The sequence below is a fragment of the Stylophora pistillata genome, chromosome 5 (genome assembly GCF_964205215.1).
Source record: "Stylophora pistillata chromosome 5, jaStyPist1.2, whole genome shotgun sequence".
Classification (NCBI taxonomy): domain Eukaryota; kingdom Metazoa; phylum Cnidaria; class Anthozoa; order Scleractinia; family Pocilloporidae; genus Stylophora; species Stylophora pistillata.
The window spans coordinates 27,623,978-27,768,156 of record NC_142523.1 but is presented as its reverse complement, the minus strand read 5'-3'; the positions used below and the strand labels follow the sequence as shown (position 1 = coordinate 27,768,156).

The following is a 144,179-nucleotide window of genomic DNA, read 5'->3' as shown; positions in this document are numbered from 1 at the left end:
CAGTTCTAAATCTCTAAGACGAATTTTGAGAATGTTATCGTCAGTTGTGGGCTATTGGTTCCCTGTTATCAAACATCTTTATTGACGACTTTAGTGTCAGACAATCAAAGAAGTGCGTTCGAATCCTAAAAGGAAGTCACATTCTTATGAAATGCTCAGATAATAAAGTATATGACACGATTTGATATTTTCCCAGTAAGTCGGCTAGGTCCAGAGCTGACAAATGACTTACATTAGTGTTATGACATCATTATAACTTATCTCATTAACGGATCAATTAACTTAATGATCAATAATAGAAAATATTTCGACGAAACACTCCCCTCCACAGAAAGACATTTGTAAATGATTAAGTCCAGGTTATAAAATTAGTAACAGTACAGAGTCTATATCATTTCAGAAGTCCAAAATGTCATCCTTTGGTATAAGTAACACTAAACGGTGTACAGGGCGTTAGATCGTGAAGTATCCTCTTTCTTGATAATTGGTTACAGGTTCACCTTGCTTAGGATTTTTGTACTGCACTTCAACTTTGCGCGCTTTGCCGTCAGAACTTGGGAAGGTATTTGAAACTAGCCCAAGTCACCATTGACCTCTAATCAAGTTAGAATCTTGCATTGAAACAAGATCTCCAGTTTTAAGGTTGCGATGTGCTGTATGCCACTATTGACCCACGATCAGATCTGGGAAGTAGTTTGTGGTCCATCTTTTCCAGAAGCTATTAACTATGTTTTGAATGAATTCAAAACGGAGTTTTGGACTTGCTGACTCTTTAAAAGGCCCACTTGGTACTCGTGTTGCGCAACGGCCTAAAAGTAGGTCGTTTGGGAGCAAATAGGAACCATCTTTTGAGGACCTTGGATGATGACCTATAGGTCTTTCATTAATTAGATTAGCAACCTCAAAGAGTACCATTTGAAGTTCTGAAAACGTTAGGATGCTTTCTCCAATGCCAGCTTTGAGTGATCTTTTGACTGATCTGATGAGAGATTCTAATGTTCTATTTTGCCATGGTGCAACAGCTGGTGAGAAGTTCCATTCAAAACCTTCCATAACTCCAAAACTTTTAAGCTTCTCCGAATCTAAATATTTCGTAACATTCTCGAGTTCCTGACTTGCTGCGACAAGTTTCGCGTCATTGTCGGAATAAATTTTTGATTGATATCCTCTGTGTGAGACAAATCTGCGTAATACCATAAGAAAACTTTCTGTGCTGTAGTCAGGTGCAAGGTCCAAATATACAGCTCTGGTTCCAATGTAATTAAATGTCACCCCATACGCTTTTGACGTAGTACACTTCTTAACTGCGTCACGGATCGTAAAGGGTCCTAATAAGTCAATTGATGTAGAATACCATGGGGATGCCGGTTTGAGTCTTTCTTTAGGAAGGTTTCCCATTACTTGTCCTGATAGTTTCTTGTCAAGTTTCTTACACGTCACACAGTTGATCGTTACAGATTGGATCATTTTAAATCATTTGGTTATCCAGAACCCTGCGCGGATCTTGCTTGCAGTTGTAAGAGCTCCGTGATGCCCCTTAGCATGAATGTACTCCTAGTAAAGACGAGAAATCGATGCTGACATGGTAGGAGTATGATATCTTTCTTGTTGTAGCCTATTTCTAGCTATTTTTCAGCACGGCCACTTATCACATCTATGCCATCATCTCGTAGTCGAGGACACAAACGTCTGTACATACCATGTTTTATATCGTTCTCCATATTTCGCTGTGCCTCTTTGATCCAGAATACCTCCGCTGTCTCTACATCTGTACTTGTTATTTCCTGTGTTGCGTTCTCGGCGATAAAGCTTTAAAGTCATTGCTGTCACTCTCGATAGACGGTTATAATCTGAGAATCGTTCGATCTTGATTCTAGACGCCAAGTCGTCTTTAACAGTTACATTCCCTATTTGGACTACTCTCATAATTGTTGGAGGTATTCTACTTCAGAATAACTACGAGAAACAGGCTACTCGCTCTCAGGTTGTTTGAGAAAAAGAGGTCTTTCTTGCCAATCGCTGTGAAGACTAATTTCACTTGGCTTCTTTCCTCTAGTCAACCAATCTGCAATGTTAAATTTACTCTCGCACCAATACCAATCCTCGATGTTGGTTCCTTCCTGAATTTCACCGATTCGTGTAGCGGCGAAAGTAATGAAACCGTAGGAGCTTTTCTGTAGCATTGCGTGCACTATCTGAGAGTCAACTACGTAATAGTATTTCTGAAAAGTGTATCTGCATTCTTTATCGATGAAGGATAGAAGCCGCTCACTTGTCACCACTCCACATATCTCTCTATTTTGTCGATAGACATTTTTCCCTTGGGGCAAGACGATTTTTAGAAACAATCCAATTGCACGCAAACCCTCCGCCCTGTAATTGCCATCGTACATACGCACAGGAGCCGTAAACGTCTTCTGAAGTATCACAGAATATAATAAGAACAGGATTGCAAACTGCGTCCGAAGGCTTTAAACATCTCTCCGGAAAATTTGATTCGATTAATTTCAAGTTATTTATTAAAGAGTGCTGACCATTTTATTTTTATTATTTTCTGGTGTCGGATCGTCCCAGTCGAGCTTTTCACTATTTGCCCACAGATGTCGATCAAGATTTTGGCCCGTACTGTGAAGGGCCCTGCCAGTCCTAGAGGATCGTACATACTGTTGACTTGTGACAATATCATCAGTTTCGTAAGTGATGGTGTGAGTTTCGAATCGTTATTAGGATTGTCTTTCTGTACACCGCGTTTCCGATTCGAAAAGAAGTTAAGCTTTGCTGAAAAGCACAAATGGTCGGTGATGGGGTCTCAATTGACTCCTAGCACCTTTTCGGTCGCTACGTTTGACTCATTTGGTAGATACTTTTTACTATTACCTGAGTCACGGGAAAATATCCACTCCTTCAGTTCAAATCCGCCCTTAATGATTAAGGTCTCGATGTCCTGCATTAATTTTGGAGCAGTGGGAAGGTCTGTGGTACTTTATATCTATACTTTATATATATATATATATATATATATATATATATATAAAGGGTTTATATCTTTATATCTATATCTTTATATCTTTATATCTATACTTTTATCTTTATATCTATACTTTATATATATATATATATATATATATATATATAAGCGAAATAGGCAACGTAGGATCCATGACAGTGCTCGACAATGAAGGAGCGATTACAGAAGCAAATGGACTACTCAAGTTACGCACATATGGATTTTAACCGCCACGATGCCTCAGTGTGTATGGAGTTTAACTGATGAGTGGATCAACTTTTGTTGGTCTACGAAACAGGCTGTATCAAAATCCATATGTGCGTCACTTGAGTAGTCCATTTGCTACTATATATATATATATATACTTTATATATATACTTCATATATGTTTCACGATTTTTGCGGCATCCTGATATCGCTTACTTCCCATCTCTGCTGTCTTGCGTAAGGCCATCGTAGCGATGGTTGCAGAGGGTTTATCTCCGAATGAAACTCTTTGTATCACATAGGTGTCGGGTGCTCTGTCGGTGACCATGTTCCTCCATAAGAGTCGGTGCGTGTGTTGATCTAACACTGTTGTTTTAACGGTATGCTACATTTTCTTTATATCACCTATGAAAGCTACTTCATTCCCGCGAAATCGCACAAGTATTCCAAGCAGACTGTTGAGCAAGTCTGGCCCCCTTGCTCAGTACTCATTAAGTACGTCATCCATGTAGTTTGCGCTACTGTTAAACACGATTGTAACAGGAGGAGACTTAGAGTCTGGTTTGAGCACCTCGTGATGGGAAATGTAATGGATAGGATCTTTTTAAGTATTAAGTTCCTCTTTGCTGAGTTTACGGGCGACCCCCCATAGTACCATATCTCCAACTTGGCTATTGTATACAGTTCCATGTTGTGTATTCTTTTCCAGTCTATGCTCAGTAGAATACAGCATGGCTAGAGCTACTCACTCGTCTATTATCAGGAAGATCTTTAATCCATGGGTACTCCGCGATCCATCTATGGTTTTGCACGTAAAACTTCATGTTTCCTCAATCAGCTCGAACTCCTTTTCTTCTTTGATGCTGTAGTTTTTACTTCCGATAGCACAATGTTCCACATCTGCAGCTTCCACAACGCGAAACACTTTCAACGCCAAGATTCTCTATTTTGTACAAGTCTTCTACTTTTACTATATGATGCACTCGAGCGTAACTGAGGTCATGTGTTTTTATTTCGCCTTTTATCGACGGGTGTGTTCTTCCGATACAAAGGCCAAATCGATTCTGGAGTAACAGAAGGTGTCTAGCGTTCTGTTTTCTTTGAGGGTGATACGCAGTATATTTATACCGAATCAAAACGTCCACGGGTCCCGCTGGTCGAGCGATATCGTCCTTTGACACGCCTTTGAACAACTTTGCCAGATTCTCGGTGCTCATGCTTTCGATGTCTGAAGTAATCTGATCAATACCATAGGCTTCAATGTGTATTGTTTGACCTTGTGTATCAATTAAGGTTAGTATATATTTCATCGTATTCATCTTCTCATCCTGGGCTCCAGTCTCTATGTTCGATAAATCTCCTTTCTTTCCTTTACGATTTTTTTCTCTAGCGGATAAGCACAAGCATAAGCACAAGCAGTCGCATAAGCAAGTGAGAACACCCTCGACCTAAAGCATAAGCATAAGCACATGTTATGCTTATGTCGTGCTTATGTCGTAGTGCGAACGCGAGTGAAATAAGCATATATAAGCATAAGCATAAGGTGGTCAACGAATCATCGCTCTCTTTGACCCATACCTCCTCAAGAAACTATCCACAAACAAAATGGCGGACTCCAATCGATTTGACACTTCGGCAAATGTAGAGCTGTCAGTAGATGAACTTCTCTCCGAGGCGGTGAGACAATACCCGGTTTTGTATGATAAAGCAAGTAAAGATTTTAAACACCGCAACAAAAAGGAGCTTGCATGGCAAGACGTCGCACGGAAGACTGGTTTCCCTCAGGTAATTATTGCTTTCTCTCATCATTTCTAGGCTAAGTTTCAGATTAACAAGATTTACCTCATGAAGCTTTTCCCTGGTATTGATAGTACTCGCGTCCACTTTATTTTGATTTTAACGTAACACAAACCAGTTCGTACAATTGAAGAGTTCGCCCGAAATGGCAAGCTGTTTCTCTTGTGACTGGATATTATTTGATAAAATGAAGCACATGGTTGATCTCTATCAAGTATCGTTGTGTGCAAACTAGGTTTGAGGTTTTTCAAACTGAAACAGGCCAATATAGACTAAGAATCGATGCTTATAATTTTTAGGTAAAGATGCAGACTCTGCTTTCAAAAACCTGAGGAACAGATATTCAAAAAACAAGAAGAAAGTACAGAGTGTTAACGTCAGTGGAGCGGATACACAATCTGTCATAGATGCCAAAAGTGAAACAAGCGACATGTGCATGTTTTTGGCCTGGCTGGATCCATATGTTCAACCCCGTCGATCTTCCAGTAATCTTATAGTGATAGATGGAACCTCACAACTAGATGATGCTGATATTTAAGGTGAAGGTATATGCACTCCAGTAGACAGCAGCTCTGGTAGAAGCATCACCCCAGACCCTAGCTTTGAGCCAGAGTCATTAAAGTATAAGTCATTAAAGTCTAAAGTAACTGGTCGGCCAAAATACCTGCATGCCAAACGCCCTAGAGTAAATAATGAAGCTATTGAAGGAGCTGAAATGGATTTTCTCAAATCTATTGGAAATCACCTTGTAAGTAGAGACAGTCAGAGGGAACAAAAAGATGAAGAACGCCTTTTTGGAGAACTGGTTGCTGCCCAACTGAGAAAGATGCCAACACAAGAAAGACTGACGACCAAGATGGAAATAAACAATTTGATTTTTTCACGCTTATTAAAGATTAATTCTCAAGATGTTAATACTGTTAGCTACGTAGCTCCTAGGTACCCTGAATCTGCTAGCAGTAGTTTCATGTCTGAGCTGGGTAATGTAGAGGCTGTTTCAACATATTCCCCGGGTTACTTCCTCCAGCAACGTGGACACGAGGGGTTATAAATGCCAAGAGTATCCACCCTACTTAGTTATGTATTGGTATTTGAAACAAGGCATAATTGTCTGAGTCTGCTGTGATGTAATGTCAACATTATTTTGTTATTACAACCAGTTCGGTAAAAGTATTGAAATAATTATTGTTCAATTTCTAGTTATAGATTATAAAATAATTATAAATTGAGAGTTATGTTCTTTTCAAACAAACAGTTTTGAAACTATTTCCTTTTCACATGGGTGTTGTAATAAACAAAAGGGTTGTGTTGTTGAATGTTGAAAGCAATTAACCGGTTCCTGACCATGTCAATCAGCCAATCCCTCCTTTCTCAAACTCAAAACACATCATTGATCTCTTGTTTCCTTAGTGACAGCCTTGCTCATAATTTGTGTATTATGTACAAAAACATCAACAAGACAATTCGTATGTAAAGCATTGTGTTATCATATTTATGATAAGACAGCAATTTATACAAGTGTTATAAAGACAAATTGCATTCACCTCTCTCAGAGATATCACTCTAGAATCTAGAAGGGGTTGAAATTGCTGGTTATGGATATCCGATATTCAGTAAGAAAAGGACATGGTTTGTTGACTGTCACCAGAGGCCAAATAACGTATGGTGAGTGCAAGACGTTCTGATGGTGAGATGGGCTGTCTGAATTTTATAACTTGCTTCTTATAAGTGGGCCGACCTTCGAAAGGAGGCAATCAAAGCACTCGTGACATTCTCATGTAACTAAAATGAGACCAATAATTATTCAATGAACCAATGACTGAACTTTCTATCTGAACAATAATATTTCGAGCGTGCCCTTGTAACATCATGTTGAACTAAAGTTGGAATTAAAACTTTAGTGTAGCATATAAAAAGTAACACAGTACTGAGGCAAAAAATATATTTATCAAGTTTATATTTTCATGCTATTTTCAGGGCTTTTTTTTAAATAAAATAACATACAAAAACTTGCCTGAAAAATAACAAAACGTTAGCGGCAATAATGTTCGGATTGTAAGCCTTTTACACTAGTTTTTCAGCAGACTTTTAAAACTCGCTTACCGAATGTATAGCTCTCTGTCACTACCACGAAGTTCCAAAACAAGGTAATTGAACTCCCCTTGAGCTTTCTTGCGACGATACATCTCCCTTACCCAAAACCTTCCAGGTCTGATGGATCTTCTGGCATTACGTCGCCTTCGTAAGCGAAAAACGTAAATTACAAGCAACGCAAAGAGAAAGATTTCATCTTCATCCACCATCTTGATTGTAGTCGAGAAAGACTGGTATCGAAGAGTCTGTTGATACTGCGCCTGCGTATGCTCTTATGCTTATGTTCTGTGTTCTCACTTGCTTATGCTTGTGCTTATTCTTGGGCTTGTACTTATGCGCTAGTGAAAACCAGCCTTGAGCATGAACATAGTACATAGGACACATCGTCGCTTTAGAGATCAGGCATGATCGGTTTTTTAAAGTCTCGTTTGAATTGTGCATAAGCGCGAACTTCTCCTTCAAATTGCGGCAATTCTATTTTTTCTAACTGAAGGTTCGAGGACGGGCAAGTCTCTCTCTTTGCTATTTTATCATCGTTTGGACCGATTACCGACGTGAGCTTTTCAGTCATCATCGAGCCGGCATTGTATCTGTGATTCAAATTTTATAGCGTTTTCTGAAGTGTCATGGTCTGCTAAATCTAAAACGTCATCGTTTCCAGGTTTACGCTCGGCATACGCATCCTTTATCTGTCTTAAAGACCTTTCCAGAGTATGTGCGGCAATGTTATTATCAAGAAAATGCTTTGTATTATTACAGATAGTGCCAAAAACTGTTTGCGCTTTCGCGCGCATTGTAAGTGCCTTTTCTGCTTTCCTCTCTCTTTCCGCGCGCTCCATCATTTCTGTTTCATGACGTAATGTGTTCTCTCGCACGACAATTTCTGATCTAACTTATTTCTGTATATACTGGATTTTACGCGCTGTCGCTTCTACAAACAGGTCCTGCAACTCGGTAATCCACCTCTCCGCGACTTCCAGTTCTTCATCCGTTAAATACATCGTGTATAGATCGTGCTTACTTTCAACGATATCCCATGCTTCTGAAAGCTTCACGTAATTACCTTGGACCATTTTTCGTCCTTGGTCGGCATCCATAGGTTTCAGGAGTTCATTGCGCATCCTGGTAAACATTGCTTTGGCTGTTCGTGGAATGTTTTTGGCTTCTTCTGCCATCTCAGTATTATCCGTCACGGTCCTCGGAGTTACCGATTGGGATTCGAATGTTTCGTCAGTTGTGGGCTTTTGGTTTACTGTTATCAAACATATTTATTGACGACTATAGTGTCAGACAATCAAAGAAGTGCGTTCGAATCCTAAAAGGAAGTCACATTGTTATGAAATGCTCAGATAATGAAGTATACGAAACGATTTGATATTTACCAAGTGAGGCCCACAGCTGACAAATGACTTACATTAGTATTATGACATCACTATAACGTATCTTATTAGCGGATAAATTAACTTACTGATCAATTATAGAATTTCTCTACGAAACATACTTCAGGTTTCAAAATACATTCCCTTCTTTCGCATCGTGTTCAATGGACAAAGCTATTTGAAAAGCCCTTCGATCGTCTAACTCCGAACAAGCTAACTGTATGTAAAACTAAACAAGCAAAGGAAACACACCAATTATGTATTACAATCGCAAAATAATGATAATAATAAAATTAAAAAAACCGGTGTTAAGAACACTACTGACCATAAAAAAGAACCGTACATAATGTTCCTTGTCGTTTAAGATATTTACCCTCGACCTCCAACGATAGGATTTTTTCTCCCTTTATTTTTTCGCCACATTTCGTCGTTGTCTTCTTAGTTCAAATGTCGTCCAAAAATTGGATACTGGATGTAAAGATTCTCCCAGAGTCATTCGAGAGAGAAAGAAAACTCCTGATAGTAATTCAATAAGACGAGATTAAAAAGATCGCGGCTTTCCTGGCCTTTTCTAAGAGTAAAGGTTAATGATTGCTATTTTTGCTATGCATGTTTATCCATTCCTTGAACTTTTTGCTTATTAAAATTAAGCCTTTGGCTGTATTTGCATAAAATGCACTTACTTTAGAGCGGCTCGATAATATCGATCGAGATAGCTTGGCAGTTACGAGAACAATAACAAACAGGTAGCTGCATTTGACATAGGATTTGTTCCATTTTGTTATTGATAAAAGCAAAAAGGGCCCTGCAACCCAATTCCCTTTTTTTGGACGACTTTTCATATTTCTAAAGTATTAAAAGGTCTGATCGTAACGCCCTTCGCTATTCACTACTCGCAACATAACTTTCTACGTAGTCTCCGAATAGACGAGATTTCAACCAACACAGGTTTCCTGCCATTTTTTCTGGGAATAAAGGTTAATAATAGGTACGCTAAAATGATTAACAACAGTTGACTATTTGTTGTTTTCCTTTTTTCATTTCACCTCATGCTCAACAGACTGTAAGTACCTATTTATTGTGCTACGTATGTTTACCTACTCCTTAATTTAATTGTTTGAGATCAAAGTACTCGTATTTCAAATAAGCCTCTGGTTGTATTTGCATAGAATGCACCTACTTTCGAGCGGCTGAATAATATCGATCGAGATAGCTTGGAAGTTACGAGAACAATAACAAACAGGTAGCTGCATTTGACATAGGATTTGTTCTATTTTGTTATTGATAGAAGCAAAAGGGGCCCTGCAACCCGATTCCCTTTTTTTGGACGACTTTTCATATTTCTAAAGTATTAAAAGGTCTGATCGTAACGCCCTTCGCTATTCACTACTCGCAACATAACTTTCTACGTAGTCTCCGAATAGACGAGGTTTCAACCAACACAGGTTTCCTGCCATTTTTTCTGGGAATAAAGGTTAATGATAAGTATGCTAAAATGATTAACAACAGTTGACTATTTGTTGTTTTCTTTCTTTCATTTCACCTCATGCTCAACAGGGTGTAAGTACCTATTTATTGTGCTACGTATGTTTACCTATTCCTTAATTTAATTGTTTGAGATCAAAGTACTCGTATTTCAAATAAGCCTTTGGTTGTATTTGCATAGAATGCACTTACTTTCGAGCGGCTGAATAATATCGATCAAGATAGCTTGGAAGTTACGAGAACAATAACAAACAGGTAGCTGCATTTGACATAGGATTTGTTCCATTTTGTTATTGATAAAAGCAAAAAGGGCCCTGCAACCCGATTCCTTTTTTTTGGACGACTTTTCATATTTCTAAGGTATTAAAAAGTCTGATCGTAACGCCCTTCGCTATTCACTACTCGCAAAATAACTTTCTACGCAGTCTCCGAATAGACGAGATTTTAACCAACACAGGTTTCTTGTCCTTTTTTCTCTGGAACAAGGTTAATGATAAGTATGCTAAAATGATTAACAACAGTTGACTATTTGTTGTTTTCCTTCTTTCATTTCACCTCATGCTCAACAGACTGTAAGTACCTATTTATTGTGCTACGTATGTTTACCTATTCCTTAATTTAATTGTTTGAGATCAAAGTACTCGTATTTCAAATAAGCCTCTGGTTGTATTTGCATAGAATGCTCTTACTTTCGAGCGGCTGAATAATATCGATCGAGATAGCTTGGAAGTTACGAGAACAATAACAAACAGGTAGCTGCATTTGACATAGGATTTGTTCCATTTTGTTATTGATGAAAGCAAAAAGGGCCCTGCAACCCGATTCCCTTGTTTTGGACGACTTTTGACACTTTTAAGTTATTAAAAAAGTCTGATCATAACGCCCTTGGCTATTTACTATTCGCAATATAATGTTATCGTTGAATACAATCTCGCTTTCTGATTGGTTAAGTGAGCTTGAGGTTTTTCCTTGTTTTGAACTGAACAGTTAATTCTTGGAGAGGCATGTAAAACCTCTTTCGCTCGCGACAACGCGAAAGCGAGAAAATCCTGTGAACACGGCCCACAAAAAACAATCTCCGAGCTCAAAGGTCAGGTCAGTGCGGGTTCAATATCCACCTACAGCCATACTCTTTTAGAAAATCAACGAAGGATGTCAAGTAAGTTGGCTGGGTTTGCAGTCGTACGACTACTACTGTCACAGCTGCCAACGCCAGCGACGGTCCACGCACTGAGGCCGTTAGCGAGAAATTTAAGTCAACAGCCTTGTACTTCCATTAGTAGTTGGCAATAACACAACAGCAATGAATAACGGCAGTGATTATCTAACAGAAAGAGTTCTAGGTGCACTGGTCACCAATGCATCGTTCAACAACTCTCCAGTGAATATTTCCCTCAACTTTCAGTCGAATGCTCATCCTAACGACTTAATTAGGTAATGGCAGTTGCCTGTAATGAATTTCTACAAATAAAAAGATCAAAGTTTTTGGACTTTGTATGAAACCCTTCTAAGTTTTTAAAGGAATAAAATACCGATGAATACACGTATTTTCACTTCAAGGTACTTACCTTGTATTAATAGCGATGTTAAGCTTTCAGCGCTTTCGCTTGCACACTTCAACTCTTTCCGTTTTGCCACCTAAGAGACAAAAAGGTGTAAGTTATTTTCCCTCTCGAGCAAACTCAGTGGAAACTTGAAAAAAAGATGTTAATAATAAACGGCTTGTAAATTCTGTGAAATACCACCATTGTCTTTAAATAGTGTGAAGCTTGCTAAAAAAGTTTGAAAACCAATGTACAAACAAGGTTCAAATAAAAGGTGTCGACCTTGCTTCCTATTCGCTAACATAATAACTGTTCTGACAGTTGACCTGGAAATGGCTTTCTAGAGCGCGCGCTCAGGATGAAAACAAACAATATTATGTGCTACGTATGTTTACCTCTTCCTTGATCTAATTGTTTGAGATCAAAGTACTCGTACTTCAAATAAGCTTTTGGTTGTATTTGCATAGAATGCATTTACTTTCGAGCGGCTGAATAATATCGATAGAGACGGCGTAGAAGCTACGGGAACAATAAGAGATAGGTAGCTGCATTTTACATAAGGGTTGGTCCATTTTGTTTTAAATACCTGATTTCCCTTTTATAAACGAATTGTAACATTATTTTTTTAATTATTGAAAAGTCTGATCATAACGCCCCTCGCTATTCACTATTTGGGAAAAACTATGTGCGTAATATCTCGTAATTCTCTGATGAGTCAGGTTGTTTTTTTTTTAAATACACTCGCGCGTTATAACTAAAACTTATTAGAAGACGTCACAAAACCTCTTGGGATGTTGGGAGAACACTCACAAAGCTTTTTAATCACCCACCTTTAGCTTGTGTTCTCCCAACATTTTGTGTGGCTCTAAAGCCCGAAAAGTGTGTTTTAGTGCTTAATGAAAAGAAATGTCGAATCTTGTCGGGAAATCCGAATGCTAGGATTCGAGAAAGTGTTGAAATGTTACAAGACAAAGTGAAATTTCCAATTTTTTGGAATAATGAAAACCAACAAATAAGATACATATATACATACTTTATTTAACCACTCCCTCATAGGGCTTTTCGGGGCCATTCTTACAACACCACTCACCCATCCCACCCAGGGAAGGACTTCCACCACACAGTGATCTCGCACGTGTGAAACTAACGTCTCTTAGGCCCACCCCTAACCCTGCAGGAGACGGGGTCAACGCGTTATTTGTCCTTATCCGAGAAGACTAGAACATCTATCCATTTCTTAATATTATAGAAAGGTAGCAAATTCTCCTCAGTTATTTTAAGACCATGAGTATTGGACCGGACGGGACACGAACCCTCGACCTCCCGCACAATACAATCCGGCGCTCTAACCAATTGAGCTAACCGGGTGCCGGTCAGCAAAAATTTAATGAAAAGGTGAATGCCTTTCGTTGCATTCGAGAGCATTGAAAGTTAGAGATCAAACTTGGCGGAAAATATACTTTGAACGATCCCAGCAGTCTAGCGACAGAAATCGACTTCCTATAATATCTTTTCCGGGTCTTATGCAGGTGACAAAACTCGAACAGCTACATCATAAATAGAATAAAGAGCTCTGTTTTTACCCTATGGAACCCTATGATAATTCTGCATGTGGATTTTCCCTGTTAAGCTTTGACGTCGTTTCCTTTCAAATCGCACCTCACTTCAAGTGAACTTGTGAAACATGTACAAATGACGGCAGCTACGAAATATCGAAGAGTATTGTTCGCAATACTCGTAATTTTTTACGGAATTAGGGTTTGTGAAAGATATGTTCTACTTTATGATAACGTCATGTTACAAGAACAAATAGCTCTTTTTCCAGGTTATCAACAGGAAAAATTGAAGTGCCCTTTACACCATATTTAAACCTAAAAACCATTCCACAGCTTGATACACCTTCCTGGCTACCTTATTGAGAGAAAAGGTCCAATGATTTCCACGCTATTATTATAACGTTTGAGTGCACAGATGAAGTGTTACATTCTTTTTTTTTTGTCCCAAAGGAGGGTAGCAGAGTAACTTATCAGTGTTAAAGTACCTAAGTAATGTGTTACATCTAGTTCCATACTTGGTCTTGCTGAGATCTCAATTCACGAAAATTTATATGTAATACTTGCGTCGTATTTTCTGCATAGATTTCAATTTTATATATGGCATATTTGACTTCATCTACTCTCCGTTCGTTTCTTTGCTTGTGACATGTTTGGTCAAGCTAAAGAAAGTTGTAGGACGTACATAGCTTGGAATTCTTTGTAATTGGATCTTTAAAAACAAGTCTTATATCACAATTTAATGTTGCTGTATTAAATCATTCTAAATTGCATTTTGGAATGTTCTGCATATTTAATTAGCCAGCCAAGCCTTAATACACTTGAGTTCCGTAAATGGTTAACTCCTTGTTACGAAGACCTCTCTAAACATTAATTTTAATTTTTCTCAGTTATCTCGAAACACTCTTGACCTTCTAGTCGTCGAAAGAAAATACAATTCTCAATGCGGGCACTCTAGTTCTTTAGAAATTCGTAGGCAATATACAGACGCTAGGACTAGTTAGGTTACCCTTGAGTTCGATTTCATCAACACTATTTGCTTAGCGAAGGCCTACGTGTATCTGTACCCCCCTCCTCCTCCTCCCCGGAAGAGAGGGAACGTCTACGAAAACTTGACACGCATCGTGTTTATGACGTCGCTCTTTTGCTTAAAACAGTGCGATGATTTCCTATTGGCTAGCCGTTTTATCGATTCTTTCATAAACTCTGATTAGTTAGAATTGGTAGTTTTATTTTCTATTAATGAAATGGATGATCAACAGAATGTTTTGATGGTCACCTCGACGGACAACAATGATCTACGGCGACGTTTTAAGGCAAGTCTGCGTGACCCTCGGGAATAGAGAAACTTCTGGAAGAAACTCTTCACTATAATTACTGTGCCGCCGTTTCTGGAAGAAATTCTTCACTCTGATTATTATGCCGTCGTTAAAGCTCATACGGAAGACCAGGAGCTACTCCAATGGACTTGGGATAAAAGATTTGCCTGCTTTCAACTGTCGGTCTCGTTGGGAGCGGTGCTGCAAGGTTAATAGAGCGATCCAACTCTTTTTAGACGACGGTGTCCTCTTCTCTGTATCCCTATAGCATTGTATATACTGAAACACGGACACTGAATTGCGAATTTACCCAAAATAATGGAAAACGAACTCATTCGAATTCTGTTGTTTACTTAGATTATTTTCTGCGCAAGAACGTGCCACTACGCGGAAAATACCATCAGTCTATCAAGTTACAAAATCTTCCATAGATTAGAGTGACCTCATGCAACCACAGGCAGCCCAAGCTCACTACTAGAAAAGCGGACGTGACTCTTAACGTGTTGCGCAACGTTTTATATTTATAAAGGTTTGTATGGGATGTTATCGGTTTGCCTTAAAAGAGAGAAAAAATGTCTTGTTTTGAAATAAAATGGGCTTACCTTATTTCTTTGTTGTTTTCTTTGTTGATTCCGAGCGTCTCAGGCCATTTTGAAGCGTTTTCGGCGAGTTAGCGCTATGTTGGTGTTCAACTGCTAAAAGAAAGACAAGGCCGGAAACCTATTTTAGAAGTGTCCGTCGCCCGAAGCAAATAACTCCGCCAAAAAATTACTACCAGTCTCGATTCCTGCAGAAAATCAAAGCAGAGATGTTGCAGTTTCATTTTCATTCACTCGATTCCCAATTCCTCCCACAGTTCTTTCACTAGCGATGCTTTTATCTCCAGATCGATCGGCTTTCCAATTTCGAATTTGGCTGCTTGAAACATTTGCGGCCCGTTGGCCGATCGCACAGTATGTTGGATAACAAAAATAAGCCCGGCGAGGGTAGCCAGCGACCTGCAGTCGACAAACAAACCAGTTAGCTCCCCTGGTCCCCTCGAGAGGTTTTGTCAAGACCGCATTGTTTTGATCGACCAATCAATATCGAATGGAAATATGTGATCAAAACAATGCGGTCTTGACAAAACATCTCGAGAGGACCAGGGGAGTTAACTGGTTTGTTTGTCGACTGCAGGTCGCTGGCTACCCTCGCCGGGCTTACTTTTGTTGCCCAACATACTGTGCGATCGGCCAACGGGCCGCAAATGTTTCAAGCAGCCAAATTCGAAATTGGAAAGCCGATCGATCTGGAGATAAAACCATCGCTAGTGAAAGATCTGTGGAAGGAATTGGGAATCGAGTGAATGAAAATGAAACTGCAACATCTCTGCTTTGATTTTCTGCAGGAATCGAGACTGGTAGTAATTTTTTGGCGGAGTTATTTGCTTCGGGCGACGGACACTTCTAAAATAGGTTTCCGGCCTTGTCCTTCTTTTAGCAGTTGAACACCAACATAGCACTAACTCGCCGAAAACGCTTCAAAATGGCCTGAGACGCTCGGAATCAACAAAGAAAACAACAAAGCAATAAGGTAAGCCCATTTTATTTCAAAACAAGACATTTTTTTCTCTCTTTTAAGGCAAACCGATAACATCCCATACAAACCTTTATAAATATAAAACGTTGCGCAACATGTTAAGAGTCACGTCCGCTTTTCTAGTAGTGAGCTTGGGCTGCCTGTGATATAACACGATTCTTGTCAAACTTATCAGTGTTAATGACCAACCAGGCACTTTTAAATGCTCTCGTGTACGATGCAAAACGTGTCCTTTCGTTCACAACACTGATAAAATATCGGGACCTAAACGATCCATTAAGATCACCGATCACTTCACGTGCACCTCCGCCAATGTAGTCTATTGCATAACTTGCACTTATTGCAAAAAGATATACATCGGCGAAACAGGCAGAAGACTGGGTGACCGATTCCGGAAACACCTTCGAGACGTGGAAAAGAATGACAAGGACACTTCGAAACCAGTCGCTAGAAGTTTTAATTTACCTAATCATTCTAAGCAACATATTGCAATCTGCGGTCTTTCCTTACACTTAGGTAGCACGGAAAGCCGTAAAACTCTTGAACAAAAGCTCATCTTTCAAACCGGCAGTCTAAATCCCACAGGGATCAACGAACGCTTTTCATTCCACCCATTTATTCGTGTTTTTCTCGTTGCCATGCTCCCACCAATAACGTAGCTCCATTTTCTGCCTTTAAAAGCACACAAAACCCAGAATTCCTCTATTCGCTCCGACGAAGGGCCAACGCTCAAAACGTCAGCTTTTGTAATCGTTACGGTGGCCAATTTACCATTTCAACTTTGTTGATATATCCAAATTATCAGTGTCAAAGTACTTAGGTAATGTGTTACATTTACTTCCATACTTGGTCCTGCTGAAATCTTAATCCATGAAAGTTTATGTTTAATACTTGCATCGTATGTTCTGCATAAATTTCAGTTTTATATATAGCTTGTTTGACTTAACCGACTTTCCGTTCGTTTCTTTGCTAGTGACACGTTTGGTCTAGCTAAAGAATGTTGCAGGACCTACAATGCTTGGAATTCTTTGTTACTGTGTCTTTAAATATAAGTTTTATTTCACAATTTAATGTTGCTATATTAAATCGTTTTGCTATGTTATGATTAATAACAGAGTAATAATGATTAAGAAATAATTATCCAAACTTGTACTGAATTGTTACAAGTTTGAATTGTACAAAGTCCCAGTCAATTACACTATTGGCGGCTTTATTGAAACATTAGATCGAACTTCTAAGATGCGGGAATCCAAGTAACTCTGAGAATAGACTGTCTAGTTCTAAATTGAACACTAGAAAAAAAAAATACATAAAAATTCCCTACGTAAACATTTAGATAAAGCGGTAGTTAGAAAAATATATATTAGTTTTTTAGCTTTTGCATTTAAATACTAACAATATGTTCTTCTTTCATTTCTCTCAATTTTCCAAAATGAACTCAATCTCTAGGTTGTAAGTAGCCACCATTTTATCTTTTTTAAGCATTTCATAGACATTATAGTGTATGTACATGGCAAAATATATTGAAGTGCTTTGAAAGCTTGAAACACTAATTTTGCTTCTTCCACTTCTTTTATTCCCTTAATGTTACCGGATATGTCAGACGGTAAGTGGTTTTATGTTCACTATCAAAACGAGTCTTTATCGAGAACACTTTTCACTCAGGCGCTTCGTAATGGGGTCGATTAATTCACACATCTCATTGTCAAACATCTAAAGAAAAAGCAGGAGTTCAGTTTTTTCATATTTGGGGTGAAAAACTATTGGAAAAGGAAAACACATGAAAATATTGAACATTTGACCGCTAGTTTGCTAATTTGAGGTCACGTGACCTGATTTGACCTTAAAAACTAGGGAAAATACGTTACGCTAGTAGCACAGGTTTTTGAAGTATGTTTTTTTTTTTTGGATTAAACTGAACCATTCTAAACTACGTTTTGCAATATCATGCACATTTAATTAGCAGTTGAGTTCCGCAACTGAAAGGTTAGCTCGTTATTACTAAGACCTCTCTAAACATTAATTTTAATTTTTCCCAGTTATCCCGATACACCCTCGACCTTCTAGTCATCAAAGGAAAATACAATTGTCAATGCGAGCCCTCTAATTCCTTAGAAATTCGTGGGCACTATACAGACGCTAGGAATAGTTAGATTACCCTTGAAACATATTTCATCAACACTATTTTCTTAGCGAAGGCTTACGTGTATCTGTAGCCCCCTCCTTCTCCCCGGAAGAGAGGGAACGTCTACGAAAGCCTGACATGCATCGCGTTTATGACGTCACTCTTTTGCATGAAACAGTGCGATGATTTGCCATTGGCTAACTGTTTTGTCGATTCTTTCATAAATTCTGATTAGTTAGAGTTGATGGTTTTATTTTCAATTAACGAACAAGATGGTCAACAGAGTGTTTTAATGGTCACCTCTACGGACAACAATGTGACCCTCGGGAATAGAGAAGTTTCAAGAAGAACGGCAGAAAGCCATTGTTATGTTTTTTGTGAGGTAAAGATGTCACTGTTCCGTTGCCAACTGGCTATGGAAAATCTTTTATATATCAAGCCGCCCCAGAAGTCGCCACATCTTTTCCGGAAGAAATTCTTCACTATAATTATAGTGCCGTCGTTAAAGCTCAAATGGAAGACAAGGAGCACTACCTCAATGGACTTGGGGTAAAAGAATTGTCTGCCTTCAACACTTGGTCTCGTTGAGGACGGTGCTGCAGGGCTAATAGAGCTATCCAACTTTTTTCAGACGACCGTGTCACTGACTACTATTGTAAGCAGAGACGGTGTGAACGTTGAAATTGTTTCGAAAGTGCGATGCTAATTGAACATCGTCCTTTTCTTACTCTATACCAAACATCGCTCATAATCCTCTTCTCTGTATCCCTATAGCATTATACATACTGAAACACGGACACTGAATTGCGAATTTACCCAAAATAATGGAAAACGAATTCATTTGAATTCTGTTGTTTACTTCGATTATTTTTTGCGCAAGAACGTGCCACCACGCGGAAAATACCACCAGTCTATCAAGTTACAAGATTTTTCATAGATTAGAGTGACGTCATATAACACGATTCTTGTCAGGTTTTCAAAGACGTTTCCTCCCTTCCGTTTCTCTTTTTGGATGAGGGGGGGGGGGGTATGGCTACATTTATGCTATGCATCTAGTTTAAAAAGGAACTCTCTCTCCTTATATGAAAGCAATGATATGACCAATAATCTTAAGCAAAAGTTAGCGTCGCTAACATATTTGCTCTGATCTTTTTCTTTCCTTGAAATCTGCGTTGGACTACAGAAAGTAAGTAGATACAGTATCTCTCATTTTTACCTAATTTTGAGTTTGAGAAGCCCAGCCACACGCATTCTCCTATAAGCAGCACAGACTGTCTCCAGGCCTGTTGTGGGAGAAGGACAGGTTTGGGGTGTACAGATGTTTTGCTTGATCTTTACCTTAATTCCTTCTACGAACTGAAGTCAGTCATCAATATTTATTTGACTGAAATGCATTTCAGCCTTTCCCGTTCCTCTGTGATTACGAGAGGCTTGAGATATTTTAGTGATTTGTGTGAGGCAGTCTTGTGTTCTTCACAAAGATCATTTCGTTACCACCTGAGTCTTATTCATAATTGTTTCAATGAGTTGCAATAAATGCCATGCCTTTTTTGTTTTTTTGTTTTTTGTTTGGTTGCGTGGATGCAAAGTTAGCTAAACTCGACGGCTCGCCACCTTTTTTGTTTCTCTCGAAGTAGATTGTACAGTCTCAGCACCCAAGACGATTTTCTCTCTTTTCCTCGTATTTAGAATATATTAATCAGAGTGAATTCTGCTGTAGTATCTTTGTTTGTTTTTCATTCCTGTACAACTGTGTATTTGACATAGTGTCAGAATACATTTGAAGTCGAGTTGAGTTCCAGTCTTTGAATATCTGTTTATCTTACCGCTATTATTGATTTGAATATCTCAACGTACAGTCATTTTTCTCTTTTTATTTTTCGGATGGGTGGCATAGTCAAATTCATCTGAGAAGCTTTCACTCCCCCTTTTCCTCGTAATTAAAATACATTAGTAGGGATTCTGTCTTAGTTTGTTCTTTTAATCTGTTTATTCTTCCTTTTCTCATTCCCGTTCCACCATGTATTTGATGGACACATCAGGACGGCTAGGATGTAAGTGCAAACTTTCTTTACTTTGATTTTGGCATAGTGTTAGTAAAAATTCCAAGTCAAGTTCAGGTCAATTCTTTAGATGATTTGTACATGTTACTTTTATTATTGATTTTTTGTATCTCTCTTTCTCCTCTACTTCTTGGAGTGGGTGGCACAGTCATATTCATCCAAAGTGATTGTATCCGCCTGTCATTCATCTTTTGAATTACTTCGCAAAATGAACGGTAGAGGGGAAGCTCGTTATGATATGAAATTATTCTTCTGTTTAATCGTTTGATTGATTTATCGTTTTATCGTTTTATTCTTGTGAAACAATATATATGATGGAATGACTAAGAATTCAATGATTGGCAGAGTGTCAATTGAAATTCGATGTCAAAATGAGGTCCGTTATTTGGATAAAATACATCTTCAATTATATGGCTAGCGATTGATTAAGATCAAGGGCTTTAGGCCTGTGTTAAACTGGCTATCGAAGCGGACAAGATGGGTAAATATTTTGATCCCATTAAAACCATCCCATGAATGGTTTTAATTATCTGTGACTTTAAGGAGGCTCGAAAGGGTTTTTTTGACCGAACGGAGAATGGATTCCAAGATACACGCAAGCAAACTACTCGTGAGAGAATTAAGCGGTAGCGCGCGCGTTCGCATCCGCGGAAATGAAACCCTGTTTTCTGCTAAGTTTAAAGCTCGTGACGCTCTGAAAGACGACAGAGCCCTTCCAAAATTTACTTTCACTGGTCCTCTGCAAATCAATGAACAAGTGGTGACCCATGGTGAATGTGTATCGGCGGAGGAGGCCCTCGATGAGGCTATATTCCTAGAACGACGTATTAAGATACCATGCAGACGTTTGATGTAAAGCTTAATCTTTTCTCAAGCATTGTCGAGAAGCTGGCAGATGCTGGTCTTTCTTATCGTAACTACAATCTCTGTACGAGAAATTCAACACCAATGGCCTGTATGGTATACTTGAATTGGCGCTAACAGCAACATTCACTTGTCGCCATAAATCGAATCCGCAAGAGTGACCTCAAACAAGAGAATTCTCTCCGAAATACTTTCACATTTCCCACACTCGTAACGGGAAGCAGTCTGACACTCAATCGATCATTTTTTTCAAGAATGTGTAAAATCACAAAAGAGGTCAAGTCCATTTTCAGAACGAGCGCTTTTTTTACGGGCTGCCTTTCCCTTCCCTGAAGACATCGTTTGATCACGCGGACGCGGACTCGTCCTCTCGAACATGAGCCACTGAGTCAGCGGTATCATTTAAAATGCATGACCGACGGTAAAGTGTGACCTAAAATTGCGGAAACCGGAAATAAAGCCTGCTAAGTTGATGAGCTAGTATCTCCAAAATTAGCGCAGTGACCTATCTGGCCCTGATTTTCTGAATACAAATTGTTTTCACCATTACCCATTCCTGAAAAAAATAAAGATAAAAAGTTATCTAATGAATTTTTTTTACATTTTTAAAACAGCATTTTCCTAAATAACTCAAGTTCTACCTGATAGCTTTTTTTTTTATATCGCGTGTACAGATAGAGAATGTGATGATGTTTAAGAAATTTGAAAAAAAAAAAGTTAGCCGACTTGGTTTTTGAGATATCTTTAAAAAACTGAGTTTTAGAAGGTCTTTTAGTACTACTATGTTGCCATGGCAACAGATGATGTCTGACGAGCCCCCTTAAAAGATTGCCCTAAAATAGTGCTATGAATATGTCAAGTCATTATCCTGATGATAAGTTTGACAGTCCTGATATCTCTTACTGATTGGCACTTGCTGTTAATCGTGGAAAACCCTTTTGAGCTTCCTCAAAGTAACCTTTTTTTGTGGCAAGGTAATTCCAGCGCTTTTGGCGACAAACACACGAATACGTTCTTTGATAAAAGGTTGCGATATGCGTCTTTAAGTTAAGTCGACCTGATTTTGCTTGTTCGGTCAAGATTGCTCCATGTTAACTTTTTCCCTTTTGGTGTACACATGGGTTTTTTCATAGACTACTCTGTCCATGAAAAATAAAAATGATAAAAAAAAAAGGATAAATAGAAATAGGAGAACTGAAAACTACACATAAACCATTTTATAATACAGTTTAGACCTTAAATACCAATTATCGAAGGTTTCTTTTTGTTGTTTTTCGCAGTGTTCTGGTCCAGTTTCGTGGAAATAAATGGTTTTGCGCGTTATTTTGATCTAATAGCACCGCCTCTCAGAAAATCGATCTCAGCGATCATAGCTTACTAAACACACTTTCTTCAAAACCTGCGTGTAGTTATTGGTTTCTCGAACTTGTGCGGCTTATAATCGGAATTAAATTTAAAAATGAAGCGGTAAAACAAGAGGCTGGGTTGGGATGCGCTGCATAAATTGATCGGTGATCATCTCTGAGTTGTTTATTTAGTCGATCTCTGACTTAACTTGACACAAACGGTTACACGTGTTCGTCCGTGTTTTTTTCGTTTTCCAAAATTACCACGTTCTGGATACGCGGTTCAAAAAATGTAAAACTGGCAGGCTACTCGGTCGGCCCGGGTTGAGCTGCACCTTAACCTGGCTTGTCTGTCCTGGGGTTTTGTTCTAAGAACGCGGCTGTTATGAAGTAATGCGTAGTTGTCGATCTGTGCTGTCTGATAACGCATGCCTCGAGGTTTTTGTGTTCATGGATTGCAAAAATAGGTAAGAAAATCAAAATATAGGTGACCCTCGTAGGCTATATCACTTTTTAAGGAGCCATTTGACATCTTTCTATCCTATCAGAACATGGTGACTAAGAAAAAAAAATTGCGCCCTATCTCTTTATTTTTATTTTTCGCTGTTGGTCGAACGCGTCGAGGAAAATCCTAACATGTTTCATATTTATCAACCACGGCCTGTGCTAGCCCTGTTACTCCCTAAGAAAATACTGGAGATTATTCCCTCGCTTTCCGCTTTAGTGCCTCTTGTCAATCAGATCGTGCTTCCTTATTGCTACTTCACTCTTGAGATATTGTCACCCACTATCCCTGTGATGTCATTTTTAAGTGTGTCCTACATATTTTCGGAAGTAACGCGGAACTAGCACGTGATACACTAGTGATATATCTAGAAAGGTTTGATGTGCGCCTCCTGCTAACTTTGAAGAATAACGTTATTTATTCAAAAAGAGAGCATTTTACCATTTCAATCAGCGACAAACGCTCTATAGAGCCACTAAATCTGCGAGGCGAAATGCTCTGTTGTATGAAATAAAAGTCTCACAAAAATGGAATTGCAATGAAATAAGAATAAAATTTTTAATAAACGGAAAAATTGAAATTTAAAGAAACCTAGTTTAATCATTATTGGAGCCTGGAGGATAGACAGATAGAGGAACGGAGAGGTTCTCGAGCTGTTCCTTATAAGCTATTATCACAATCTTTTACTGTTATAATTTTTTACATATTTTTTTTATTGTTTGCACTATTGTTAATATGATTATTTGCAACAATTTGATTCTTTGTTGACTGACAATTAGTCTCTATATTCTGGAATCATCCTTCTCTTTCGTAACAGGGTATTTAAAGTATGAGGGATGCGGCAGCAGTAGCTATATGCAGCCTTAACTATTTTTATATCATGCTCAAATTTACTTACGTTACTTTTTTTTTTCTCTTTTATCTGATTCATTTGGGCCTTATAACAAATTAGCTTGTAAGTAACATTAATTATATCTCTATTGAATTTGCGTTTGTCTCTTCTTAGTGGCTATATTCCTTAACATTGGAAAACTGCTTTTGTCATCCTGTAATGAAAAAGTCACAACTTGATTTTGTTGATTAGGAGATCCTTCCTGTCCCTAATCCTGCGTTTATTTCTAAGGGAGTAGCATCTAAGACGAAAAGGAAAGGTTGCGGTTTCTCATCGGAGTGAATACTCCGTTTAGATGATCAATTATTGTTTTTCTCCCGATGTAGTCATTGTGTCTTCTATCTGTTCGTAAATTGATCCGTTATAGGGATGGTAATATTTAAATCTCTAGGCTCAAGATTTCTGTGATCTGACTTGGTGATAGTGCCATACCATGGGAAATGCTAGAATCGTTATCCAGTTTCTGTAAAGCTGCTTGTATAGCTGCCTCAATTAAAACGTTTGTTAACAGTGACTAGACGACACAAGGCGCTTTGATCTCGTTGTCTTGGATTGTTTCGCCGCTGAAGTTAAATACAAAGCGGGCTGAGTTGGTCATTGTAAATTCGAGCTATCCAAAAATATAACGGTAGGAGAAAAGTAAGACAGCGAACCACCGTTATCATTTATTTTCAAAATTTAACAACTGCGTCTGTAAGATTCCACCCAATCACAGCTTAAAAAAAAGAGCGGTTCATAAGATAACTCGAGTCTAGTCGACCTCGATCTCAAGATTGGATAAAATTAAAACTCGCACTATGCGGCCGAAACATGGCGATGAACATGCAAAGGGACTATATTGTGAGACGGTTATATTTGATATAGAAAGCTTAAAATTTTTCCTACTGAGATAGGTTTTGTCTTAAGAATATTAACATTTACCACTATCAAAATGATAATTTCTTTTGTCTTTTACCATATTTATCAAAGGATGATAAAAATAAAACAGTTGAGGAAATTTGAAACCGGCGGTCTCAGTAGTCTGAGGCTTCTGAGAAATGAAGTTGTTCCATCCATCGAATTTTTTTTTATGACAGCATCTTTTAACCACTTTTTTCGCTCTCTGCCTCAAATATGCACCATTTCATAGATCCCGAAAGACTCGTTGGGAATTGTACTCAACTCAGAGCCACTTGAAAATTGCAGTTATATTCTGAAAGAAGATTGGCTGAGTTCAGTGCGCCCTGAGCAATTAATAATCGAGTTAAATTCGTATGTATAATGCCCGAAATCCATTAAGAAGATCTTTATACCGCTTCAATTTCACTAGTTGGACTTTGCTTTTTCTTTCAATTTTTACTGGAATCATGTTCTAATTTACTTACTTTTTTGCTATTTCTTTTTCCTTTCTCTTTCATCTGATTCATTTGGGTCATACGACAAATTAGCTTGTAAGTAACATTAATTATGTTTCTGTTGCATTTGAAATCCTTTCTAAGAATAATTTGTCTCGATTTTGTAGATCTCAAAAGAAGAGTAATGACCAATGGAACTTTGCAATAAAATTGAAAAGTAGTGCTCTATGCTTTAACGGATCGAAACTCTTCTCTATTTTTTTTTTTTTTTACTGATATCTGTGCTATATTAGTTTATTTTCAATCGTTGTTCCAGTTCGTTATTTTCCACCTTTCGTTTTCTCTTTCCTTTTTATTTGATGGAGGGTACTTCTCAATTGCCGTCGTACACCTTGCGATACAAAACAAATAAACAATGAATAAAGGCTGATAGTTTCGACGGAAACTGTTTGGGGCTGCGTCGGTGGGACTAACGAAATAATTTCGATATATCAACAAAGCTGAAATGGTAAATTGGCCACCGTAACGATTAAAAAAGCTGACGTTGCGAGCGTTAGCCCTTCGTCGGAGCGAATGACGAAGGGCTAACTTAAAAGAAGTAGAAAATCATCCATGCAGAACAGTTTCCTTTTTTGTTATTATTTGCCTTTTTCACTTTAAGTTCTTGTCTGCACCTGATTACTCTGGTACATTTACTTTCTTCTTTTCTTGTTTTCCTCATTTTCCTTTTAACCTGGCACATTGGACCGCAAATTTGACAAATCAGCGTGTAAGTAACATTTACGTTCCTTAATAGTTATTAGTTACGATGATGGTATCTATTGGATTTGAATTATATGAAGCAAGTTGATTATCAACAAGTGAAATACGCGCAGAACCTGTCTTCCTTTTCGTACCTGATAATTGAGTTTTATTTATGAATTGTAGTTGGTGTGCTAATGTGTTTTCTCTCTCTCTAAAATTCCTAATCCTCGCGAAAAATAATTGTTGTGAAGGCGACGCTTTCTAACCAGTTCAGATCTATTGTTTAGCAAGCTGGCATTGCGATTGCTTATGTTTCATTAAACAAATTGACATTGATTTAGCGTAGCCTGGACTCTTATTGAAGACGATATTCATCCCCATAGTGGTTAAAATGTTGTGGAATCTCGAATCGCAGCTGAGTGAGTCCACAATAAATATCGACATCACTTAAAAGATTATTAGTGTGCGTGCCACGTTGACTTGAGTAGCGTTGTCTGTACTCATATCGACAATGGCGAATTGGCCGATCAGATTACGACATTATTGCCAACTGTGGTAAAAAGCTTCTTATCGTGGCCAGTAATAGAAAGCGCAATTCCAACCGTACAGGATTTTCCTTATTGAATTAATTAAGTTAAACTTTAAGCGCACAATTCTACTTGCGTAGAAAACTCTCCTATCTGGTGATCACCGAGTATGTGAAACTTGAGTTATCTAAAGTCGATGTTTTTTCTCAGCGTATCTATCAGAGCGCCTTAGGACAAGTGAAACAACCTACGCGGAGTATATTCAACCACTTAAAAGAAGTAGAAAATCATCCATGTAGAACAGTTTCCTTTTTTGTTATTATTTGCCTTTTTCACTTTTTAACAAATGGTAAACACCACAGCGTACACTATTGAGTTATGGATGCACGCGGGAGGTTGCTAAGCACGAAAGAAGCGTAAGAGTCGCTCGAGGCGATAGCCGAGAGCGACTCTAGCTTCTTGAGTGCTTAGCAAACCTCCCAAGTGCATCCATAACTCAATAGTGTACGCTGTGGTGTTAACCATTTGTTTTATAACATAACATTGATACATTGTAGCTAAAGAGTTCCCGTTTATTTAACAAATCTTACGTGACCAGAAAAAACAAGCGCGCGCGGAAAAAGAGTCTTTGCATTTGCTCACGTCAGCAGCGTACACCCTGGGCAAATGGGGGACGCTAAATTGACCAATCAGAGCGCGCGCTTTACTTTGGTTATGTTATAAAAGCTCTTGTCCGCACCTGATTACTCTGGTACATTTACTTTCTTCTTTTCTTGTTTTCCTCATTTTCCTTTTAACCTGGCACATTGGACCGCAAATTTGACAAATCAGCCCGTAAGTAACATTTACATTCCTTAATAGTTATTACGATGATGGTATCTATTGGATTTGAATTATTTCAAGCAAGTTGATTATCAACAAGTGAAATACGCGCAGAACCTGTCTTCCTTTCCGTACCTGATAATTGAGTTTTATTTATGAATTGTAGTTGGTGTGCTAATGTGCTTTCTATCTCTCTAAAAATCCTAATCCTCGCGAAAAATAATTGTTGTGAAGGCGACACTTTCTAACCAGTTCAGATCTTTTGTTTAGCAAGCTGGCATTGCGATTGCTTATGTTTCATTAAACAAATTGACATTGATTTAGCGTAGCCTGGACTCTTATTGAAGACGATATTCATCCCCATAGTGGTTAAAATGTTGTGGAATCCCGAAGCGCAGCTGAGTGAGTCCACAATAAATATCGACATCACTTAAAAGATTATTAGTGTGCGTGCCACGTTGACTTGAGTAGCGTTGTCTGTACTCATATCGACAATGGCAAATTGGCCGATCAGATTGCGACATTATTGCCAACTGTGGTAAAAAGCTCCTTATCGTGACCAGTAATAGAAAGCGCAATTCCAATCGTACAGGATTTTCCTTATTGAATTAATTAAATTAATTTTTAAGCGCACAATTCTACTTGCGTAGAAAACTCTCCTATCTGGTGATCACCGAGTATGTGAAACTTGAGTTATCTAAAGTCGATGTTTTTTCTCAGCGTATCTATCAGAGCGCCTTAGGACAAGTGAAACAACCTACGCAGAGTATATTCAACCACTTAAAAGAAGTAGAGAATCATCCATGTAGAACAGTTTCCTTTTTTGTTATTATTTGCCTTTTTCACTTTAAGTTCTTGTCTGCACCTGATTACTCTGGTACATTTACTTTCTTCTTTTCTTGTTTTCCTCATTTTCCTTTTAACCTGGCACATTGGACCGCAAATTTGACAAATCAGGGAGTAAGTAACATTTACGTTCCTTAATAGTTATTAGTTACGATGATGGTATCTATTGGATTTGAATTATATGAAGCAAGTTGATTATCAACAAGTGAAATACGCGCAGAACCTGTCATCCTTTCCATAACTGATAATTGAGTTTTATTTATGAATTGTAGTTGGTGTGTTAATGTGCCTTTTCTCTCTGTAAAATTCCTAATCGTAATAAAAATAATTGTTCTCAAGGCGACATTTGGAGCGATTGCAGAATACCCTTCCACTCACGCTTGTTATAAGTGGACTGCTCCCGCGGTCCGCAGTCCCGTTGTCGTTGAATGAAATTTGTTATAGGGCAAGGAGTAGGATGAACTGCCACCGCGGTCCGCAGTCCCGTAGTCGATGAATGAAATGTGTTCAGATGGGCAAGGAGTACTATAAACTGCCACCGCGGTACGCATTCTTGTTGTCTTTGAATGAAATTTGTTAAAGGGCAAGGAGTAGGATGAAATGCCACCGCGGTCCGCAGTCCCAGAGTCGATGAATAAAAATTTGCGCAGAAAAATATAAACAAAAGGATACTAAATTGATGCCACGAAATTAGCCCGAATTGTTAAAGCCTTTTTAAAAGGATAATAGCCTATCCGCCTAAAAGTCGCAAGTTATTCCATCAATAGCCTTTTTACTCTCATCGGACAAAGGCGGAACGAGTGCGAGCGGCTCTCGGAAATGCATTTTGTGAGCCCTCGTGGTAAAAATGCCAGCGACTACCCCCATTTAAGAAAGGCAAACTCTCTTCCGTTGTCATTGTGAAGTTTTAATGGCGTTCCGCAGTCCCGTAGTCTATGAAAGAAATTTGTCTAACTCTTCTAAGATGCTTAGATGTAATGATTATTTTTAGCTGGGGGAAAACCAAAACCCTAAAAAGAAGATAAAACCCTAACACTGGATGAAATAATGGATTTGAACAAATTTGGCTCTAGGTCAAATGTGAGACAAATCTGACTTTACATTTTTGTCCTGGTCGCAAAGACTTCAAATGGGTGACAAATATGTTATCGTATTTGTCCGTGATAAATGCAAGACAAATATTGTTTAAATATGAAGCCATATTTCATTCAAGGACAAATATTAGACAAAACAGACAAATGTGTTCAACATCATACGAACCCTATTTTACCCCACGGAGACGTTTTTTTTCACTCGCGTCCCCCGTTGGGTGATCTATTCAGTTCCCCTACTTTGTATCTCTAAGGAGATCACTAAGATTTGGGCATTTTTTGTCTGGATCAAAAGTGTGATTTTTATTAAAACAAACTAAATATTGGTAGAGGCTCGTACAAGGAATTGCGTGACTTGACCGGTGCAAGCCATACAGTTGCTTGAACTGACTGTTAACTTCTGCGGTACTGTTCGTATTTTATTAGTAAAAACCCAAGCCAATGTCCACCATTAGCCTGTCGAAAAGAAGAGAAATGTCATTGTGTTAAAAGTAAATAAAAAAGATAGAACAATGGATAGGGACAGGGCTAAATCTGCACTGAGGTATTCCTCATGATCCTCAAAACTATCGTAGGATTCCAAGCAGTGTACTTCAGAATCTCTCTTGACGTCGCTAGCGCTATTGTCACTTTCAGAGGCAATTTCGAGATGTCTGGATCGGGTACCTCGACTGAGAAAGTCATCACAGTGACTGCAGTAATAACTCTTTTTCCCTCCTTTTCGAATTGAGAAAAGATATTGAGCTAACAAATGACGAGAACTGACGAGCATTACACTAACATTTGCCGCTGCACTCCGGTCCGCAAAAAAAATATGCAAATTTTTGGAAGTGCATGCGCAGGTAATCCCTAAAGGCCCTCGCGCGACGCTTTGTGTAATTCGAATTCTTGGACATTAACATAATCGGCGGGATTTCAAACGTCACTTCAAATTTAAAGCGTCTTTCGTCCAAGTGTCACGTCTTCGTTGAAGCAAGCCTTTAACCAAAAGTTACTCCGCAGTTTTGTAATATGTCTCACAGAAACAGATCGAGCAATGCAGGGATTGATTTTGACGAGCTTTCCGAGCCACCGCTAACGTCTAGGCACTTTCACCGTCGAATTGACAACTTACAAGGCCAACAATCAGCACCCGCAGTGGCAGAAAAAAAGGAAAAGTGAAAACCTTCCACGAGATATGGTGGTGAGTACAGTATTTTGGTTATTTGAACTTTGAGACGTCACGGTGTTGATAACAGCTTGTTGATAACAGCTTGTTGATAACACTTTGTTGCTGATTTCATGCACATAGCCATCATAACAATAGACGGTCATTTTGTTTTTAAACGATGAAATTTACTGTTGAGTTATTGTAGTATGTAGTTTTAAAGGAGCTATGTCATGATATTTTAAGCCATTTTGCTGATGTACAAAAGTTACTTTCAAATTTAGTTTTCTAAGTTAAAAAACACCAAAGAGGTAACAATAAACCAAAAAGAAACAAGGATGGTCAAGATTGGGCAAGATTGAGAATGGCAGACTTGAAAAACTTGGCCAAATTTTTAAGATGCACTGTCTGTGATGTAAGCTGGGTTTTTGTACATGTATGTTGGGAAAGTTCCAGAGGCTCTGGGATTTCGCTGTTTCGTGATCGTCCCAGATTTTGCCAATTTATGTTTTCATATGTTGGGAATGATTGCAGAAATCTGGCCGCCATCAGGTAAATAGCGGCACTCCCGATTTATCCCCGACCATCTCAGATGATCAGGGATATGTATGATTTTGTGTTTTCATAAAGCCCTGGTGAAATGGTGCATGATAGTCGAACTGTCATAGGTAAGTTGGGAGAATGAGAAATGCTGTGGGAATATGAGCCATTGGCCAGTGTTTAGCAAGTTTTATGGTTCTTCCAAACTTCTACCGAACAATATATGTTTTGAGTGTTTCTATTAATTTGAGTTACAGAATACATCAACCCAAGTACTTAAAAGCTTAACATCATTTTGCTTTTCAGTTTTAATGATCACACCAACCTTGAGGTTACCCAAGCAATCGAAAGAGGTGTCAGAGCAACATCAGCTTTCAAAGAGGCTGATCCTGTTATATTAGAGTGTAAGTATAGATTAATTTTCTATAATTATGACTATAATATTTGGTGGCTTAATAGCTGGCACATTGGACTGTGGATCAGACATTTGGGTTTGAGCATTGGCCTGGACCAGTGTGTTGTATTGTGTGTTCTTGGGCAAGACACTTTACTTCCATAGTTCCTCTCTAGCCTTTAACTTAAACTAGCTGTGACCGAGGCAGGTTCTGATGTTGTTATTTGAACAAAGAGACAGACTTATAGCCACAATAAAATTTATTTATACAGGAAAGTACAAAAGAAATAATACTGATAAAAAGCAAGGGTGATTGCAAGCAAATCCTCAGTAAAATAGGTCACTAACTTGAGGTTACATGTACTGGAGTTACTTTTTTTGTGACCAAAGGTTCTGAGCTTGTAAGTGCTGGTCTTGACACTCTGAACTACTGAGTTAAACTAACTAACTGTACTTCTTTTATAAGGAATCGAACAATAGCAGGAAATCCTCTAAAATTTTGGAAGTAAGGTGTGATCATTCTAAAGGAAATTTAGCTGCAAATCCTGTGTTTAGGATGATTTGGTTATCATAGGAAATAGTTAGGTGTGATGGTGCGACTTAAAGGAAATTTATGATGCAAATCCTGTGTGTATGGTAATTTGATTATCATAGGAAATAGTTTTTGAAGATGTAATTCTAAAATTATAACAAAAATATTGCAATGTCATGCACAATTGTGAGCCTGGTCACACAGCTATTCTGCTAAGTTTATCCATTGATGATATGATTGACTAAGAACGTGAAAATTAAGGTGTTTGCATTAATTTGTATGTACTTTGGTCACTTTTGAAGATTCTTTTGTTGGGTCCATTTATCCAATATCAAACAAAGAAAATGAGTGCAACATTCAGACATTTTTAGTGATACTATTTTTCAGAGGTATTTTTATTTTATTCTGGACAATGATCAAGATTTGTGATATAATTTTTGAATTGCTTTTGTCACAGGTGCCTTAAAGATTTACTTTAAAACCCTCAAGGCCAAAATCAGTGGAGTTTTTAACCCACATGAGGAATGAGGGATTGCCCCAAGTGGCAAACAAGCAGGATGAAAGAGTAGTAAACTCTAGGAGGAATCAAAGGGGTCACAACGTGAGTGAATGATGGTGTACCTATCCTAAACAGAAATGACTAAAAATTTTTATCACGTGACCAATTATTTTTTTGTTTTGACCAGATGTGTTGTCACTTGCATCAGTTTCAAAACTTTAGTGTCAACAACAATATAAGGAAAGTAATTAGCTATTGTGGTGATTGTTGTAAAAAAAATTTGAATTTTATAGCTTGATAGTTAATTTTGTAGCCAAAAATAAAGCCTCAGATGCTTACAGTCAAACTGGGTATTCTTTTTATTGCAAACTTGCAAACTTTTGCCTCGTCATTGGTAATTGATTGACAGCTTGAGTCGAGCAAGTTTCAACCTGTACAAGTAAGTTGCAACTTTTGCTATCAAATTTGCTCAAGCAAGTTTCCAAGTTCCCGTTTTCATTTTGCGGTATAAAACAAGGTAATACCAGCTCTGTTTCAAAGAAACAGAGTAAATTCAGTTAGCCATCGCCTGCCTGTTTATCAAGAGACTGCGAGAAATAAGTGACGGACTTAGTTAAATTAGCAAAACCAGGAATCGTGCTTCAAAATTAAAAGTGTTACTGGTGCTGTGGTCGGATACGTGTCTGGTTTCGACTTCACAAAGACTTTGCTTGTAGCTCTAGCCCGTGGAACAAGGAATTGTACTATTCTTCCAAACCCATCCGCCTGCGAGGACTCTGTGGCGCGCTCGTACTCGGCCTCAGCGATTGTTGGAGATGATCTCTTACCATGCTTAAAGGCTTTGTACGTTACTGCCGGTCCAGGTGACAAAAGGATGCTCTCCTCGACTGAATCGTTCGTTGGTTGTTCGATCGTTTTATCTCAAAACGAATTAATGATTTCTTTGGGGAACTGGAGGAGAATAAAAGGGAGTTACACAAGAATGAAGGCATGCAAGAAAAGGATTGAATTGGGAAGAAAAACATAAACGAGTATTTTACAATGAGTGCTTTATTGGTAAAATTCAGTTACCGTAGCCAAAGACTTTCGACGGAGGGCATTCCTTTCTAATGAAGGCAAAATGCGACTTAATAGTAAAATATGTTGCTTTAAAATAAACTTCTGTTGCTTTACCTGACATAAGATTCCCTTCTGAGTCTCAAGATGGTTAACGAAGACTGAGGCATTCTCCAGTGTTGACTTGCTTATTTTGGTTGGAGGTTCCGTGGAAGGGACGCCAGCGAGCAGTTCGGCTATGACGTGATTGAAGACGTGTAGGGCTGTAGCTAGGCGGGGGATAAGTTCTGGTGTCTTGGTTTTTGGAGGCACTGTGCCGTCTTGAATTGCTTCATTTACCTCTGCGACAAACATGTCAAGGTTTTCTCGCACAATGGCGATTGCGTCGTCCTCAAAGGTGTAAACTGTATTGTTGGCAATATTATTAATAGTCAGAAAGATTTCCTCGAAATCGCTCATGACTTCGGTTGATAGGTAGTCTTTAGCAGCCTCCATTTCGGAAAGCGTAGGCCTTAAAGCTAGAGGAGTTGCAAATAAAACTCGGTCGATTAAACCGTGGCCATGGTCCATCTTTGCGATGAGCTTGGCGGCGTTTAACAATTGTGTTGAGCCAAGGATGGTGAAAGCAGTGTTAGGCGGTATTAGTCTCGTGTCTTCCGTTGAGTAGTGATAGGAACAGCGCTCACCAGAGAACAGTTTGCAGAGTAGCTGGACGTCTCCTGTGGTATTGTCCTCGTCTGACTTCATCAATTTGTTGATTCTGTCAAACACCTCCGGAAATAATAGAATGGCTTTCTTGTTCTTGGCCAGATGCTTCACCAGACCTGACGAAGTTGTTTTGCTGAGTACAGTTGAGGTTAGGTCTGAAGCTTCTAGGGAATCTTGGGCTGCGTGCTGTATCGCAGACGATTTTCCTGTTGTAGAAACAAAAAGTCTTGTTTATGAAAAGGGCCCTTAAAAAATAACGGTTAAGTTAGAGTTAGCAAGAGGTTTGCAAGACTAACCAGATACGATCTAACCCATGTAAACCGTTGGCGAACGGAGGAAAAAAATAGGAAACTTTTGGTTAAGGCATCGTAAAACCAAATATACATATTTTATACTCACCAGTCCCTGGAAATCCAACAAATATGGTGAACAGGTTAAGAGGCTGCCTGTGGGTGGAAATGACTTCAACGCGGGAGTCGTTGCATGCGAGGATAAAGGCTGTTGTAGTAAGCAAAGTAGGAATAAAATAGCTTTCTGAGCTTCCAACTGATACACCCTTATTTTTAACAAAACGGTGTATTTCGTTGTCAGTGAAGAGCTTGCTGTAAGGAAATCGTATAGAATTCAATCGTCGCTGTAAATTCACTCACGTCTGTTCGTTCTGCTTGTAAAGCTTGGAAACGGTATACACTCTTGAAGGGATTACCACGAGTATAACTAGAATATCATATCCTTAGCTTACTACAGTGAACTAAGAAAGAGGTTAACATGACTGGAATAACGCGAGCTGTTGTTTGGGACGCCGGCACTAAGATTTATGCTAGTGATATTGTTCTGGCGAGTAATTGAAAGCAATTTTCGTTTGTTCATTATTTAAGAGTTGTTAAATCTCTGAAATTAAAAGTTAAGGAATTAAAAGAATTTTGTTCTCACATTTAATAAGATATCATATCCTTAGGACAAACAAAGGGAGGAGGTTGTTTTGATTAAAAAAGGTAGTTTATTGAAACATGTTTACAAGTGTGTATAGGATCGAAAAAACCCGGCCATCCAGCAGTAGCACACAAACTCCACCTGAAGCCCAAAAACAAGAGAAGGAGACGCAATGTGGCATGCCAAAGGGAGGTTATGCGCGAGATGAGGGAAAGCAGAGAAAATGGCGTTACGATAACTTGATTATTTTACTGAACGATAAAGATAGACTTATTCAGTGGTTAATGGGGGAAGGTTTGCTTGACCAAGTCTCGATTATGTTCTATTTGTGGAGGCGACATGAACCTTGTTAATTGCGATGACTGCTTTTGTAAATATAGTAAAAAGTTTTCCACGATTAGCTTGCGCCTCTTCGGACTAAGTATGTAAGGTTTAATTTAAAATGTGTGTAATTATTATTAATAGTTCGCGTAAACGCGCGGCGATGACTGTATTTAATAGTTCGCTTCGCTGTTTGTTAATCGGTAGTTACTATTTATTAAAGTTCATAGAAACAGAATTTGAAAAAAAAAATTAATCAACATTTCTTTAGTTTGGTTGAGGGGATGATGCGGTCGATTCGCAACGCGCGGGGATGACTATTTAATGATGCGGTCGGTTTAGCAAAAGACTTGCCACTGCGGACTGCGGGGGCAGCATTATTAAACACCACTGCGGGACTGTGGTGGCAATTTCTTAAGTAAGACATTTTTGTGGCCGGGTATTCTGCAATCTAGCCCGACATTTTCTAACCGGATCAGATCTTTTGTCCAGCAAGTTGACATTGCGATTGCTTAAGGTACATTAAACAAACCGACAGTGGATTAGCGTGGTCTGTACTCTTATCGACAATGATATTCATCCTCACAGTGGTCAAAATGTTGTGGACTCTCCAAGCGCAGCCGATTAGTCGACAACAAATATCGACGTCAAATAAAGGCATTATTTGAGTGCGTGTCACGTTGACATGAGCAGCTTTCATGGAATTTTTTAATTAAAAACTTGAGCGTATAATTCTGCTTTCGTAGAATGCTCTTCAGTCTGATGATCGCGTAGTAGGTGGAACTTGAGTCATCTAAAATCGATATTTTTCTCAACGTATCCATCAGATCACTTTAGGACAAGTGAAAAAACCTATGCAGAGTATATTCAGCCACTTAAAAAAAAGTACAATAACATTCGCGCACAACAGTTTCTTTGTGTGTTGTCATTTTCCTTTTTCAGTGTGGGATCATTGGCCTTTGTGCACGTTATATCTCTTACTAACACAAAAATGAATTCGCAAAATGCGGTGAAAGAGAAAAAATCAGTACTATTATGTATCAGTGTGTTGTGTCAGTACATGTGTAATCATTTTGTATGGAACACTTAAATTCAACTAACAATTTATTTTGTCGTTCTTTCCTCTTTAAAATTATGGTTTATGGACATTTTAGCGGGTAAGAAAATATTTTAATTCAGAAATCATGTTTTAAGCAATACGTTAAAAAATTGAAAATTTAACAGCACTTCCCGAAGCATTTCTCTTTATTGTTACTCTTCAAAGTGGTTTGCGATTCATGTAAATTTTGGTGAAATAAAACAATTTAACCTTCTTAGCTTTGCAAAGTATATTAAGTTTTGTTTCTCTTGTAAGTCAGTCACTATTTCTCGCTATCATCATCATCTCTTTGCCTTTCTTTTTCTTCCTTTTTTGGCGGTGAAATGTCGCTTCATCTTTTGTTAAGGAACATTAATCGTTTTCGCATGCCTGTAAATGGTTCACTTATCCGAAAACAGGAGCCCATAACTTGGAGCGTTCAACTGCTCTTTGTTTCTGTTTGGTATCTCTTGTGTCCGCGAGAGATTATGATATAAGTATAAAAATATTTTCAAAGACAAAAGTTAATTTGCATTGTTAATTTCTATATTAAACCGGCTTTAAACTGACACAACATTTAAGTCTAATTATGTCCTTTTTCTATTTTATTTTGTCACCGACGTGTCATTGACAAAACAGGTCGTAAGTATCTTCTTTTTTTTTTTACTATTTCTCATTCATTTTCACATTTCTGACGCACCAGTCAGTCATTATGAGAGAGACATTGAGTTATTACGATTTTTCGTTATCTCCTTTTGCGAAAGGGTAGAGTTGTAAGCTTTCCTGACAATGAATCGGGCGGGCATAGTTTTCGCCTCAGTGGTCATTTATAATTGCAGCCAAGAGGAACATTTTTGCAAAGTGAACTTTTTACCAATGGTGGTTGACAATATGTCAAAGACTCTTTTTCGGTCAGACTTCCCCATTCAGTGCCGATATGATCACTATTTCAAGTACTCAACAGTTTTGGCAAGCTTTCCATTAACAAGACACTTTGTCTTAACCATACCAAGATCAAGAACTATGAAAGGAATAACAACTGTGCATCACTTACTAAAATTTTTCTCTTTTTCCATTACCTACCTTGACTGACAAACAGACGGTAAGTATGTGGTTTTTTTAATAGTAATTTTGGTGGGTTTAGCATGTCTTTTCACTGCTTTCACCACTGCAGTAACCATCATGTAACGTATATTTGTATTTCCCTGTAATGTACTCTTGGTAGTAATAGACATTAAAATTTTCGTTTCACAAATATTATTAGGAACAAATATATGGATGAAAAATAATGATCACTAATAAACACGATATTCTGAAATTCGCCTTACTACCTAAGTTGTATTTGCCTAAAACTGCTTTGAGCCGTTTTGAAGTGGCTTCTTTTAAAAATATTCATTCAGGGTGAACCATAAGTAGCTAAGGATCCGGTTTCGATCGAGAGGCTCAGTTTAAGTAAAGATTTCATGCCATCTACAGGAGACTGTGACATTCAACTGTCATTCATTTGATACTAAGGATTTAAGTCTTGATTTTATAAATAGTTATATATCAAAACTAGCTATTGTACAGAGGCTTTGGCCGACCGATTAATGAATATCTCTTGCTAGTTAGGTATTTGCTAGTTAGGTAATTCCATTTATTTTTCTGTTCTTGATTTCTTGTTTTTGTTTGTTTTTTTTTTTGTTTCTATTCCATGGCCTTGGTTCTGATAAAACCATTAGAACGTAAGTACATGCTTTATTTTTGAATAAAGCATTTGTATTTTTATGGCGCCTTTACAGCGCGTTTACGTTAACTTATTGAACTGGGGTACAGGTGTTATGTGAAGGAAAAATTTTGCAGCATTTCTTAAAAAACAACTGGATGTATTTGAGCTGAAGGTGCGTATTTTAATTTATTTCTATATGTTTTACTTTACATGCCAATTCTTCAATCACCTAGCTGGTAAGTCGAAGAAAACTTTTCCCGCGCAATTTTTATTCTTCATTTTCATGCTTAAAACGACAATTTTTTCTTTAGTACTTAAGATCCCATTTACAATAGGATCCCGTGTGAATTACTTATTCTTTTCGGAGGCCATGTCGATTAAGTTTTAAAAAATCCAAGTTGTTGTAACCTATTGTTCCCCCCTAAGGGAACTTAAATCTAAAGGAAGCATCTGGCATCCAGTGCTCGAAAATGCACTTGACAATGGATTGCTTATTCTTATTCTAAGTTAAGTTCTTGTAGCGGTGAATTAGGACAATGAAAAATCAGTTAAAGCTCTAGGAACTCATATTCAACGTAAGCAGTTGGCATCCAGCGCTGGAAAAAGCACGCCATTATGAGAAATAAGATTTTCCATCTGATTGGCTGAGAAGTTAAAATGAAGGATTTGACGAAGTAAAACTTCAATGTGACCCTGGATCAATACAGACACACCCATAAGAAGTTGCTTTTCCTTTTAATAGTACAGTTTTAATCAATGAAATCTACGCTGACATCCATCAGTGTGTGTAAGGCGTATTTCTGTGATTTGGTGAAGACTACCATAACTGACTTTTTATCCTCTGATCTACTTGTGACCGCTATCGAGGAACATTCTCTTAAGTAATGCTAACGTTTTCTGCTCTGTGATAACGCCTGAATCTCGTCAAGGACCGCAAACAAAAATGTTTACGGTTTCTGACTTACGACCACTATAAATTCTGCCATGCGCAGAGGAGAGTTAAAACCGCAAGTACTTCAAGGACTGGTCATACGACGCATAAAATCAGTCAAACTCATAACGCGAAATCGACATGAAACATGTACATTTAAACTGGACTCTGGAAAGGCAACCCATCTTCAGTAGTTTGAATGAAGTTTTTGGGGTCTTATTTTCCCGCATCGCATCCTGAGAAAATGTTTCAGAAATGTAAAGTTTGTTGCCATCACTCGCTTTTTATACGTTACTGAAACCCAATTCCTTTTTTTCTAAAATGTAAGTTAGAATTTACGATGGATTCCTATTCCCTAACTTATAACTGTATTTACATTAGATTCACATCATTAACTTCTCATCTTTTCTTATCTCATCTTTTCTTCCAAGCCGAAAGGGAAGGTAACTATCAAAATCATCCTTTCCCATTAATGAAGAACTCTCCTGTGAGTTAATATACATCATTGACTCTCTGAACCACCTGGCTACTGATCCGCAAACTGCAATCGTAAACAGAGCAAGGGGATCTGGGGGTGAATAGGTCTGACGATTACCGATCACTGTTTCTGTTAAGTGTTAAAGTCGAAAAGACTTTACTATCAGTTTTGGTCAGTTATAATGTGTTTCTGAAAACCTAGGTCCTGTAATAAACGATATTTGTACGTGTGATCATCATTAGATGTCAGTCATGTTAGGACTGATCGTTTGTTGTAACAAACCCTGTTATTTTATTTTACTTCAACGTAAAAGAAAAATAAGACAAACCAAACAAATTGGTTAGAATAGAAGTGAATTAACGATTTTTTTAAAATTATTTTTCTCTTTCATGGCATACTTTCATGATTTGTAAGCGGGTGAGTACAACATGTTCAGCTAGTTCATGAAGCTTATGATGTGGCTGCCAAGTAATTCAAAGTTATATTAAGCCACTCATTTACTTATCGTATGTGCAATCTTTCTTTTTATGTTCACCTAACGTCCTCATCCTAACCCGTTTAACAGATTGTAAGTAGTTATTCTTGAACTATCGTTTATTAGTAGGAATAATACAGTCCATTGAACAAACGAATGGTTCCCAATAAACAGATACAGGCAGGAAACAGTGTTCCTCTGTGGATCAGTGGATGATGCCAATACAAAGATTCATAATAGAAGCAAAACTTTTAAGTGTTACAGCGACTGAATATGAATGGTTTTGACCACCCTCTGGTAGGGCTTTAACAGCAACAGTGGCATTCAGAAGTGACAGCGTTATAATCCTAGTCTGTTTCTTTAATAATTTTTGTACAGGCATCTATTTGAGCAGTAGAAAAAAAAAAGAAAAGAAAAACCTCACTTTCCCGGGCTTGATAACATGATAAATCCCTGGAGGATGTTTGGAGTACATGGATGATGCTTATAAATAGGGACCTGTAAGGCGGCTGATTTATAAGCTTCAAGCCATCTATCTTTTTAACGCAGTGATTTTAGTTCAAGGTCTCCTTGTAAATTAGAAACTTAGGATATCGACAATGATAACTATTTACGTTGATATCCTTTACGGCAAGGAGCAGATTTAAGCAGCTGGTAAAAAATTTCCCCAAATGATTTCTTCGCACAACTTATTGTTTTTAAAGGTTGTATGGCGTGGTCATCATGGAGTGGCGACTGCAAAGAATGCAGACAGTACCGGGAAAGAGTTGGTAAGTGACAAGAGATTTTTATGCTGGTAATTGGAAAGTGCAATTGCTGGTTTTTGCCCGTGGATTTTTTTAAGACTGAAAATGCATTTTAAAGATTTTATTCAAATGAATTTATTCAACTTTTTATTGAAATTTCTTATATACTGAGATTGCAATATAGGCTGTTTTTAAATTTAAGGTGGCTGAACACAGTTTTTGATACCTTTGTTTCTTTCACCATTTTCTCTAAAACCCTTGCCAAAACTGGTGGCAAGCAAGTTAACAAAACAAACGTTGGTTTTTAGATAGTTGGACTGACGTATGTGCCGTTGCCATGGCGACATGGATAGATATGAACAGGCAATTAATTTCTTCGTAGAAAATCTAGTCATTAGATTTTCTTTATAATTTGCATGTAACAAGCTTGTAACGGTACTCACAAGTTAACACCATTTTGCTAACAATTTAACAGAGAGATCTTTTAATTATCCCTTGTTGGAGGTTCACTCAATATTCTACAATTTCCTTTGTTTAAAATGGTTTTTTGTTTTCAATACTCCAGTTACTTATTTCCTAAAGTATTTTCGTGCCACATTTCGTGAAATTCTGAGTGGTTCTTAAGAAATAGGCATATTTCCGAGAAAGCAATTTTCCGTTCAATCGCAACTTTTTGACTTACTACGCATGCGCTGCATTTGACTGGGTTCTTTCGATAACGACGAAAAAGCTGAGAAATGCTGGGTTCTTTGCACCGTTAACTTTTGTAACATATCTTTGTAAAAAAAGATAAAAGCCCTCGATACACTGCGCCAACTATAGAGAAAAATAGCACAGATAATGCGGGTACGTGTTGAGTAAATAAAATGACCGCTCTTTTGACGGCATGTTTGTTTTTTACAATCCCTGCGTTTTTTTTTCAAAAACTGTGTTCAGCCACCCTGCGTTACTCGATGCGCACCGCCTCCCGGTTAGCTCAATGGATAGAGGGCTGGACTGTTTGTTATGCGGGAGGTCGAGGGTTCGAAGCCCGGCCGGACCAACACTCAGGGTCTTAATATAATTTGAGAAGAATTTGCCACCTTTCTGTAACATCAAGAAATGGTTAGATATTCTAGTCTTCTCGGATAGGGACGAATAAATGGAGGTCCCTTCTCCTGCAGGGTTGGGGTAGGAGACGTTAATTTCCCACACACGAGATTACTGTGTGATGGATGTCCTCCCCTGGGGTGGGATGGGTGGGATACTGGGCGCACTTAATTTGGAGCCTCGCTCTGTTGTGCGACCCTCGCCACCTTCTGGTGAAAGTGATTAAGTAGATTAATAACCAAACATTAACTGTTACTGGGGTTAGAAAAGTACCAAATGCATGTTCAAATCATATTAACACGAGATTAAATTTATTCCTTGTCCGTTTCCTATTCTCTTATTTGGGAATTGTCCTGGAACCTTCACGTTTTATTATGACCATTTTTTTTTCGCCAACAGAATTAAGAGGACTTAAACTCTAATCGTTTTACTTTTAAAAGATTATCTGAATAACCTTGCTTCTAGAATTTAACTGCTCAAGAACTCGGGAATCACGGCCTTGTAAATGTAAGTGGTTTGATGTATGAAGAGAAACAAGAGGACTCCAGAAGTGCTGGTCGAGAATACTCCCCCTCAGTCCCCCTCCTGTTTATTTATTTGCAATAAGAAAAAGAGAAGAAGAAAGGGCAAACAAAAAAATGAACGCGTTGAATTAAAAAAAAAAAAAAATATATATATATATATATATTTAATTTTACAGGCCTTTTATGATTTCCGAATAGATGCTAGACTTATATTCTGTCAGGCGAAAGAAACACAATTTTTCCTTGAGAATAAGGAAAGATCATTACACTTTCCTATAGAACAGGCGAGACTTTGGCGAGCGAGTGCTTTCTATTCTCTTTATCAAAATGATTATGGCTGCCATCTTTAACTTTCACAGCAGGGGAGAGCTTGAGAGAGAAAGAAATTTGCGCCAAGATTGTGAGCGACGGTCGAAAGGGGGAAGAGGGGAGGGGATTGGGTTAACTTTTAAATTAATTATTAGTTTCCTTTTCAGAGATAAAAGGTCCTCCCCAATCAGTTATTGGCGAGAGAAGTCTGTCAAACTAGGTTCCACAATTGAAATAAATTTGTTTGTGAGGGGTTTCCCTAAGGCAGTGTTAAATTAGTTTTTGAGAGCAAGTACTTAGCATTTTATCAGTGAAAATTATATATAGATTTGAACAGCAGGGAAGAGCAAGGGAAAGACTGGAACTTACAACAAGGGGGTGAGCAACGGTTAAAAGGAAGGAAAAGGGGGAGGATGGGTGACAAAAAAATTCTTCTTGAAATTAATTATCGGCAGTAAAAGCTCGTCAAATTAGATTCAGCAACTCGAGCGAAATACTTTATGAGGGGTCTCTGTTGAAACAGAGTTGAATTGGACAAAGGATGGAAAGTTATTTGGTGACACAAACATACTCACCATTACTGATCGAGCCAATTATGGAGTCGCTGGTCACTAAGCATTCATTGTAATACGGCATTTGTTCAAATACTGAGAGGGTAAGGCAAGCAGCTTTTCGGATCAAATGTCACAGACTAATCTTAACTTATTTTTACTCTTTTAGTTATTCTCTTTGTTTTTCTGTTTTTCTTGTTTTATTATTTTTCACCTACTTTGAATTGTGTTTTTCAACTCTATGCCAAGTTCCTCCTGAAATCAATCCTGAGCTCAAGAATCAGTTGATTGGATATAATTCATCGCATCAGTTCAATTGCTTTCTAAGAGGTTGCCCTACGCCTGAGGTAAGCTGGACTAAGGATGGGGTGAGTCTCAGTAACAACAACACTCTCACGATTCATCAAGCGAGATCGGAGGACTCTGGCCAATACACATGCAGCGCCAAAAACAGCGAAGGGAGCACGAGCTCAACATTCTGGATTAAAGTGAGAGGTATGGTTCACATTTATAAATATAAAGAGCTGGAGTCCATAATCAATATAATTTCAGTTAGATATGGGGAAAAAGCCGATTCTTAGGTTCCAAATCAGATTTAAGGGCTTCAAACCACTTATAAATCGACTTCAAAATTGATGAATATGACAAAAAAACAAATTCATTGATAACGGCATTTAAAGAGCGAGTACATGTCAACTGATTTAAATGATGTGAGTTTATTTTGTATCTAGACGTATGCAAATAGTTGTTTGGCAGTTCCAACCGATTGTTCTTTGGAGTGTCGTTGAATATCTTTTGTACCGATCTCGACACCCCATCGTTTTTAACATGGCATTCAGTATAGAAATTCGTTTGAGATTTTAATTGACCTCCCATTTCACTCCTCATCAAAATGCTCGATGAATATCAGTGACTGACGAGTCATGACTTTATGTACATTATCAAAATTAGTAAAGGTGTACGCGTTATGATTTGTCAAAGCAACTATCGGCGCGCCTTTATCTAGTAAGTATTTATTATTGAAGTTGGAAAGCGATCTTTTTTTAAAACAAACTTCCCTGAAAACATTTCACCGAATTTAAATTTGCTAATTCAGCGACTAAAAATTAGGAAGAGATATATGAAAACAATCCAGACGTCATTATGAACTTATACCCGTGTTAGAATTTGGATATATAGAATGACAGATTTGAAAGGGACGTAGCAAGTTATTTTAAGCCTATTCCATACCTCGTAAGAATAGTGCAGGAATAATAAAAACAATAATAATAATCGAATTTTTTACCCAGGATAACCCTTCAGTACAAAGTACTGTTATCAGCAGGGTCCTGCTGGCTAAGAATTAAAGCTATAAATAAGAATTATTCAGATATGTAAAATAAAACTGACTAAAATACGTATGAAGGCAAAAATGCACTAAGTTAAAAATCGTTAAAAATATTAAACAATAAATTTTCAAGTAATAGACGTCTAAGGATTTCCTAAATAGAACTCTAGAATTAATGTTTCTTAAAACTAGAGGTAATGAATTAAAAATCGAGTCACATAAATAAAAGCTACGGTGCGCAAAATCCAGTTTGACCTTTGGTGGTGTTTATGATTTCCCATTGTTTCTAGTGTTCAAAGCGTTATGATGTAATCATTGAATTTAATCTTTCAATGGAAAGCATGCAGTGCCATTAAGGATGTCAAATAGGAAGTAGCGCGCTCTTTTTTGCAAAAAGTTATCAATTGTTAAAAATTGAAAATCACGGTTCTGCAGACTGCATTTCGGAGAAATGATGGCTTCGGGTCTCAATGGAGCGGATCATGCGTTTGCGGGACTCTGACCATCAAAGACTAGTATAGCAGCCATACGTAAATATTTGTATAATCATCGATTGATGAATTTGTTGGGCACTAACAGTATCAATGCTGGAACGGATGCGCCATAGGAGGTTTGCTCATCCAGCTGCCTTTTTGTAAATGTTTTGAAAATGCGTTTCAAAACTAAGCGTCGGATCCAGATGCACACCGAGGTACTTGTAACATGTAATAGTGTTCATGGGAGAACCATTCACTGAGAGCTTGACCTGACAGCCTTGAAACAGATTTAAGCATTTACCGGTACCAAACAGCATCATTTCAGATTTTCCTTTCTTCAGATTAAAAATAAGTTCATCATCACGAGACCTGTTAGAGAGAGTATCTAAGTCCTTTGAAAGGCTAGTTTGTATCGCATCGATGTCACTTGAGGATGTAAAAGTCCCCGTATCATCAGTATAAGTGATAATCCTACAATGACAAAAGGGACTATGCATATTATTAAAGAATATGAGAAATCAAGGGGTCTAAGGAACTCCAATGTTAATTGGATTTGGTTCAGAGGGCACACCATGAAACTGACCGATCTGCTTGCGATAAAATAAACAATCACTACATCATTGTAGTTCCATATCATATACACCATAACGGGAAAGTTTACTCAATAGAACGGAATGACTGATGGTATCGAATGCCTTTGATAAGTCAATAAAAACGGCTCCTGTTGCCTTTCCACTGTCGGCCTTCTTTCTGATGAAATCAGTGAAGTAAGTAACAGCTAGCTGAGCGGTTCGGATGGAAAGCAAACGGGTGCTCAAAAAATAGACCATGACGCTCCAGATGAGCCATCAGCTGCTTGTAGAATATTTGCAGACTATTACTAGTTGTTAATAAGCATGAAGATGAATATGGAGATGAAGATGGGGGAGATAAATGGACACGAAGATAAAGATGAAGGTGACGGTGATAGTGAGAAAGGGGAAAAATAGGAGCTCAAGGGTTGCACATATATACTGCTTACGGACTACACACACAAAAGATGGAATAGGTATAATTGTTATTGAAGTTTCATTATTATTGAGGTGAGAATTTTCTCAAGCCTGAGGAAGCTCAAGAGTCAATACGGGCGATATCAGTCCCGAGTAATAATATTATTGAGTGTATTACATTACAAAGGGATACGATTTGTTACAACTTATTGAGTTCCAGACCTTAAAAGAGCCCACAAAGAAAAACTACGGTATCGGCGCTGTCGTCTGTTGAATGGTACGAAATTCTTGATAATATGCTTGGGTCCTCTGTAATCGGCTACACTGTTGCAGTATCCCTGCCATTTTTGTTTCTCTTTGTCATTGATTGTCATTTTCAGCTGTGGGTACGCGAGGCGTAGAGACAGTTATTAGAATGGGGCAGAATATGCAAATGTATCAGTCACTTAGATGTAAACAAATCGATATGTCGACGGCAGACCAATTGATAGCGAACTTCCGAAATTATACTGTAACGTTTCTACCACGTTTCCAGAGTAATGCTGCGACATTATAATTTAACTCGACCTTTCTTCGAAGGAGTTTCGATTTGAGTTAAAATACTCGTCGCAGTTAGCATATGGGTAACCGAGTCAAAGCTCTTTGAAATACTAAAGGTGTAACTATGAGTGAAGACGCTTAAAGCAATTGCTTTTGGCGATCATCTTTCGCCATCATTTGCATTATTGTGGAATATTCCTCGCCGTTTCCGAGTATATTTTGTTTTTAACAAGGCGTCCCGGCCACCGTCGTTCTCAAATACAATTTCAAGCCTTCATTCTTCTCACTGCGAGCCGTCAGTATTTATATTGTTGTATAACGCTAAAATGAGTAACCGGCGAGTTTTTATAGCGGAAAGCGTAACGTTGTTTTAACGGCGGACAGGTCAATTGTTTGCTTTTCTAATGGTTTTACCTTTCATCTGTTTAGTGACTACACCAACATTAATTTGTGAAAATCGTTGTGTGTACACCCCTGAATGTTAAAAATATAGCAATTCGAAGGAACAGTTTTAGTCTAAGTCCACATTTTTGTCAACAAAATGAAAACAGTTAGAGGTGAAGAGTTCGTACCACGTACAAAGCTGTCTTTTTTTTTCAATGCTGACATCTCCGCGCGAAATGAGAAGACTATACGAAAGCTTGAAACTCTATTTGAGAACGATTGTGGCCGCTTTTTTAAAAACCCAATTCAGTGGCCGAATTATTGCCGAATTATCTAACGAACACTTTGTACACATCGCTGATAATGTACCTTTGAGAGAGGAAGAGGATTATGGCAATGATGTTGCTAATTATCTGAGTATCAAAGTAATCTTTGAAAACAGGGGCAAAGACGAACCTGCTTGCTTCAGTTCTCATCACACAGGCAAACCTCAGGTTGCAAGCTTATTGAAAGAGATCAATGTTCGTAAATCGCCTGGTCACGATATGATCCCACCACGGCTGGTCAAACACGCTGCATCTGTTATTGCTGAGCCTCTCACAAACATTTTTAACCATTCCATTGAAAACTGCTCTTATCCTGCAAATTGGAAGATGGGCACTGTGATTCCCTTGTTCAAAAAAAGACGACGAGTTTTGTAAGGTTAACTATAGGCCTGTAACAGTGCTCCCCGTTCTGAACAATATTTTTGAAAGGCTTCTAGAAGGGCAGATGCATGAGTTTTATCTCGAAATGCTTTCAGATTTCATTAGCGCGTACAGGAGGCTTCATAGTTGTGAGACCTCATTGTTAAGGCTGACGGAAGACTGGAGGATGATGCGCGGCAGAGGTGAGCTCGTTGCGGTGGTCTCTATGGACCTCTCCAAAGCGTTTGACGTTATTCAGTAACCACTCCTTCTTTCCAAGCTCATAGCCTACGGTATGGATGACAAGAGTGGCGCTCTACTCAGGAACTATCTCTCTGGTAGATCTCAGAGAGTCAAGATAGGCGGCACCTTCTCCACCTGGAAAAGCGTTGAACGTGGGGTCCCGCAGGGGAGTGTGTTAGGTCTAATGCTATTTAACTTCTTTATCAACGATCTCTTGTTTTACGTGAAGGGCGCCAGGCTGAACGCTTACGCCGATGATCATCAGATATACTATTCCCACATCGACCCAGCGACAGTAGACGCGTGCATATCTCACAATGTCAAGTTAGCCAATCACTGGTACCAGGAAAATGGGATGTTAGTCAACGAGGGCAAGCACCAGGGTCTCGTTCTTGGCGAAACGGACTATAGTTTTTCCTTCCCAGTAAAGGACACATTAGAGATATTCGGAATGGAAATAGATGATAAGCTCGATTTATCTAGTCACATATCCAATATATGCAAAGAGATCAATAATCAGTTTAATGTTATGTTACGATTTCGAAAACTGATTTCGAGGGACACCTTACTTACGCTTTACAAAGCTTACATTTTACCGCATTTTAATTATTGTTCCTCAGTTTGGCACTTTTGCGGGGCGCGGAATACGGATAAACTAGAGGCGTTGAATAAGAGAATACTTAGATTTATACTTAGGGATTACTTGTCGCCGTATGATAGCCTTCTGACTAAGGTCAACACTAGTTCCTTATATAATGGGTGTATCCAGAATTTCCTTATTTTGTTGTACAAGAGCCTGTTTTTCACTCATTTTCCAGCTTATATGAGAGGTATGTTTTCACATCGGTCCTCTTCTTATAATCTTCGCGGTAATTACATACTGTCACTTAGAAAAGCTAGAACAACTAGTTATGGCCTTAATTCATTTTTATACTTCTCAGCTAAGCTATGGAATACACTGCCTGACTATATCCGCATGAGTGCATTTAAAGACTTTACAAAGATAATCTAAGGCAACATTGTACTTTTTTTAAGTCGATGGTGGCTGGAGCGAATGGAACTCATGGAGTATCTGTACCAAGCCAGTTGGTGGTATACAAACAAGGGAAAGAGAATGTACTAATCCAGAACCAGAATATGGTGGGAAACACTGCAGTGGGGCCAGAGCTCTGCTGAGAGAATGTAGCAACACGTCCAGCTGTCATCAAGGTAACATACAAGAATCTAATTGTGTGATTTTAGTGAAAGGAATGTCTCTGACGAAAAAGAAAAATATAATGAATACACGAATAGATATTAAAATAACAATGAATTTAGGACAAATTCTGAGTTTGAACTTCAATCACACACTATCATGAAGGCACGCATGTAAAAACCGCAAATTACTTAAAGTAAGGATTTCATTAGAGGTCTCACATCCTTCATGAATGCATTATAACTGTACATGTACAAAATTCACCATGTACTTTTTGAAAGAAAGAGAAAAAAGCTCGTTCCATGTACATAAATTGTCGTTACCGTTTGCTGATAGCTACAGATTATGCTCGTTTTAAAATCTCCTCTCCTCTTCTATTCAGTATAGCAATTATTACAATGAACGATATGAGGGTCCTACTTTGATTACAAAACTTTTTCATACCCGTTTCACTGAACCTCGATGGCACCATTATTTCTGAGATTTTCCCTAGTCTGAAATATTTAGGTGTTTTCTATGGCATACAAGGGAAAAGTCTAAGGACATGGATTCATAATCAGCTAAATCATTTTAATCGGCAAACATCATTATGTCTGTAAATAGAATAAGAAAGAAGGTAAATTTTGAGCTCGGTAAAGAACGAAATAGAGAAAGTTGTTGTTCGTCTTGTCACAAGCGTGGGACACAGAATAAAATTCTAACTCTCCATGAGGAATGAAACCCGAGACCTTCAGATTCCGCACTCCTATGCCCTACCACTGAGCCACAGCGGTGACTCTGTGGTGACCAAGGCGCAATATGAAGTCCATGTATAACACGCGTCCTGCATACTGCTGGGATATTTGTTATTATTTTGATTATTATTGATGTTATTTTCATCATCAAAACTATTAAAAAACAAAAACAAACTAACTAGATTTTTTCCTTTTTTAAAATTTTTTGAAGCATTTCCGCTGCGTTTTAAAACAGAGAAGAACCCATCTGTCGGTAGAATGGAAATCTACACAAACAATAGCTGGGAAAAGCTTTGTACCAGTCAATGGGATGAAGGTGATCTCACATCAACCTGCATGGCCATGGGCTACTATAACAACGGTCTCTATGTTAATGACACATGGTATGCAAAAAGAGGCAACGCCTCCAAGACATCCATCTACCATAACTGCACCATTCCAACTACATGTGAAAAAAACCTGGCAAAGAAAAAGCAATTTTGCAAAGGTAAAAGTGAATTGTACTCATTTTCCGTATTTTGTACCACGATAACTTCAAGTACATTGACAGAGAGGTAAAATGGCCCGAGACAAATTATTTTTTGTCCTCCAAGTTTGCTCAGATACAAGAAAGGTATAAAAAATTAAAAATTCAGCGACAGCTGGAAGTAATGTCGCACTATGACTGGCCAATGTGTTGCGGACTCACTTGACTGCGCCTCGTGAGCCCTCAAACCATTGTCGATTAGTTGATTTTAGCTGATTTCTACAACTCTAGTTACATGCTTAAAAGATAACTATTTAATATAGCTGTCGAAATAAGAACCTGCGCTATCATGCATTTAGGGCTCATAAACGTTATAGTATCCAAAAGAATAGTCAAATTGATACTTTTGAATCCTTAATTTCAGCTCCCCTAAAACTTTTTTCTCCTTTTCCTTTACCATTTTTTCTCTTTTGCGTGCAATAAGAAAATGTCCAAATCTCCAACTGACACCTGACAGAACGTCTCTTCCCTCAGAGGTTATAGTCTATCATATGAATTTCCCGATTGCACTCTCAAAGTTTACCGTTTTAAAGTTACGAAAACATGCTTTCAACAGTTCTAAAATACTGCAAATATAAATTAGATCTTGTTTGCTTTCAAGTTAGTATAATGATGAAACTTGCGAGGTGAATCACACGAATGCTTTGATAACGGGATCGTCGACCACATCGCCTCAAGGAGACTAACAATATGCAATGTAAACGTCTTGATCCACACTGGAAAACAAATGACACCTGCAACATCGAAACTATTATTTTCCGAACCAATGAAACTTGTAGCCTGACGGACAAAAGAAAATAATATGCCGAGAATGTTGAAGAACACAATCACTAAGTTGGCACTAACTGAATAATTCACTTCGGGATTTATGGCCATTCGTAATGTTTCATAAATTTATCATTCCTATAATTAGCGAATTTTATTCCAGTGTATTTAACGTTTTATAATTTCCTAAGTTCCTGTTCGCTTGAATGGTGCAAATGTGGAGTATGGAGGAAGAGTGGAAGTATTTTACAAAGGTAAATGGGCAAAGATCTGCAGGAATGGATGGGATTTTGACGATGTCAAAGTCATTTGTCGTCAACTTGGCTTTGAGGAGGCTTTGGCGGAATTCACTGGTTCAGACGTAAAGGATGAGGGAATTCCTTTTGTAATGTCAGATGTCTCTTGCAAAGGAGATGAGCCAGAACTTGCATCTTGTGCTCGTATTGATGGAAAGGTTAATATCCCACCCCAATGTTTATCAGATGGCAAGGGTTCTCAGGCTTTGTGTCAACCAAGTAAGTCGTTCATTGTCAAGCCCGAAAGGTGATTCTGTTCTCTTGTGTTGTCTCTCTTCCACGGCTAGACATTTTAGGTTAAAAGAAAATCAGCTAAAAACTCGGAGCTATAGATCTAGTCGACCAGTAGCCCTTTTCAATTTTATGACTCCTACAATTTAAAAAATCTCTAATATTGTCTCTGATTTAGTTAGACTCTCTGTTTGTTGGAGTATGGCTTGCGAAAAAGAATATTTTTATTCCCATATTTTCCACTTAAGATAAAGATATGACTCGAACTGGGGATGAAATGACTTGGTTTGGGGTGACATGACTAAGCTTATTGGTGATTTTACTTAATTGGTCTGAGGTAATATGACTCAAGTGACTTAAGCTAGGGTTCAAATGACTTTTATGAAGGTTTCAATGGCTGTTTATCGGATTTCATGACTCGATGAAGGGTTACCTAGGTCTTTCAGGGTCTTCACGTATTTTAAAATTTGGATGTAACATAAATTAACAACGGTTGACATGACTTTTTGTGAAGTAATGGAACTTTACCCAATAGAAGGTAGGAATGATCTACAAATTAGTCATATTAAGGATTTGTGTAGCTAAATACATTCATCTTTCCTTTCTCTATCTGTGATGGTATTCAAAATGAACTAGTTTTTTTATAACATCCTCTAACTGAACCATTTCTTGCAGAGAACAAAAAAGTGTTGGAGAAAAATGAACTCTATTTTGATATTGGTAGCGATGAAGAGCTTCAATGCTCAATACGTAATGGAACCAGTTATGCAAGATGGACCATTAATGGTCAAAGAGCAAACTCTACCTCTCAAAGAATCAGGACTAAAGAAACTGGTGAACTGTTCATTGACAAGGTGCAGTTGTCTGATGCAGGATTATACGAGTGCTACAGAATGGAATATAGTCAATATTACATTGTCTACGTTAATGGTAAGAAAACACATCTTTTCAGCTTACAGAGATACAGGCACAGGCTAACAATACAGGATAATGACGGGTAAGATTAGCATACTACTGACTTTTTAATAGTACTGCTATGATATCGGGGGTTCTTTTCACTTCTTTCGACAGCAAAATTTACTGAGAACACGCTGGACAAACAAACCTTGATTGCGGACACATCTGGTTTATTAACCTGCGGTGCCGAGGGAGTACCAAGCCCACAGATGTCTTGGAGTAAAAAAGGAGGAAACTCTTTAGACCACATACGATTCAATCAAGTATCCGATGGCAGCCTACTTATTAACCCCGTAAATTCTGAAGACGATGGGACATTCATTTGTACAATGAAACAAACTAAAGGAGCAAAGAGGATCACAAGCCGTGATAAAACCATACGAGTGACAGTTATGAGTGAGTAACCAATGGGGGTAATGTAAAGCCATGTGAGGTGAAACCTTAACATTATTACATTTGTTGATTTAAGTTGTTTTAAAAAAGGTATCGTGTTAAATATTGATCGCTTTTTTTCAAAACTCTGTACGTAAAGGTTAGCAGTAACTGCAGAAACCGGACTTCTCATCACTGCGCCTTCTGTCTGCTTCTAAATTTGTCCGTTATAATGGAAGACTACTATCAATAGATCTTAATACGAAGTTCGAGAGGTCTGCAATATGAAAAAAACAAACAAAGAAAACAATGTCTATATGCACGATCCGTCGCAGTAAAGCACTATTTGAGCAATAGTGAAAATCAGACCTGAAAAAATTTCAGGCCTGTACGGGATTCGAACCACTGACCTCTGCGATACTAGTGCAGCGCTCTACCAATTGAGCTAACAAGCCAACTGGGAACAGGCCATCAAATTAATTCGACATAAACCCGTAGATGATAAATCAAACAAGGATCGTGCATATAGGATCGTGCATATAGGATCGTGCATATAGACGTTTCATAACCGCAGTTCATACATATGTTTCATATGTTTGTTGTTGTTTAAAGAAAACAATATTTCTAGTCAACTGCTAATATTCTCATTTCAAGTTGTAGTGCTTACGGCCAAGCTGTTGGTATCTCACCCAATTGATGTCTATTTTGCCCTTTAACTCCTGACTCGGTCCAATGCAATTTGTGGAAATGAAGATAAGAATTGCGCAAAATAGGCCTGAAACATTTGTATAAAATCTCTATGAGAAATGTTGATATTGGACAAGATTAGTTTTTTCCGTTTAGTGATGCCACCGTTTTCTGTTTTTATTTTTTATTTAATTTTTTTTTTACCTCTTAGTTCGACCAAAAGTAAACATTTCTGGAGCAAGGAATCTCATCATAGAGGGAAACAGTGTAAACTTGACATGTGCAATTGTAGCTGGTCGGCCTGAGCCTGAGATATCCTGGCTCAAGAATAAGATTGTTCAGAAAAAAGGCTGGTCTCTCCTTTTCCCTAAAATAACAAAGAACGACGAAGGGTGGTACACTTGTAAAGCAGAGAATGCCGCTGGTATATTTACAAAATACGTCGAAATTTCTGTTAAGGGTGAGTTTGTTAATCTCATAGTCATGCATTTTATTTGTCTATTGGGTGAAAATTTATGTTCAGTGGGCCGGACTCTAAATTAAGGCGTCTGGGTTTGAGCTTCTGGGTCATTGTGGAAGTAAATAACAACTTGGTTGGTAAAGTATGGTATATAAATAGTATAAACTGTTGAACTAGTGGCTCTACGCCCTTAACCTCTTCTAAAACAGTTAAGAATTGTTTAAAAACGGGAAGAACTAAAGGAAATAATAGAATCCTTCTTGCGTATTTCTAGAGGGATTCTATTCCAGAGCCCTACCCTACAAACTTGATAATTTTTACCTTTTTCTGTTTCTATGTTGTACTGGAGACATATCAAATTTTAGCTCCCATAACGACTGATCCTACTGTGCGAGTCAGAATTTCTGGGAATTATGTGCGTTATGTAACTTGCACAGTTGGTCTCTCTGATCCATGTTGTGTTGTTGGTTGAGATAAAAGTGCTAAGTAGAAATGAATCTGAGGAAAACCATCAGAAAATCTTAACATCCAAAGTTTCGCCTGTTAACTGCAATAGATTCATTTGTTAAGACCAGGTTCGTGATAAGTGTTTTTTCAGACCGTTTTATCTTACATCTATTCCTGCGTGATGGTTTCAAAGCTCAGTTAGCAATATAGCCTGGCCTACGTGGTTTTTCGAAACCTTTATATGATATAATCAAAACTTGTTTAATCTTCGTCTTTTTATTTATGTATTTGAGTGGCATTGGGGGGAAGGGAATTGAGGTGGGGACTTTGAATCCTTAATTACTATATTAGCAGTTCGCAATCTGTGTTTTTTCTACTCGCTTCGCAGTTCCACCCCGTGTAAAGTTTGAGTTCAAGAATGTTAACATCGAAGTTAACTCCACGTTTACTGAGCAGTGTTATCGGAGTGGTGATCCAGAAATATCTGTTAACTGGACCAAGGATGGAGTGCTTCTTAGTACCAAAAACATCTTAGTCATTAAACGCGCCACTTTTAAAGATAAGGGATATTATGAATGCACTGCTCAAAATGATTATGGTAAAGCTAACGGCTCTGTCCTTATCGATGTCACAGGTAAACTCCATACTGTAGTCGATGTCATATAGTAAACTTGTAACTCTAGAAAGTGTTAGTTTTTGTAGTTTAAGCCAGCACAAAAGGACATTTTTTTCTCTTTTTATTTATTTCTTTTAAGTGTACTAATGAGTAAGGAATAACGATCTCATGATACGTTTTCATTGCATAATAACTCATTACTTAAGTTGGAATAAGATTTGAGAAGAACTTCCATTTTTTCTAAGTTTCAATTTGCCAGCATTAGTTCGTTTCTCTGTTGAAGGGTTGAGCTATAGACACCCCGCTAGTACTCTCGGAAGCTAAATTACGACTAAAACTACAAATAAATTCATAAAAACAACTGCCAATATTACATTATGACTAACAGTTCATGTGGTTTCTTTTAGCATTTTCATGTTCGTACTCATGTTACGGGAAGTAAAACTTAGAAAAAATATAGGCTTACTTATTGCGTGGTTTGTTTGTTCGTTCGTTTGTCTGTTTGTTTGTTTTTGGAATTTTATTTAGAGTTGAGCGGAAAGGGTTAAAATGGTTAATGTGAACCTTTAAGGAATCTGTTGGTCTTTTTACTTCAAGTTTCTCCCCAGATCACTAAGCCTCCGATAAACCAGTCTGTTACCGAAGGGCATCCAGTTAACTTCAGTTGCCGAGCCTCAGGTGTGCCAACACCAACCCTAGACTGGGTTTTTAATAATGATAACCTCCCATTTGACATCAATCGAACCGATCACGATGGAGAATCGTTGCTAGAGTTGCAAAGTGTCACAAAAGAGATGAAAGGCACTTACAGGTGTGAAGCGAAAAACAAAGCAAACACTACTAGTTCCTCTGCAATACTGCGTGTTTATGGTAAGTTTAATAATGATATCGATGATAATGACTAGGATAGCTTTAACGATAACAAGGACGAAAAGAAAGACGACGACAATGGAGAGGGGAACTGATATGAAGATAAAGCTGTAGTGATTTGGGAGGCGAGAACAAACAAAGAAAAAAATAGAAGTGACGGCGCTATCATGGTTTATTGATACGAATTAGTGTAATAGCTCCGTTGATTAAATAGATGCACGCGTTTTTTGAGAAATCGAGCCGGTAAACTTTTTGGATAATCAGGTCCTTAGCTGAGTAACACCCCACTTCTAAATTTGTGATACGTTTGAAGTGACTTGACAGGATTGCCGATTTTACAATTTTCAACATGACTTTGGCATGCAATTGCCTCAGGCAGATATTCTGGCGCAAACTGCTTTCGCTAACCATAAGCATATTGAATAGCCAGCTTTTAAAACCAGCGGGTTGACGTGTGAACGTGCGTAGATGTTCATCCTGACAGGTGAATAAGCAAGTGCAATATTCCTTGTGAGGGATGGAGTACAAAATCACGACCAATGAAAACCAACTAGTGTACGCTTTACCGCTAATACGATACTTAGATTTCTAGCTTTTGCGGCTGCTGCATGTAAATGTTTCGAGAACAATAGGCCTTCCGCGCGTAATTTTAAAAACCCGATGATAGGTAGCTGAAAAAGCAAGTCGCAAAGTCATCAATTATTTATGCGACGCATAATTGATAATCTCGACTATGTACCTGGGGATGAATAGATTGGGCTACTTAACTAATTTGTGGAATCCTTTTGATACGCTTACCAAGAGGTTAGTTTAAAATTTTAAAGTATTGGAACCATAGGAGATTGTTTATGTTCCTAGATGTAATTTTGGGCACTTGCGACGGTTACCAGTCATTTGAAAACATGGGGCCTCAAATTCTCCACTGAAGCCTTTTCCAAACCTTTTCATCCCAAGCGACATGTTCCAAAGTTTCCTTTTATGAAGTTAAATTTAGTCTGTTTTCCTTCCCTTAATCCAATTTTGTTTTACTTTGGAGAGTTGTAAATGCGAGTTAGAATTTCTTTAAATAAATTACCTCTTACTCAACGTAGGAAAAGCCTCTGCTCAAATTGTTCCAGATCCATATCCAACACTCACAACAGGAGATGTCCTCACATTGACCTGCCAGGTCAACGAAGACACGATAAATGTAACTTGGAAAAAAGATGGAGTTTCGCCATCAGAAAGAGCAAAGATTTATACACAACGGGATAAGAAAGAGAGTGAACTTACCATTGCTAAGGTTTTGGAAGAAGACGGTGGAAAATACTCCTGTGAAGGACGCAACAAGCTTGGGCTTGTGGCCCGCTACGTTGTAATAATATCTGTCAAAGGTAAGCTGAGGCTACTGTTGTGTCTAAGAAAGCACAAAAAACTCCAATAATCAAGCAACGAGGTCATCCTTATAGAAGAAAACTTCTATTTCTTACGTTCTTCTTAAAGTTTACTATTAGTTTTTGTTTCCTGGGAAAATATTTATAGTTTATTCAATTGAAAAGAGATTAGAAACAGTAGCAGAACATTATACATGTAGATACCTACATAGTACTCTTTTTTCCCGTGTAAGCTCACAAGAAAATAACCTTAGATTTCTCTATAAATCTATATAATAAAAATCAGTTATTTTGCTTTTAAAAACAGGCGTGAATCAGGGGTTAAAATAACAGACAATTGGGATGCTCACAACCATTCCTGACGGTGACATGACTATCATTATTGTAACAGTTATTATCGCTGAGATTTATCCATGGCCACATATTTATCTGACACAATTAGCTAAGCAAGTGCCACGAGCCATGCAGGGTTCCAATTCTTTGTGGTATTACATTGGTGGATCAGTGGCAACAGTGATTGTCATTTCGCTGATTGCCTGCTTTTTCTGCAGGCGTCCAACGGCAGGTGAGGCCCAGTTGCCCTGTTTTATTTTAGCTATTTATTTTTTAAAGTAAGAGAATTTAAAATGGTCAAGTTTTTTTCTTTTTTTCTACCTCACCCCGCACTTTAACGCAGTGTTTCCTCTAGCTAACCCTTACCCGTAGAAAAAAACAATAGAACGAACAAACGGAAATTGTAATTTTCTAAATTACTGTTATGGCGAACATTATTGATGTTGGTATTTGGAGAACATTTGAAAATGTTTAGCTAATATTTTCAAATTCAAATCATGCTTCCATTGTAGAGCAATTTTATAAGAATACTTGATTGAATTAATTGATACAAAGTTTTTTCCTTTGTCTCCATTGAATTGTTCGACTGGAACTGCAGCTATGGCTCTGTAAGTCAAGTGTTTTATCTTTCGTTGATCACATTTCTACACGTGGAGTTCTCGCCCTATGCTTTAATCTTTTCCATGCTGTCTCTATAGTCAGCAACATAAACTAACTATTTTTTGGTTCTTCTTTTGTGAAGCATTGGTCTCGCTTTGCCCAAAAAATTTAAATTTACTTATTACCCCCTCATGACTCACGACCTTGAATGATGACTGTCACAGGGATAATATCACTTTACTTTTATCATGGTCAATATGCATATTTAGCATTCATCAATTGTTATTTAGAATCAGCTTCATTCGTTCGTTTGTTAATTCTTTTTTTTTCTTGTCTCACAAGTCTTTGAATTCCATTTGTTTTTATCATTCAATTCAATGTTTTTTCCTTTAATTGAGAATTCAAGCATAATAATCTGGTTTTGAGACCAACTGAAAAGGTTTCCAACAACGAGGCTATTTTTTAACTTCATCTGATTTGCAGAGTGTATTTTCATAATCATAGTTATGAACGTGTTTCATAATAATCTTGGTCTCTAGTTTGTCGAAAACTTTGTCTTCTCATTATCAGTAAGAGTGCTCATCTCGATATGAGTCAGGGCAATAAATCAGATTATATTAGCAAATTAATATTTATTTTTTCGCTTCTGATGTCTTTTTTCTTCATCACTTTTCTTTGTTTTAACCCTGAAAACTTGTAATGCTTCCAATTTTCAGTCCTGATCAGGAGCAGGCAATTCAGATGGAGCCATTGAATGCAGAGGTAGATGAATGGGAGATTGAGGTGAGCCGTGTCCTGCTTCAAGAAGTCATTGGGCGAGGGGCGTTCGGAGCCGTGTGGAGGGCTCTCCTGAGTTCGCCAAATGGGAGACCTGGAAACCGAACAGTCGCCGCTAAATGCTTCACGCGTAAGATTCCTTTGATTCGATATACTAATACATATATAGATTCTAGGGGTGGATTAAAAAAAGTTTATTCTCGAATCAATACACACATTTTCTCACTCTTCTTCACTCACAGATAAACACGGAACAAACGGGAGAAGAGGCAAACAAATTAATTGAAAAGAATCAGCCAGTTTGGCGATACTGTCCTTGCAAACATAATTGTGTCGGGTATTTTTGAAGGGGTGGAGAGGGGGGTGAGGGTGGTCTCCTTCGAGTTCTAAATCCTAAACTGGATCCACTGGAGCTTACTTTTCCCTCAAACTATGTTTTATCAAAGTGCAAGTACTTCCGATATAAAGTGACTCATTCCCATTTTTCCAGTGGTTGACTGTGTCGGGTTAACGGGGGCAATGTAATAGACTGAGTGGATGGTGGTTTTTGATAGTATTTGTGATGTTGCGGATGGTCGACCCACGGCCGTCGCCTGGGTTCTCATACGGGACATCCAAGTTTTCATTCATGCGCGGTGGTGGCATCTCCGAACGGTGCCACGAGGCCATCGATTTCAAACCTCTTTACATTGTTCACTTTTTCTCGATTTCCGTCATAATGTTGGGTTAATCACTGTAAATATTTAGTGTGAGTTTTCTCGAAGCCTTCGCAAAGAATTTTGGTTTAAAAGTTCCAATGTTTTCCTGGTTGCCAATGCAACAATTGTTCAAATTGATATTTATCATTTTCAACGATTATTCTCAGCATTTGTCACCACTATATAAATTGCATCAACTCATTACATTATATATTATATTTACTATCGAATAACTTTTATTTTTAATATTGTATATATATAATGTTTTTCACATTTTCTTTGTCAATCACATTTGTCATGAGACTCTGCTTCGGGAGATCTGGGCAACTAGTGCCTGTGCAATTGACTTTGAATAAATACTTACTTACTAAATAAATACGGAACAAAAGCCACAACAAAAATAATTTACCTAAGGATGCTAAACAAGGAAAACCAAGGGTCCATTGTTAAGATTTGAACCTAAGCTGGTTTCGACTCAGCAGTGTCTAGGGAGAACTCGTCGGTGAGTTGAGTAACGTACTGGTTTCAAATAAAATCATCTAAATGGTAAAAGGAAGATGTAAGGTTTGAAACCCAAATAGACTAGTTCTCAGTCTCAAGCTTGAAACAAATGCATTTGTCAATGTGATTATCTATCCATCAACATACCCTGTTGTTGTAGCCACTGCTGGAGAGGAAGGAAGGAAATGTTTGATGAGAGAAATTGAGCTGGGAAAACTTATAGGTGAAAACAATCAGCCAAACATTGTAAAGTTTATGGGCTGCGTTACAACTCAAAGTAAGTACTAAGAGTAAAGCATTTTTCTATGTATAAGTTATTAAAAATACTACAGTACTTCTTTATTTGAGCTCCATAACCAGAATGGCCTGTTGATCGGACGAAGTTTGTGGTTTCTTTTTTTATTGTTTTGTTTTTTATGTTTCTTTGTGTGTGTGTGGGTATGTGTGTGTGTGTGTGTGTGTGTGTGTGCGTGCGTGTGTGTGTGCGTGTGTGTGTGTGTGTGTGTGTGTGTACACGCGCGCGCTGTAGCGAGATTGTTCCTCTTTGAGAACATTTATCGATAGCCCGATCACGAAGATCTTGAACGCACGACCAGAGTATCTAATATCACTAATCTTTGTAACTGGGCTATCTTGCTTTCTCATTTAAAAATTTAGGCTTAAGTCTCATGAAGGAAAATCCTTAAAATGAGTCCTCTTCCGAAGTTTTTAATAGATATTGTGGTCATGAGCCTTCACCTTTTTTTCTTTAACGCCACTTCAAGTTCACCCAATTCTCATCATGGAATACATGCCATGCGGCGACCTACTTGGTTATCTGAGAAAATGCCGAGGAGTGAGGGATCGGTATTATCTTGGTGATGGTAGGGCTCAAGATTTGACCAACTATGATCTTGTGATGTTTGCCAAACAAATCGCTGCTGGTATGGTGTTCCTTGGATCGAGAGGGGTAAGTGAAGTCCTTCATTGTTATCATATATCAATTCTAACTCCAAAAAATCTCTCAGATCTTTAAACTGTTTTACATTAGCTCAGATGCTGACCAACATTTGTAGGTACGTTTCACTTATATAAAGTCTGAGACCTTCTTTGGGCCGTGGTACTTTTATTACAGTGAGCAGATCACTTCGGATGTCAAACTTATAGGACCGGTTATTTAAACAAAGTTCAGTAGTTGTTTACAAAACTGCCATCTAAACTATCTTCATGTTAGCTGAACTTTTTGTGTGAGCCTCTTATTTTTATGATCCAAGCCGAGAAAGCCGAAAACATGCAGTCGAGGGACATTTATTCAAATAATAGAGAAAACCCGACGCCCATTGCTCGGGTGAAACCGTGGTTGGGTTGGACCTCGTTTGAATAACTAAACGTTATTGATGAATGTGTTAACTTGTACAAAAGGTATATTTACTTCCATGAGGAAAAAGATATGAGTGTAATTTTCATAATAGTTTGGTAAGATGGTGGGATACGCGCCAACCATATTAGATATTGGTCTGTTGTGGGACACTCCGCTGCGTTAACAGGAACAGGAAAAAAAAGCAAGAACGAGCTTTTTTGCCAATTTTAAGAAAAAAAGCGAAAAAGGGGAACGCCCCTCGACATTTGTAACAAGAAACGAAGGTAATGAAAAGAGCAAATTGTTTTTCTGAGCGGTCTTCTTTTGGTTTACCATTTCTAAATTTTATTTTACAGTCATAATCATTATTACTGTGATTATCGTAATTATCATCATCATCATCACTTCTGTTTGCCATTTTTCCTGAGAAGGTAAACGACGTAGTCCTGACAGCCTTGAAGAACTATAATGGCCTGCCTAGTTGTCCTTTTCTCTTCGCACATACTCAGACGTTTAACTCGCCGTTTTGTCGTTAAATCAAATAATTTAGAAGCTTTCACGTCATGGATCTTTGTCTCCTGGTAGATCATCCATCGTGACCTTGCGGCCCGAAACATTCTCCTCGATAACAACTATGTTTGCAAAGTGACCGACTTTGGCATGGCATATCAAAGCTTTAAATATGGCCATGGAAATGCCAAAAAGGTAGGAAATGCTTTTTGTTGTTGTTGTTGTTGTTGCTTTAGTGTGGAGCTTTCCAGAAACAAGCTGTAAACGCCAGCATTTTCTCAGCATGAAATTAACTTAGCTCGACCACCAACATGGCTTTCATAGTTTACACTGACCTAAAAAAAAGGGAAAAAGACAAAGTAAAACGCTAAGCATCGGGGTACATAAATTTCACTGAAGTTGTTTGTAAAAAGTTCTGCGAAAGGAAGTATGTTTTCTGTTTTCTAATAGGGCTGCTTGAAAGCTATTTTTAAAGAATGGCAAATTTATTTTTGTTTTACATTTTTATACAATTATATTACGTAGCTTCATATTTTGTAAAATGACTTTGCCGAAGAAGGGAGATAATTTTTAAAGCAAAATGTAGATCTGGAAAAGCAGACATCTTTTCTCGCCAAATGCTACAAATAGCTTCTGTCGTTACTATCGCAACTACTCGGTGGCCCGCTTCAGTCCTCTCATGTTCTCTTGATTTGAGTTTCTTCTTTTCCTCCTTTGTCTCCAACTCATTCTGTTAGAGGCTGTGTGCACTTATCCGAAAGAAGTTTCCTTTGGATACTTTCTTTATTCTGCACTAATCCATAATTTTCATGTGAGCAAAACCTCCTGTATGTGCCTCTCCCATTGCCATCTTAATTGAGTCTTTCTCTTAATTGAATCATGCACTCATTTTTTCCAATATGTTCAGTTCTAATGCATCTCGCCGTTCAAGGACTCAAAATATTTACTTCCTTTGCTTTTCTCAGTTTCGTTAGCCATTCTTCTCGTACTTGTTTCATCTTCGCGTTAAAAAAATTGACAACTTTATTTTTTCAAACTGAATGAAGTGCATGAAGGACCAACTATTCTTTTGGTGTTCAACATTTCACAGTGTTTCTGTTTACACTACCACTAATTTTTCTTTGCAAAATAACAGATACCCAGAAATAATTAATATTGAAGAAAATAATAAAAATAAGATGTAAAGCAAAAATAACAAAAAACAAACAAAAAACAAAGCAAAACAAATAGAATTGTGATAATGATAGTTTAAACAGAAGTTTTAATGTTTGTTTCCGCAGGGATGTTTGCCAATCAAATGGACCGCACCAGAAATTCTGCTGGGAAATCTCGCTGGACTTTCCACTTTGAGTGATGTGTATGTATTGTGTATATTCTTCCCTCACCTCAACAGAATGATCACCCAATTTGATTTTTTTTTGTTATTACTTCACATCCAAAATTCGCTTGGCATTAACTGTGGAATATTTTTGATATATTCATCAGGTGGTCCTATGGAATCGTTCTGTATGAGATAGTTACCCTTGGTAAAGTTCAATAAGAATATTATTTTATAATAAAGATTTGTTTTTACTTTTTTTCCAGGCCTTTTATTCCTGAAATGGGCCTTAAACAAGATAATATAGATGGTTTACATCCTCTTGCCTTAAGTTAATTGAGTAATGTCCAAGTCTTGTAAGACTGATCAAGTAGTCTAACTTCTTTTGTAAAAATGAACCCTGATAATGAGTTCGGGTGGAATTGTACAACCTCCAGGCAAAACGTGAGACAATTTTCGTTTTTAGGACTATCCCGTGTTCAGTACAGATCATATGCTTTTTACACCTAAAAATGAAGTCTCAGTAACGCTGTTTTCATCTTAATATGTAGCAAACTGTTTATCGATAGTTAATCTCATGAAATGAAATGAAACAAGAAGTAGAAGGCTTCCATAATGTTCACTTGTTAGAGACTACCACAAAAACCGAACCAAAAGGAAGAAACTTTAAACTACACGGACTCAGAAAAATTTATTTTTGAGCATCATCAAGCTATGTAAATGTACATGCAGGATTAAGGAAAATCTAGATTTGGGCATCGTCAAACTATGTAAAGGCAGATTTCTTTCTTGTTTAAAATGATGTCAAAAAGGAACACGACGTCTAAGCCGCAGCAATTTCGTGGAACATGTTTATACGCACTCTTATCATTTCGCCTGATAGGTGTTTACAATTGTAACCAATTATTAAAATTGTAGCTCTCTGACTACAATTTCAACAACTTTATCAGTGATGTATTCAGTAATATCACATGAACACGTCCTTATGCCTTGACAGGAGGAATTCCATACGATCGATGGTCAGAAGGCAGGGTGGTTGCAGAGGTCACAAAAGGATATCAGATGCCAAAGCCTGATCATGTTGATAAAAAACTGTGAGTTGCACCTCTCTGGTGCGATATCGACGTGTTCCAATGTATAGCGTAAAATTCAACACATCACAATTAACAGTTCTACTTGTACAATTCTTTGCACTGTACAAATTATAAAAGCTGCCTTCTTTTAAAACTGTGAACTAAGAGCATAAGGTATTCAGCTGTGCTAATGCATGTCTACGTACTTCGACGAGGTCAGAGCGAGTGAAATAGTCCAGATATGTTTGATGACCCAAAACGAACCTAAACCATTAGTTTCGTTAAAAGGGTTCCTGTAGAAGAAACATCTTGCAATTCTTCGCATAGTCCAAAAAACGTAGTTGACAATTGAGTATCACTGTTTAATTTCAGGCATGATGTGATGAAACGGTGCTGGAATTTTAACCCTGACTTCCGTCCTCCATTTGAAAATCTGCGACAAAGAATGGACAAATACATTCGTGAAGAGGTTTGTTTTAAAAAATTTAAAACTTCCCAACATTTTATGAATTTTGAAACCTCTAAGATTTCTCAGTACTTTGACACCATTTAGTTTCGGGAGCAATGCTTGATGTGATTGGTTTTGTACCCCAAAGTGCTGTAAACGGCTCAACTAAAACCATTTAGATCCCTGGTCAGCGGTTTTTTCATGCTCGTCACGCCATCTACGCGCATTTCACCATTTTCAGTTTATAAATCTCTCTTAAAACAACAGAGATTCTCAGTCCACCTTTGAAGTAACTGCACTTTTCAGCTTAACATCATAGTACATAGTGCTGTGTTGCAAGTATACAACCCTTATTTCTTGCTTTCCACCCCAGACATATGAGGAACTACTTAATCTGGGAGCTTATGACAAGAAAAAATACTCCAGGGTTGAAGATCTTGGAGATGAAGATGCAGGACCAAGTGAGGAAGTTGTAAAGAAGGCCGCTGCAAAAAGATTGGGAAAATGGTCCAGTGCCCGTCGTTAGGGTACCCTTCTGTCACTTCACGGTGCTAAACTATGGGTGATAACAGCGATGATTTGAAGGTCTTTCCATATCAGAGAAACAAATGAGGTCTTTGTTTTAGATAATAATTCATCAAGTTAATTGTTTAAAGATACAAATAATTACTGAATCAACTCAGTTGAATTCAGAGTAGGAGAATTTGGGTAGATATTTCTTAAATTTTCTTAATTGATTAAAACAGGAGAGAAAGAGATAAAATAGTAACATCCAAACAATTAAAAAGCAAAACAAACTTGAGAAACGGCCCGTCCATACTACTTAAATTTGCGAACTGTTGTAGTGAAAACGTTCTGCCGTAAATTGTTTTGTAGCAAATCTACTAAAGAATCCTCCCAAGGATATTTGAAATTTGGTAATTTTTTTCTGTAGTTTGGTAATGTATTAGTTGTGTGGTATTAATCACCATTGAAGTAACCCGTATGCTGACATTATCGATTCCATAATATGTTCTTTACCTGAAATGCAGTTTGCTCTCATATTGCTTTGTTTAACTCTCGATCCATTGGCATTTGAAAACAATTGATTGCATTGTTATTGAAATGTATTGCTTTGCTTTAAGTGTTAAATGCTTTTGTCGTAAACGGAGAGAACCGTCTTAATAGAGTGAGTAAATTTAGGTTAATTTTCTTAAGTGGTTTCGGTTCGTATGAGAAAAAAAGGAACCCCTATTGAGGAGAATTCGTTTTTGGTAGACAGACACTACTTTTCCGTGCTAGAACGGAAGTCTTATTTGAAAACTGAATGGAGTTAGATCATGTAGATTTATGGGCGTTATTTCAGTACTAAACAAAAATCACACAAAAAATTGTATTTAGTGTTATTTCACACACTCTATTTAATATCTGCAATTAAAAGGTTAAAAGCATATGTTATGGCTTTTTATTGATCGCAAAATTCCTTTAAATTGATACATTGCCGTATCCTTGCTTAGCTTTCCTAGGGATGACGTTATCTAGAAAGAAGAATTGTCAAAACATCAATGGTGTTTTTCTCTTCAGCGGTAATTATATTCCATCCAAGGGGAATCAATCAATCAGACACCTATACCAACTCCTATTGTTGAGCTCGAAAAAGAAAGTTTTAAAGCGTGTCCACCTGACAACCATGCAGACGAGTCTGCACGAACCCGCACCGATTTCGCTCAAATTTTGCTCACTTGTTGCCCACAATGAACCTACAATCGAGACCAAACGGCTTATCCTGATACTAATTTTCAAAACAGCTGAACAAGTTTAAGTTTTTGGTAAAAAATGCACAAAAATCTGTGCAAAAATGCAGTGAATTCATGATGTGGGTATCAGTATCCAAAATCTCAAGCCAACAAAAATGTTTCGCTATAGTTAATATTAGAAACCTAAATCTTTATGTGTGAACATAAAAAAAATGTATGATTGTCCTGTTTTTATATTTGTGAGCTATCGATATCAAGCTTAGCAATTTTCACCATTTTGCGAAATAACAGAGAATACTCCAAAAATAGCGGGAATAAGCGACAAACGGCCATGTTTTGATTTATTTCAAAACTTTTTCCAACTCAAACAATTGATGATCTAAGCGATTACAGAAATAGAAGTGTGTGATGTTTCCCTTTTTTGATGAAGAGCTTTCCCTTGAAATACGTCAATCCGGCGTGCCTGGGAGGGTCACGTGACCGAAGTTAGACTAAGATTTGAAAAGAACTCCCATGTTTACTAAGTTTCATTTTGCCAGCATTAGTTCGTTTCTCTGTTGAAGGGTTCCTGATCATATACAGTTAATTCTGACCTACAGATACCCCGCTAGTACTCTCGGAAGCTAAACTACGACTAAAGCTACAAATAAATCTAAAAAATAAAAAACCCACTATTACATTAAGACAAATGCTTCATGAGGTCCCTTTCAGCATTTTGGTGCGTGTACTCATGTTACGGGAAGTAAAACTTGAAAAAAGATAGGCTTACTTATTGCGTGGTTTGTTTGTTTGTTTTTGCAATTTTATTTAGGGTTAAGCCGAAAGGGTTGAAATGGTCAATGTGAACCTTTCTTGAATCCGTTGGTCTGTTTACTTCAAGTTTCTCCCCAGATCACTAAGTCTCCGATAACCCAGTCTGTAACCAAAGGGTATCCAGTCAACCTCAGTTGCTGAGCCTCAGGTGTGCCAAAACCAAACATAGTCTGGGTTTTTAATAATAGTGACCTCCCATCTGACATCAATCGAACCGATCACTATGGAGAATCGTTGCTAGAGTTGCCAAGTGTCACAAAAAAGATGAAAGGCACCTACAGGTGCGAAGCGAAAAACAAAGCAAATACTACTAGTTCCTCTGCAACACTGCGTGTTTATGGTAAGTTTAATAATAATGATACTGATTACGATGGCTTTAACGGTAGCGATGACGAAAAGAAAGACGATGACAATGGAGAAGGGTACGGATGTGAAGATAAAGCTGTAGTCATTTGGGAGGCGAGAACAAACAAAGAAAAGAAATAAAAGTGATGGCGCTATCATGGTTAATTGATACGAATGACTGTATTTACTCCGTTGATTAAAGAGATGCGCGCGTTTTTTGAGAAATCGAGCGGGTAAACTTTTTGGCATCCTCATCTAACGCTTATTCGCGGTTTAATGACTGAGACATGCGCACTACAGGAATTAAAATTGCAACAAACATGCAAACACTCAAAGATAACGAATACTCAATATGAAATAACATCTAAAACAACTAAATCACAATCCTTTTTTTAATAGTAAAATAGGGCTAAACACGAGGCCGTTAGATAGGAAAACGTCAATCTTTGACAAGTCCTGCCTAGCCAGGTCCGAACATCATTATTATCTGCTGCCAATATGGGGAAATATTTTACCACGCTTAAAATTTGATATCAATGTACCCCGAAGACAGGGATTTACTGATTCAACAAGGAATAACAAGTCAAATAGTTGAATTCATTCCAACATCATCATATAGCAGGAAAAAATATGAAACCCCTTTTCAATAGTATCCAAAACGGCTTTTTCATAAAAATATCTTATGCTAAGGATTTAGTAACTGAAAAAAAGATTTGGTGATGAATGGAATTCATTCGAAGAACGAAAAAAAAGTAAAGCGGTGTTTTAAAACTACCCTTTGTATTGTCTACGTTTTCCCATTATCTTTAAACTTTCGCGTAGTTTGTCCAAAAGCCCTTACTACTCTTAAAATGCCGAGTCCTAAATCATTTCAAAAATAAACCTCAACAAGCGGTATTCCTTCCCAAAATTTTATCAGATGCTGTTTACTGGCATCGGTGATCTGACTTCCACTCAGATCAAGTGTTGGTGAGTTTACATGTTGGTGTCTGTAATACTTGACATAGACTGACAACACCGGCATCGGTGATCTGATTAGAACCCAGATCAAGTGTGGTGAGTTTACATGTTGGTATCTGTAATGCTTGGCATAGACTGACAACACCGGCATCGGTGATCTGATTGCCACCCAGTTCAACTGTGGTGAGTTTACATGTTGGTGTCTGTAATGCTTGACATAGACTGACAACACCGGCATCGGTGATCTGATTAGAACCCAGATCAAGTGTGGTGAGTTTACATGTTGGTGTCTGTAATGCTTGACCTAGACTGAAAACAACGGCATCGGTGATCTGATTTACAGTAAGATCAAGTGTGGTGAGTTTACATGTTGGTGTCTGTAATGCTTGACATAGACTGACAACACCGGCATCGGTGATATGATTCCCATTCAGATAAAGTCTGGTGAGTTTACATGTTGGTGCCTGTAATGCTTGGCCAAGACTGACAACACCGGCATCGGTGATTTGATTTCCTCTCAGATCAAGTTTGGTGAGCTTCCATTTTGCTCCCCTTTCAGAGGCTCCTTCATTCACTTCAGATTCTCCCTCTGCATCGATGTATATATTCGATACATATTCTCCATACAGTTTTCTATGTATTTCTTAAGGTGCTGACAAGGAGAATTTGTTTAACAATCAAGAGCTTGTTTAGTTGGTGATCATTTCCTTTATTCTCCTAACCTTAATGTTTGATTCAGGGGTGATATTGTAAGGAGAAATTAGATGCCGGTCACTCTTAGGGAGTCAAACAGTTCACCAGAGTCTTTGTTCTATTTTCCAGTTGCACCTTTACTTCATCGTGTCCATGCTTTTCTGTCATGTTATTCTCTTCACTCCCCTGTGTATTGTGGTGTTCTTTTCTCTTTGAATGCTTTAAGACCCTCTAGTCTGTCTTTGGTGGGTATAACCTGATGGAAGAAAATTCACAACTTTTGACTCATGTAAACATTGTTTTACATAATTTCAATTTAAATACCAAAACATTGTTTTGTTTGACAATAACAGTACAGACCACCCAAACCACTGTGTTTTTCACCACAATATCAATGTCAAATAAAACGAGTCTTTCAGTGCATGGCATGTTGGAATATGACACATTGACATGAGTAGCATTGTGTGTACTCTCTTATCAACAATGGAAAATTAGCCAATTAGATTGCAACATTACTGCAGTAAAATAATATTTGCACCCATACCTGAGCATAACAACCTTCTTCAAATGACATGGCTGACATGAGGTCAACCTGCAGAAAGAAAGAAGACACAAATCACATATTCTGGGAGTAAAACCATTTCATTATAACAAAACCTTGCTGTATTGAATGCATTCCATGGTTTAACATTAGCATGCATATTTTCCATACTGTTCCCTACACATTTCTTATACTACCATCAAGGAGGATTTGCTTAACAGTCAAGAGCTCCTCTAGTTTGTGATCAATTCTTTTATTCTCGTGACCTTGGTATTTGATTCAGCACTAATATTGTAATGAGAAAATAGCCTCTAGTCACTGTTAACTGAATGATTAAGGGGTTCAACTTAATTACCTTGCAAAGGGTGTCACGATGATACAAAAAATGCGGGTTACTTTGAAAAAATTTTATTTTTCCCTTTTTTTTTTTTTACTTGTCAGACTTGTCTAGTATTTATTTAGAAACCTCAGATGTGATCATGAGATTTGAGAATTAAAAAAAATGAAAAAAGAGAATCAAATAAGGGAAACCATACAACTACTCGTCAATCATCAGTTGACCCTTTTAACCCTAACATGATCAGTCCACATATTCTCCATACTGTCCGCTATATATTGCCTAAGGTGTTGACAAGGAAAATTTGGTAAACAATCAAGAACTTATTTTGTTCGTGATCATTTCCTTCATTCTCACGACCAGGACCTTAACCCGTCGTTAATGTTAACTACCACTCAATGAGAAATTCTGTGCCAACACAAACTGATATAACATTTTTCCAGAATTCTAGCTTGTTTCCAGTTTCAGAGGCCAGTTCAATCTACCTCTCCAGTGCCAAAGATTTGATGATTACTCTCTAACTTTTGACATGTTGAGAATGTCATTGAGTAGGTTCAGCAAGCAGTGAAGAGGTTAATGTGGGATTCAGTGGTGATATTTAAAGGAAAAATTAGTCACTAGTCACTCTTGCAGATCAAAAGGTTAAAAAAGAAAGGACTTACCTGGATTCCCTTGTTAATTGCTAGTTTGGCCATCCTCACAGCAACAGGTCCTCGGGGAAGAATTTCTTCAGCTAAAACAAGTGCTCTTTGATATGCTGCATCACCAGTTTCAGTTTGTTCAGCAACATAATCAGCCAAACCTATTTCTTCGGCTTCTGTACCATTGATCATTTTGCCTGTAAAAATCATTTCCTTGGCTTTTGAGATACCTACTAGCCTTGGTAGACATTGAGTACCTCCTAAAAAAAACAGAAACCGACAGGCTGTCAGACCATTTTGCACCAACTTTGTGAAGTGTGATCAAAGATGATAATAAGTGTTTTGGACTAATTCTAACATCAATTAATGTCTGACGTTAAAAACACAGTTACTCATTACGTTCCAGAATGCTGAAAATCTTGTCTTAGAGAGTTTCAAATTTCAAATTTTTCAGGGGAAGCACGCCCACAGAAACCCTCTCCTTGAGGGACCTGTTGCTTTGCAACCATCACACTTGCAACACAATCATACCGGCTGCCTACTCAGTTCATATCATACATTTATTACACCTTCTAATGACAACCCTGTAAAAGCTCTGTGATATCATTCATTTCAGATGTCAAGGCTGAAATACCATTAGCTGACTTGCACACAAGACTTAATGAATGATGCACTCTTTATGAATTGGAAAAAAGGGATTTAAACCCTCTAACTCCCAGATGTGATCATCATGTAACTTCTTCCCATGAGTTCAATATGCTATCATCTTGCACTGGGTTATGAGAAAAGATAGGCTTATCAGCCAGAGGGTGCGATCACGATCTAACATCAAACTCTCCCCTCTGATTTCCAAGGAAATGTAGAGTGATTAGAGGAGAGAATTGCTAATTCGATCTTGGGAGTCAAAGTGTCAACCTTTAACTCCCACGAGTGACCAAGAAAGAATTTCTCCTCATTTCTCCATCAATAAAAAATCAAACAGAAAAGTAATGAGAATAAATAAAATTATTCATTGGTGGATTAATTACCAGTAAGTTGATGCAACACCAAATTCTCAGAACTATAACATCGATTGAATTGTAGGACAGGACCTCTTCTGAATTGTCATTGCCTATTGTTGTGAAGAGTAGCCTACTAAATGCTAAGGAGGGGGGATGGGTGAGGCAGCTTGTGATAGCCTAAGGGAAGAGGAGTTAGGTCATTTGTGATGGCCTTCCATTCCATCCAGAGACAATGAAATTCCTAGCTGCCATGGATAAGTAGCAGAATCTTATGAAAACTCTACCTGCCCCAGGAATAATAGCCAAACGAGTTTCTGTCAGCCCTACTTTAGCATTACTTGCAGCAATCCTAAAGTCACATGACAGGGCCATTTCAAGGCCACCACCGAGGGCGTGGCCATCTAAAGCGGCAATTGTAGGCATTGGCAGGTTGTGTAGTTCCATTATTGCTGCCCGAGCCATGGATACAAAGGGTCCAACCTCATATGCTGCCATTTTGGCTCTCTCTTTGAGATCAGCTCCTGCACAAAAAATACCTGGGAGTGACAAAAGATAGAAAAACTTGAGTAATACCAACTGTAATAAGAGTTCTACTAGAAAACAAAAACAAGCATGAAATTATTTTAGTTCTAGAATTCTACTGGTTGACAAAGCAATAGTCTACCTGCGTTCTTATCCAACACTGTCTTTCTCCAATCACGGGGATGAACAGTGCTCACAAATTAATTGCAAGGAAAACTTGACAAACTGTTGGAGTTGCCAGGGATGACCTGGTATCTCTTTTGGAAGATACCATGATAGCCTACCTGCAGCTGCCTTCTATCTAAGTATGCAACAATCACCACGAACTCCTTTCCAATTTGTTTGGAGGGGAAGAGGCTACTGTTTACAGCTAAGCTACTTTTACTCAACTCAGAGAACCACCTGGGTTCCCAAGACTATTTTATTGATGTTCCACTTCTACTACTCATACTTGGCCTGAGGTATCACTTTTGAAATTTTTACCTTGTGCATCACTTTTGATGATAACAGTTCTTACATTCCTGTCAAACTTCACACAGGCAAGGGCATCTGTAAACTAAATAACAAGAAGCTAACTTCTTGAATGCTTCTCTGCAAGGATCTTATTGTCAAAATCAAGTTAACAGCTATAACTAAGGTACTTAGTGTACCCCTCTGGTGAAGAGCTAATCTTTGACAAAATTATTTTCACTCAATCATGTCTGACTCCACTCAGATTTGTGCATATTTTTGAGAAAGTTGTAACACATAAAAACATGATTAAAGCAATAAGGGATTTTCTTGTGTTTCATGGAGAATTTGCTAAAGTTGCATAAACCCAAGATTCTGTAAAGGGCTGGCATATAAATGTCTCCAATTCACCTGTACCCCCTTTGCTGCTGTTCAGATGAAGCTATCTTAAAGTAAGGGAAGGGTGTGTTATTGCCACTTTAAATTATTCTAAAAGAAAGAAATAGCTGGAGGTGATAAGTGTAACAGAGGGATTCACAAGGGGTGATCCTAGAGCACCCATTAGGACTGGGGCAGGCAAGAAGTATAAAGCTGCAAAAGTCGATGACCCCTGGAAATTGGCAAAAAGTAGGGTGGAAATTGACCCCCTTACTGATATGCACAACAAAATGAAAGGGGTCTCACCAGTCTTAAGAAATTCTTGCTCATGGCATTTTTTGCCTCTGGTCTGCTCATCACAAACAAGGCAATCCCTGTGAGGGAATACAATTTATCATCATTCTGGAAATATTTCAGTTCAACTGATCATAGAACCAGGCAAGATTTCTGCGCAAACCCATGCATACAGTTCTTAGATAAAAAAAATAATAGATTGCATTTAGGTGAATAATTTTTTTTTTTAGTATATCCCATTCAGAAACTAAATAAAATAGTTTGTTTCCGTTAATATATCAAAACATGGTGGGAAAGTAAACTATTGACATGCAATTTTGTCTCTTTGATTGCCAGAGGTGAATCGTGCTTATCGATTACTTATGGAACCAGCCAATTAGCACGCGTGAAAAACAATATTCACCTTGTGTGGTATTTATTAATATGGGGTTATTTAAGGCAAAGACTGCACTTCATGTTGGTTTACCGGCAAAATAATCCATGCAGGATGATGGGAAATTTGGAAAATCTCAACTTAGAGGGGAAGTTAAATTACGAGTGTGAGTTCTACACTCAATAAGATAGATCATCCCATACTTTGGAAAATCATGCCGGTGAACCGATACAAAAGTGCGATGAATGAATGAATAAATAACTTATTTAGACACGTGACATCGATAAGTCTAAGAAAAAGACTCGTTACAAAAATGTACGTGTATGCAAAAAATTATGTACGTGTATCTATTGCGATCTATTGCTTTTATAAATTAAACTTGAATTTTCCAAGGATTTTCCGGTGCAAAATAAAAAATAGGTTCTTGAACAATCGGGTCGCTCGTAATATCAGTTGCTTTACTAACGAAAAATCTTTCCACATCTAATTTACCTTCGTGTTTACCGTCCAAATACCGAAGACTGAATTCTTCTGCCGCTGATGTCGCGCTTTCTGTGCTGTAATTGGAATTGTTTGGAAAGCATAAACTTCTACAAGCAGAGATCTTTCTCCAATGATGGATTACAGAAAAAATGCCAGCATTGTTACTTCTTGGAAATCTTTTCAAGATCGCCGCCATTTTGGTCCTCTAGAGATACTCGTCATGTAATTGTCATCTGGTACCCGCCCCTGTCCCCGCCTCTTCCAGTCCCCAGGACTGAGCGCGGCCATCGATTGTTGTAACATGTTACCATAGTAATGGTAAATTTCACTGGGACACCCCTAAGGTTTGCTTCAGTGCGTTGTATGATTGCTCCATTTGATAATGAAAAGACATATATACAAGACGTACTGTGTTGAATAAAACTTGTCAAACTAGACTTCAGCCCGAATTTGATCAGTTTTTTAGGTGGCTCTGAATCTCATCTTTAAGTTCTGGGAATTTTGCAGCAAGCTAAACCTTTTTATCAGCATCCAATCAATTTCTTCTCTATTTTCAAATTTAGAGAGTAAAGTTACAAACGAAAAATTGGCGTGATCCATTTCCCCATCTCCAGACTCAACTCAGTACACGAAATGACTGCAGCTGTCAATTTTTTGGCAAGAAATCAGAAATGTCAACGGGTCAATCTCCCATCCATCTTTAATCATCACTGATGTCTTAGTCTTCATCTTTAAATGCAGCTATGGTTTCGATTATGACACAATCACAACATTGCGTGACTTATGAGCGTAGGTAATAATACATCTCAGTGAAGAATGGGTGTCATACTTCCGCCACGCCCTTGCGTGACAATCTCTGAAGAGAGTCATTCCATAGGATAATGGTCGCAGCCTTGTTTTTCAGTTCGAATATATTTTTATTTTAGCGTATCTGTTAGACAGCCGGTCATCGAAAGATGGATATCTGTTTTTACAGCGCTAGAAAATAAACAGCAATGTTTATTCAATGGCGATTTGGGAATTTGCTGTAAACACATGCAGACGTAAGTCGAAGCAGGCGGAAATTAGTACCACTTACCTTTTCCTGTGAAACATGCGAACGCGTTTTTTTTAAATGAAAGACAAAAAAACGTTTTTTACAATGTAATATGAATGAGGTTTCAAATAAACCTGTGGATTTTAATTTCTTTTTAAATGTTCCCTTTCTGAACAGCAATCCAAGCGGGGTTTTTAGAAACAATGACGTTCAAACAATAAAGCTTCTCAGTTTGATTGCTCGACAAGACGTATTAGCATAACACAGAGAGACTTAAAAAAAAATGGAGCTTAAAACGCGAGTTTATAGAAGTTGTTTGAAAGTAATATTTACGTGAAATCTTACGTGATTTCCGCACAGAGCACTTCAGACCATTTAAATGGCTTTTCTTTACAATGGGTTTGTGAATTTGTAAACAGACAATTGTTGCAAGTTTTATTTTGTTTACGTTGTTTGTGTGGAACAACTAATTACCTTTAAGTGATAAACAACCAATTGGAAGATCGGCTATTGTGCATAACAGTCAGCCATTATCTCGAATTTCTGACAAAATCATTGAGAGATCAAACTGTTAATAAACATTACGTGACATCGAAGTTTTTGCATTTGATCGACTTGTGTTTGTGCTGCAAGTGATTTTAAATCTAGTTTGCTATGGAGAACTTGGAAATCCGCCTTGCCTCTGTAGCTGACTACGATGCCGTAGTAGAACTCTCCCACGCAACTTACGAAGACAAAGCGGACGAAGATCACGACTATATCCCCAACAGATTTCAAGGTTGGCTTTCGGAACCCAAACGAGCTGTCTTCGTCGCAGAAATGGAAGAACAAATCGTTGGATTGCGGAGTTTTGTGGTTGTCAATGATGACCAAAGCTCTACCTGCGACGTGGAAAAAATCCATCCTAAATTCCGAAGTCGAGGGCTTCAAATCAAAATGATCGAGGCGAACCGAGAGTTTATCCGTAAAAAATACCCGAATGTGGCCAGAGAACTCTTCTACGCTCCGAAGAAGTTCTACACACAGCGACAAGAGCTGTTTGCTGATCAAGTTCTTTTCAAACAAGACATAATTGCCTATCATATCGATCTGGAAAATCTCGATGTAGAGAGACTCAACGAAGTCGCTACCCGTCTTGCACTAGAGGTTAGGCCTTGTACCAGGGAAGAATTTCTGGAAGAGATCTTATCGATTGCCTTTAAGCTCTTTCCGAGCGAGGTCTTCACTATCGATGGGTTGGCATTAGAAGCTACGCGAGCCAATACGAGCGCAATGGTCCGAGACGGAGATAGATTTTTAGTCGATTACAATGAAGATGATTCGGAGCCGTTTAAGTCGTACAGTCACGGGAGAATTTCACCAAGAAATAATTCGCTTCACTGGGAATGCTGTATCTATACCAAAAGTCACTTCCTGTTTCAAGTGCATCTATTGGGGCAGGTCAGATGCGCAAGCGAAGTTCTGGCCAACAACAAGAACACCGTGATTGTGATTCATTTCCTCTCCGATAGCCGACTGGTTTCTTACGGAAGGAAACTGTTAGAGGGTCTCTTGGGCTTCAAACCATGTGACCGACTCAACATGAAACAGGAGTACGTACACGAGGAATCGCTGGAGTAATCCGAGTGTCCAGCTTGTTAAAGTCCAGTCCACTTAAGAATTATGACATTGTTTAAAAAATTTTCTTTTTTTTTTTAGATAGAAATAAGACGTCGTTATCTAGGTTTACAATAATCACCTTTTGCTAATTAATCATTTTTAGTTTAATATTACTTCCACGAAGAATCGCTGGAGTAATCCGAAGGTCCAGCTTCTCAACGTCCAGTCCACATAAGAATTACAAAGCTCAGTTCTAAGAGATTTTTCTTTCAAATCGAAATGAGACATTGTTTTGTTTTTCTAGAGTGATGATTACTGCCTCTTTAGTTTACGTTTTGCCATAACGTTGATTAATCAGTTTTTAACTGAAATGTTATGATTTAGTGTCTCGCTTGAAGGCACTTAGAGTAACTGTCTGTCCCGTCTTCGCAACACGGTCGGGAGGCGGTTTTCATGCGACGGATGGAATACAAATTTAACAATTAATTGCAGTTTCAATTATCATACGGTTCTCTTCGGGGAACTGTATAAAATTATGTAAAGGCATTAAAAGAATCAAGAAAGCAATTAGACAGTCAATTTTTAAAAATATGTATTTTATTGTGCAACAAATAGCAATTAAAAATGATGAATTGAATAAAATTTCCATTTTTTTTTTGTTCCGACCCTTCAATTCCCATGAGTGACCAATACTGAATTTTCCGTTACATTATCGTTACAATATCAAGCAGACAAATGATGAGGATAAAGAATAATATCAATTAGCGGATTATTAGTTGATCCAATAATAAATTCTCCAAACTACAGAGGAACCTCGATTTAACGAAGTGCCAAGGGACTGGGGAAATTGGTTCGTTGTGGCATACATTTTATTGTAACTTTAGCCGGGCTGAAACTGAGAGGAACATAGAAGATGGTGAGGAACCAAAACTAATTATTTCCTTGATGACCACGCACTGAGTGTTCTGTTATACTCCCAATTCAAAAATAGTGCAGTGGAAAAAAATCCGTGGCTACAGACAAATTTTCCCCGGTTTTAGGTGCACGATCTGATCATGTGCGAGTCGAAAGTTCAAGTTGTTGTTTACTGCGGAGAGGGAGTTTTTGTGAGTTTAGAAGCATGACACGTGATTCACGCTCTATAATCGGAAATCGTATTTTAAAGTCCGGTGATGGCGTGGAGGAATCTTTTTTTTTTGGGTGGGGGTCACATGGATTTCATGGGGATCAGTCGTCGACTACAAAATTGACTACCAATGAGGGGGGGATCATAATGATTAAGTCCTTCTACCCTCCCTCCCTCCCACACACACACACACACACAGGCGATAAATAATGATCGATCAAACGCCTGCATGTGTAGCCACGCGCGCCAATCACGTGCGGAAACTAACTGAGGAAGACTAGGTTTGAATTTACTCTTTGTTGCCTGTCGCTTTGCGTGCTAAACACCACGTTTGACCAAGGGTGAAGTCATGGAGCCCTCCAAAGAAATGCTTGGCCATGATCCTTGCTCGTTTTCCAAACCAAACCAGTGTCTCTGCACATACATCAGCTGGTTCGTCGATGTCCTAATGGATAAAAAGATCCTCGATTGCCGCGTTCAGCTTGAGTTCGAAGTGAAAGAGGACGGAGTGAAAAAAATGGTAAGGTTCGATGTGAATTTCATTTGCATGAGCATTATGGAGTGAAGGTAAGAAGGCACGAGGTTAAGTTAAATACAGTTTAGCTCGAGAACCTTACAATATTCTTGGATAACTATAAACTCTTAGCTGATTAACTCCAGAGCTCAATAACTTGGCTACTAAATCATGCACCAGAAAAAGGTACAAATTTGAAACGTAAGTTTAGAAGGGCTGAACTAGTACGGTAAGCTCTTAGCGAAAATTGCGTGCTCGAGTCTGGGTTCTCCACCTTTACATTTGCACAGGAAACAGTTTGAATCGCACATCCTTTTTTACTCTCCTTGCATGATAATACATTTACACGTGCAATGCAAGAGTGTTGCCTCAAAGTGTAAAGCGTTTGCAGTTTCTTACCACTTGAATTCAGAATCACTCGGGAAATGTATTCATCATTGGTTTGTGATCAGAGGGGTGTTTCCCTAAAAGCCAGCTTCATGCAGTTTGCTTTGTTATCTTGTCGATACATTGTTAATAGTATTTCTTTTCCTGCGGATATTTAAGTCATTTCTTTGCATATCCAGCTGTACTGGTCTTTTTCATGGGGAAGCAGTCATATCGTCATAAACTGCGTGTTGGGTTCTAAAACTCAGCTCTTGAGTACCAAGCTAATCTGATTCAAATTTGATAGCTACAGGAGAAGTCAGCATACAAACTGAAAGTTTTCATAGTTTATAGTTTTGTGATGCATTAATTAATCTTAGCTTGGCAACTACTGGCACCTTCTAGATTTACCACTCTTACAGACAAGAGTTCGCAACTTTACGAGCATGCGAATAATTAAAGCAAAAATGTCACTGCCTGACTGAGATAAACTGATTAGGAGAAGCTGTGACTCAAAGATTGCCTGCGGTTAGTTATTAACGAAGACTTAAAAAAAATCAAAATCGCTTTTCCTTGCTCCTTTCAGTCTACTATACCCTTGTCAACTGTACACATGAATATCAAATTCCAATTTTAATCACACTACACTCTTTTGTCTTGGAAGAATGTCTAATTTTGGGGTTGAGGCTGAACATTCTTATTTTTTAGTGCCATTTGAGTCACAAATCCTTCTTAACTTGTCCTTAAAGTTGTGTGGTATAGCAATTCAAGAAATAACTTTATAAAAATGTCCCTCAATATTTTAGTTGATTGTCCAGTCAGATCACAATTTTACATTTCTTTTACCTTTATTTATACTTCTAACCAAAAAAAAAAAAAAATAGCAAAAAAAGACATTCTTAACTAACTCTCCGTCAGGGTATGATCTCCATATTTTCCTAAAATTGCGGTTAATGTCAGCACGAACATTCTTATAAAAAAGTGGCTTTCTTTCCCAGTTCTCAAAATAACCATGTCATTCTTGATTGAAAGGGCAATCTTTTGCAATGCTTTATTGACCAAGCTTGTTCAGTAGGGATGGATGGATATTAGCTTCATTCTTTTTTTGCCTTTTTATGGACCTAGACTTAACCACAAAAAAAAGCACTTAGCCAATATTTAGCCATCTTGAACTCTTGCTTGGTTGATAACGTAAAGATGATAAGATTCTTCTATTAAGGCCCTTGATACCAGAGACTTGACAGTTCACAGTGTCATGGATGGTAATGGAGAGAGTCTGAGTTTTAGCTATGGTGAGAAGCACAAAGCATTTGGAACACCCCTCAACATTGAACTTCCTGATGGTTTAAAAAGGTGATAATTTTATTTCTCAGACAATGAGTGTAACTATTTAGTTTGTACTCAAGCAAAGTGACCCACCCAGCTGGTCAGCTTATCCTGTTTTTTTTTTTTTTTTTTTTTTAGCATGTTCAAGGGTATTACTACTTCCTCCCCTCCCCTCCCCTGAATGGGATACCAGTCCATCAGAAGGTTACCTCCAGTATTTAATGAGCAGAGGTTTCGTCAAGGGCCAGGCACTCAGCAAATTGCTTGGGTGTGAGGACAGTTTTGCCCACCTGGTTTGATCATCTAGAGGAATTAGGTTACTGTCCCTTATAAAAGCCAGTTCAGTTAAAAAAAGTTTTGCCTGTCTGTGAAAACCAGTGGCCCTCCTGCTGAAAAAAATTAATGAAACCCCTGCATGAGGCTTCCCTGACAATTTTACTAGTACCCATTTAATCCTGGGTCCAGTTGTGTAAAGGCCGAGTAACACTATCCGTGTGATAAATTGGTATCTGGCTGATAAGCGTTAACAAAACGCACTGCACTATCCGCCATATAGTGATTTGTCCAGTGGACAGCGTTATCTATGCTTCAAACAACCAGGCCCTGGGTAGAGAGAGGCACTGTGATACAGCGACACTAGCTCATTAGCATAGTGACACTTTTCTCCCTTTTATTCAGCCCTCGCGGAATATTTTATCTTATCTGTCCCTGATGATGCCGTTGAGTGGCGAAAGCTCGGACTTCTACAATATTTTACAGTAATTCAAGGCCACATTAGTGTTTTTTATTGTAAAGCATTTTGTCCAAGAAATATATATGATAGCCCTGAGCCAGGTCTCGCACGCAGAGTCCAAAGCACATCTGACCATAACAGGCCACCATATATGTCTCCCATAACTGTTATTGACTTCATATTTATTTTTAAACCTTTGGTATAAATCATCAAAAATTTTCAAGTTTTTATTGATTTTTACTAGTGGTTCCAAGCTCTACCTCAAGATTAGTTACCAGACCTCTGAGACTGCCTCAGCTTCACAGTTCCTCACCCCTGAACAGACTGCTGGGAAAAAGTACCCTTATTTTTTCACCCAGTGTCAGGTAAGATGATAGGTTATTCCTCAGAAAAAAAAAACCAATCAATTTTATGGTATGTTCATGTAGATACATGAAGCTTGCTAGATTGGTAATCAGGCTTTGTATAGTGCTACTCAGAATCATTTTTTTATCTTGTTCTTGAGCAAAACATAATATGAGTGAGAGACACATTTTTCAATTTTTGAACTGAAAAAAGTTAAGTTTGCAGAGGCAGAAAAAGAGTTGTATGTGACATGTGATTATTAGCCCACAGTTACTATATGATGCATAAAGGCAAGAGGCTGAATGAGATTTTAAGTTTTCCTTTTTAAACTTGTGACACATGAAATACTGTCCACTTTGGAGCGCTGAACCACATTACATGCCTTAAGATTTAGACTGACAAATATTTATATTTCCTTTAGGCCATTCACGCTCGCAGTCTCATTCCCTGCCAAGACACACCTTGTGTAAAAACACCTTACCAAGCAGAGGTATGATTTAGATCACTCCTGAGATCTTATTGCTAATTCACCCCACTGTCTGCCATATAGTTCTTCTAAATTAGATGTAACTTTGGAGAATTTGGTATCTGATCAACTAATACTTCCCAAATTGATATTTTTCTTTATTCTCTTCACTTGTCTTCTTAGCAATACTATTAACAAAGATTTAGTAATACATAGACAGGTAAAAACGAACGATATAATATCCCGACGTTTCGGCTACTTCATGACGCCATTATCAAGGGTACGAATGAAAATAAAATTAACAAATGCGAGTTCAAGAGTTACAACTAATTTGCATAGGGGAGGTAGCTACACAAATACTTTAGCACGGATAGAATCCGTCTGCACGTTCAAACTTGGTGTTAATTGTTTTATGTAAAGCATCTCGTTGACAAGACAATCGAATTTGTTCATGAACAAGACAATCAAATTTGTTCATGAACAAATTCGATTGTCTTGTCAACGAGATGCTTTACATCAAACAATTAACACTGAGTTTGAACGTGCAAACGGATTCTATCCGTGCTAAAGTATTTGTGTAGTTACCTCCCCTATGCAAATTAGTTGTAACTCTTGAACTCGCATTTGTTAATTTTATTTTCATTCGTACCCTTGATAATGGCGTCATGAAGTCGCCGAAACGTCGGGATATTATATCGTTAGTAATACTATTGTTTTGATATTGTAACGAGAAATTCTGTCTTGGTCACCCATGGGAGTTAAGGGGATATTATTAATAATTAGTATAATTTCAGAGCTGAACAAAGAGTTTCCAGCAATCTGATTGGTCGAGCGGTTCCTTATATGATGCTATATAAACTGCTCCACGCGGTTTATATAGAAATGTTAAACTAAAATGTTATGATTTTAGAAATTTCTCTGTTGTTTAGCTCTGAAATTATACTATTAAAACTATTATTCGCGGAAGGCGAGGTGAATATTGTCAAATAATCCCCGTCTCGGGGATTATATGACGATATTCACCTCGCCTTCGGCGAATAATTGTTAATTCTATCTTGTCATCAGTCCACGTCACTACAAAGTCACATGAAATGCGCATGCGCATTGCCAGTCAGTGCTAAGCATTTCGCTAGTTAAATTTGTCGTTCATGAGTGGGTTCCTGCATTTTTATTTGCAAATCTTCAGCATCTTCCATTTTCCTTGCCTCTTGCCGGCATCCAAAAAGGTAGGAGTCGTCCCTTTTCTGTATTTATTCATTTCAGTCTATAGTTTTTAGTTTTCCCAGTGGAAAATGAGTGCTGAAGGTGAATCGTCACCAAACCATGCGATTATCCCCACCAATGCACTGGGAACGGCTATTGTGGTGGATATGAATACAAACCATCCCATTTTAAATTCTTTAAACAACATTGATTGAACAATGGGCCAGATGGCGGGCCTTATAGCCAAGTTTTGCGAAGATGACAGGTCAAGCGGCCGGAAAAGATCGGCCGATCCTTCATCAGACACTGACGAGTCCGAGTCACAACATAAACATTACCTTCGTCGCTCAAATTCTAAAAGAGCACGAGACAATACTCCATCGGACGACGATTTAAGCCTTCATGCACAGGATGACTTTGTTGATGAAGATCTAAAACTGCTCACCGAGCACTCATGGGCCACCGGCCAAGCGCGGGAAACTCCCGTTCTGGAGGCTAAGATCCTCCAAGACATTGCTAATGGTTTTGAGGATGATGACGCCACTGGCGACAAAATCATGCAACAATTGGCAGACTTAGCCACAAAGCGTTGGGGAAAGAAACTCTCTTCAGAAAAGTTGAAAAACCTGCTCGACAAATATAAGCGACCTGAAAATTGTGAAGACGTCAAAGCCGCAAAAGTCAACCGCGAAATATGGAACCAACTTAATCCTAATAAAAGGAAAGTTGATCTCCAGTTGTCCAATATGCAACAAGTAGTGCGTAAAGTTACTTTTGCGACCCTACAGACAACTAATGTTTTGTTGCAAAATGCCTCTATTTCATGGAGTTCCTATTTGATCATGCAGTCTGTTCATGTTGTTGCTTTGTTGGGCCATGTCAACACCCAGTTGGCTCACTTTCAAAGAGAACAGATCAAGCCTGCTTTGAAGCAGGAATACTCCACCATCTGCAGTGCTGAAGTACCCCTGATGAGCCAATATTTATTTGGGGATGAGCTCGCCAAGCAGCTGCAAAATGCTAGGGAATGTAGCAAAATTAGCCAATCTGTGGGTCACTCTTCACAGGGATGCCCTTACACAGGGCGCCATTGTTCTGGTACCAGGAGCGTTATAATAAAGGGCCTAAAAGAGATTTTTTATGGAAAGGTCAACAGAAAATTAATTCCACAAAAAGAAAAAGCCTCAGTTCAACGAAAAGAAATAGTTGACCAACTGTTAGCAATAGGAGATTCGGTAAGTGATTTTCCTACAATTCTGCCTTGCCTTTTAAGTTATTTACAGGCCTGTTGCCACAATTTTAAGGTAGGGCGAGTCGCTGGTCATTTTGCAGCATGGAAGGATCTTACTAATGCTCTTATAATTTTGTCTGATGTTTTGGGAACCCTAGTCAACACAGGCTTCCTGGCCATGCTTTTAATGAGCACGAATATTCTGTTATCAACCAGGAAATACAAAAATTGCTCCAAAAAGGGGTTATTATGAAAGTGAAATACTCTCTGGGTCAGATTGTATCAGGAATTTTCTTGCTTCCCAAGAAAGATGGAACTTTTAGACTCATACTTAACCTAAAAAATTTTAATGAGTTTGTGACACATCATCATTTCAAGATGGATTCTCTTCAGACCATAATTAAGCTGGTAACACCCAATTGTTTCATGGCATCTATAGATATGAAGGATGCATACTATTCCATCCCTATTAAGAGTGAGGATCGAGAGTATTTGCGATTTAAATGGGCATATCAATTATATGAATTCACTTGCCTTCCCAATGAGTTGTCGTGTGCCCCCCGCCAGTTCACAAAAATTCTGAAACCTCCTTTAGCCGCTTTACACAAACAAGGGCATATTATCTATTGCACACCTGGATGACCTTTACTTACAAGGTCGGACTTATGACGATTGTGTCAAAAATGTTATAGATACCACAGTCTTACTTGATCAGTTATGTCTGGTTGTCCACCCTGAGAAATCCAGTTTTATTCCCTCTCAGGAGCTGGTTATTCTGGGCTTTATCAGTAATTCATCAACCATGACAATTCAACTAACAACCGAGAAGGATTTGGGCCTCAAAACTGTTTGTCTTGAGTTTTTGCGAGCTACCACTTTATCTATAAGGGAAGTAGCAAGTGCAATTGGCAGAATAGTGGCTAGTTTTCCTGGGGTGAGGCACGGACCCCTGTTCTACAGGCACTTGGAAAAAGACAAATGTCTAGCCCTACAGCAGGCAAAAGGAAATTTTGATGCTCACATGTTCCTTTCACAACAAGCTAAGTGTGAATTGCAGTGGTGGTGTGATAATGCGATGACTGCCCACAATGTGATATCACAGGGGGAACCCCAACATCAAATTACTACAGAGGCCTCCCTCTTAGGGTGGAGAGCTGAACATGACAGAGTATCTACAAGGGGGAATTGGACCCATGTTGAAGCCCAGTACCACATAAACTACCTGGAAATGCAGCCTATCTACTTAGCCTTACAAACTTTTGTTAAAGGCTAGGTTAACACACACATTCGAGTAATGTGTGATAATACCACAGCTGTGAATGTGATTGATCATATGGGAATGAGTCATTTCGATTCGTGTAACTCATTAGCCAAAAGAATTTGGGAGTGGTGTATAGATAGGGAAGTTTGGTTGAGTGTTGCCCATATCCCTGGTAAACAAAATCTTGTTGCTGATTTTGAATCTCGAAGAAACCAAAGGGAAGCAGAATGGCAGCTTCATAAAGCCACACTCCAAAATGCTCTATCAAGGTTAAATTTTCAACCTGACGTTGACCTCTTTGCTTCCTGCATTAATCACCTTTTTCCGAAGTATGTTTCATACAGACCAGACCCTGAAGCTTTCGCCATAGATGCATTCTCATTACAATGGTCTAAACTGGAAATTTACGCCTTTCCACCTTTTAGTGTACTTCCCGCAGTTTTGAGCAAAATACAGAGAGAGGAAGCTCAAGGAGTTGTTGTGTTTCTGGATTGGCCAGCCCAAGGTTGGTATCTCAAAGCTCTGGGGATGCTGAAACAGGAACCACTTTACCTCAAAGCAAGAAGGGACCTACTCCGGTTACCAAGTCATCCAGAGGAAGTACACCCAATTTGGCACAACCTCAACCTCGTAGTCGGTCTCTTATCAGGGAAAGTCTTGCTAAATACTATTTATCATCAAGTGTGAAAGATGTCCTTATGGCCTCTTGGAGAGAGGGTACTTCTAAGCAGTACCGTACATACTTAAAGCGCTGGAGATAGTACTGTGATGACAAGGATATTGATTCATTTCAACCCGGAGTACACAATGGTGTCGAATTTCTTGTCTCTTTATACAAGGCTGGTCTTGGTTACAATGCTGTTAACACAGCCCGTTCTGCCCTGTCTTCCCTCCTTATTTTGGACAGCAATGAAAAGTTTGGAGATCATCCCTTGGTTGTTTGCTGCATGAAGGGCATTTTTGAATTGAAGCCATCCCTCCCAAAATACACTGAGATATGGGATGTTCATGTTATGTTGGATTATTTGAAGATCTTTGGTGCTTTATCCCTTAAAGAACTCACACTCAAGTTAACCATGTTGCTGTGTTTTACCACAGGCCAACGTGGACAAACATCCATAAGTTTGACATTAACTACATACAGGACTTAGGTGATCGGTACAGAATTTCTGTCCATGAGAAGCTAAAGCAGACTAAACCAGGAAGACATTTAGAGCCTATAGAACTCTTGGCCTTCTCCGGGGACAAGGAACTTTGTGTGGTGTAACATTTGAGGGAATATATCCATCGTACTGACCCTTTGCGTAGGGATCATTCTCAGTTATTGTTAAGCTATGTCAAACCCTTTAAGCCAGTAGCAAGGGACACTGTTTCCAGATGGGTTAAGCGACTTTTGCAATCTGCAGGGATTGACATACACTGTAACTAAGTACTCTGCTCATAACTACAGGGCTGCTTCTACTTCCAATGTTAAGGTTAAGGGTTTGAACATTGCTGAAATTATGAAGGTTTCCGGTTGGTCAACTGCGAGTACCTTTGCGAGGTTCTGCTAAGCCAGTGTACAATACTTCAGCTAACTTTGGCTCTGTACTGTTGAATCCAAGTGCCAAGTGATCTGCTAGTTGCATTTCGTATTTTTTGGTTTGTTCCGTTTGGGTTTTTATTACCCTTAATAAAATACCCTTTTACTTGTAGTACTGTTTCGTGTTACAGGACTTTGAAATCTCATGTGACTTCGTAGTGATGTAGACTGATGACAAGATAGAATTACATGATTAAACGAGACTTACCTGTAAGTTGAAGTTTGATCGAGATTCTGTCTTGTCATCAGTCCGTAACGAAGGAGTCACATGCCCTTATTCCCTCCCTCCCTTCCTCCTTCGTTCCTTTTTCCTGTACCACTCACTTTGAAGACTGACTGGCAATGCGCATGCGCATCTCATGTGACTCCTTCGTTCCGGACTGATGACAAGACAGAATATCGATCAAACTTTAACTTACAGGTAAGTCTTGTTTAATCATGTAATTATAAGCTTAATTACACATACATTTTGGTTGTTTCTTACTGATGAGCTGTTGGAGGACGGATGCAAAGGTGGCATCCCCTTTAACAACTTTTAGCTTCTTAACTAATATAACAAATAGATTTCATGTTACTGTGCATCTATTCAGTAGAATCACATCATTAAATAAAATCTTGCTTTCTGACTGGTTAACAAAGCAAGGTATTTAGTGTAGAACTGTGAGTTGAAAATGAGGCCAAGTATTTATATTGTTTCACATCTACTTATAGATAACAGCAATAAGTAATGCTGTTTTCTTTTTTTTTTTACTTCTATTCAGTTATGCCATTCAAGGAAAATTTATCACGTGACTCATTACTTATCGCTTCACAATTCATGTGATATTGGTTTTCACATGCAATTCAATGTGGAATTCCGTAAATGTCGAGTAGTGAATTTTCCCATAATAGATCATAGATGGCATCAAAATGTTGTACAAACATTATTGACCCACTCTGTGTTCTTACTCATGTTGACATCATCTCTGATCGATTACAGAACAGGTACAATGAAATGGAATCCATTTCTTAAATAGACGTTTAGTGATCTACACAGTACATAATTATTATTTAGATTTAGTCACAGTTGTAGTTTATTGAGGTCCTGGTAAAGAAGTATGTTCTTCAACCAGGTAACTGTACCTAAAGAGCTTGTTGCATTGATGAGTGCTGAGGGAACAGGAAGTTGCGATGATCCCCAAAATCCTGAAAAGAAAATTTACACTTTCACTCAAAAGGTAGAACATTTATTACTTTTGATAAATTAATAAAAAGAAAAAAAGGTATTGTTATTATTCACACCATTATGTTGATTATTCAGAGTTTATTAAATTGGTGATCATTTTCTTGATTCTCTCGACCCCTATATTTGCTTCAAGGGTGATATTCTATGGAGAAATTAGAAGCCAGTCACTCTTAAAGGGGGTTAATTGGGGTTAAAATGATATCTGAGAGAGATCCAAAAAAATTTATGCTCAAGAACATAAACTGTATTTACTATTTATTATCCTTTGGAAGCATTGAGGAAACAAGAACTGAAAAAAAATTACACAAAAAAAAGGCTGAACAATCACACAAGTGTACAAGCTAAAATACATTTAAGCCTGCTGAACTCAATTTTAGCTTGCAAAATGGGCCACAATGCAGAACAGAGTAATATTAATTAGGCTCATTTGCTTTCATCCCTAGGTGGTAATTCCCAGTTATCTGATTACTCTTGCAGTTGGAGCCTTGGTTAGCAAGTAAGTTACATAAAAACTTGCCAACTACAACGTGAACATAAACAACAACAATAATTGTGTTGTCATCAAGTCATAATTTTTAAATAATTATTTTTTAATTATTTTCAACTTTTTTCCTGGCCCATGGGTAGCCAATGTTAGTCTGGATGGGCCAGTTTTTAAAAGATATAATTACAAACAAAATGATAATACAAAAGCAAAAAGAAAAAAATAGCAAATTGTTTAACCCTTGAAAACACCCTACACATCATGTCAGTATCCACAATTATTCTCCAAACCCTCTCCTATTCTTGGTTTTCACAAAACATTATCAAAATTAAAAAAACAATAACGAATTTTCATATGAATCCTTTTGAGATTTTACTTTTGATTAGTTATTAGTGCAGCTGAAGACTTATCTTTTTATGAATTTTCAGTTTGAGAGGGTTTTTCATCTTGGGATTTTTAAAAGTGAGGTTGAATTTCTAAGCTTTTGCTTTTTCAGTAAGGTGGGACGTCGCTCTAAGGTATGGACTGAGCAAGAGATGTTGGAATTGAGTGCCTGGGAGTTTGCAGAGGTAAGATGTTAGTAAAGGAGTTGATTGTCAAATGTAAGTGTTGTTGTTAATTGGTTGAGTGGCTTTGTTTTTAGTGGTGAACACTGAAGACAATGTGCACCGCTTTAACAGGCAAGGGCCAATTCGAAGAAAACAACAACACGATGATGCCTCAGCAAATGTTTTACTGTAATGTCAGAAAAAAGTAAATTCCCACAAGAGCGAGAAAAGAATGTAATTACAACACGAACAAACCATCTAAAGGCCACTGCAAAACAAAATTTAAAAAAAGGATGAAAATGAAGCTGCTTACCAAATGCTGAGTATAACCAGGGTTTATGGTTGGGGAAACCAAGAAAAGGAAAAGTTTACTTCTACGAACACTGATTACAGATAGACACAAAAAAAACTCTGGTTGAAAGAAAGGGGTGAGACAACAAAACTATAATATATTAGCTAAACTTACATACAGCACGTAACAAAGGAGCGTAACCGGCAAAATACTGAAGAGCAAAAAAGTACACAATGACAAGTAAGGGAAGAAAACAGAAACAAAGGGAAAAATTTGCCCCAGCCAATTAAATGCAAAACTAATAAAAGTCAATTATGAATAAAAGGGATAAGTTTCTAAAGAAACTGTGGTCTTGCGTCGGTGCACATGGGGGTATTGAATTTATAACTAAAGACAATTTGGTTTTACCAACTGAGTTGATAAAGTATTAGTTGTCTACTATAAAGAGTCCTATAAAGTACCCTGTTGATCGACGACACAGCAAAGCTGAAATGATCGCAGAGAAGCTTGTTGCATACTGTCAGTACTGCAGCCGAATTGACTGTCAGGACCTGTCGTTTCCGTAGCTGAAGGCGGGTTGACTATCAGGACCGCCTTGCATGATGGCCGTTGGCTCGCAAGGAGCTCATCTGCCCTTTAGCAGGTGTTGTTTTTAGTTCTGCAAGGGTGACATGCCACACCCTCCCCAACAGAAAAAAAGCTGGTGAGGGGAGCCAGTTTAGACGCTGACCACCTGTCCATGTGACAGGTTGTACTGGGTTACGTAGTACCAGTAGCAGACTCCATGTCTGACCTGATCGAATAAAACCAAATTATGACGATTATATAATACCTCCCACCAAAGCAAAGCGGTCAGCAGTCAGGAGACAAGATGGATGTCTAATTTTGAGCTCCTGCTTCATACCTTAATCTTTTCGTTTTTCTACAGTCCTTTTGTTAATTATTTTCACTAAAATCATGCCAAAAGAGTCAGTTACCTCGCTAAAGTAACAAAATCAAGATTTGAAGGATAAGGTCAACGCCCTTTCGAAGGAAATAACGCAGCTGAAAGAGAAGGTTTGGATCGACTTGGCCATTACCTTTGGTGCTGAAGCAGCTGCAATGACTGGTAATAGTAATAACAATGCTTCGAATGATGAAACTGTGTCTCATAGTCTACAATATCTGAGTGACAAATACGATGACCTGTTAGCATCTAATTCTGGTGTCGTTGATCAACTCAAGGCATTAAGCTGTTGTCTTAATAAGCTTAGCGCTGACGTCACACATGTTGGCAATGCCATTGATGAGGTTGAGGAATATAGCTACCAATTTAATGTAAAAATAGTTGGCCTGCCCGAGAAAAGCAGCGAAACCACAGCTGAAACAAGCGCCCTGTGAGTAAAATTATTCCAGGAGATGGGGGCAGAAGTGCTTTTGTCAGACATTGACATATCTCACCACGTCCCCTCGAGGCAACAAAATGGCGCTCCAAAACCGGTCATCTGTAAATTTGTAAGACACCTTGCAAAAGCAAGTGTCATGGAAACTCGACAAAGTACCTCTCAAGTCAACCCATCAAATATCGGTCTGTCTGCTGATAGTGTTCTCGACAGAGTCAGAATCATCGATCACCTCACCCCCAAAAAAAAAACACCTGTTGTTTGAAGCGAAGAGATTTAAAGAACAGTATCGATACAGCTTCTGCTGGGCCAAGAATTCCACAATTTATTTACGCAAGAGTGAGGGTTCCCCATCAATAAAGATAACAGACATTGGTAGTCTACAGCGACTTGCCTTGGACACCTGACATTATCAGATCGATAAGTATTTATTATGATCTATTTTAGTTAGTTTTATTTGAGCGCTAATGATCTAAACTCTCGTGATACTCTATCTTTATTCCGTGAGCTCCCGTATTTTGGATTAAATGTAAACTTAGCTCATGGTCAATTTAATAATTGTTTACCTTCCCATTTGCTGGCCAAAAAATACCTAGATAAACTCTTTAGCATTTTTGACTTTAATCTCATCAAACTAAACGCACTTGAAGACACCAATCCAGGTCATGGTCTCTATAATCATCGTATTCATAGTCGATACTATTCCCCATATAGTCTCTACAAATTTAAAAGTGAACTTCCCAGTCTTGTCAGTGACTCGAGCTTCTGTCTTTTACATAATAATATCAGGAGTCTTAAGCGAAATCTTGAAAACTTTCAAGTTCATCTATTGGACGAGTTAAATTTTGAATTTAGCATTATAGGGGTCTCAGAAACTAAAATAATTAGTGGTAAAGAATTGGATTTTAATCCAAGCATACCTGGATATGTTTTCGAATATGTACCGACACCTCTAGCTTCTGGAGGTGTTGGCTTGTATTATTAATGATTCCTGAAGTATACTGTCATTGAAAAGGTATTTGACGAAGCCTTCCAGTCGCTATGGATCAAAATTCAATTTCCACTGAAAAGTAACATCATTTTGTGGTATCATATATAGGCAACATAACTCTACTAAGCGTTTCCAAGAATATCTAATTTTAATTTAGTTTAATTTAGTCCATTTTCACTGCATTAAGTTTTGCAGTGGGGAAGGACTAGAAAGGAACATAGGAACCATTCGTGCTAGTCCACCCTCCCACCCATCCCACCCCAGGGGAGGACATCCATCACACAGTAATCTCGTGTGTGGGAAATTAACGTCTCCTACCCCAACCCTGCAGGAGACGGGACCTCCATATCGTGATGATAAACTTGAAAGACTAATATCCTCAAACAAATCAATATATATTATGGGCGACTTCAACATAAACCTCCCTCATGCTGAAACTTGAATGTTATACTCAGGACTTCTTACTTTCTCTTCAAAGCTTTTCATTCATCCCAACTATTGACAAACCAACGCGTGTTTACAATAACTCAGCCACTCTTATTGATAATATTATAAAGAACAAAGTGCATGTTGAAATTACCAGTGGTGATATTATCTCTGACATAAGCGATCACTATTCACAATTCTGTATTTCTCACAATTTTATTCAGCGGCCAAAACGCGGAAAGCAAAAACGCAGAGACTTTTCTGGTTCTAGGAGCAAGTTTAACTCTGAATGCTCTAATGCTTTGGTAAGCCAAATTAACTTTAGCGATCAGTTGTTGATACAGCTTTTTCTTACTTTTGCAATACACGATTGGCACTCGTTGACAAACATGCTCCTTTAAAGACTGTTTCCAATCACAAAAGCTTAAGCAATTCTCTAAACCATGGATAACTAGCAGCCTTAGAAAATCCATCAAAATAAAACATTCTCTCCTCCAATTGGGTGATTTTGTAAATTATAACAATATACAGAGACAAAATTTCTAGTCTTACTCGGCTTAGTAAAAGGAATTATTATCATGCATTCTTTGCTGAGAATTTAAACAATAATTATGAAAAACACCTGGAATGGAATAAATAGGCTAATTAACGATAAAAGGAATAGAAAACAATTCCTTTCTTCTCTTAAAAATCCTGATGATAACACCTTAACTAACAATCCTCTTGAGATTTCTAACATCTTCAATAACTACTTTTCTTCTATCGGTAAAAATCTAGCTTCACGTGTACCTCGTTTATCTCGTTATTTTACGGAATACTTGTCTCCCAATTATAATCCAAGCTCTTTCTTTTTTGATCCAGTTATGCCACAGGAGATTGAGTGTGAGATACTTCTGATCCCTAAAAATAAAACTTACAGTCTCTACTCTTGTCCGATTCGAATTTTCAATGACGCAAGATGTGTTATCTCGGATCCTCTCTCCATCATCATAAACATATCTGTGCAAAAGGGCATCTTTTCATCCAAACTGAAAAAAGCGAAAGTTGTTCCTGTGTACAAAAATGATGAAGAGACTAACCCTGGTAATTATCGCCTGATATCATTACTGTCTATTTTGAATCGGATATTTGAAAAATTAATGTACCACTGCCTCAAATTCTACCTTGGTGAAAATGATATTCTATTTAAGTCACAGTATGGCTTCCGCGAAAACCATTCCACACAACTTGCCATTATTGATATTGTCAATGTCATACAAAACAATATGGACCAAAAACTTTTCACTTGTGGGGTCTTTTTAGACTTAAAAAAGGCCGTTGACACCGTCGACCATTTAATCTTAATTCTAAAACTTAATCATTATGGCATCAGAGGAATTATCAATGCTTGGTTTGCCTCGTACCTTCTCAGTTATTCACAAGTAACTGAATTGGGTTTTAACTTATCTACTCTATGTATGATCTCATGTAGTGTCCAACAGGGGTCTGTGCTTGGCCCTCTGTTATTCTTAATATATATTAACGATATTCATAACTCTTCAGCGAAATTGTCATTCTGTCTCTTTGCTGATGACACGAGCTTGTTGTATGCTGACTCTAATTTGAAATCTCTTGAAAAACCGTCAATAGCGAACTGCTCAAAGCCTCTGACTGGCTCAATGCAAATAAGTTAATGCTGAATGCTAAAAAGTCAAACTATGTTATCTTTCGTCCATATCAACATAAGTTGAACTACTTGGTTAACATTAAAATGATTGATAACTGTGCTCAAATTCCTACCACGGTTCAGTGCGAAGACCATGTTAAATATCTTGGCGTCGTATCGGACAGCAATTTAAGTTGGAAATCTCAAATTAATAATGTTGCATTAAAAATAAGCAGAACTGTTGTTGTTGTTGCCCGTCTTAGGCACTTCGTCCCACGTAAAACTCTTTTAAATATTTATCAATCATTGATCTTGCCTCATCTGACATATGGTTTGGCGGCTTGGGGTCAAGCTGCCAAAACCCATTTACAAAAAATTCTCATGCTTCAAAACGAGTTCTTCGTTTGATATACTTTTTTGAACCTAGAGCCCGTGCTGTGCCTTTATTTATTTCCTCAAAAATTCTACCTTTACAAAATTAATGTCATATGCTGAAAAAGTGTCTTCTATAATGTTTGATGTTTCCTGCATGAATGCTCCGTCTAACATATGTGACTTCTTTACTAAAGCTAATTCAAAGCACAAGCATGAGACCAGGTTTTCTTCATCTGGAAATTATTATGTTCAAACTTCAAGACTGAATCTAAATTAAGATTCTTTCTCCAGGTTTGGAGTTAAACTTTGGAATGCAATTCCTAACGAATTTCGTAAACTCTCCAAAGGAGCTTTTGAGAAAAATTTTCATGACTTTTTACTCTCGATAATGGAAGCAGAGGACGATTATGTTGAAGTGCCCATTCTTCTACAAAAAATGGCAAATTCTGCATCCTTGAATCAATGTACTAATAATGGATAGGTTCTGTTAGGAGTAAAATTGATTGTAATACTATTCTGTAAGACTGTATATTTTGTAACCCTAGCTTGTTTTTCAATAATTCTTATTTATCCAGATAGCTTACTTAGTTACTTTACAATTATTACTTAGTTAGTTAGTTAGTTACTTTACAATAATTATTATATTATCTGTTATGACTGCTGTAACCTTACCTCTCCGCCCACATCATCTAGCTTTTGCTATTTGTGGGTGGAGATTGCAAAATGATGTGTGGGAAATAAAGTTTGATGACTGACTGAAATCACAGTTTCTTTTGAAACTCGTACCTCCTAAAATCAATTACAATTATTTTGATCTTTGGCCTACAATATCTTTTTTCAATGAACCTCAATTTCTTTCACATGTTGTTTCAAGGGAGGAACATTAATTGTTGTAACCCTTTGCCTCATACATAATATCAGGATGCATATTCTCTGTGCTGTTCTCTGTACATTTCCTAGGGTGTTGAAAACGAGAATTTGTCAAAACAATCTAGAGTATCTTTTATTCTAATGACTTTAATGTGTGATTGACAGGGGTGATGTTGCAAGGAGAAATTAGATGTTACAAGTTACACTAAGTCTTAAAGGGTCAAAGGGTTTAAACTTTTTGCCTGCCACGTTTTCAGAGGTGAAGTAATATATTAACATTAAGTTATTTTTGGAAAACAATGATTTGTGTTATTTGAAATGAATTCCACATCATATAGCCACTATAAATAATTTCACAATTATATTTTATTTTTAGCTGTTTTATCTGATTCTTAGATTTTTTATATTCATTTGCATTGGCAGGTAGAGGAACAGCTGAAGACTGCTGAGAGCCTGACATTCAGCTATGTTTGGGGACATTATGACCTTTTAATTCTGCCTCCTTCCTTTCCATATGGTGGAATGGAAAATCCTTGTCTTACATTTGTAACACCAACACTGCTAGTTGGACCAGGGGTGAGTACTGACATCCAATCAACACAAATAATTATGAAAGCTTAATCATTTATATTACATAATAATTTGAATATATCAACAAAGTTGAAATGGTAAATTGGCCACCGTTACGATTATGAAAGCTGACGTTTCATTCGCTCCGACGAAGGGCTAATGCTCGAAACGTCAGCTTTTATAATCGTAACGGTGGCCAATTTACCATTTCAACTTTGTTGATATATTCAAATTATTTCATTACCCCCACCGATGCAGCCCCAAACAGTTTCTTTAGAAACTATCAGCCTTTATTCCTTTATATTACACCCTTACATCAGTATGCATATTCTCCATACTTTCCTCTACACATTTGCTTTAGAATGAAGGCTGATAGTTTCGAAAGAAACTCTTTGGGGCTGCGTCGGTGGGAGTAACGAAATAATTTGGATATATCAACAAAGTTGAAATGGTAAATTAGCCACCGTGATGATTACAAAAGCTGACGTTTCGAGCGTTAGCCCTTCGTCGGAGCGAATAGAGGAATTGTGGGTTGTGTGTGCTTTTAAAGGCAGAAAATGGAGCTACGTTATTGGTGGGAGCATGGCAACGAGAAAAACATGAATAAATTAGTGGAATGAAAAGCGTTCGTTGATCCCTGTGGGATTTAGACTACCGGGATCCCACAGGGATCAACGAACGCTTTTCATTCCACTAATTTATTCATGTTTTTGTCGTTGCCATGCTCCCACCAATAACGTAGCTCCATTTTCTGCCTTTAAAAGCACACACAACCCACAATTCCTCTATTCGCTCCGACAAAGGGCTAACGCTCGAAACGTCAGCTTTTGTAATCATCACGGTGGCTAATTTACCATTTCAACTTTGTTGATATATCCAAAACATTTGCTTTTGTACTGATAGGGAGAATTTATTCACCAATCAAGAGCTTCTTGTTTTGCTAACCATTTTCTTTATTCTCATGACCTAACTGTTTGACTCAGTAGTGATAGAGTAAGGAGGTTGAGGGGGGCTGTGGAAATCATGTGAAAATATGAAATCCTACTCCCTGGAGTGGAAGGGCAATTTATTTTTAAAAAAAATCTAAGTTTATTTGTCTCATATGGGTATTGTGGATCACAACACCTCTTTTTTATTACTTTTTAGGGTGGCAGACCATTGACTGATGTAAGTTGTGGCAAATTTGTCTTCAAAGTTAATGATTATAGTTTTACTTCTTGTTGAAATGATGATGGTCATGAATGAAATGCGTGACAAGAGTATATGATAAAGAATGGCAATGTTTTTATTCCTTGCCCCATGTCTGGAGCCTCACCTATTCTAGTGATGTTTATCCTTCAATCTCTCTCCCCTCCCTCTCGTTATCACTTCTTTCCCATTCTATTTCTCCCCCTTTCCTCATCCCTTCCTCTTTCCCTTCCTTTCTCTCTCATCTCTCACCCTTTGTCTTTTCCCCTTCCCTCATCCCTCCTTTTCCTCTGTTCTCTCCTCCTCCCTTCTCTCTCCTTTCTGTTCTTCCCCTTTCCTTATCCCTTCCTCTCTCACTTCCTTTCTCTCTAATCTCTCACCCTTTCTCTTTTCCCCTTCCCCCATCCCTCCTTTTCTTCTGTTCTCTCCTCCTCCCTTCTCTCTCCTTTCTGTTCTTCCCCTTTCCTCATCCCTTCCTCTTTTCCTTCCTTTCTCTCTCATCTCTCATCCTTTGTCTTTTCCCCTTCTGTCAGGCTCCTTTTCTTCTGTCCTCTCCTCCTCCCTTCTCTCCCTTTTCTGTTTTTCCCCTTTCCTCATCCCTCCCTCTTTCCCTTCCTTTCTCTCTCATCTCTCACCCTTTGTCTTTTCCCCTTCCCTTATCCCTCCTTTTCTTCTGTCCTCTCCTCTTCCCTTCTCTCCCCTTTCTGTTCTTCCCCTTTCCTTATCCCTTCCTCTCTCACTTCCTTTCTCTCTTATCTCTCACCCTTTGTCTTTTCCCCGTCCCTCATCCCTCCTTTTCTTCTGTCCTCTTGTCCTCCCTTCTCTCCCCTTTCTGTTGTTCCCCTTTCCTTATCCCTTCCTCTCTCACTTCCTTTCTCTCTTATCTCTCACCCTTTGTCTTTTCCCCGTCCCTCATCCCTCCTTTTCTTCTGTCCTCTCGTCCTCCCTTCTCTCCCCTTTCTGTTGTTACCCTTTCCTTAGCCCTCCCTCTCTCTTTACCTCCCCCTCGCCTATATCCCTCCCTCCCTCCCCTTCCTTTTTTCCTTTCTCGTCTCTCTCACTTCCCTTTTTCCTTCTCTCTTTCCCTCTTTCCCCATCTCCTTCTTACCCTATTTTGTCTTTCCCTTTCCCTCTTCTTTTCCATATCCCTTTCCCCTCCTTTCTCTCACTCTCATTTCTTTCCCCTCCCTCCCCCACCATTTCCTGTCCTGTGACTTTCTCTTTCCACTTATTTTCTTAATTCCCTTCCCTCTGTACCCCCACTTGGAACTGAACCCTGTGATTTGCAATAACCTTTCATAGCTGTAGTACCAATTTATAAGGAACTCATTAATAGGTGTTTAACTGGCCATCTCTGATACCATTTTTTATGGGGATGAGCAAAAAACTTTTTTGTAACATTGTTGGTCAGTTATATGCCCTGAACTGGGCATGAGTTGATATTGTTTGTAACTATCCAGGTTGTAGCCCATGAGATCAGTCACAGTTGGACAGGAAATCTTATCACAAACAGGAACTGGGAGCATTTTTGGTACAATATTATTATTATTTATTTAGTCGCAGTTGTATAGTTATTACCTTTTATTATATATTAGGCAATTGGTATAATTTTTTATCAATCATTGCCTTTATACTGCACTGACTAGTTTTCAATTGGCAAATTAGTGATAAACATTAAACTATAAAAGTTTACTTCCTTTCGAGTCTGTAAAATTTGGACTGTAAGTAGAGGTTTACATTTAATCTAGGTCTTGAGCCATTCCTTTTTTAACACTCAATTGTCCTTGGGCATAGTGACTCTTTCAATTTTGACCTGACATGAACATCGTTGGCAGTTCCATGCTTTCCTTGTGGTACTATTTGGGATAAATATGACTTCATTCTCACAGGCACCCTACCCTACTCTTTTATGTTAGTTATAGAAGGTGAAACTGTACTGTGATATTTTGATTAATCGTATTGAGAAGTAAGTTTCGTTCTGTTTGCCCAGTTTATTGATAGGTATTTTGAATCAATGTTGAAATTAGAGCATCTGGGCACCTACACCTCTCCTAACCCAGCATTCACCCTGATGTTCATGATCATTTCTTCTATTCTCTGCCTCCCGGTTAGCTCAATTGGTTGAGTGCCGAACTGTTGTGCAGGAGGTTGAGGGTTCAAGCACCAGCCGGACCGACACTCAGGGTCTTAAAATAACTGAGGAGAATGTGCTACCTTTATATAAACATCAAGAAATGGATAGACATTCTAGTCTTCTTGGATAAGGAGGAAAAAACCGTAGGTCCCGTCTCCTGCATCTATTAATTAGTTAATTTGGTTAGGCAGGGGACGTTAAAGAACCCACTCACGAGATTACTATGATGTGGTCTGGCTTGGTTACTGGGAATTGGGGGGAGGGGGCATCTCTTAGATTCACCTTTATTGCATTGTAAACTGCTTCGCAGTCTGGTAAAGTCCCCAGTGTGGTAAAGCGCCATGAGCTCAGTGTATGAATGCTATATAAATAAAAGTCATTATTATTGTTATTATTATTCTCCTGACCTTGATGTGTGATTCAGGGGTTATATTGTAAGGAGAAATTAGGTGTTAGTCACCCTAGGATTTAAAAGGTTAATTAAAATAAACTGGCTATTTCATCACAAGGGTAAACTTTACTTGGAAACCCCTTTCTAGGTTAAATGAAGGATACACAGTCTTCCTTGAGCGCAAAATCCTGGGACGAAGAAAGGGTGAAAAGATGGTAGATTTTGCTTACATAGGTACGCCTGTAAGGTTAAGGTGGTTACTTTAAAACCTGTACATTACTTTGACATACTGTCTTGTATGCCAGTTAGTTTACATGTTGTTGAAGCATATCTAAGTTACCTTGTGGAGGACAAAGGGCTTTTGAATGATGCCATTGATTTAGGGTGTTGTAGTGAGGAGATGTTACATATCAGTGGAACTAGGAACATTTTAACTCGTGCACTTCTGCTAATGATAATCAGTATCATTAAATTATTAAATCAGAGGTAATAAGAATACTCTAACTTATCAGGTAGAAGTGTTGTTACCTTGATCTAACATCAAATTCTCATGACTAATTTACAAGGAAATGTGTAGCAGCCAGAGGGGTGAATTAACAATCAGATTGTTTGGCTTTAAGCGTCTTCCTTTATTTGTACTTTGAATCAATTTTGTTTTGGAGATAACTACTTGTTTTCCAATTTGTTCGACAGGAGGATGGAAAACTTTAAAAGATGCAGTAAGTACTGGCCTACAATATGTTTATTATTTTTTCTCACCCAATCAGGTTTTTCCTCTTATAAAATTATTTTTCAACTAGATAGTTCTTATATAGTAATTGTCAAAGGATCCCATTTACAAGTCTATTCTAATATGGTATCCTGTATGGTCCTTCATGATCCTTCGCAACCGTAGACTGAGGATCTTGTTTGTAGGTTTTTGATTGGGAATATGTCCACAAGTGTTACTGAACAGTACAACTTTAAGATCATTATCATGGGTAAAGTAATTAAAAGCAAGTTGAATAAATGTTGTTTCTGTTGGTGTTAAGAATGGCAAGGAACGCCTGATAACAGCACAAAGAATATGGACAAGTTGGCAAAAGAAAGTGGAAGTAGTTGCAATATGGAAACTTGGAGCCAAACCATTTCTAGGCAATTTCCAAATTAATATAGTTATATGTATTTGTACATTATTGAGACTAATTTGCAAAACTTTTTTCAGATCAAGAAGTACCCTGAGAACAGCCCTTTGACCAAGTTGGTGGTTGACCTAAAAGACACAGACCCTGATGATGCGTTCTCTAGTGTGCCCTATGAAAAAGGCTCTTGTTTCTTGTACTACTTGGAGAGGATCCTGGGAGGACCTGGTTAGTGGTGATGTACATGCACAGTAACAGTATTTATTACACAACTCAGGCAGTCAGAGGGCCAATAACTAAAATCAACCAATCAAAATGCTCTATTGCCGGTCAATATTCTCTCAGTATTGGACCGGGCACTGTCCGGAATGGTCTCAAATGATACCGCACTTGTGTCCCTTTGAACCTCAGTTGTATAATAAATCTCTTATTAACCAAGCTTGCTCAGGACCGTACTGGAAGAATATCGGCCCTTGGTCTTTTTTGTATGGACCGAGCGCAGCGAGGTCCATACTGTTAAGACCTTGGGCCGATATTCTCCCAGTACGGCCCTCACACTTGGTTAATAAGATATAATTATGACAGCAATAACGTCTTTTGAATCAATGAATTAGTGAATAAATAAGCACTCTGAATTAAAAAAAAACATTGTCAAGTTTGGATCTTCTGACATATAACAGTGACAATTGACCACCAGTAATGTGATTGATAGTGATGATGATGGTGATAGTGATAATGATGATGACTGCCAATGACAATTTTAGCCACAATGTCATTACAGTTGAACTTCTCCATGATGGCCACATTGAGGACAGAAGATGTGGCTGTAATGGGGAGGTAGGGATGTAATGTATAGACAGCAGTATGGGACCAAAAAAAGTGGCAGTTGTGGAGAGGTAGCCATTACAGAGATGGCTGTCAGTGGAGGTTCAACTGTAGTAACCATTGCTATTTCAAATTGTGGCTTACAAGTTTGTTAAAAATTTTTGTGCAATGGCATTTCTTTGTATTTTTGTAAAGGGTTGTTCATTATCTACACCCTATGGGAAAGGCTATAGGCAAAAAGCTTGGCTTGAATTTTTAGGTCATTTTTGAAAGTGCTTCAGAGTTGCAGATCAGAATGAGATGAGTAGAACTATTCTACGATCATGATAGCTTTAGAAACTCTTTATGGTGGCCAATTACATTGACAACTTATTTGATAAAACCAAATTATCTTTTATACATATTAGGCTATTTCATAGAAACAAAATACAAGGTAAGGAACATAGGTTGCCCATCATCTTTGTCTTCAAAATTGAAAGCAACATCCAAAAATATAGTATATTTGGAACAATTTTAAAATGAACAAAAATATTAACCTAAGGAGAATTTTTTCTTTCCTTCCTTCCCCATAAGCTTTTTGATATTATTATGAAATTGGGGTTTAATGTTTTCAGAGGTGTTTGAACCATTTCTCAAGAAATACCTGGAAAATTTCAAGTACAAGACAGTCAATACAAAAGAGTGGAGACATTTCTTGGAGGAATATTTTCAAGACAAGGTAAAACGAGCATTCACCTCTCTTGTAAAATACACCTCTAGGATTTTAGGGAAGAGAATACTTCCTTATGGGGATGTGCTGCTAAATTGGGTTGAGTTTTCATAACTGGATTCATTAAAATGGGGTTGCATTTATTTATTTATTTTTATTTTATTATAATCAGACATGACATGACACTTTGCATAATGACGCACTACCCACAAATAGCAGAGCTAGTCTCGGCGGGTAGTGTGGGGTTACTAGAATGGTGTCACAGATTTTGTGGGTAGGAAATTTCTGGTAAGTAGGGAATTTAAGAATGGAAAGATTTGTGGTTAATAGCCTTTTCACTCCCAAGATCTTCTTAGAAATTCTCCTTACTGTCTGCCATTAATTCTTATGATGTAAGTTTGGAGAATTTGGTATTCAATCAACTGATAATCCCCTGATTTTCTTTTTTCCCTATTCTCCTTACTTGCCTGCCTGATATGGTATCGATATTGTAAGGAGAAATTCTATCTTGGTCACTCATGGGAGTTAAAGGGTGAAAAAGTTGTCACATTTGCCTAAACTGACTAAGATGGGGTGTAGATTATTGGCCACAGAATAGACTGAAGTTGGGTAGGGGTTCTCAGAAGTCAGCAGCTTGTACCCAACATACCCTAAATCAAATCCCACACTCAAGCATAATTTTTTATTGAACGATCCTTTGTGTGACCCATAGATAGTGTAGAATTTAGCAAAATTCCGGGTCCGAAATTGCGACTGACTGGTCGCCAATGCGACCAAAAATCAGGTGTTGGCGACCAGAATTTTAGAACTGGTCGCCAGCAGGCGACTAACCTTTTGTCCCTTCGGCATTTTAAATTCCAAGGTAAAAGGGCTTTTTTAAAAAGAAACTTAAAGCTCCTGTGGATAATTGTAGTAAAACAAAGCGACGATTTTACGATCGCCATATTTACCTGGCACCATATTGTTTCAGCGGCTTCTCCCAATACGCATATCGCGGACGAAAACGTGACGTGGCGAAATCGTGACGAGATCGAAAGCGTCGGAGGAATCACATGCGCTTGGTCCTTCTTTACTTAAATACCGGTTCGAGCAATAAGAGTGTGAGGACCTGGCACTAGCACATTGATCGTCGTTGCGTTTTCGTTCCCTTTCGGCGAAGCACTCTTAGTTGAACCTAGGTATAGACAGAGGGCCGCCATATGTCTTGTACACAGAACTTAACAGGGTACCAGCATAGTTCCAACTAAATGGAAATAATAAGAGAAAGATACCCGAAGCCTTCGCAAGAACGTTCTTCGAACGGACAAACACGCTTATTGAGATGTAGGACTCTGTTACCGTTACACGGCTTTTGTTAAGTATGTATATTGCGTTAAATGAAAACATTTTGTTGGAAGGGTAAAGTTTGTGCTTTACTATAAATTAAGGTAAGTTATACCATGGGTTCCAGAGGGATTACGTTTTCTTTAGTTTGCGGCAAATTCGGCGGAGCCGCGATCGTGGCGTGGCAACCAAGAAACCAACAATACAACAAACACTTGTTTTTGGCGACCAAACGCGCCCATCTGGCGACCAAATTGTTTAGGTTAGTCGCCAGCTGGCTCCCTTAGGAAAAAGTTAATTTCTGACCCTGAAAATTTTGCATGTATTCACTGGTTCTAATTCACCACCCTACCCAGGCAAGGTTCAAATTCCTCCCTCCCGGCCCACAGGATTTCCAAGGGGAGGGGAGGGATCTTGAAGTTTCGAATCGATCGGCGCATTATAAACCATTCTTTTAAAATGCAGAAAGATATCCTGAAGCAAGTTGAATGGAAGGCCTGGCTCCATGAACCTGGATTGCCTCCGGTTAATATGATTGAGTGGTAAGTTAATCTGCCTCGACTTTAAGAAATAGTTTCATGTAGAACTGATTTACAAAATGGCCGTAACTTTGATCATAAAATAACCAAAGTAAAGTATTCGCTCTGATTGGTCGATTCAGAGTCCACCATTTGCCCATGTGTGTTTGCTGCCGACATGAGCAAATGCAAAGAGTAGTTTCTGCACGCTTGTTTTTTTCTGGTCACGTAAGATTTGTTAAATAAAAGAGAACTCTTTAGCTACAATGTTTCAGTGTTGTTATAAAACAAATGGTAAACACCACAGCGTACACTATTGAGTTATGGAGGCACTTGGGAGGTTTGCTAAGCACTCAAGAAGCTAGAGTCGCTCTCGACTATCGCCTTGCGCGACTCTTGCGCCTCTTTCGTGCTTAGCAAGCTCCCGCGTGCATTCATAACTCAGTAATGTACGCTTTGGTGTTTCCCATTTGTTAATTAGTTCAGACTCTGTGAATGCAAACCAAACTCTACTCTGCTGGAGCTTTTTTTGTCCATAATGTTAACTTTTAATTCTCTCATTATCAGGTACGACACCACTTTAAGTCGTCCCTGCGCAGAATTGTGTGACAGATGGCTGGCGGTTAGTGAAAGCTCTGAATATGTTTCATTTTCTCTGACAATTATATATGGATTGTTAAGATTTTTATTTTGTCCTCATTTATATATCCTCAGTGACATAATTTACAGCCAGTGCCAGTGATAAACTTACGGCCTAACACCTGTTCTCATCCACTTAAACTTATTTTGAGGAAAAAGAGCAATTTTAAATTGAGTGTAGAAAGTAAGTTCTGCCATGCTTCGTTGTGTGATTGGTTCAGAAAATTCGCGCCTTTTTTTATTAAACCTATCAGATTCAGTAGCAAAACCAATCCCGACTTGGTCACCAGCACGTGTTTTCCCGCGCTTGGTCCAGGAATCTCGCGCTACTTTCTCGACCAATCAGATTCAATAGTAAAACCAATCCTGACTTGGTCACCAGCACGCGTTTTCCCGCGCTTCAGACGGTTGGCGCGTTTTTGCTTCGAGGACTGATTGGTTCCTCGGGATAGTTTCTCTGCCATGATTGGCTGTTTGGTTTTGGTTGTGCATCACTCAAAGGAAAAGAGATCAACGATCCAGTGGTAAAGTAAGCTATTTTGTGAGTGTTCATATTCCCTTTTTTTCATTAATTTTTTTTCTTCACAGGCAACAGAGTCTGAACTGGGTTCCTTTTCTCCCGATGACATCAAAGAGTTCTCACCTCCTCAAGTTGTTGAATTTTTGGCTCAACTTGTGGATAAGGTGAAGTGGACTCGCAACGCCCAAGTTTTTTAATTTTGCATTGAGTAATTTTTGTTTTTGTTCTAAAATAGGTCACGCTTTGTAAGATTATATTGTAAAGTCACGATTGCACTATTAACCTAATTGTTAACTGTTTGAAGTTTTGGGAATTGTGCTTATAAGAGATATAAGGATGTAGAACCTTTGCTTGGTGCGCTACCTCTTAGACAGTGACGAAAAAAATGGTCACAAATTATTTTTTATTTTAACAGACAACTGACAAGCCCCCATTGCCCTTAACAAATTTGAGGAAAATGGATGAATTATACGATTTTACGTCGTCTAAAAACTCTGAGATCAAATTCAGGTGAGACGTTCATTTTTAAAAGAAGAGACTAAGACAACTGGGCTTGAACTGGTAACTGGGTTGAAATTTGGCCAAAAAAAAACATGCTAGTTACTTTGTTTCTTTAATTTTTGTTAAGGTGGCTCCGTCTTTGTGTAAGAGGAGTGTGGCAAGATAGGTACCCACCGACAGTGAAATTCATTACCATCCAGGGGAGGATGAAGTTTGTCAGGCCCTTGTACAAGTAAGAAATATTGCATGTTTCACACTCCTAGGTTTTTTTCGCTTGTTTATTGTATGCTTGGGAAGAGCGACAGTTCCGTTTGGCGAACCCTGACTTCTTATCACTGAGGCTCGGAGCAATGTGTGGATTTTGTCTTGGCTTTATTTTGAGCAGTAAATTTTTTATCGTCGTCAAAGGCAGCACGACCTGCTGAAAGAAAATTGACCCAATCAGCAGAGAATTATTGGAGTGTGATGACGAACCCGAAAACTATGTTTCTCCTTAACTGTGCTCTAGCCGGCTTAAAAACTAACGCGATTCACTCAGCCAATGGGAGGCCAGACCAAAATCAGTCACGAGCTGGCCCTTTGGGTTTTCCCGCGCTTTCGGTGACGTGAGTTCAGTTGAAGCTCTCTTTGTGTTTTAAGAATGTATGCGAACGTCTCAAACATTCAATTTTCCGCTCAGACGCCATTATCGCGCTCCGTTTTACCAACTGAATGCTTGGATCAGGATTTATTTGTGTGATTCGTTATTTCAAGTCCTTTGAAATCATAAAATTTGTCAACATTTTGTTCAAACTCGTTCCCAGAGCCTTTTCCCATATTTGAGGGGCGGGGCGAGCAAGGGAAAGGCCCTGGGAACTAGGTTGCATTTTTTTTTTCTATAATTATTCTTTTATTTATTGTCAGTTTCAACTCGGTTCTCTCGATTTGCTCCCCAGGGAGTTATATGCCAAGGAAGAGTCGAGGGATTTGGCTGTGACAACATTCCAGGAAAATCGTTCGTTTTACCATCCCATCGCTGCCGCCCAGATTGCGAAGGATTTGGGCCTCGAGTAACAACAAGAAAACGAAAATTCCGATGCAGAACACTTTGGACAACCCAGTCAACGAATTAGGAAGACGATATATCTCTATTAAACTCCAAGAAATAGAACAATTCTCAATCCAGTGTCGAAAAAAAATCCCGGTTTCTACTGGTTTTACCACACCACTTTCTGTGATTGGTCAGAAAAACGAATTGAGACGCGACTACGTAGTCGTTGTGTTCCTGCGCCTCAGTCAGTTTGCCTATTTGTGCTGATTTCTCAGTGGCTCCGCGCGATACTTTTAGCTCTGATTTGCTATCGCGATGATACTGTTTTTCGGTTTACGACACACAATTGAAATTTTCTCTACAACAAAACTAACAATATAGAATGTTGATTGTTCAGTAACGTAATTGAGAAAATTGATTAGATTAGAAAATAATCGCACAAGAAACACGCAGAGTCGAAAAAATGAAATAGATATGGTTAAAACAAGCCACGAGTACAAGACGAGGACAAAAGACGAAACTATACACAAAAGTTGAAATATGTCGTGTAATACTTGGAACGAATTTTGTTTTTGAGCTGCTATCTTCCGATTGACCTTACATGTCTTACGATTAAGAGCATAATGTAAGATTTTATAACAGGGTCTTTTTTCATCTCGACTTTTGACTGAAAAGGAAAAAAAAAATCTTCCCCTGACAGGTGAAGTGAAGTACTTGTTCGTTTTATACTCTACCGCAATTTTTTAGGCAATTTACGATAACGTCAACGCAGTCTATTTATTTTGAACACTAGAATCAACAGAGTTTAGAAACAGGCGCAAAACTTCAAGATGAAATAAAAAGCATTCTCATTTACATTTTGTCGATGAATCGTTTGTTAGGAAAACAGAAATAAAAAAGTAACTTCCAGTGGCGGCAATTCCTTGCTAGACATTAAAAGTTTCTCCGAGAATCGTAGCGCTATTAAAATCAATCGCATGTCGTGAACAGCTCTCCTATGACGTTTTAAAAGAAAACAGTCCTGATTCAAGTTCAAAGTATTACTTAATTTGGTAGCCGCTAGCGGCTTCTAACAGAAGCACCAGTCTAGTACCAAGGACTCCAAAGGTCAAGGGGTCGTTCCTCCAAACACAAACGGGTCTGGGTATGAGGCGAGAACAGCTCCTGTGAAGCGAAAAAGGAAAGTCAATTGGGTGTGCTTGCTACCATCATCGGCGTTATCGTTTTCGTTATTCTTACTCTTGGACAAATTCTCGACTTATATTGTAGTGTAACAATAGGCAAGGGTTTAATCTAGTCGCAAGCTTGAAGGGAGCTTTTTCAAACACGTGGGTAAACAAAACGACGAAGGCAATTTACTTACCTAGGTAGAAATGAATCAATAATTTAGTCCAATAATGTTTTTGGAATGTTTTTCCCCACCACATTATTTCACTTACGATTTAAGATATCGGTTTGTGTCCCTCAAGTTCCAATGTGACGTCATCTCCATGGAGTACAAAGGGAGCCCAGTACTTGACTTCACTAAAAATGTCAGATTCTCTCATATATTTCATGGCTTTACTGAGAGCTTCACACGCCATTGCTCCTTCGGCCAAATGTTTGTAGAAACTCGTCATAAACACCATAGTGGCCTCGTCATCAATCGCCCATAGCGTCACTAGAACAGATCGAGCACCAGCCCCCATGAACGCACGCGCTATACCGACCACACCCTCAGCTTTTATCTCTCCTCTACCACTGTGACAGCAGCTTAATACAACAAGTCTTGCTCGTAATTTAACACTCAACACATCCTTCATTGTTAAAAGGAAGTCTTCCTCGGTTGGAACCTGGTTTGTTCGCGTCAGGCTTGGAGCTAAGGCAATTTCTCCTGTTTCCATCTGACCATGAGCTGCTATGTGCACAATGGCAACGGAGGAGAGTCGCTCTAAAACTGCATCCTTTGTTGCAGCGGTTCCAGTGAGAGGCTCAGTGTTGAGTATTCTTCCAATCATCTCTACTTCCTCTCTGGCGCAGGGTAACTGGTCCAGCTTTCTTCCCCTAAAGTTGTATTCTTGCACCCATGGATCTCCCACGAGTAACGCTCCTGTACTCTTGCGACAATCAGCCGGAGAATTTTCGATCATTCTCAACGTTGTCAGGGATGGAATCACTCGTATTTTGTGTGATTCGCTGAAGTACTTTGAGTTAGAATCCACCAGAGCAGCATAGGGAACCAGAGCTAATGGACCGTCGGGGATGAGAACAACTTCTTTGCCGTGAATCAGGTCTGCAACGGGGGCAATTAAAAATTCAAACAACTTTCTCAAAGGAGTTTCCTGAAGATTCAATGTAATGGACTCTGTGTGCTGATCACACCACTCATTTTCTAGATTTTCATCAGTCAGATCGTCCAATGATCGGTCCTCACATTTCATACCTTCTCTGACACCGATTTCGTCGTGTGCACTTTGTATTAGAGACTGAAAGAGGTTGGTCTTGTCATTAGTCCAGAGTACATCGCCAGTTTCTTTTGCTCTTAACTCAATATGGCCTCCTTTCTGAATAACCCAGAAAAAGATATGATCCTTGCTAAGTGCTGTAAAGACTGAAATTGACGGAGGGCTGCCATCCCTTTCACAGATAGTTCCTTCTATAGAGGTGCATTCAACAGCCTCTACGTCATATCTATACTGCAGTTTCATGAGATCTTTCAGTGCTTGTGCTCGTCCTTTTTCGGCAGCTAAAAGAGCCTCCACCACCTTTCCTTGCTTCAAAAGAAGAAGCCATAGCCTAACGTAGGCATCTTGATAATTATTGCGCAAATCGATTTTCCATTCATCCGTAAGCTGCCCACGAAATCTAAGATCATCAAGGATTTTCACACTTAGTTGACAACAGTCCACAGCCTCTGGTAAAGAGTTAAGACATTCTAAGCTACAGCTAAGGGAATAATACGCTTTCGCCTCTTCAACCTTGCTCCTTACTTCTTTAGCAATTTTAAGGTGTGCTTCATGGAACTCTTTGGCTTTTTGAAAACTACCAAGGCAGTGATACGAGTTAGCGATGTCACCGTTGGCAATCCCCTCCGCGATCCTGTTTCCTACTTCCTTGGCTATTTTCAAATACTGCTCTTGGTACTCTAGGGCTTTCTCCCAATCTTGAATATTTTGATAACAGAGCCCGAGGTTGCCATATGAGCGACCTTCTGCGTCTCTGTCTCTAACTTCGCTGGCAATATTTGAACTAAGTTCGTAGTAGTAAATTGCTTTTCCAATGTTCCTGCGACTCAAATAAACGTCGCCGATACATTCATAAGAGTTTCCTTCTCCCGCCCTATCTCCAATCTCTTTTGCAACTTTTAAATTCAGTTCATGATAGAACATAGCTTTCGTCAAATTTCCAAAGACTTGGTGATATATGTTACCGAGGGCACCATAACGACGTCCTTCTCCAGCTTTGTCCCCAACTTCTTTGGCAACCTCCAAACTCTTGTCAATGTAGTCCATGGCTTCTCTAAACTCTCCAAGCCTGTGATGACTGTTGGCGAGGGCTTGGTAGGCCTCCCCTTCACCGATCTTATCTCCCACCTCTTGGGCAATATTTAGATGCAGTTTATCGTAGTGTATGGCTCTTTTAAAATCTCCAGAGCGATGATAGCAATGGCCAAGTTTACCAAAGGCGGTTCCCTGTAATTTCTTACATCCAATTTCGTTGCCAATTTCTAACACCATTTCATGGTAACTCATGGCTTTTTCTGAATCTCCAAGATGGTGATAAGCACTTCCAAGATTTGCATAGGCGCTTCCTTCCCCAAGCCTATCCCCCACTCTTTTGCTAGTTTTTAGACGGTCTTCAAAGTAAGCCAAGGCTTTATCAAAGTCTCCCAGAATCATGTGGGCGACACCAAGGCTTTCGCATGCAATCCCTTCCTCTTCTCTTTGTCCAGATTCTTTGGCTAATTGCTGGCAAAGTTCAAAGTAGTGAATGGCGTTTTTGGCATTTCCAAGACGTAATAATGCGTTGCCTATACCATGGTAGGCACTCCCTTCTGACGCAATGTCTCCTAGGTCCTTAGCAAGTTCTAAACTGCGCTCGTGATATTCTATGGATTTTCGGAGATCTCCAAGTCCGCAATAGTCGTTTCCCAAGTTAAAATACGCTGATGTTTCGGAAGCCCTGTCCTCCATTTGCTGGGCAATGTCCAAATGCAACTCATGGTATTTTATAGCCTTTTTGGAATCCCCAAGGACACGATAAGCGATTCCAAGATTTCCATAGGCTATTCCTTCCCCAGCTTTGTCTCCCACAAGAAATGAAGTGAAAAGGTAACGATCATGAAAGTTTATGGACTTATTTACATCTCCTAAAATGCGATGAACAATGCCCAGATTGTTATAGGTGATTCCTTCTCCTCTTATGTTTCCTATTTCCTTCGCAATATTTAGATCGACTTCGTAGCAGTTTAGAGCGGCCTGTAAATTTCCAATACTGCGATAAGCATTCCCAAGATTGCCGTAAGCGCTCCCTTCGGCTTCCCTATTCTGCACTTCTTTGGCAATTTGAAGACTCTCATTATGGTATTCAATGGACTTTTTGAAATTTCCGAGACTGTAAAATACAATGCCAAGACTGCCATAAGCGCACGCTTGGGCGTCCCTATCCTGGGTTTCATTGGCAATTTTAAGACTCGTGTTGTGACAGTTTATGGCCTTTTCGAAATTTCCAAGACTGTAGTGAGCTTTTCCAAGCTCTCCATAGACTCGTCCTTCAATATGTCGTTTCTCTGTTTCCCTTACAAATTTAAGGCAGAGGTCGAAATACTGTATGGCTTTCTTGAATTCTCCGTATTCATGGTGAAGGCTGCCTAGAACTGCATAGGTACATGCCTCTTTAGCCTTGTCTCCTTTTTCTTTGAAAATCTCTACGTTACATTCGTGGACGGAGATTGCTTTTTTCAAATCTTCAAGGCGATGATTCTCTTTCCTAAGAATCCATTGCTCTACTCTCTCCATGGCGTTCCAGTGATCCGGCTGGACCTCATTATGTTCCATGTTGTTTTTGGAAGCCACTTGAACATCATCAGCACATTCATGATCAAAGCTTCCTTGCTTTTTGTCAACAATGCCGTGTTCTATTCCCTCCAAGGTGCCAACTTCTTTCAAGTTATCCAGTTGGACATCATTGTGTTCTATGTTGTTCTTAGAATTTTCTTGTTCATCATCAGCACAGACAAGGCTTGTATGTTCCTCGCCAAGAATGCAGTCTTCGACTTCTTCCAAGGCGTTCACTTCTTTGAAGTTACTAAGCTGAACCTCCTTGCGTTCCATGTTGTTCTTAGAATCTTCTCGTTCTTTATCAGCAGAGTCAATGATTGTATGCTCCTCGCCAATAATGCAATGTTCGACCTCTTCCAAGGCGCTCACTTCTATGAACTTGTTCAACTGAGCCTCATTGTGTTCTGTGTTGCTCTTAGAATCTTCTTGTTCGTCATCAGTACAGACGAGGCTTGTATGCTCCTTGCCAAGAATGCAGTGTTTAACTTCTTTCAAGGCATTCACTTCTTTTAAGTTCTCCAGCTGAACCTCATTGTGTTCCATGTTGTCTGTAGAAGCCACTTGTTTATCATCAGGACATTCAAGGGTTGTTTGCTCTTTGTTAAGAATGCAGTATTCTTTTCCCTTCAAGGTGTTGACTTCTTTGAAGTTATGTAGTTGGACACTTTTATGTTCCATGTTGTTCTGAGAATCCACTTGTTCTTTATCAGCGCAGCCGAGGCCCGTATGCTCTTTGTTTAGAATACAGTGTTCGACTCTATCCCACGCGCTCACTTCTTTGAGGTTATTCAGTTGAACCTCATTGGGTTTCCTGTTGCTCTGAGAGTCCGGTTGTTCTTCGTCAGCACTGCCAAGGCCTGTATGCTCTTTGTCAAAGTTGTATTGTTTGGCTTCTTCCAAGGCGTTCACTTCTTTAAAGTTACTCAGCTGGAACTCAATGTGTTCCATGTTGTTCTTAAAATATTCTTGTTCTCCATCAGCACAGCCATCGATTGTATGCTCCTTGCCTAGAATGCAGTGTTCGACTTCTTCTGAGGCGCTCACCTCTTTGACATTGTCTTGCTGAACCTCGTTGTGTTCCGTGTTTTTCTGAGAATCTTCTTGGTCTCCAATAGCACAGTCAAGACTTGCATGCTTCTTGGCAAGAATGCAGTGTTCGGCTCCTTCCAAGGCACTCACTTCTCTGATGTTATCCTGCTGTTTCACATTATGTTGCGTGTTGTTCTTAGAAACCACTAGCTCTTCATCGGCACAGCCAAGGCTTGTATGCTCCTTACAAAGAGTGCAGTTTTCAGTTCCTCTGAAGGCGTTCATTTCATTGAAATAATCTAGCTGCGTCTCATTGTGTTCCACCGCGTTGTTCTGAGAATCCACTCGTTCTTTATCGACACAACCAAGGCCCGTGTACTCTCTGCCAAGAGCGCAGTCGTCAACTCTTTCCAAGACGTTCACTTCTTCCATATCTCCTAGCTGAACCTCATTGTGTTCCGTGTTGTTCCTAAAGTCAACTTCTCTCGCATCAGCATAGCCAGGGCTTCTATGCTTTTTCGTGGCTTCATCAAAAACCAGAGTTTTTTCAGCAGATAAAGCAAAGGTAACTTCGATTCCATTCCTTGCCATGATTCGCAGATAACTCCCACAGAAACAGGTTACTAGATTAAAAAAAGAAAAAGAAACATATCAGACAGCTCCCACAAAGAAACCGATACCTACAAGTAGAAGCAGCACTTGCTTTTCTCCTCAATTGAAACAGCGTTTACCCATTGTACAATTTTAGTATGTTGCACACTGACCGGGATGTTAAACGTCGGGAATGCGCAAGGAGATCAGTATTAGCCGGTGGCACGCCTTTTTTCTGTGCAAAATTTCAAAGGAAAATATACAAAAATAGCTGCTTTTTCGCAAAATGAAGAATGAAATGTTTATCAAAATCTGTAAAAGGAACCAAATTAGGAAAAAGGAAAACTCGAGGCTTTTCGAACACTGGTGTCCAATTGAATTACGTCGCGCATGCGCAAGGAGATCAGTTTTGGCCAGCCTCGCCGCGCGCCTATTTGCCGCGCAAAATTTCAATCAAAAAGTGAGTTATAAAAAAGGTAAACGGTTTTCAAACGATTTGACTAACTGGCTTGTGAAGTTGTTTATTTTTTACTTTTAAGAGACAAGTTGGTTCTGACAGCTCGAGAGCACGCCATTACAACGTTCCCACATGTGCAAAAGGTTTAGTGTTGTGTCTTTTAAAGATTCAATATCACTGTTTTTCCCGCTCTTTTGTGGTTTTGCTGTGAGGACCGCCGGCTTTGATACTCTTTTTCTTTTTCTGTAACGGCCATCTTAGTTTTGTTATGTTTTGAGCTCGTAATGAATTACTTTCTTTGACGACTTCTTCCTAGTTATTCGACTGTTCTGGTATCGAGAACAGTGTCAAGCACACTTTACTTTTCAGTTTGTTACAGCGGGCTACTTAGTCAACTGTTTTCAGCCAGTTTTTTCTTGTGCACGCTCCTATAATGTTGAATGGTTACGACGAAATTGTGTGGATTGTAGCTGAGTGCAGGAACAAATCTGGGTCCACTCCGCTTATAACATTTATTATCCCAAACTTCACTCACTTTTGTAACTGCGCAGTTCTCCGTAAATATAAAGTTAGATTAATTGATGGAATCTGTTCAAGAATCTCCTTAATCCAGGGCTCAATTATGGCGAACGCATTTGCTCATTAACAGCCTGAAAAATCACGCCAGTTCTGCAACCTTTTCAATAGAGATGTCCACTGAATACGAGTCAGTTTGACGATAGATTCGGAGCTTGAAGTGATTCATCGGTAGTGCACTGCACATCCTGCACTGCGCATGAAAATCACGTAATCAAGCGAATAAGTGCGTGCGCATTCCAAGAACACGGTATTACTTTTCAGTCGATGGTCTTTAGGTCCTCAACGAGAACGATAACCTATGTTTTTTGTTGCATAATTTTGGTGTACAAATTATTCCTTTCGACCAATATTTTTTAATGCATAATTGTGGCGTACAAGTTATCCCCTTTTGATAGGTGAAATTAATACAAAACTCATCGAAGGGTGTAAAATATAAAGCTAAAAGCGTTTACGAAGCCCGATACTCGATGATGCAAATTATAACCAACGACTCAAGGAACGATTTGAGTCGATATCGTTTAAAATTGAGTGATTTTTCCACAATTTACGTCTCGAAACTTTCCCTACACTCTAGAATTTCTACCTATCAAGCTTTTTTGTAACTATTAAAAACTTCTGCTTCTAGCTACCGCAGAGTGTACCATGAACCGATAAAATAGCGTGTGATTAGAGCCAGTGCAGGCATAAAAGGGGTATGTTTGGCCCATCATATCTCTTAAACAAGCACAGTGACTTATGTTTTTTTTTAATTGTATTTTTCGAAACAGACATTGACAGATCTTGATAGGGCACATTTTAGTAAAGTTTAAAAAAAATTGTTCGATGACTTTTTTTCCGAGGAATCACCTTAAGTTGTTTTTCGATTTAAATTGGGTGTCTAATTTATGTTGGACCGCCGGATAGGTCTCAGTAAGGACCTTAAGCAGTCAGGACGGCAACACCAAGGAAAACGTCGATTGAAAAATGAATTTCTACTTTTAATTAGAATTTCGAAAATGCTGCCTGTGTTTACCATCTCATACGGCGCCACATCTCAGTTTCAACATAACGTATAAAAGTAGCGTTGAGTTCCAAATGGAAATTAAAATAATTTGCCGTGACGCGCGGTTTCAGTTCGCAGATGACGCAAATTTTGGTAATTTCATGTTGTTGTTTTGCAAGGGACGGCTGAGAAATGTACTAAGTTTTAAAACGCACGCGCAGAGCTATTTTTCTGCCAACTAGATCTTTTGTTTTTTTACGTCCTCGTTGCCGTTGCAGTTGTGGTCTGCTTAAAGTCCCTACTGCCATGGGGGAAGGGGGGAGGGGAGGTGGAGTTTAGAGAGTAATCACGAGATTATAAAGATAAGAATTTTCACCGAATGACTCACACAGAAATTCATTATATCTGGTCAATCGAGAATGAAATCCTGCTTCTCTTTTACCCTCTTTTGAACTAAAATAATGACTTATCTCTAAATTTTTGGCAATAAACTCCGGAACAGCCTCCAAAAGTTCTGATAAACTGAAGTACAGTAAGAATGATAAGATAGACCTCAGGTTTTTCAATTACGCCGACCACATGTAAGCCAGCAGCAAACAAGAATTCAGTCTGCGAGCTTTATAAATGATACTCCATACCAATAACTACACTGAACCATGGCCAGAAATCCGTGACAGTATGGCCGCCGAGCAGGCGCATTGATGCCCTATACAGTCTTGAATCCAAACGCGTAACTCAAGCCGTTACAAAGAAAACAGTGAGATTTTGAGTTATGTTTATTTATTATTCTTTATTACATCGCTTTGGAAGCTTTAGCCCAAGGTTCAAAAATCTTAAAACAATGTTAACATCTCGTACAACCTGAAGAGTCACGTAGTTAATATTTTCGTAGTGGTTAAACCGGTTCTTAAGTCCAATCTTTCTCAGCACAAATATGTTTGAAATCCGCCATATTTCTTCTCTATTAGCTTGCTGAGTTCCCATTTTCTCGAAAATGTCAACTGGTCTCAGGAGGGTTTGGTATCCTTTCAAAAATCCGCTTGCTTTTGTTTACAGCTGAAACTTCATTTTAAGCTTGAAATAAAAGGGTTTCCTTGCCATTAAACCGATTCCAAAAGACGTTGAAAATCAGGGAAAATACTTTCGATGACGATTCTTTAAAAACTGCGATTTGAAGGGCCAGAGGAAGGCAGTCACGAGCCATGTTTTGGACTCGTAGATTCACCGTTTTGATCGCGCAACGTCCTTCATTTTGCATCCCAAGAATCTTTATTCTATGCTTTGTAACCTCCCCGTTTCATTTAGAGCCTGGGACTAATAAATTAAGCCCTTGGAGTGTAAATATATTACATCATTTTGCAAGTCAAAATGTTGGACGAATTCAGTGACTGCTTTTGAATTTTAAACGCCAGATCGTGGTTAACCAGCCAGAAATTCGTTACACAGCGAAAGCTGATGTGAATGAGATTATTTTTGCCGTGGATATACCTTCTCCACTGTTAAAAGAGTGGCACAAAATCGTCGCATCTCCGCGTGCTGAAGGCACTTCCAGTCAAAATTTTTCTACCGGAAGTGAAGACGAACAGGCCGGCTCAACTGAAAATACACACAAAATCGATAACGTGGATCTGCTGGAACATTGTATTCCATGTGGCCTTTTTGCTTTTACAGATGATGAATCGACACGCAATGAAATCAACATTCATTTGTCTAAACCTGCCGGTACAGTTGTGCTACTGTATGAGAAAACCAAAGGTGGAGCCAGAAAGGACTTGGATGAAAAAGTTTAAAAATTTGAAGTGTGCGAGGGGCACGTGAAGTCAGTCAGAGAGTTTCATGAAGAAATTGAGTCCATGAAAGAGAAAATTAAAGAATGGAAGGCCAAGCACAAGGGGTTAGGAGAGGAAACTAAAGAGATTTATCAAGAAATGATTGTCTTATTAACCGAGAGCAGTAAGGTCATAGGGGAGCTCCAGAAATCAAATAGAGAACTGGAGAACTACATTACAGTTTTAGAGGAGACAACAGGCATCTCTGCTCACAAAGGGAAACAAGTTTCAGAAGCAAAACAGAAGGAAAGAACATTTAAATGCTTCCTCTCAATAGCTGATACAGTTTTATGGTTTTACAAATCTTTTGGGCTAGAATTAGGTAGCGTAAATGTAGAGGAATTGGACACAAGTGTTATTCACAGCTTGCAGGTTTTGTAGGAATCTGGGAAAAATGCTGGAGGTTCTAAATATAGCAACTTGCTAGAGGAAGATGAAGAAAAGATTGAACAAATTCTTTTCTTGCTTGATAAATTCTGTGTGAGAGATAACTCTTACCATAAACTGACAATGACATTTGATGGTCTCCTTAGGTCTTATCTAGTAAAACAATGCCGAGATCACCTAAATAAAATGTGTCACATTGATCCACCCTAAGAGAAACACATTGCAGCTAAAGTAAGTTCAGTGGGAGATCTATTCCAGGAACATGTCCAGGATTACCATCACCAAAACCCATCATTTGGTACAGATGACAAAATACAAATAAAAATTAATGGAAATGGAGCAAGCATGAAAAGAAATTCAAATTTTATTCTTCTTTCTTTTTCAATTCTTTAAACTGAGCAGTCTGTTTTGTCTGCCAAAGGAAATACAATACCTACAACATGCCACCACTTGCAAGATCCCTTGAGGAAATCAGCAAAATGTCCTCTCAGTCAAAAGATAATTAATGCTGTGACAAAAGCCACTGCTTAACATTGAACTAGAACACATAGTGGTTGATGAGCTGGCCCTGAATTGCATACTTCACAGCCCATGAGCATAACTGAACTTGACTTTGACAAAATGTCAGTAAAGGAATTAATAAATGAACTTAAGAAGAAAAATGCCAAAGGATTCAGTCACAAAAACAAAGCTGAACTCATTAAACAACTAAAAGAAATTTGTGCACAGGAAAGTACACATCCAAAACAGTCAGCTGAGTACAGTGGCAGCTCACGAAACTATAAAAAATTCAAAAACTTTTACTCTACAGAGAATTTAAAAATGCCATAAACTATACATATGCAAAGGAGTCAATCCAAAGTGAACACTCTGGAAGGCACTACAAAAAAAAAACATAACTTTATCTGTAAGAATCTTTAGAGGAAACCTAACTTTTAGCAAGACCTACTATTCTTTGGTATTGGTCTAGAAACATTGTGTGTAATAACCACATTTGTAAATTATGGCAAAGAAAGTAACTTAAAATGAAAGAATGTCTATCAACCTTCCCTTTACATGAAAAACTCTTCAGAAGCAAACATCCTCAAAGTCAATTACCACATTACCCCTACTTTTGTTAATTTAATTTAGTCAGTACTGACACATGTTATGTGTCAATAGCTTTTATCAACTGGTCTGGTTGAACTGGAGGTTTGCCATAATCTCTGCAAGAATAAAAATATAAACTAAGTCAGCAACCAGGTTATAAATATAACAAATAGCAAAAACAACATAGTCAAGTCAATTAGGAAATAGATTTCAAATTTAATGTTTGTCTTATATTACCTTCAGGTAAAAACATTAAATTACTTCATATTTAACTAACAGTGAAATGAACTCTGAAATAATAGGCATGCTAGTTCTAGCAACTATATACATGTAATTAGAAATTAATAGTGTACAAATTTAATAAATTTGAGAAAATCGTCCAATGAACACTAAAATAAAATTTATCGCTAACGACAACTGTGACAACTATAAATTCTGACCGTAAATTTGAATCAGACTCGCTCAGCTTTCCAACCAAGTTGAATATGTCAATAACTTGGAGATATTAGCATGTATTTGCTATTTTAATTCAAGTGTAAATAAAGTTATTATAAAGTTTTCCTTTGCAAAGAACGCAAAACAAATCCTGAGCCTTGTGAGAAAGAAAAAAAAGCTTCTACCTGCAATATCAACTTTCTTCTAGAGATTCAGCACTCGTTCGAAGCAAAATTTCTCCAGAGAAACTACTAGTTCCGGAGACAGGGATGAAAAACGTCTGCGCATGCGCCTTAAACCCACGGTAAGAAACGCGGGCTCAGAAGCGTGCTTATTTAAACTCAATAAATTTTGCGTGAAATGAACAGGCATTACAAAATTTGAAAAAATAAGGGAGCCGTTAAAAAGATAAGGTTTTCATTCTCATTTTTGAAAAGAAGAAAAGAGTTTTAAAAAATTGAGAGGGTGTACAAATTGTACAAAAATTGTTCTCGCGCCGAAAAACGGTCTTTTGTGCAAAGTTTCAATACGGTTGCGAACTGGCTCAATTTGCGGCAACGTTTACAGTGTCGTGTTGGCTTTTTCTGATCACTTTTTCGTCCGTTCATGCAAAATGTTGGTTCGTCGGTAAAACAAGGAAGAGTAAATAAGCTTTTTACGGCACTTCCAAGCCCCTGCCACTTGTTTTGGCAAGAGCGGTGAACTTTCCTGAAGAAACTCCAGTTTGTTGACCTTATCGTCGAACGATCGAAATTCGAAAAGCAAGATAGTCGCTGCTCATCGTCGTTTTTCCGACCGACATTCCAATTAATTAAACTTAATTCCCGTAAGCCTTTTCGAAATTTTAGACATAAAGGGAAGAAAGAAAGCGAGATATCAATCAAGGAGCACGTGGTGTGACGCCTGTGAAATAACATTTTAACAAAGTGCCGAAGGAGACTGAAGTATGGCGATAACAAATGAATTTCGTTGTGAACTATGTTGACTCAAAATCATGCATTTGGTTTTGTTTTGATTTAAATCTAGGAAAGTGGCTCTTTAGGATTGGAAAAATCACGAAAAAAGAAGCCATTTATTTTTTAACCAAAGTTAAATATCTATCATTGCAAAACGAATTACTGTTAATTTTACATAGGTAAACTTCCACTATTTTAATTAAGCTAATATTGGAGAGAGGGAAGTTTTCTCTCATCAATATCTTGCAATAGTTCCATTATTTACTGTGTTGTCAAAATAGCTTAGTTAAGTTTTCATAACATTCAATTATTTTGGAATGTACTTTTGTGTCTGTTATTATCACCATTCAAATTCAAGACAGATGCCAGTAAACCAATTGTCAATCCAAACTAGCTCAGGCCAACCCATCCTTAACTCCCAACCCCCCATCATATCAATCAAAATATTCAGTTCAAACTTTTTTTTAACTCAAAAAAACTTTTTTTGGCTCCCTATACTTAACCTCTTCTATTCCTTTTACCACCTGCTTTTAATACTAACCAACATGTTACTCATCTCCCTCATTCCTTTTCCTCTGATTATGACTATCTCATCTTATTTCATTCTAACCTTCCCTATGTTATTATTATTATTATAAATTTTTGTACTGACTTGAAGTGGCTGCAAATTGAAGTTAAAAATAATGAATAAACAAATTTGTCAAAGAAATCTTTTAAAAAAATGAACAAACAAACAACCAAAAAGGGCTCTTTCCAATATTCTAGAGAATAAAGCTTTCTTTATGGAGTCTTCTGCGATGAAAATCTTTCATTTTCCTTTTTTTCTTTTCTTGTGTATCTTTTTGTCTTTTTATGTTGTACTTCTTCATTTTCATTTCATTTCCGGTGTAATTACATTAAGTTAAGAAAATTTTGACCCACTATCTGCAGGTCAAAGGAATACCTTGTAGATATATAAGACAATAAAAGTTTGGAAGTGTGGACCTTCAATGCTAGTACCCAATTGAACTACTGATAGTTTTTATTTTAATGCTGCCTTATGACTGACATAACTGCCTTGCAGTTTGTAGGTCCCTCAGTGCAAATTCTCTATTGAACAACTAGCCTTTTATTTTCATCATTTCACACTTTCAACAATTGCCACCATCACGCTTCTTTTCCCCTTATCAACCCACTATTTTTGTGGAGATTTAGGAACCCTTTCATTTGGGATTCCATCATTTTACATAATCAATCAATCAATCAATCAATCAATCAAGTTTATTGATTATACGTGCAGCATGGTTACCCTGGTGGCCCAAGCCAGAGGCTCATGTATGAAAAATAAGAGAGCAACCCACCCATCCCACCACAAGGGAGGACATCCACCACACAGTAATCTCGTGCGTGGGAAATTCATGTCTCCTACCTCTAACCCTGCAGGAGACCGGGCCTATGGTTTATTTGTCTTTATCCGAGAAGACTAGAATGTCTATCCATTTCTTGATATTATAGAAAGGTAGCAAATTCTCCTCAGTTATTTATAAGACCATGAGTATTGGTCTGGCTGGGGCTCCAACCCTCGACCTCCCGCACAACACAATCCAGCACTCTAACCATGTAATGCCACAAAGGTTGCTAGATAAATCTATTCCATTTTTTTTTTGAAAAAAGTTTTTCTTTCTTGAAAAAGAAAAAAAAACAGTCAATATCCAACCACATCAGCATGGCAATGTCACTTTCTGGTTCTTTCTGAGCACTATTTTACAGTCAACAGTTCTTGGCAGAACAGGAAGCAACTCATGTACACTTATTGCCCTTTTGTTTAGCAAATTGTTTTATTCATCCAATTTGGATATTTCTGTAATAAGAAGTCCACTGAGTCAGGCGTGGGTGTACCAGATAATAATTGTTCGAGGAATCTTACTAGGCAACAGGATCTATGATTCAATCACACAAAACTCCTCAAACCTTTGCTGTGCTACAACCTCTGCAAGGCCCTAGAGCACTGAACAGTATCATGGACCATATATTGGTCCTGAACACCCTGTCAGCACTAATCCTGAAGCAATTCCGGCTTCTGTTTTCAGTTGAGTTCCAACACCATTGTACTTATTCCAACTTTCCCAGGAATTTTTCTTTTTGGTAGCACATCCACGAGAACCATGGGTTTCATGAGGCTTTTGCTGAGTGGCAGCATTCATGGGAGCTCCTCTCATACCATATGGAAATAACTCATTTCCAATACACTCTTAGGACTATAACGAATGTTAAGTTCCAGTGAGAGCGATATGCATGGGGTAACGCGATATTTTGCAGCATTTTTGACTTGCTCATGTAACACCGTGTAGGATGGGTGTGCTTTCGCTTCGCCTTGATAAAACTATGTCCCATTTTTTTCGAGATTCACATTTATTACCAAAGCATGGTATTATTTACCTTCTATCAATTTGATTCTTAGCTTATTATCTAAAATGGAGGTAAATTATACTCAAAGAAATTAAGCTTGCAATGTGTTTCCTTACCGAGTACTGAAAGGTGGCTCTTGAGCAAGCACATGAACATTTCCCAAAAATAATACGTTCAACATGTCGACGAGTTCAGTTTACAGAAGTTGTTTTCAAATAGCGTCCATAAATTCCAGCCTGAAAGGCAAAATATGTCCACGAATACACAGTTTAAATTACGCCGACATTTCCTTGATCAGACGATCGAACAACTCGCCGACGACAACATCAACACGCTCACGCCACGCATGCGCAGACGATTTTCATCCCTGTCAATGCACTGGCAATCGGCTACGTAGAAATTCTAAACGCGATTTTAGAAGAAAATCAAGGATTGAAGGTAAAACCAGACTATTCCTGACAGGAAGGTGAAGTACATCTTAAACCGGCAAACAAAAAAATAAGTCAATAGATAAACAAAACACCGGCACTTTTCTTTCAAACTTCGCATGTATTTCGCATGTATTTCCACATCGGACTTTAAACAATCCATCAGGTTATTAATCGTTGTAGGTAGCCTCTTAAGTGAAAATTTCAAAATATATACGGAAAACATGTATTCAGTTATTCCTTTCTTCGAAGGTCTGTTAATACTCACATTGCGAACCTTTCGCCGGTATATCATTCTTTTAACGTTGTGCGTTAAAGGGTAAGTTTTCGGCCCCTTCCGAGGTGTGGAGATGTACGCAATCGATTTTATCGACACTCCGGCTTCTTACGCACAGCCACCATGTTAGATTCACAGGAAGCATAGCTGAGGCCGCGCGGATTCGTCGTGACCGGAATTGTTAGTAATGGTGGGAGAATAAATTCTAAAGTCTTCCAGTTGCCATTAACACGACTATTGTTGCAATAACATTGAAATTTTTGCAATGTCAGGTGAAGGGAAAAAAGCGTAGATCAATCAAGTAGAATGCAATTGGAAAAAATAGAGCGAAGTGAAGAAAAAATAAAAAGAAGAATAACGGATCTCTTGCATCGTATATAATGGATTGAGATGAAATAAAACAAACCATATTTAGTTTAAATGTTAACTTCAGGCATCCTTATTGGCAAACTTTACCAATCTTTCAAACGGGTAAACTTTCTGTTAAGCTTCAGATTCATTGCTTATCACGACAATTACTAGTTCGTAGAATGATGGGGGGGGGGGTGGTAAGGGGGGAGGAGGGCGCAAGCTGAGAGTTGCATATTATGATCCAACCACCAAGTTTTGACTTGACAACTAAGGAACATGTTTAATCAGGAGCCATTTCTTCGAGCGTTCAACTGATCTTTGTTTTGCCACGATGTTTTCAATAGAAAAATCTATTTTTAGTTTGAATTACCGCGGTATGGGATTCCCCGGTCGGCCACGTAAGCTCTTCGACCAATCACGATTAGCTAGTAGTTAAATTCTAATTATTTCCCTGGAAAAGACAGTCTGTAATAAACCGTTCCGTGAAAATGCCTTGACATAGGCTCAGTGTGGGAGTTGAACGCTGCAAGTAATGGGTCTCTGGTTTAACTCATTTGGATTGTTTCCGGTTATGTGAGTGCTCTCCATTTTCTTCGATGCACAGGCTCAATATTCTTGTCTTTGAATCGATGTTTTTTGGTTTATTGTACAGGAAAGTGTGAGAACTATGAGTTCACCTGTGCAAATGGAAAGTGTCTTACTAAATGGAGGCGTTGTAGTTTCGGAGACAACTGTGGTGATAACTCAGATGAACAGCAGTGCCGTAAGTTTGTTTTATTACTATGATCACTGTTGTCTTATATTATAGTCCTCTTTTCCTCGGATCGATGGCTGACTGTCATTCAATTCGGGCTGTGATAACCATGTCGGGATGTAAACAAATACTGGGAGCCGTCTCTTCGTCTTTTTCTCTCCTTCTTTCTTTCTCTACTCTTTCTCTCTCTCTCTCTCTCTCTCTCTCTCTCTCTCTCTCTCTCTCCCTTTCTCTCTCTCTCTCTCTCTCTCTCTCTCCCTCTATATCTCTCTCTCTCTCCCTTTCTGCTTTTCTCTTTTTCCTCCTTTCTTTCTCTCCTTCTTTCTTCCTTCCTTCCTTTCTTTCTTTCTTTCTTTCTTTCTTTCCTCCTTTCTTTCTTTAGTTGTTAAATGGTAATAATTATGTACTAAATATGGTCCAAATAGAGAAAATGAAGGCTGTTCCTGTAGTTATATCTACTAACTACATAGGATGATTTTCTCAGTTCAGCTGCCATTTGAGTCGATGTTATTTTATTTGTTTGTTTTAATTTGCAAAAGCCAGGAGTAGAGAAAATCTTAGCTACTAACTATATATATTGAATGTGACATTATTTCCTTTCTTTTTTTTCATTTTCGAATCATTCACGTGGAAATGATAGCTCAGCGTAAGTGTTCTTTTTTATCTATATACATTTATCTGCTTTATGGATTCGCTTATTTAATCATTTCCTTATATTCTACTTCATTTACACTTTTCTTTAACTGTTTCAGTACAATGTTAATCTCACTTTGTCAAAGAAAAGCCTTACAGCTAGTTACTTGGGGCATTTACGTGTATGGGCGTGGAATCTATTTCAGACCTTTTTTTTCTTTCAAAACAAATTTTGGACCGTCCCAAGTATACCAAACATTCACCTGAGTTAATTGGAAATGTTTTCCTCATGTCATTTAGCGTTGAAATCAAGTATTGAAAATGAGTGAAATTTGACGTCTTTCACACTGCCTGGGATTTAGTCCCCTGACTAAACTCAGGGGAGTATAATAAGTGCATGTACCACGTCAAGAGAATATAAACTATTTTGACAACGTTGAATGAATGTAGGGGAAAGAAAAAGAAAAAAAAACCGAGTGTGTTTCCTCCTCTTAAAATGAAAAGCATTCAAATACATTTGATTCACTTTCTGACATTGCATAGGAAATAACTTAATACTTTCCCCAGTTTTCTATGCTCTTTTTTTTTTAACATGTACGTCCTTGTAATCACCGGTGAATGCCATTTAATTATCTTACATTGTATAGGAGATACCTCAATAATTTCCCTTCTGTTCTATAACTTTATTCTTTGGTTTCTCTCTTTTTTTTAACATGATGATGCACGATCGTGTAATTAACGGGGAATTTCACTTTTCTTTCGTTCTTTCCTATGTTTTTTTTTTTTAATGTACTGCGCCTTGGAAATATCAGGAAGTAAGTGCTACTTAATTTTCTTAATGAAAATGTTACTACACATATCACATGACCAAAAAGCTGCTGACCACCCCTAGTCTGTACCCTTTCTACCAGCTGAACGCCGATATAGACAAAAGAAAAGATCAAGCGGATGCTGCACTTCATAAAGAAATCAAGATCTGTGTATCGGCTCGGAAAACAAGTCATGTTTCAAGATTGTACAATGAATCCAATACTTTGCTGAATAATTTTGCTTTACCCTCCCTTCAGGACTCCTTTAGTTTCGCTTTTGCTTTGTTTTGAATAGCGAATTATAGTTTGAATTAGGTAAAGAGACTAGGATTGGCTGTGTGTTGTGGCATCTACTCAACTTCATACGAAATTTAGCGTGTAGTTTTTACTCTTTATTCTCTACAAAAGAGGTGTCAAAACGGTGCCACCTTATGAATTTGGGAATAAACAGTGATATTTATTTAGATATAATTATAATAATCAGTGTCTCATGTTCGTATGTCGATGAGCTCTATCTAGATAATCATCAAGTAATTAACTTAACGAAGCTTGTTTTCGGGGAAAGTCTTGGATACTTGGTGCTCTTCTGCTAAGAAAATTTCGTATTCAATAGATGCTTTAAAATATGTCCGGTCTAAGTGGCGTACTATTTTAGTTATCTAGTTATTTGTTTTTATTCATTTATTGATTAATGCGTCGATTAATTCGAAGCTTCAACATCCCGCCGTGCGACTCATGAGCATTTGACTGCCGTCCGTCCCCTTATGTAGGGAAATTTGAGCCTTGGTCTGGGTGGGAAGTTTAAACCGGAAGTTTCAAGTCTTTCTAGCAGAATACAAGTGTTTTACCTTTTAATATGGAGTTGAGTAAAGGTGAAAAATTTAAATCCAGGCTCTGACGCTTGGTAGGCATGTAGGAATAATATTGACAATCAAATCCAACACTTGGATGGGAAATTTGAACACAATTTTGGTCCTGGGGCCGGAAATTTAAACAAACCAATCCTCAAAGGTTCAAATGCATGGAGGGATTTTGAAGTTTCAAATTGATCGTCACATATTCATTTATTGGTTCATTAATTTTCGTTATCTAGTCTGCCTAACTTTATTGTTGTTCTGTATTTTTCTACTCATGTGCCGCACTGGTGAAATAAACTAGCCTGTGAGTGACTTTTGATTAGACTACTAAAGTTAATAATTTACCTTTTTATATTTGTTTCTGCTCCACTTTCCATAACCATCCCTAAATACCGCAAACGTGCATGATAAGATGAGGGTGAGAGTTTCACTTTTTAATACCATTCGTTGTAAGAGAAAAATAAAGACTTATCTCGAAAACAATTTGTGAAAAAAAAAAAAAAAAAACTAAGTTAACATGCCATAATTATAAATTATAGTTGAACTGAACATTGTGTTATACTGCTTGATTTTCTATCGATTTCTCTGCTCTCCATATCGCCCACGATGGATCAAATACATGTAATTGCATCAGGCGGTAAGTGAAAGCTTAAAACTAAATATTGTAGCGAGGATAATACGTATCTTTATGTATCTTTCATTTACCGTATCGAAAACAAAGTAAACAGGGTCGTGACATTTGCTTAAATAGAAGTCAAGTGATGGAAGATCTTACGCTCAATACAAAGATAAAAAAAAAAAAAAAAATTAGTGAAGAATTTTCATAAGTGACACACGTACCGTACACTTATTGAATAAGCAGTGTCGTAGGGTCCATTGCCTAGTCCGGCATTTAAACAAAGTTTTGCCTTTGCTTAACAAAACTCGTTCTAAGCCATCTTCAGTTTATCTGAATCAGCTTATATAAATATCTATTTTTTTAAACAGTGTCAAGAGGGCCGAAAGCTAATGATGGAAGGAAATTTCTTTTACTAATAAAATTAACCCTCTTATAGAGAATCTTTGAGGTCCACTCCTTGCGTGAAACCGCTGTTTGGGCTAAACCTGTTGTACATAGCCGGCCCTATGCATATGGCTAAATCCCAATGGGAACTTAAAAGTATTTCTTTGACCATCAGTCATGACAAGACAAAACAGGTCTTCCTACACGGTGTTGACTTGTTTTTTTTTATGAATGCGTCATGTTCGTGAGGTTTTTGTTTGTTCTTGATGATTAGGAATATGACAAGGAAATTTTCATGTGTGTTCTCAATGTTTTCGTCATTTTCTTCAGACTCGCAGTACTTATTTTTCCGCTGTTTGCAAAATGTCGCAGAAATTAATTCCCCCAAAATTTACTATGGCAGTAATTTCCACGTGGATGGACGGGTATTCCTATCCTCCTCAACTCGATATAGCCATTGGAGAGAGACTGGGGCTAAGTTATCTAAGCTAGTTCGCCAATCCAAACTAAATTGGATGCTTCTTAAAATTCAGTTCTTGAGCAACGAGGGTGATAAAATGCAACCCATGCATAAGATACAGCAGATTGTCTCGAAATTACCTTAGCGAGGTTAATGTCTGCTCTGTTTCAATCGAAGTTAATATATCTTATGAGACGTTTTACTGTGTAGTATGCTGAGTATTTTTAAGAGTTGTGCCGTATCTTGACGAGCCCGTTAGGCGACTCAAAATACAAATAACGAGTAAGAAATCCTCAGCGATACTACACAACAAAACGTTTAATAAGTTACTTATTATCCCAGACGCCAAATTGTAATTTGAGTGCGGGCGAATTTTGCGGAGATTTCTTTGCGTGACAGAAGTAGTACGGAATTCGTCGTGTTGCTGTTTCTGTTTTGTTCTACAAAATGATGAAATTTCATCGTCGTCGAACTGCTTTTCTTCGTTCGATATATCCGTTAGACTTGGATCAATATTCGCCAGTCATTCCGACTCTTCCTCGTCAGAAGAATGAATTCAATTCTCCGCCAGTTTTTGTAACTCCAATTCATCGCTTGTGCGATGCGAGAAAACCTGTGTAACCGGTTCTCTGGAGTACAAATACCGCGTGATATTTTTACCCGTCGTAGACGTTATTTGTACTCTACGGAGTGTAGTTGGATAATAAGATAGGGTAAACAGTGACAAACCTGATAGAAGAAAAATATCTCCCAGATTTTAAAAGTTCGAACCAGGAAGGATATTTATTACAATGAAATGAACTGCAAAACATTAAGGCATGTTTACTTAGAGAAGTCTATATAAAGAAGTAGCATTTATCTCATTTTATCTATTTGCGTCATAATGATACAGTAATCAGCGGGCGCTGTCGACCTTGATACACTTATCATTTTTTTATACTAAGAGACTGTTAGTGGAAGTTTATAAATCTTACTATAGATGCAATACCAATGTTTTAAATGATCTAGTAGTGTTAAAACAATCATCTCACTGCCTGAGGAAATCCATGAATATTAAATTTCCAAGTCCTAAATCAGAAATTGGCAGGCTGACTTTTAGGCATAGAGCTGCCATTGCATGGAATTCACTTCCTGATTCGACCAAAAAGTCTTCTAGCTTAGAATGTTTTAAAAAAGACTTAGATCTAGTAAGGACTTAATTAATTCTATAAGTTATAATAAGGAATCTTCCATGATAAGAAATAGGAATGAGGAATTTCTTTATTAATCTCATCTTAATCAAATCATACCTAAATTTTTAAAACTTTGACAATTATTTTACCTAGTTCTTAACTATATTCTTAAATTGTAGTTCATAGTCCTATCTATTTATATTTGTACTATTATTATTACTTATTGTTTAATTTCTGTTGACTTTCTATTTATTCACATGTATACACCTTAGTTTTTAAATAGTAGATAGGCAGGTCCACATCGGGACTTCAGTCTTGCGTTTTCTGTAACCTGCGTCATCAAATAAACTATGTATGTATGTATGTATGTATGTATGTATGTATGCATTAGCTCACTTTAGCAATGATTCCATCAATGGTTGGAAACAAGAGATTCTTACTATTTCCCATCAGTTCAATTCTGATAATTTTGGAATTAAAAGTACGAAATAAGAGTTATCTTGCCACGATTTCCGTTGCTAAATACCCCGAAAAAAAAAAAACACATTTTAGAGCGACAGATATTCAAAAGATAAAGTACAAACAAAAACTTTTCCATTCCGGTCAGATGTGCAACTAATTCCGAAATAACTTACAAAGCCAAAACAGCAGAGTATTTTTTTTCTAATTTGTTTCTTCCTCCGCTCATATCTTTAGCAAACTTATCATCATTTGGCATAATTAATCGAATAAGAACAAATGAAGTGAGAATCTGGAGATTTCTGCAAGCGTCCTATACACAGTCAAACCTCTGCCAAAACAGCAGAGTATTGTTTTTTCTAATTCGTTTCTTCCTCCGCCCATATATTTAGCAAACCTATCATCATTTAGCATAATTAATCGAACAACAACAAATGAAGTGAAAATCTGGCAATTTCTGCAAGCGTCCTAGACACAGTCAAACCTGTCTTAAACGTCAACCTGCGGGAAATGGCTTGGTAACCGCTCCATCCAGGTTCCACAGAATAGGTTACTATAAGGAAACGATGAGAAAGTCATTTGTACCATAATTGACCAATCCATGTAAAAGAATTCGCCCAGTAATAGTACGTGCGTTGATTTCGGGAATTAAATATGGATTCAATTCTACAGAGAGATCATTCTAAGTTTTATTTGAGTGGTCCGCTTAAGTGGCTGTTCGATACAGATGAAAGACAATGCAAACGAGCCGTTGGGACTCAGCAAAGGCTGATCACAACCGCTAATGGAAGTGATAATTTTACATTGATTAAGGGGTAAAAATTTCGGGACTTTGATAACTGATCAACTAATACTGGGTACACCTCTACTATGGTGCCTCTTAATACAGGGTTTGACTGTATTTACCAAAAATGCTTCTGTTAAAATGTTCACTTTACAAGGTCGAAATACTTTCGGATTTCTGACAAACAACTTTGTCACGCAAGAAACAAGTGGAAAGACATGTATCAATGTGTTGCCTACAAATATCCTATGTTACCTTGGATTGTTGTTTACTTACCTATCCTCAAGGCATCTAGTCCATTAATAATAATAATAATAATAATAATAGTAATAATAAATAGATGCTTATAGGACGCATTTCTAATCTCAATGCGCCTAATAACAGATTATTAAGACATAAGAATAAGTAATTAATTAACAGTAATGTTTTTTAAACAAAAATGTCTTAAGCCTAGTTTTGAATGTTTCTACTGTTTCCACTCTTTTAATATATTCGGGAATTGAGTTCCATAGTTTCGGTGCAGATACTGAAAAAGCGCGTCCACCATAGGAATTGCATTTAATAGGTGGGATGCATAACTGTAAGCGAGTTGATGATCTCAGTGTTCTTGATGGGTGATATTCTTGTATAATAGGTTCTAAATAACTAGTAGATTGCTCATTTAAGATCTTATAAGTTGTAAGTAATATCATAAAATTAACTCTTGCTTCGATTGGCAGCCAATGTAGGTTCTTTAAAAAAGGTGTGATATGGTCAGTGTTTCGTGTTCCGGTTATCATACGAGCAGCGATATTCTGGATGCTCTGTAGTTTGTCGCTTTGATACTTTGGTATCCCATATAGAATGCTGTTACAATAGTCTAATCTAGAAATTACGAGGGAGTTGACTAGCATCTTAAACGCATCACTGCGAAGGTATCGACGGATGCGTCCAATGGATCTTATGGCAAAAACGGCTTTTTTGCATGTTTCATTGATATGATCGTTAAACAATAGATTTTTATCCATTACAATGCCTAGATTCGCAGCTTTTCCTTTGATTCCTATTTCACTATTTGTTAATGCTACGGTCTCCAACAATGACGGTTACTTCTTGAACCGGGAGGTGAAATGCAGAGTTTCAGTTTTATCTGGATTGCTCTTCAGCATGTTCTGAGCGTACCATGCAAAAACATCATTTACACATGCTTGAAGAATATTTACAGACTTGGCAGAATGCCCAGGATCTCTAATAGTGATGTAGATTTGGGTATCGTCGGTGTAGAACATACAATGTAAGTCACGAGTAAGTATAACATCTTGAAGAGGTGCCAGGTAGAGAGTAAAGAGTAATGGGCGAAGTATCGAGCCCTGAGGTACTCCACATTCTAAGCATCGCGGTGAGGATGTAGAATCACTAATAGTCACTTGCTGGAAGCGATCAAGTAGGTACGAGGAGAACCAATGAAGAACAGTTCCAGTGAAATTAAAGTATGTCCTAAGTCTCGTGAGCAGAAGATGATGGTCTATGGTATCGAACGCTGCTGATAGATCAAGTAGAACCAGAATAACTTCGCCTTGAGAGTCAAGTATCCCAAAAATATCATTGCTACCTCTAAGTAGAGCAGATTCTGTTGATTGATGTTTCCTGTATGCAGATTGTAAGGAAGGAAATAGTCCATGGTAGTTCAGGTGATTTTGAACTTGAATGGCAACTGACTTTTCAATTATCTTAGAGACAAATGGAATATTGGCTATGGGTCTATAATTGGCAAACAAATCAGGCTCGAGATTAGGTTTCTTCAGTTTCGGACGAACCAGTGAGGTTTTCAAAGAAGTTGGGAAGACTCCAGTTTCAACGGATTTTCTAACGATTTTGCTGATAAGAGGTAGTAATAATTTTATGTTGTCTTTAATGATATGTGTTGGAATCGGATCAAGAGGGCAGGTCTTGTTCGAGAATGACATCATAACGTCTTTAGTATTCTTGTTTGACGGTGGGATGAATTCAGAGAGCTCATAGTGAATAGCTGTCTGCAAACTTCTTAAGTATAAATTCAAACTCACTCAGTACAATTTCTAACTCATTCAGCATATCTGTGTACTGAATAAGTTTGTTTTTGATGAGCTGTCACATTACGGATTGATGATTGGATAGTTTTTACTTTTTGAGTATGATAAACATACTCAACAAGTTAAAAGTTAGCTGATTGGCTAATTTTGTACTAGTTAGTTCATTCCAGATTCTTTTTTGGCATTGCAAAAAGGTTTTAGCCAGTGTTTGTTGTAGAATCAAACTTAAATTTGATTAGCACCTCGTGGGAGGGTGGTGCTAATGTCACGTGTTAATTTTATTTTTGTAGCAAATGGCGGAGTTAGTTATTAATGACTTGATCAACCATGGAATTGAATTGAAAAGACCAGCAATTCTGCGGAGGTATGTACGCGTAGCATTTGAGAAGAAGCAGCATTTGTTGTCGTGTCTGTAGTTCTCGTCTTCATTCCTAATCTGTCCATTAGAGGAGCAGGTCACACTTGATACCCTAGGATAACTTCTCCAAATACATTTGAAGTCGGTTATTTAAACAAAGTTTAACCATTGTTGAACAAAAGTGCGTTCTAAACTATCAAATAAATAAATGAATCAATCAATACGTAAATTGAAGGTCCCCCACAGGGGCTTCTCAGCCACAATGTAGACTAACTGCGTACAAATCCCCACATGCAGGGGGCAGAACAATGGGGGAACTTGAGGCAACTGAGAACAAATCAAGTGAGTGGCAGGGTGAAAGATTTGAGCCCGGGACACCTGATTACAAGTCCAGCACCCTAACCACTCGGCTACGGCTCCTCCTATCTTTAATCTGGCCAAACCTTTTACCTGAACATTTATTTTTGTAAACAGTGTCAAAGAGGCCGAAAGCTAGCAGTGGAAAAACATTTAATTAGTTAAAACAATTCTCTTCTAGAGAATACATGAAAACGAAAACCTGTGTCGTGAAAGTTATCAAATACTGTATTGATACACTGACAGACAGCAGCACCAGAAGAACCGTAGACCAGACTTTTAGCAGCACAGAATGTTTTGATGGCCCCCCTCTTATACCGTCTTCGCTATTACAAGTATTACCTTGTCTCAGATTTCTCGTCACCAGAGCAAACGGCTGGGGAAAGCCTTCCGGCAAATAATCGTCACGGACAAATCTTTTTACGTGAATTTTTGCAGTCGATCTGCCTTTTATACATTAAGCTGAATCAAATATACACGCGTTCTGATTGGTTCCTTCTTATGATGTAAACGCATGGATGATGTCACTTTTAAGAGCTATTCTTCGTTATGATATAAAAGAAACAGATTCCATGACGCCGTGTGTTTACTCAGTAGTAGAACCCAGAACACGTCAAAATGGTGTCAAAACATCAGTGATACGCACAGCTGCACCTTGTGTACTGCTTATTTTATCGTTTACTGAATATCCGCAAGGCATCATCGAATATATTTACTCGCATTTGTTGAAATAGATAAACTGATAGAGATAATTCATCAGGACGTGGCTATTGAACAAAGAAAAACGTCACTCTCTCGTCTTTAAGGCAAGGGAAAAATAATTGATTCCTTTCGAGAATTTAAGAATCGACATTACACCTTAACAGGTGAGAAAATGTAGAGAATCTTGTTGAGACAACAATCGAAACATTGTTCCCTCGACTTTCTCTAAAATTGATGTCGACAGAAATTTAAATTTACCATATCATATCCATATCATCACCATGTCGAGAAAGTATTTTACCGCCCTTCGGTTAGCTCAGTGGATAGAGCGCTGGACTGCTGTGCGGGAAGTCGAGCGTTCGAGCCCCGGCCGGACCAAAACTCAGGGTCTTAAAATAATTGAGAAGAATTTGCTACCTTTCTATAATATCAAGAAATGGTTAGATGTTCTAGTCCTCTCGGATAGGGACGAATAAATGGAGGTCCTGTCTTTTGTAGAGTTAGGGGTAGGAGACATTAATTTCCCACGCACGAGATTACTGTGTGATCGATGTTCTCCCCTGAGGTGGGTTGGGTGGGTTTACTGGGCCCGCAGTAATTGGCACAAGCTGTTGCGGTGTCCCTGCCAGTCGGCGAAGCTTAAGAAATTTTGAATTCAAATTTCAGCAAAGAAATAATAACAATCCGAAATATTTGGAAAAAAGGGCAAATGAGAACGCTTTTCGGTTAAGTATTACTTGATCTTTATTAATTTTGATGATGATCGAATTAAAAAACAAATCGAGAAAGTATTTTATGTAGACCCTGTAACCTGTCTAAAATGCGTGGGCAGAAAAACGCCAATAAGTGGGTGGCCCAAGTTTTACCGAAGAGATTTAGCTTAGCTTTGTAAACCGAAACATATTGATAACGATGCTGTCTCACATCCAAAACTGCACCAGAGAGGAAAACAAGCTACGTAGAAGTTGCGTTAGAGTGAAGACCCATGAAGTTCCGTCAGAGTTTTCAATTTTAGAAATTTTTGTTGTTGAGATATCATACCTAAAGTACGATCGCAGTGTCTTACCTAAAAAACTGCTATCGCCCTCCTGACAATTACCAACAATTTATTCAGCATTTCGGTGGCTTTCTAGTTAAAATCTTTAGATTTTCATCATCATGATCACTACTCTGTTATGGCAGTAGGGGAGTACTCCATCAAAAAAAGCCTACGGACTTTATTCATGTCCAGTTCGTCTTTTGAAGTCGGCACGTCAAGTTATATCTCATACCCTAGCTGAATTCATGAACATGTCCATTTCAACTGGTATCTATCCCCAAAAAATTAAAACACGCCATAGTAATTCCAATTTATAAAGCGGAGGATGAAACTGACCCAAACAATTATCGCCCAATATCGTTACTGTCCATGTTTAATCGAATATTCGAAAAACTAAGGTACAAATGCTTAAAATCTTTTATAAATAAGAATGATATATTTTTTACATCGCAATATGGACTTAGAGAGAGCTGCTCAACTCAACATGCAATTCTGGATATTCTAAATAAAATTCAAAACAACATTGATAAAAAATTATATTACTGTGGCACTTTCATTGACTTAAAAAGGCCTTCGACACGGTTGGTCATTCGATTTTGTTGCATAAATTACACCATTATGGAATTAGAGGATTGATCGATTGTTAGCTCAGTGGATAGAGCGCTGGACTGTTGTACGGGAGTTCGAGGGTCCGAGCCGCGGGCGGAGCAACACTCAGGGTGTTAAAATAATTGAAAAGAATTTGCTACCTTTCTATAACATCAAGAAATGGTTAGATATTCTAGTCTTCTCGGATAGGGACGAATAAATAGAGTTCCCGTCTCCTGTAGGGTTAGGGGCAGGAGACGTTAATTTCCCACGCACGAGATTACTGTGTGATGGATGTCCTCCTCTGGGGTGGGATGGGTGCGTTTACCGGGCCCGCAGTAACTGGCGCAAGCTGTTGCGGTGTGCCTGCTGGTCGGCGAAGTTTAATAAATCAGTTAATGACTGGTTCTCGTCATACTTGTCTGTCAGGATGCAATCAACCCAAATCGGTTCTATTGTCTCTAGCAAAGAGAGAATAGTGTGTGGAGTCCCTCAAGGTTCTGTACTTGGTTCGCTTCTTTTCTTAATTTATGTCAATGACATGCATCGTTCCTCTAAAAAGTTTGAATTTTACCTATTTGCTGATGATACCAAATCACTATGTGCAGAAAAAGATCTAAACAAACTTGAAGTTTATCGTATATATGCACGATCCTTCTTAGTAAAGCACTATTTGAGCAATAGTGAAAATCAAACCTGAAAAAAATTTCAGGCCTGTACGGGATTCGAACCACTGATTACTGCGATACTAGTGCAGCGCTCTACCAATTGAGCTAACAAGCCAACTAGGAGCAGGCCATCAAATTAATTCGACATAAACCCGTAGATGATAAATCAAACAACAACAAACATATGAAACATATGTATGAACTGCGGACAGCGTATAGAGCGGTCAGGCTTTGTATCATCTGGTGATGACTCGTCTTTTGCAAATTTGTTCATGGACTTTTATTTATTCCAATAAGTAGAGCAACCTACTAGAAGCAACAACATCTTGGATCTCGTTCTAACAAACACCCCTTGCCTTATGTTTGAGCCTAAAACTAGTCCCCAGGTTAGTTAGAGACAGTGGACTTTCATCGGATCATTTTCCCGTCTTCTTTGACTTTGCTGTGGATGCACATTTTAAAGACGTTTCTCGTCTGAAGAGATTCGACTTCAAAAATGCAAATTTGAGTCTCTTAAACAAGTGCTTTTGTTAACTCCACTCAGCAATGGTATTCACAGCGTTAATTCCATTAAAGATTTTGATTCTCTTTGGGAATTGTGGAATGACTTTATTTTTGTTGCATTAGACGCTTCGTCTCAAAAGTAAACTATAAACATTCAAATCGTCCTCCATGGATTTCAATGGACTTAGCAAAGGATATCAACAAGATGAACACCTCGTGGCGGCGTATTAGGAAGTCAAATCTCCTCAACAAGTGAAGAAACTCCGCATACTAAGGCAACAAATTAAAAATAAGCTTCGTTATGAAAGGAGAAATTATGTTGAAGAGGTATCAAATGAAATCCATAAGACTTTTAAGCGTTTTTGGTCGTTCTTTCCCTTCAAATGCAAGAAAAAGCCCACACCTTACGAGGTAACTTACAATGGTGTCTCATTTTCGGATAATCTTGGGCGGGCATAAGCCTTAAATGACTTTTTCAAATCTATTTACAAGGATCATTCCAACTGTGTAATTGATCTGAACGCACTAATTCGCCCAGGCGTTACTGAACAATTGTGTCATGTGACAGTGTCAGTTACGGAAGTTGTGGACATCCATTGTTTATTGAACACTAAAGAGGCAATCGGACATGATAAGCTTCCCACCATCGCGTTAAAAGAATGGTGACTCCCTTGCTCCATCTATAACGGCGATTATTAATCTTAGTTTAAACAACGGCTTTCAGTTGTCAGATTGGAAAGTGATCTCTAAAAGTTTAAATGGGGCGTGTTACATCGCGCTTTGTCCCTCACGTTAAGACGATCTTGTATCCTTTTCAACATGGTTTTCAAAGGGGCAAGTTTTGCGTCACTCAGCTCATTGAAGTATTCTATGACATTGGTCATGCACTGGACCGCGGGCTAGAAACTGACATAATTTCCTTGGACTTTGCCAATACCTTCGATTCTGTGTGCCAAGCAAAGCTCGCGTCGAAGTTGAAAACATTTGGAATCAATGACTCCCTACTCTCCTGGTTTTACTCATAACAAACTGGAAGGCGTCAAAGAGTGGTTTTAAATGGAAATTTCAGTAATTGGGCGGACGTTGGGTCAAGCGTACCCCAGGGGTCACTTCTAGGATAGATTCTCTTTTTATTATTTGTAAATGACACGCCAAATGTAATTAATAGTGCGACGCTGGCTGCGTTTTCTGACGACTCTAAATGTTACAGGATCATAAATAATGATGCTAATTTCTCGAAACTGCAGCAGGATTTTATTTTGCAGAAAAATTGGTCCTTGTCAAATGAATTGTACTTTCAGCCCACAAAGTGCAGTAATCTACGTATATCTAGGAAGCGTATCAGTCCATATCGTAGCTATAATATAAATGGTATGGACGTGGAGGTTGTCTCAACTGAAAAAGAATTGGGGGTAGTGATCGCAAATGACACCTCTTGGAAGGATCATATACTCATGATAGTTGCTAAAACAAGTAGGTTACTGGGATTTATTATAAGGAGCTGCGCAGGAGTTGTTGGCAGTGTTCCGCTGTTGCGTCTTTACTGTTCATCAGTGCGTTGACTTCGCACTTTTGCTTTTGCTCTCAGTTATGGGCACCTCAGTCTGTTATCAACAATTTATTCGTAGTTGAAAATGTGCCAAGAAGAGCTACACGCTTTATACTAAAAAATAATTGTAACTTATCTTGTAAGGATCGCTTAATCAAACTGAAATTGTTGCCGCTTAATTACTGGCTCGAATATCTCGACTTAGCTTTCTTTTTTGATTGTCTTCATGGTCATATTGATCTAACTCGTTCATTTAATAACTACTTTTCCCTTGTTACGATTCAGACGCGTCAAGCGTGCTCAGGGCTGAACTTAAATATTGATAAAAATCGTACATCAACATTTCGGGATTTCTATTTCAATAGCATAGCAAGTCTCTACAGCCATGATACCTAATGATGTTAGGCAGGCTGAGTCTATTGACTCTCTTAAGCGTAAACTTACGTCGTTTTATTTCAAGAGACTTTTCAACGTTTTGATGGCGACAACTTTCGTACCTTTAAAATGTTTTGGCCTAAATTTCGCCGGGTAAATACCCTTGCACTTGTTAAGGGGCCTATTACTAAATATTTAGATATTGATATTTTACAGAGTTGGAAAAAAATCGCACCAATTAAGAAAAAAGAAAGTGGTCAAACATAAGACTGATCAACCTAGAATGACTTAGTTTTCTCGTGAAACACTTAAATAGTCCATGTCTTCCATGATGCCACGCAATAATTAATTAATGATATGCCCGATGATTATAAAAGATATCGACGTAAAGGTAATAAGAACCTTTCTTTATGTTGCTCAATATTTCTATCATTTCAAAATAATGACGTAAGAGCGAATTCCCCCTCGCGCTTGTTATATTAATATTTCACTAAAATCCTGTACGTAAGTAAAAAGGAAATATAACGAGGGAAGAATAAACAATCACATCTGCGGAGTAAAGGGTTTAAACCTCCCCCTAACCCCACCCCTGTGGCCCCAATGTCTTTTTTGGGAATTAGCCAACCAGCTGCTGAAATATTTGCAGGTTTAAGCGATTTCTTCTTGAAAAAATATTGCTAAAGAAAGAGACGAATAAATCATTTTGTCTCAAAGTAATAATAATAATAATAGTAATAATAATATTATGCGCTCTGTTGAAATTGAGTACAAAGCCATAAAAATCAAGGGTGCAGTCAGACTCCATGGTAATGAAGATCCTGCACTGGGAATGGTACGGGAGTTTGAAGAGCAAGCGGCAAGGATGGGGCGTAGGTCAATTTTTTAAGAAGCGACTAAGTGCTCAGAGGAGTTGGGGCTGGAGTTGGATTTGGAACACGCGCAAGGGATCAAGAAAGAGGTGCGAAGATGCGAAATTGAGAAGTTAGAGGATGAGATCAGAAACCAACGATGGCAAGGGCGTCTAGTGACTACTAGGCTGGAGGATGAGAGTTTGAGTGCCGATGGGTGTTTCTGGTTGCTCACAGAGTAGAAGAACTGCCCATCACACACAATTGCTGGACTCGTCCAGCTATACGAGCAGCTAGTGCCAACGCGAGTATACACGAGTCAGAAGACCCACACAAGCGGGGAAGGCGAAGTGAGGTGCAGATTATGCGGCAAGGCTCCAGAGAGTGTGGGACATATCTTGTCAGGATACAGTATCTCTCTAGACCCGACGCAGCACTGAAGGTACTGTTCTACTAACTTTTGTATGATGAGGGATTTATAGACGAGATACCACCCTGGTACTCACCCGACAAGCTGAAGCCCGTGTACGAGTCAGAGAGTGTTAAGGCTTATTGGGATGTCCCTATATATGCTGATCAACAAGAGGCTAGTTGCAGTAGTGTGGATGCACGCATTGTAAATCATATGTGCAAGAGAGTTGTGACACTGGAAATGAGCTGCCCGTGGGTTAACACTCAGACAAGAAAGGATGAAGAGAAGACACTGAAGTACGGACCCCTTCGCTGGGAACTAAGGCAGCAGTTCCCAGGCTATGAGGTGAAGCAATATAACATCATTATGGATGCCCTCGAGGGCTGGTCATGGGAGCTGAATGTCATGATGCCCGAGCTGGTGGGATGGAGAAGGACAGATGTACTGCGAAAGATGCAGAGGGCAGTGCTCTCGGGCACGCTGAATATTGCCCGGACTTTCAAGGTAGCAGTGTGAGTTCCTGTTAGAAGGAGGACCGTAGACACAACGGAAAAGCTTTTTAGGATTAGTTAATGTACATTTATTTTTACTCCATGGGTCACAGGTTACGATTTTCGCCCAGTGCTGCCTGATTAGATTGTAGCATTCAGTTGATTTCTCTGCGATAATAATAATAATAACAAATTACTGGACACATGTCGCAGTTCTGTAAAAAATTTAGCAAACAGTGAGTGTATATTTCAAGGACCAAGTTGGACATTTTTAACTCGGCATCTTTCCGTAAAGTGAAACTATTATGTATTCTTAGGTTTCACCCACGTGACCAATAGCTTAGCAACGGTTACTATCCGCCATCTTGGTGTCCCTCGAGCGTAAACAAACCGTACCTAACGAGGAGTTCATGTGAGAAAGAAGGGATGGCTTTATGCATTGTTGGCTGTTCGAGAAAAAGTGGAAAACATACAGGCTTAGGATTTTTTCGTATAATAATTTAATAATTTTATTTTTTCTATAGAGAAAAAATTAATTAGATATATAATCTAATGCGCTATACCTAACATCATTACAAATCAAGGGGAAGAACAGGAGGAACTAAAAGTTGTTGTATGGTTTGAGGCTTGCGGCTGTTGTAGATCCTCGATTTTTTGGTCGAGCTTTTCTTTGAGCTTCTTAGCCAATGCGAAATCGATGTCTTTAACCCTCGCATAGGGCACTTCATTGACACATGTCAGAAAAATCCATGAGCATTTTACCTGAGTGCAAGCGAGCTTGGGGTGTCAAGAAAACTTAGACCCCGAAAACTCAGACCTCAGACCTCAGACCTCAAACCCCGAAACTCAGACCCCTCGCAAATCCAAGAGATAAACTCGACTCATGATCACTCCTGGTAATGCCGCGTATATTTTAACCTTTTGGGTCTTGATCCAACAGAAGCAGCAAAAACAAGGCCGCAAGTTGCACGTTTCACAAAATCGTCCGATCGTTGAGTATTAAAACATTTTAGAGTGACACAAGTCTTCATTTAGCTTAGATTTCCTCCATTTTTCCCCTTCATTTTGAGCTTCTCATTCACAGTTGACTGGATCAAATGCGCTCGCTCTAACATTAAAGTATTAAAATGTGGCGTGATTTTGACGAGCGGAAAGAGACGTTTGTTTACTTTTTTGTACTTCGTCGCACAGTTCCTTGTTGTCACTCTTTTATTATTCTTAAATATTTCGCGATATTAATGGATACAGACAGAGACTCGGGCCACCAGTCCCAAAACGAAGACAATTTTGCGACCATTGGGCTAGAGTTCTTAAATGAAGCAGAAAGAACGGGAAAGAAGACGGCATCAGCGCCGTCACGATTCGCCTCACTGAAGAATCACTCTTGACATTGTTGTCCGTCTTTCGCGTCGGATTTGTTGCATTATTCCACCGGCTAGGTTATAAAACAATTGCTTCATGCTTTATGCTATGCACTATCGAATTGCGGAGCACTTTGAAAGTTGAGAGAGCACTTCGAGGAGTCTGAGTTTTCGGGGTCTGAGTTTTCGTGATACCCAGCGAGCTTGCCATGAATTGGAGTAGTAGCCTCTAAATAAAATAAAACACTCGCGATGTACGTGTGAGCATGACTCAGCCAGTCCAGCTTTGCATCCCACGCAATGGGCTGACAAAATAGTCCCACCGTTTTCGGAAATGACCCAAATGTTCACTAAAGGATCATTCATATGCGGTGAATGCCAAACTCGTGCTCTCAAAACATACTTGCCGGCGATTACTTTGCCTACAACTGAGGTTACAAATCCCGACACCATTTGATTAAACGCCTCCAGACTCTTAAACGCCTTGAACTGCTTCTTGGTGTAGAAGCTGGTCTCAAGAACGAAGTAACTCAGCAAGTCCGACACTTCCACAGGAGGCAAGCATTCTGGACTGAACTTCTCGGCTGGTATGCTTGGGGGGTCAAACCCGATGACCGAGATCTTTTGCAAACATCTTTCCTTTATCAAACTCTCTAAGCTTTCGGCATACTCAGAGAGCACTGGGATACCTAACGACGAATGCCAGCTACTTTCATCGCTTTTTTCTTTTTGGATATTCATGTAGTTGGCGAAATAATACAGCGATAAGAGAGAGGGCTTCACCCTTATCGCTTCACACTTAGAGATCGACTAATTATTCATAAATTTGACACCCGAGGACACCAACATGGCGGACACTAACTTCTGCAAATTTTGGTTAATTTGCATTGTAGGCGTAAAATTTTCTTTTTCTTTACCTCAGTTGCTCTCGATGGAAATTTTTGAACGTGCTGCATTGAATATTATTACGGAAAAAAGTGGCAATGAAATTTTAGTCCTATCAACCTGTTTATTCAAAGTTAATTTAATTCTCCAGATGGCTGCAAGCCCACACTGTTCATGTCCTCTTATTAGCTCGATTCGAATTTATGTCCTCAATATAAATGACTATTTGACTCTGAAATACACACTTATGCAAAGTAAACAACACAGTCTTCCTTTTTGCCGGTTTTTGTCATCGCGGATGGAATATTTATATTCAACGACTTTCGACTTTGTTCGTCAAGAATCTATTTATTTTCAGAGAAACACCCTTCATAAAGGTATTTGGTTGCTCTCCTACTGATGAGATGTCGCGTATAATTAATCGTCGCCGATGATTGTAATCTCCATTTCGATTCTTAGTAAATCTTTCCCTCTGTTTTTCTCCTTTCTTTCGTTGGTAGATAACTATTTTGAAGCTGATTGTTGTTACGAGGCGTTGTTAAGTATCATACAGGCAGGTACTGTTTTTAATTCTGACCAAGAAACTGCTGCGACAAACACAATATTAAAGTTGCGTTAATAAAACGGTTCTGTATATTGAGCATTTTGGGCCAATATTTCTTAAAACTACTTTGCCTCTGTATGCTTCATTGCAGATTAATGTCAGTTATGTAAGCGTTGCTGCTATTATCTTCTATGGTCTTCGATAGTGTTAGCTCTTAGTGGTCGACTGCAGTTGAATTATATTCGAGCGTTCACCTGTTTCACTTCCTGACAAATAAGGAAATGACTGAAGCATTTCATCTTAAAACAATACATTAAAAGAAGTAGAAAACCCATACTGAAAAATAAAGGAAAAGAGAAAAACAAAAACAAAAAAAAAAAAAAATATATATATATATATATGAATAAATAAATAAATTATAAAATAACCATTTGAGCGATCGCAATCCATTTTTGTTATTTATGACGTGATGTTATTTAGGACATGATACATATACATGTATCATGCCCTATTACACTCTGACTGCAAATTTATGTGTTTCTGGATTCCAACAATAGAGAGGAAAATCTAAATGCATGTGACTCTAGTAGGCTATTTCCTGCGATTAAATAGCTTTCCGAGAGACCATTTGGTATATTTCTATCCAAGCATAACTACGCCAAAACAAATTTGCTCCCAATTCCTTCTTTATTTCGCTTTGTTAGTGGAAATTATGGAGTAAAATC

At 38.3% G+C, this 144,179-nt stretch overlaps 5 protein-coding genes and 4 pseudogenes across 10 annotated transcripts; 6 read left to right on the top strand and 3 right to left on the bottom strand.

Annotated features, from left to right (window-relative positions):
- The window catches only part of LOC148731212 (uncharacterized), a 4,880-nt pseudogene extending 3,413 nt beyond the window's left edge, over window positions 1–1,467 (bottom strand).
- Window positions 1,468–4,661: 3,194 nt separating this feature from the next.
- On the top strand, window positions 4,662–6,121 carry LOC148731211 (uncharacterized; annotated as a pseudogene).
- Window positions 6,122–29,634: 23,513 nt separating this feature from the next.
- Window positions 29,635–32,885, top strand: LOC111346452 (uncharacterized; annotated as a pseudogene). The gene is made up of 4 exons (XR_016001981.1): window positions 29,635–29,666; window positions 30,240–30,305; window positions 31,116–31,213; window positions 32,193–32,885. The product of XR_016001981.1 is annotated as an uncharacterized LOC111346452 (transcript).
- Window positions 32,886–39,236: 6,351 nt separating this feature from the next.
- Window positions 39,237–66,344, top strand: LOC148731210 (muscle, skeletal receptor tyrosine-protein kinase-like). Of its 3 annotated transcripts, none has more exons than XM_088760292.1 (24): window positions 39,237–40,015; window positions 40,627–40,692; window positions 42,223–42,264; window positions 43,391–43,636; window positions 48,822–48,995; window positions 49,927–50,202; window positions 51,198–51,521; window positions 52,209–52,463; window positions 52,605–52,886; window positions 53,761–54,009; window positions 54,845–55,090; window positions 55,670–55,942; window positions 57,034–57,315; window positions 57,758–57,880; window positions 58,247–58,256; window positions 58,965–59,155; window positions 60,385–60,501; window positions 60,989–61,173; window positions 62,149–62,268; window positions 63,354–63,430; window positions 63,559–63,599; window positions 64,389–64,485; window positions 64,837–64,933; window positions 65,286–66,344. In XM_088760292.1, the coding sequence occupies exons 2-24, from the start codon at window positions 40,632–40,634 to the stop codon at window positions 65,436–65,438; spliced, it is 3,921 nt and encodes a 1,306-aa protein (XP_088616418.1). In that variant the 5' UTR covers window positions 39,237–40,015; window positions 40,627–40,631; the 3' UTR covers window positions 65,439–66,344. The 3 variants fall into 3 exon arrangements, with proteins under 3 accessions (XP_088616418.1, XP_088616417.1, XP_088616419.1); XM_088760291.1 differs by lacking the exon at window positions 39,237–40,015 and adding an exon at window positions 40,022–40,219; XM_088760293.1 differs by lacking the exons at window positions 39,237–40,015; window positions 63,559–63,599; window positions 64,389–64,485; window positions 64,837–64,933; window positions 65,286–66,344 and adding exons at window positions 40,022–40,219; window positions 63,658–64,382.
- Window positions 66,345–68,180: 1,836 nt separating this feature from the next.
- Window positions 68,181–74,718, bottom strand: LOC148731209 (methylglutaconyl-CoA hydratase, mitochondrial-like). Of its 2 annotated transcripts, none has more exons than XM_088761514.1 (7): window positions 74,489–74,718; window positions 73,636–73,703; window positions 72,985–73,057; window positions 72,264–72,500; window positions 71,000–71,238; window positions 70,004–70,051; window positions 68,181–69,715 (listed from the first exon to the last, which is right to left on the bottom strand). In XM_088761514.1, exons 1-7 carry the CDS (start codon window positions 74,673–74,675, stop codon window positions 69,638–69,640), a joined length of 930 nt encoding a protein of 309 aa, XP_088617640.1. In that variant the 5' UTR covers window positions 74,676–74,718; the 3' UTR covers window positions 68,181–69,637. The 2 variants fall into 2 exon arrangements, with proteins under 2 accessions (XP_088617640.1, XP_088617639.1); XM_088761513.1 differs by having other exon boundaries at window positions 72,264–72,515; window positions 74,489–74,717.
- A 1,344-nt stretch (window positions 74,719–76,062) lies between these two features.
- Window positions 76,063–77,773, top strand: LOC148731208 (histidine N-acetyltransferase-like). The gene has a single exon (XM_088762099.1). It carries the CDS (start codon window positions 76,170–76,172, stop codon window positions 77,133–77,135), a length of 966 nt encoding a protein of 321 aa, XP_088618225.1. The 5' UTR covers window positions 76,063–76,169; the 3' UTR covers window positions 77,136–77,773.
- Window positions 77,774–78,545: 772 nt separating this feature from the next.
- On the top strand, window positions 78,546–107,831 carry LOC148731207 (leukotriene A-4 hydrolase-like). Of its 2 annotated transcripts, XM_088760172.1 has the most exons (20): window positions 78,546–78,760; window positions 80,340–80,473; window positions 81,424–81,544; window positions 81,946–82,014; window positions 88,380–88,484; window positions 88,936–88,988; window positions 89,473–89,545; window positions 95,929–96,081; window positions 97,222–97,242; window positions 98,724–98,794; window positions 99,937–100,022; window positions 100,482–100,507; window positions 100,993–101,137; window positions 102,349–102,452; window positions 104,232–104,308; window positions 104,852–104,906; window positions 105,512–105,607; window positions 105,859–105,953; window positions 106,072–106,176; window positions 106,880–107,831. In XM_088760172.1, the coding sequence occupies exons 1-20, from the start codon at window positions 78,590–78,592 to the stop codon at window positions 106,995–106,997; spliced, it is 1,878 nt and encodes a 625-aa protein (XP_088616298.1). In that variant the 5' UTR covers window positions 78,546–78,589; the 3' UTR covers window positions 106,998–107,831. The 2 variants fall into 2 exon arrangements, with proteins under 2 accessions (XP_088616298.1, XP_088616297.1); XM_088760171.1 differs by lacking the exons at window positions 78,546–78,760; window positions 80,340–80,473; window positions 81,424–81,544; ... (5 more) ...; window positions 106,072–106,176; window positions 106,880–107,831 and adding exons at window positions 83,403–84,428; window positions 103,414–104,225.
- On the top strand, window positions 89,552–92,555 carry LOC111319488 (uncharacterized; annotated as a pseudogene).
- Window positions 107,425–113,661, bottom strand: LOC148731206 (uncharacterized). The gene is made up of 2 exons (XM_088760170.1): window positions 108,414–113,661; window positions 107,425–108,138 (listed from the first exon to the last, which is right to left on the bottom strand). Exon 1 carries the CDS (start codon window positions 113,631–113,633, stop codon window positions 108,417–108,419), a length of 5,217 nt encoding a protein of 1,738 aa, XP_088616296.1. The 5' UTR covers window positions 113,634–113,661; the 3' UTR covers window positions 107,425–108,138; window positions 108,414–108,416.
- Between the last annotated feature and the right edge of the window lie 30,518 nt (window positions 113,662–144,179).

Coding starts and splice junctions, on each gene's coding strand:
- LOC148731210 (XM_088760292.1), top strand. CDS start 40,632: ATGGCGTGGTCATCATGGAGTGGCGACTGCAAAGAATGCAGACAGTAC. Junction 51,522..52,208: donor TCAGGCTTTGTGTCAACCAA/GTAAGTCGTTCA, acceptor CATTTCTTGCAG/AGAACAAAAAAGTGTTGGAG. Junction 63,600..64,388: donor GTATGAGATAGTTACCCTTG/GTAAAGTTCAAT, acceptor ATGCCTTGACAG/GAGGAATTCCATACGATCGA.
- LOC148731209 (XM_088761513.1), bottom strand. CDS start 74,675: ATGGCGGCGATCTTGAAAAGATTTCCAAGAAGTAACAATGCTGGCATT. Junction 72,516..72,984: donor CATCAAAAGTGATGCACAAG/GTAAAAATTTCA, acceptor TGTCACTCCCAG/GTATTTTTTGTGCAGGAGCT. Junction 71,239..72,263: donor GGCTATTATTCCTGGGGCAG/GTAGAGTTTTCA, acceptor TGTTTTTTTTAG/GAGGTACTCAATGTCTACCA.
- LOC148731208 (XM_088762099.1), top strand. CDS start 76,170: ATGGAGAACTTGGAAATCCGCCTTGCCTCTGTAGCTGACTACGATGCC.
- LOC148731207 (XM_088760171.1), top strand. CDS start 83,412: ATGGGCCAGATGGCGGGCCTTATAGCCAAGTTTTGCGAAGATGACAGG. Junction 88,485..88,935: donor TTTACACTTTCACTCAAAAG/GTAGAACATTTA, acceptor TTTCATCCCTAG/GTGGTAATTCCCAGTTATCT. Junction 101,138..102,348: donor GAGGATCCTGGGAGGACCTG/GTTAGTGGTGAT, acceptor TAATGTTTTCAG/AGGTGTTTGAACCATTTCTC.
- LOC148731206 (XM_088760170.1), bottom strand. CDS start 113,633: ATGGCAAGGAATGGAATCGAAGTTACCTTTGCTTTATCTGCTGAAAAA.